The following is a 109,483-nucleotide window of genomic DNA, read 5'->3' as shown; positions in this document are numbered from 1 at the left end:
TTCTTAAAGTCCTCTTACACAGAAATCATTATTGCCCACACCAGCATAAAAATAATCAGAAGTCATTTTTCAGTAACTGAGTTTCAGCCATTATGATTTTGCTCTTTTTTTTGCGCTAGTGCCTCCAAAAAGATGTTCTTTCCTCAGTCTTAATATACAGTCATGAGCCCATCTATCCAGAAGCTAAGGCTCGGCCAAAATTGGGTCATGAAACAGGACAATGATCCCAAAAACACCAGCAAATCAACACCAAAGTGCTAAAAATAAGAATCAAAATCCAGACCTCAACCCAAATGAAAGGCATAAACGAATGCCCACAAACCGAAAGCAAAGTCATAAAGAAGAGTGGACCAAAATTCATACAGAAAATGATTACTTAAAATGATTGCTGCCAAAGGTGATTCTACAAGCTACTGTATCATGGGGTGAACTTACATTTTCACAGACTGCTTCTGCATTTTCTTAAATGTATAATGACACGGTGTAATTTGTCATGTGTTGTTCATTTGAGGTTGTATTTACCTAATTTTAAGACCTAAGGACCAGATGTTTTTTCATTAAACCATAGAATTCGAAGAGTGTACGTTTGTATGTACAGTCATAAAGAAAGGGAAAAGGGACTTGTTATTTGTATAGCGCCAGCTTATTCCACAGTGCTTTCAGGTAATTTAGCTGGGTACTCGTTTTACGAACTTAGAAGGATGGATGGCTGAGTCAACCTTGAGTCGGCTACCTGAACCAAGCGGGGATTGAACCTGCAAGCTTCGGGTTGTGAGCGAGAGCTTAGGACTGCATATTGCTGCCTTAACACTCTGCGTCACACAAGGCCCCTGTTTTTCATAAGAAAAACTATCTATATACCTTGCTAACCCTTTAGGAGGTTAATAAAGTCCATTACATGTACATTTTAGCCTTTGATTGTAAGTCTCAGGGGGCACTGTTTCTCCTTGTGGAAACCCCATAGCTGGTACAGGGAGTCTTTTATAATATGCAAATTAGCTATATTTTACGAAGCAGAAAGCTGTTTCTTTAGGGCCATCTATTGGACCTTCCAATAGGTGGCAGTAGAGAAACAGTTTTATTCTGCATAGAAGAAGACTAATTTATATATACTTTAATTGAATAATCAATATCAAATCAAGTGAGTGCTGCATCTTCATCATTGTTGACACAGAAATAGTGGCTTGCCCATACTGGCTGCTGTGCCTGGCGCTCTAGCTAATTACCATTCAAGTGAATAAGACAAAAGCCCCATTTACACGCAAAGATGATCGCTTAAAATTAATTCAAAAGACAGGATGATTGACAGTTTGAGCGATCATTTTGCATAAGCTGCTAATGGGCACTAATGCCCATTAGTAGCTTATTGGCTTCATTTGCATGTAAATGATCCTCCATGCACTGTATACGGAGAACAGCAGGTGGTCCGATCTTCGCATACAGCTCTTTTGTTCTGCCACAGGACTGCAGCTGAATACAATGTTATCAACACTCCCGTGGAGAAACACAGCGTGCGGTCCCTGTTATCAGCTCTCCGTCCGAACGATGGATTTTAAGCTCAACTAAAAATCATCATTCGGCTAAAAAGTAAACGATGGTAGCATTTACACACAACGATTATCACTCAAAAGACATCGTTTGAGCGATAATAGTTGCGTGAAAATGGGGCTTTATCTGCAGTAACAGACACAGACCTCCAGGCATGTAAGATGCTGTACTCGCATAAAGAATGAAGAGGATGCAGTGTTCTGTTGATTACCACAATTCCTTCATTCTGCTGATTGGCAGTCCTTTTCATTCTTAATGGCTGCGTGGTTTGCCAAGCCTATATGTCTATGTATATCTTCGCAGACGATGCAGGGCCAGACATTCGAAACACGTCAAAGTATTGTCCTTTATGTCTGGACTGGTACACAACAAATCTAAGAATGCTTTTCTATAATTGTGGCTGGTGATGTGGTGGATTTGTGGATATCATCTCTCTAAGGGCTCATGTCCCTAATCCTCAGAAGCTGATAGGCTATCCAGCAAGGGAGTTGAGGCTAGAATCCTACTATCCCCTAGTCAAAGTAATTTCTAAGTGTTATTTAATAAATACCATAGCACTAATTTTGTGCAGATAGAAAATTAAACACACATTATGTCTGTGTCGTGGTTTCCTTTAGCAGTGGCCTGGACCTGTAGGGCTGGTCCATATGTTTTGATGTATGGCGTGGGCTATAGTTTTTATAGCTCATACTATAAACGACACCCATTACTCTGTATCCCACGCTTTTTCTTTCTTATTGGACATGGGTAGTGAAGATCACACTATTGTTTTTCACATAACACTATGTTCTATATTTTTCTGGTCCCGCATGACCTCATGTTCTTGTCTGTTCTTAACACCGCCCCAACAGTCACGTTAAAATTGGAAAAATCCTCTTAAAAATTTGACTTTTTTTTTAAATTATAGTTTTTGAATTTAGCTCCATCCTGTAAGGTTCAGATACAGATAGACTCCTCCCACTACGCAACTGCATACAAGCCCCTGTTGCTTCCAGGTTCTTCTGTACTTCTTTCCATACCTCCTGCAGCGCATCTGTGGTGACATCAACTGCAGCAACCGGTAATGGTCTCAGAGGCCCCTCCGGACGCCGACTTTTACTGCGTGCACAGACAGAGCACCCCTTAACAAAGTTGCGGATCTCCCAAGACATGCCTGGCCACCAGTAGTGTCTAGTACAAAGATCCAGAGTCCCCTGAGCCCCCGGATGGCCTGCAAGAACAGATGAGTGAGACTATTCAATGACTCTGAGACGCAAGGTCACTGGCACAAGCCATCTGCCCTCCGGCACCCCCGAGGGAGCGTCCTGCTGACAATTTTGTAGATGGGGAATGAGATCAGATTCTACAGCTGCCACCACTACCCCAAGTGCCAAGATATTCTCGGGAGCCCCTGTCTCACTTTCCGGCGAACCGAAACTCCGTGAGAGGGCATCTGCCTTCACGTTCTTCTCCCCTGGAATATATGTAACGACGAGGTTAAACCTGGCGAAAAACAATGCCCACCTGGCCTGACGAGCTGTGTGTCTCTTAGCGTTGGCGAGATATACCAAGTTTTTATTATCAGTATACACTATAATGGGATGCCTTGCCCCCTCAAGATGGTGAAGCTACTCTTCAAGAGACCACTTAATCGCCAATAACTCACGATTACCCACATCGTAGTTACGTTCCGCCGAACTAAACTTCCGTGAGAAGAACGCACATGGACTATACCCAGATCTCCCGCTGACTTCCTGAGACAAAACAGCCCCCGCACCCACTTCAGACGCATCGACCTCAATAAAAAACAGTCACCTCGCGTCAGGCTTTACTAGCACCGAGGTAACAGTAAACACCCTTTTGAGACGACTAAAAGCCCCTAGGGCCTCTGGCGACCATCTTACCAAGTCGGCCCCCTTCTTACAGCCTACCGTAATAATTCTTAATGAATTTACAGTAAAAACTGTAACTTTATTCAAAGCCTGATAATCCACACAAGGCCTCAATGTCCCATCCTTCTTCCCTACAAAGAAGAGACCTGCCCCGGCAGGGGATTTGGACGGCCTGATATGTTGTTTGGCCAGAGACTCTGAGATAAAGGACTTAAGGGCTTCGTGTTCACGCCCAGACAAATTGAAAATGGCTCCCTTAGAGATGGGACTATCGGGGATCAAATCAATACCACAGTCCCACTCCCTATGGGGAGGCAAAGTCTCAGACAGTTTCTTGGAAAATACGTAATGAAAATCAGACAAATACTCAGGAACAAGTATGGTATCTGCAGAACACATGTATGTAGTAGCTAAGTGACTATGACAGGACAACCCGCTATGTGTCAATTCCTGAGTGGACGAATCAAATCGGGGATTGTTCAGTGCCAACCAGGGCATACCGAGCACTATATCAACGGACATTCTTTCCATTACCAAGAACGACAGATTCTCAGAGTGAACTGTAAAATTGGGAGTCCACCATTGGACAACACCTGCAGACAGAGGGGTAGAATCAATACTGGTGAAACGTATGGGAATATTTAACGCCAAGAATTCAGTCATCAGAGGTCTGACAAAACTTAAACTAATCAAATTGGCGGCAGCACCCGAATCAATAAAAGCTTGACCAGACCGAGTGAAATTCCGGAAGCCAATCCGACAAGGCACCAACAACTTATGGGGTACCTGTGATCCTAGGCGATCCTCCCAAAGACCGCCTAGGATCTGAAGTTTTTCCGCCGGTTCGGACTGATGTTGTAGACACTTCTGAGGACAGGCGCTACACGATGTCCGGCTCTTCCACATTAGAGGCAGAGACGAAGAATCACCGAAACCATCGCCATTCCTTGGGACTTAGCTGGTCCACTTCCATAGGCTCAGCACCAGAGGTTGGCATGGGAGAAGTGGGAGCAGGTCTGCTGGATTCCCTATCCTTACGGGCCTGACGTTCCTCTTTTCTCAGCCTCCTGTCAGCTTTAACCACCAATTCCATTGCATCATTGAGTGTCACGGGAGTGGGATGAGAAATGAGTAGATCCTTGACAGCGTCAGAAAGACCCAACAAAAACACATCTTTAAAGGCGCTATCGTTCCAAGAGGTTTCACCTGCATACAGTCTAAATTTTGATACCGCCAACCCCGCATGGTCCAGCTCATCAAAATTACCTCCAAGTTCCCGAAAAACAAATCAACTGACTGCAGGAAAGCCGAACTCTCGGGTAAGGAGTAGGCCCATGTCTGGGGGAAACCCCAAAGTAAGGATATAATAAATCCAACTTTCTGGGATTCTGAGCTGGAAGAGCAGGGCCGCATCTGAAAATACAATCTACATGCCAACTGAAAAACAAAAAACTTGCTCTTCTCCCCTGAAAATACCTCAGGAAGAGTACACTTGGGCTCAGGAATAGAAGGGTCGATAGAGACATGCACTAATTCCCGCTGCTCCTGGGCCAGCATACAACCGGACAGGTCTTGGATCACGACCACTGAACCCTGCAACTGACTTGCGAGGGTACTCATAGGGGAACAATTTTAATGGCCAGTTATTATGTTACGGTATTCAACCTAGATACGCCAGCCCGGGTGTCCTAGATCTCACCCACGACCCCTGTCTCTGCCTACTTGCCTCCACTCCCGGCTAACCCCAGGCGGGCAACTGGGTGGCGGTCCCTACTCTAACTAGGGACCGAAAAAAGGGACGCTGGCGTACCTGGATGGAGAGGGAAGAATACTGATAGAAAAGGCAGAGGTAAATAACTAACAACACAATACTAAGCAGAACTGAGGCAGATGGAAAAACCTGGCGGATAATAGAAAAGTATAGCAGACAAGGTGAAAAAAGCAGGAGACCAACAGAGGCAGACTAGCTAGCACACTGAGGGAAACCAATAACTGGCAGTGATTGCAAGTCTCTGCCTGACCTTTAAACAAAAGCCTCCGCCCAGGGGCGGAGAGAGGGAGACAGCCCCCTCCCAACAGAACACAACCAAAAGGGAGCTCGTGCATGGCAGCTGCACTCACAAGTGCGTGTGCACACGGCGTCGCGGGCCACACCGCCCACGCACCTGCACCCCCGGCAGCCGGACAACAAGCCGGGGGGACGCGCCCTGACCGCTGGATCCCGCACACTGCCGCCCCAGGAGGACCAGCAACCGCCGCATGGTAACATTTATTTTTTTCTTGGTAGGCCTTATATTTCAAGCCCCCCCCCTGAAAATCCTCGCATATGGTGCTACAAAGTCAAGCGACTTTGTAGCAGCACATGTGACTTTGTAGTGCTACATAATCACAGTATTTCCGCGAGAAGACGCAGCAATATCGCAAAGACCAGCGATGCAATATCGCTGCGATTTTCTCACGGCGATGTCATGTGTGAACAAGGCCTTATGGTGCTTTGTGTGAATTAGTAGCAGCCGGGTAAATATTTAGTGTTTTCTATGATTGGTTAAATATGTGTTTAATTATTTGTTCAAAAGATTATTTTTGCCAAGTTTCAAGTTCATAGGTGCATTAGATATTGTTTTCCCATACAAACTTTGATTCCCCTTTTCAACCCCTTAGGGGTTGAATTTCAAAAAATCCTTTCTTAGTGGATCTCTACGTTATACAAAGAAGGTAAGGTAAATTCCCCTGGTGCAAGCATAAGTCGTGACCGACTCCTAGGGTGACGTTTTCTTGGCAGACTATTTTTGCGGGGTGGTTTGCCATTGCCTTCCAGTCACCCACCAAGCTGGGTACTCGTTTTACCAACCTCAGAAGGATGGAAGGCTGAGTCAACCTTGAGTTGGCTACCTGAACCAACTGGGGATAGAATAAGGTTGTGAGCGAGAGCTTAGGACTACATTCTGCTGCCTTAACACTGCGTTGATGAAAATTTTATTTATATGTATTGATAAATTACTTGGAAAACCCCTTTAATGGTTTTAAAATTCTAATAACAGAGATTAAAGGTAAAATCAAGCACACTCCAGAGCATTGATGTCCTCTCCTTTTTCTGCCCTACTTAAGTCAATGAGTTATTTTCTGCCTGAGGTTTCTTATGTCCATGTGGTTGCTGTAAAGTACATTTGGAATTGCTCTAAGCAGAAGGTTAGGAAAGATGGCTGCTCTCATACTCATGCAATGCAAACCAAATTAAAAACATGAGGCATTACAAGAGAACAAGATAGAAGAGTGGAGTTTGGATTTGTAAAGACCAACCGCTAAAGAGTTTTTTATGGTCTTGGAATTTGATTATGGTTGTGAAAAATGATATTTAATTTCCAATTATTCATGTGGCCTCACCTTTTCGGCTTCACGACAGGTGAGCAGTGGGTAATCTACATGTGAAGTCTATGTGTGGCGTGTCATGCTCATGTCAGCATGCGTTTTTAATTTATTGGCAGCGGAAAGAAGTTGGCAGGGCTCAGGGTGGCTCTGCCAGGAAACTCAGCAAAAATACTTAAAGTCTGGAGTAACGTTTGCACGTAGACAGAATTTACACAATACAAAACATTCTCCCTATTGAGTGAAAGGAAAAAAACATTTATTTAAAAAATAATAATGCGTAGTATCAATAAATGTATGAATTAAACCAGTCCTGCTTCTGTGGGAAGGGGTAGCATGGTGGCTCAGTGGTTAGCACTGTTGCCTTGCTGGAGTCATGGGTTCAAATCTGACCAAGGACAACATCTGCGAGGAGTTTTGTATGCTCTCCCTGAACACAGAGAGGTGAACATAGATTGTGAGCTCCTATGGAGACAGAACACAATATCAAGTGCTGCATAATATGCATCTGCGGTATAAATAAAGGTGATCTTAATAAATAAGGATTCTGCGTACTACCTCTAATAGAGATGAGCGAGCATACTCGCTAAGGACAATTACTCGATCGAGCATTGCCCATAGCGAGTACCTGCCCGCTCGGAAGAAAAGGTTCGGCTGCGGCAGTGAGCAGGGAGGAGCGGGGGGGGGGGGGGGAAGAGGAAGAGAGAGATCTCCCCTCCGTTCCTCCCCACTATCCCCCGCCGCTCCCCGCCCACTGCCGGCAGCTGAACCTTTTCTTCCGAGCGGGCAGGTACTCGCTAAGGGCAACGCTCGATCGAGTAATTGCCCTTAGCGAGTATGCTCGCTCATCTCTAACCTCTATCAGTACTTCACCTACTATTTTCTTATCCTCTGCGCATCCTTTGATTACATACATGGTTTGCAGGCAGAACAGTGATATTAAAAACTTTCAATAGTTTTATATTTGTTTTGCACATTTTTCCTTCAGTGTTTAATAAGGAGCGCCATGCTCTTTTCTTTTAGATTCCAAGAGCCACAACATTTTACTTTTCCCTCAACATTGCGGCATGATTGCTTTTTTTCACAGGAGAGGCTGTATTTTTCAATGGCACCAATTAAAATTTGTGGGGTGGAAGGAAGAATAAAATGTAATTCTGCCCTGTTTTTTGGATTTTATTTTATCGTTTTTGTTATGTTTTATTACTTAAAAATTAATTTAAAAAAAAACTTGGAAAAAAGAGTAAACTTTGCTTTGTGTAGCCCTATTCTTAACCCATAATTCTTTAATTTTTCCATCAAGCTTTGTAAGAGCTCGTTTCATGGGGAGTGAGCTGTATTTTTAATTGTAGACATTTTAGAGTACATACAACTTTTTGTTCCATTTTTACTGGGAGGAAAGTTGAACAAAAAACAGCAGTATTAGGGCTCCTCCTCCACACTTGCGATAAAATCGTGCAATTTTCATGCAATGTGAGAGCGCGTGAAAATGCGATATTATGGAATCCATGCTTTTTTATGGTTTCCTTCACATTTGTGATTTTGCTAGAAAAAAAATCCTCACGGTAATTGCAGTACAATGCTCCCATTGATTTCAGTAGTGCCTTGCAGACCTTCACTCGAATACTGTGATGCTCGAGTGCTGCCTGCCCTATTTTGGCGCTTTTTAAAGCACCTCATCAGCTATCACAATGATGGGGTGCATTAAAAAAGTACCGAACGCAGTAAAAAGCGCCATAGAAAATGCCAATACAAATCGCAAAAAAAAGCTGTAATCAAAATTGTGGCGTCTTCCAGCGCCGTGTGTGAGAGTGGTTTTAGGCTCACACACACACTACTTCTTGCAGCATTTAACACTGTAAAACGCCTTCACTAATTTCAATAGGGCTTCTGTTGTAGTGATTCTAGAATTGCATTTCTTGGACACATTATTACTCTGAGAGGTTTCAAGATGGATCTGGAGAGAGTCTGGGCGGTGCGGGACTGTGTGTTACCAGAGAATGTGAAGGCGCTTCAGTGGCTTCTGGGGTTCGCAAATTATTAACGAAAGTTTATCAGATGATTTGCGGTGGTGGTCAAACTATTGGCGGATATGACCGGGAAGGGTTGTTTCCCTTCTAAATGGTCACCAAGGGCATTACAAAATTTTCATGCCTTGAAGAGATGTTTTGCGACGGCCCAGGTTCTGGTGTAACCAGACTCATCCAGACCGCTCATGGTGGAGGTTGGTGCCTCAAAAGTTGGGGTTGGGGCAGTGCTATCCCAGGGCACAAGTACTTTGCAAGTTCTTCGTCCTTGTGCTTTTTTTAAGGTAAATTTTCTAATGCTGAGCAAGACTATGACTTTGGTGACAAAGAGCTGTTGACGATTAAGTGGGCATTTGAGGAGTGGTTGCACCTCCTAGAAGGGACTCAGCATAAGGTGCCATTTTTAGGGACCACTAAAGCCTGATTTACCTAGAGTTAGCCAAAAGACTTATCCCGAGACAGGTGCGGTGGTTAAATACCGTCCTGACAGTAGAAATCTTAAGGCCGATGCTCTTTCCAGGAGTTTTGTTCCTGTCGTTTCAGACAAACCTTCTGCGTCCATTCTTTTGGAGGGGGTGGTGATGTCCGCAGTTTCACTAGATTTGGAGGAGCAGGTCCGTAAAGCGCAGGATTTAGCTCCCGCAAGTCTTCCTGTGGGAAAGCGGTTTATCCCTGTTCACTTGAGGTTGCTAGTGCTCTCTGAAGTACATAGTTCCATGTTGGCTGATCATCCGGGGATTAGTAATACCCATAAGTCACTCACAATAAATTTTTTGGTGACCATCTTTGCAACGAGATGTATTCAGCTTTGTCTGTGAGATTTGTGCCAGGACTAAATCATCTCATAATTTCCCTGCCGGGAGGTTAATGCCTTTATCAATACCTGTGAAACCTTGGACTCTTGTCTATGGACTTCATCACAGATTTGCCGCTTTCAGAGGGTAATACTGGTATCTGGTTTGTGGTTGATTGTTTTAGCAAGATGTGTCATTTTGTGGCTCTTCCCAGTGTTCTCATATTGTGAGATTACATGGGTTACCAGTGAATATCGTCTCTGATCGTGGTGTCTATTTTGTTTCCAGGTTCTGGCATTTTGTTTGCTCTCGGTTGGGTATTAAGCTCTTGTTTTCCTTGGCCTATCATCCAGAGACTATTGGACAAACTGTGAAATGTAACCAGAGTCTGGAACAATACTTGCTGTGTTATGTCTCAGAGAATTAGGAGGATTGGTCGGAGTTTTTGCCTTTAGCTGAATTTGCACTTAACAATAGAATGTCGGAATTTACAGCGACATCCCCTTTCTTTTGTAATTATGGGTTCCATTCATGTTTTGGCCCCTTTTATAAGGAGGTGTCGGAGGTACATGAGAATGAGTTCTCCTCTAAGGCCGCCTGCACACGGGCGGAAATCCCACGGCGGTATTTCCAGCGGGATTTCCGCAACTTAAAGTCTGCATAGGAGTGCATTACAATACGCACTCCTATGCAGACGGTCGCGGTTTGGCCACGCGAAATCTCGCGCGGCAAACAAACCGCGGCATGTCCTATTTTTGTGCGGGGCACGCACTCACCCGGCCGCCAGCTGCCTTCTGCGCATGCGCCGGCTGCCGCACATCCGGCACATGAAATAGCCAGGGCCGCCAGGCGCGGGTGAGTACGTGCTCTGCACTGCAGGCTCTCGGGTCGGGTCCTGCGGCGAGAATTCTCGCCGCCGGATCCGACCCGCTCATCTGCAGGCGGCCTAACATTGAGGCGCCGTGGGAAGATATTGAGAAGAATCTCCAGAGGATGGTTCAAATTTCAAGCAGATGGCGGACAATAGACGTTCAGAGGGGACTAATTTCTTGGAGCGAGACTTAGTGATGTTGTCAATGAAGAACATAAATATCAAACAACAGTCTTTTAAGTTAGGTCCACATTTTATCGGCCCTTTCAAAATTATAGAAAAAATTTATGCTGCGTCTTTTCATTTGGAGATTCCGAGTTCGATGAGAATAACTAATGTGTTTCATAAGTCTCTGTTAAAGAAGTTTGTTGATTCAGGAAATGGTTCAACTCCGCCAGCCCCGGTGGTGGTTGATGAGGATATTCATTTTGAGCTAAATTGGATTATGGACTCTCATCTAGTTAGGAGATCACTAGTTTCTAGTGCATTTGGTGTGGTTATGGTCCCGAGGAAAGAATATGGGTACCGGCAGCAGATGTCTATGCGGATCGGCTTGTGAAAAATTTTCATAGACTGAATCCGAATCAACTTGGTCCTAAGCGTCCTGAGGCCCCTTCTGAAAGGGGAGGTACTGTTGTGGCAGTTCTGGGATTGCTGCCTTGTTGATAGTCTGGTGCTGGATGTGTTTTTACATCTTCTGGCTAAGTGGGTGTGGTATTAGGTGTGACATGCTTAGTTGCACTGTGGGTAATTATTAGGGCTATTTTACCCGGTCTGATACTGAGCTGAACCGTGATTGATTTTCAGTCTCTGACTGGTTGAGCTCGCATTTAGTGCTCTGGTCCTGGATAATTCTGTTGCCTACTGCATCTCAAGTTATGTTCCGTGCTTGTTTTTGTTTCTTGTTTTGGTTTTCTGGTGTTATTTCCCTTTCCCTCACAGGGTCAATTAGGGGCCAAAGTACGCAGTCAGGGACGTCCTTATTGGGGCGATCACCGTGCACCGTGTTAAGTTATATAGGGACAGTGTTTCCCATATATTGGTTCTATCCCTGTTTTTTTACTTGTTCATTTGCACTTGTGGGAGATCTGTGGGTGACCGATCCAACGCTTCTTGGTTGGACGTAACAGGTTCTCAGATGAACGTTTAAACTCAGCGTTTTTATCTCTGCATTTTTAAAGCGCTGTCTGTTCTATTTTTGGGCGTTTCAGTGTTTTTAAACACGATGTGTCGCCTATTGAAGTGAATAGGGAGCGTTTTTAGCACTGTCAAAAACGCCTGTCAATGCATGCTTAAGGATACTGTCATATTTGCCACTTCTTACCGCAATTAGTGTGGCGTCCTGAGCACGGCGCTAATCACAGTATAATGCTGCCATTGATTTCAATAGGGGCTCGCAGACATGTGCTGGAACGCAGTGTTTCTAACACTGCAATTTTTCAAGCTCTGACTGTTCTCTTTTTGCGCATTTTAGCACCTCATCACAGTGAGGGGATGCGTTAAAATACACTGTCAAACGATGTGACATGCGTTCAAAAACACTGCTTAAGATCGCGGTTAAAAAGACAAGATTTCGAGCGGCGTTTTCTGAACGCATGTGTGAAAGTGGCCTAAGAGAGTACAAACGGATTTTCGTGTAGTCCAGTAAATGAGTCATGTTAGGAAGGCTTATACCAAGGGGCTAGAACATGTATGTAAATTTGTTTTGCAGCTATATGCAGCGCAGTTTAGGTATGGGTACGGGTACAGGTGTGGGGGGGGGGGGGGGGGCTCAAGCTGAACTTTTGCTCCCAAGCCTTTAGTTTTACAGTGCTTCCTGGTGGAAAGACCTAATGCATATGGGCCGTAGGAGTTTTAAAATGCAGCTTGATGACCAGAAAGTGCAATCTGTTCTGTAAAAGTTTGGCACATTGTGGTTAAACAGATAAAACATGGAGAATGTGTGTAGCTCAGCAGTTTCAATAGTACACGGTTAAATGTTAAATGTACCAGCTGTATGGTCAAAAGGACACACACCTGTAGATGTGAATGCTGACACGTCTAATAGCAATATTGTTAATGTGTGCTAAGGTGCAAGTGCCAAACATCACATAGTCACTACATGAGAATATCAAACTAACATTGATTCAGAAGTTTCATTATCAGCAGTGCATAGCATAAAAGTGATTGGGGCAATAGAGGGGTAACTCTGCTCTCAACTTCCCCCTCATGAACAAGAATGGAGACCATCAATATAAATACACCCTCTGTTCTGGTGGACCAGACGTATCAATATATGGTACTGTTGTATTATGTCTCCACCGGAAGTTAGGGGTGGCAACCTAATTCAGCTAGGTTGACATGCAGGTGCCGCCCCCAGCTTGTGATTGTCTTTCCCCGCTTGCCTGCTATTTCTGTGTCTGTGCTGCCATGTGCTGTCCGGACCCAGCATTTGACAGTGTCCCGTTGATTTGGTGTCCCCGCTGTTCTGCCTCTCGGCTCTGATGTGCCGTGCAGACCCCGCTGCTCTCACTGTCCCGTATATTGGCACCCCGCCACCGGCAAGACTGCCCTGTAGCTATAGCGCCGCTCACCGCTGTGGATCAGGCCGTTCCGCCGCTCTCCGCAGCTTCAAGGGATGCAGCCGCTGAGGGCTACTCCGCTCCCCTGTGTGTGTCTCACGGCCTCTTTGCATCGGCACACCTGAGAGCTGGGGAAGGGAGCGCTGGGGGATGTGGCTGCTGAGGGCTACTCTGCTGCCCGTGTGTGTGTCTGTCGGTCTCTCGGCATTGGCGCATGTGACAGCTGGGGATTGGAGCGGAGGCTGTGAGCGCTGCTGTGCACGCAGGAGTGGCGACGGAAGGAGGATAAGCACCGGGGGGTGAGTGACAGCTGTCGGACGAATTATGGCACAGGGGGCCTCAGGAGCGGCACCTGCACATCTCCCAGTCGGGCAGCGCCTAGCAGCGGGAGACAGTTGGTCACAGCGGGAGCGGAGGGCCGGAGGGGTCTGTGTCTCTGGCAGCCATCTGGAGCTGCGGGCGTTCCCTCTAGCTCCCGCAGCACAGCCCATGTCTCCACCCATAACTGTAGTGGAGACAAGATACAACAATACCTCAATATATTACATGAACAACCACACATTTGAACGGCACTATGTCATGCTACAGAGGTAATGTATAGCCAGGCACAGCTACAGATAGAGTGAGAGATAGATAGAGGTATGAGAGATAAATAAGATAGATAGAGTTAATGTAACATATCTAGTGTTATGTGCCTAACATTTTAGGATATAATTACTTCTAGTATTGTTTTAGGTTTGACATGACTGTTTTTGCCTCATTATATGATTACAGCACTAAAAGTATTGCTTATATTAAAGGAAATCTGTTGGAAGAAAGAATGCATAAGTGGCACACTACACTATACAAGCGTATGGGAACAAGTTTCATTATAATATATTATCTTCCCAGTTTTTACATGCACTCCTAAAATAGGACAAATATTCTTTGTTGCCACCTGGTGGTGAGAAATGCAATCTACAGGCTTTTTATAATGAAAATGCCACACACTACCATTGGAGCTTATTTACCAATGCTGTCTAAGGCTACCTGCACACGGCAGAGCCGGATTCCGCATGCGGAATACCATAGTGGAAATTGGCTCTGGCAGCAGCGGCATCTGCGCATACCTGTTTTCTTGAATCTTCATCTGTACTGCGGATGGTTTGCACGGCTCGCCGTCAGACTTGCACGGTCCAGATTTTTTTTTTTTTTAAAGTCCCGCTTTTCCTGCGTCAACTGCAGAAAGGCCGCAGATCGGACAGCTTCCATTGACTTAAATGGAAGCCATCCACGCAAAAATGGAGCATGCTGCGACTTTTCATCCGCGAGTGTAAACTGCAACTAATTTCCGCTCGTGTGCATGAAAAATCATTTTTGCATAGCATGCTGTGAAATTCGGAGGCAGACACCCGTTCCAGATTCTGCAGTTCAAATCCGCCTGTGTGCATTCACTCCAAAGCACACAAGCGTAAAAACATTTGCATCGCGTATTTGCGCGTACATGTTAACGAACCCATTGAACTCAGTGGGTTCTACTCACTGCTTATTGCCCGCGGTAAAATACTGCGCAAATACGCATGTGTGACACCGGCCTAAAAGTTAGTGCAAAATTGCAACGTGTGCCAGATTATCACTGAATGATAAATCCATCACATTTTAGGACTAAGTTTAGACCACCTACTAATTGGCTTTGTTTATGCCAAAAATTGTGCCAACATTTGGCGCCACGCTCCTTTTTTGGACAAGTTGGAAAAACTGTCCAAATTACAAAAAGACATGATAAATGTAGCACAAACATGGAAGACAATTCTCTGCCGCAGTTTAGATATTGTGTTTCTATATTGGTGATTGTCTGCGCTCTGCAGTTACTACAGAGCTGTACTTGTAAGCTCCTGCTGTCGTCCACAACAACTCTTCATGCTACTTTACAGCACCTCCTGCTGCGCTGATGCACAACTGATGGACTAGCGAGCCAGGCTTCCTTCATGTGTTTGATGTGCGGCCCCCAGAGGGAGTTCAAAGTCAAAGCCGACCTCCTTGGTTATTGCAGCACTTTTTACACCTTTAGAGTGGATTCAGATGACCATTAGAGATGAGTGAGCCTACTCGGCCACGCCCCTTTTTCGCCCGAGCACCGCGATTTTCGAGTACTTCCGTACTCGGGCAAAAAGATTCGGGGGGCGCCGTGGGTGAGTGGGGGGTTGCAGCGGGGAGTGGGGGGGAGAGGGAGAGAGAGAGGGCTCCCCCCTGTTCCCCGCTGCTACCCCCCGCTCCGCCACGCCTCCCCCCTGTGCCCCCCGAATCTTTTCACCCGAGTACGGAAGTACTCGAAAATCGCGGTGCTCGATCGAGTAATTACTCGAAACAAGTAGGTTCGCTCATCTCTAATGACCATATATCCGCTCGGTTTTCACGCCTAGCCGATATACGGTGTCCTTATCTGTAGGGGGGGGATGTAAGAGCCAGGAGCAGGAACTGAGCTTCCGCCCCCTCTCTGCCTCCTCTCCGCCCCTCTGCACTATTTGCAATGAAAGGAGGCAGGACGGGGGCGGGGCTAAGTTCTAAGAATTAGCCCTGCCCCGCCTCTCCCCATTGCAAATAGTGCAGAGGGGCGGAGAGGGGGCGGGAGCTCAGAACACTGCTCTTGGCTCTTCCAGACTCCCCCCCCCCCTGCAGAGAGAGACGACGTATATCGGCTCAGCGTGAAAACCCAGCCAATATACGTTCGTCTGAATCCAGCCTTAAAAGTTTTTTTTCATCTTATTTTCATTCAAAACTTTTATTTTCTTTAAAATCCAAATAAATGAATCCACTGCATTTGTTGAGATGGGCGATGCGAGAGCGCGCACAAGATAGAACATGCCGCGATTTGATTCCCGCATCGCACTTATGTGTATGAACCCATTCAAAAGAATCAGGTTCATATTTATACGAGATTTGTGCGCAGCGCAAATTTCTCACCCATGTGAAGGCGCAACCCGCTTTGCATGGCGCACGATCACCCCTGTGACTTGCCTAAAAATAGAACGTCCCTGGATTTTTCTATCTCGTAGCATTGCTGTTAGGAAAAATAAATGTAATTAGACTCATTTCAAATAATAGGCTTAATTTTCGGATGTTTTCTGCATCTCGTAAAGCACAAAACTTGCATGATTGGCTTGGCTGTGTGAATGCACCCTTAGGCTAACTTCACAATGGCCCTGGGAAAGTCCTCTAGCCCCGCCCCTATCTCTCCACATATGGGGAGATATGTAGGAGATCCTCCTGTAGCTCCGCCCCCTCTCTCCTCACTATGGAGGCTGTTTCCTGATCTTCTCCCATTGATTTCAATGGGGCCCTGGTCCCATTGGAAACAATGGGTGATATTGCAGGGGTTTATCGCAGCGAGGCTCGAGTGAACACATTGCAGATGAGAATGAAACCATTGAAAATCATTAGTTTCATAATCCTGCGTTTTCACTCGCTCTCGCATCGCAGAAAAGTCTATCGCCTGTGTATACGAGGCCTTACACTGGGGCTATGGCGCAAAAAGTTGTAAGCAAAACAGTTAGAAAAAAGTCAGTCTGCGCTTCAAGATACTGCAACTGTAACAAAAATAAGTGTATCCAAGGAGGTAAAGCAGATACAGGAACGGCATTTACTGAGGAGGTGGGGGTGGGGGGGGGGTATGATCAGCAAATGCCCCCTCCAAGAAGTGTCGACTCCTGAGTGAAGGAAGAATCACTGATTCCAAAGTGGATGTAAATCCAGTTCTTTTATTCCAAGGGCAACGCGTTTCAGGGCTCCAACTGTGCTTGACGAAGGTGCCCGTGTTTGAGCCCTGAAACGCGTTGCCTTTGGAATAAAGAACTGGCTTTACATCCACGTGACCAAAGTTCAATCAGGTCTTTCATGTTGTAGTCGCCTTCGGTCACAGGTTGACAATTACTAGACATCGCATGCGACACTTGTCACAGAGTAGCCCTGGCCTCGTCGTCCCCCCGTGGCTACTTCCAACACACAGTCCCATGTCACAGCCTCTCACTGCCTCCATTCCCCAGCACACACGTGGAGATAAACTCTGGGCTGCACCGTCCTGTAATCCCTGCAAGCCCCGCCCCTCCGGTGACATCACTGCTGCCAGGGGCAACCGCATTGAAGACCCAGCCGCCACACTTGTCTTTCCCGCTTACTGGAGGAGTTCTTTGTCGTTCTGCCCTCAATAAACATGGCTTCTCCGAGCAGTTATCACGTGATGTCGCCTCTTGACACGTGACCTCTGCTCTGTCGACCTTGCAACCGGTGACAAATGCGGCTTCCCCTCCTAGAAGATGGCGCTGTACAGGACGGGGACGTGCCGGCTGACAACGGATGGAGGGGGCCGGGGGCTGAGGCAATGTCTAGTGCTGCTGTGAGTATGAGGAGGCGGCTGCGGGGACACATTGGCACAGCCCGGGTGATGCCAGTCAGCAGAATATGGCTGCCCTCCTCACTGCTGACATAATGAATGGTGCTGACAGTTATACCGGTAGTGGCAGGCTTTATAAATGGAAAGTACATTGTGGGGTCTGCTCTATGATGCCATGCTCAGTTTCTATGTGTGAGCCTGCGTGCGTTCCGACAGAGGCGCCAGCAGTGGACCGGCAGCGGCGGGGAGCCTGCGCCGGCAGCGGACCGGCGGCGAGCCTGCGCCGGCAGCGGACCGGCGGTGGCGGCACTGCCGAGCCTGCGCCAGCAGCGGACCGGCGCTGCCGAGCCTGCGCCAGCAGCGGACTGGCGCCGCCGAGCCTGCGCCAGCAGCGGGCCGCCGGCATCAGCAGTGGACCGCCAGCTGCGCTAGGCCTGCGCCAGCAGTGGACCGCCAGCTGCGCTAGGCCTGCGCCAGCAGTGGACCGCCAGCTGCGCTAGGCCTGCGCCAGCAGTGGACCGCCAGCTGCGCTAGGCCTGCGCCAGCAGTGGACCGCCAGCTGCGCTAGGCCTGCGCCAGCAGTGGACCGCCAGCTGCGCTAGGCCTGCGCCAGCAGTGGACCGCCAGCTGCGCTAGGCTTGCGCCAGCGGCGCTGAGCCTGCTCCACCAGTGGACTGAGAGCAGCTCCAGCGGCAGACCGAGAGCAGCACCAGTAGTGAACCACCAGCACTGGGCCGACAGTAGTGCTAAGTCTGCGCCAGCAGTGGACCGCCAGCTGCGCTAGGCCTGCGCCAGCAGTGGACCGCCAGCTGCGCTAGGCCTGCGCCAGCAGTGGACCGCCAGCTGCGCTAGGCCTGCGCCAGCAGTGGACCGCCAGCCGCGCTAGGCCTGCGCCAGCAGTGGACCGCCAGCCGCGCTAGGCCTGCGCCAGCAGTGGACCGCCAGCCGCGCTAGGCCTGCGCCAGCAGTGGACCGCCAGCCGCGCTAGGCCTGCGCCAGCAGTGGACCGCCAGCCGCGCTAGGCCTGCGCCAGCAGTGGACCGCCAGCCGCGCTAGGCCTGCGCCAGCAGTGGACCGCCAGCCGCGCTAGGCCTGCGCCAGCAGTGGACCGCCAGCCGCGCTAGGCTTGCGCCAGCAGTGGACCGAGAGCAGCTCCAGCGGCAGACCGAGAGCAGCACCAGTAGTGAACCGCCAGCACTGGGCCGACAGTAGTGCTAAGTCTGCGCCAGCAGTGGACCGACGGCAGTGAATAGATACTATATTCTAGTTGTGTAGAGCCAAAAAGAATGGCTAACGAGACGAGGCTGGCGCCACATCTAGAGCTGGGTTTTCGCACACTGATGGGCACGTTGATGGAGCGTCCTGCTGACGTCCGCAGCTGTTGTCTCTTGTGCGCCACATGTAGAAAAGGAATTTTTAGGCTATTGTTACACAGCGACTTTGGATGCAACACAAGTCGTACAGACAAAAGATGGCAGCATGACCCGCTACACCGCGTGACGATCACAAGGAATCAATCCGGTTTGAATGTCTTGCGATTGTTCTGTCACAATAGCTTTCAGTGGGATCCCACGGTCGGCACTCAGGCTGTAGCGGGAGGTTAGGCCGCGGGAGGCGTTTACACCTCAGATGTCGTGTAGCCGAGGCAAGAAATTGTGACATGATAAACACTTGCTGACACTAGAATTGCGCCATCTGACTCTGGGCTGCTTGGTCGTTAGGATATGACTGCCATCAGATTAACTACCATATAATACTGCCTCCCACGGCGAGCCGCTGCTACAGGCCACCAAGATATGTTTTACTATCGTGGTGAGAACTTTAAGGGCTAATGCCCACGGCGGGATTTCCGCCGCGTCACACCGCTGCTCTTAGGTTCTAATAGCTCAATGTTCACGCTGTGGAATTTCACCTCGTGAAATAAACCGCGGCATGTTCTATTTGCCGCGGGAATACACACAGCCGACTTCCATTGTAGTCAATGGAAGCCGGCAGTCATGCTATACTTCCGCTGTCAGTACAGCAGAAGAATCGCGTGAATATGTGACCCCCGCCCACCGCCGGCTGCATCATATGCTGTACTGCACAGGCGCCTCAGGCAGGATTCGCACAGCGGATCTGGAAGGTGAGTATGGGGTCTTTGGGGGGGGCGCCGTGACAGACTCCGCTGTAATATTGCGCTGGCGGAGTCCGTCAAGGCCTTGGGCATGAGCCCTAACACTTGGGGTGTGTTCACGTTGGAATTTTGCCTCTAAAAAACACGTCAAAATCTGCAGCACTTTGGCGCGGGTCAGTGCAGATTTAGTCCAGTGACTGACCAAAATGCGTGTGTGAAATTCTGATACGGAAAATCTAATTTCTGTGTCAAGAAGTGACATGTATCTTCATGATGCGGCACTGAGCGGAAATGTCTCTGCACGCAGATTTTTCCCATTGACGGGGCACTTCTTGGCGCAGAAATTGGATTTTCTGCATCACACGGAGGCGGTATTCAGATGGAAAGGCTCTAGAACACGGCTGTCGTCGGTGCCCAAACTAAACCCGGATTCATCAATAAAGACAACCCGGGTCCACTCCATAACAATGCAGTTTTGTCATCCTTAGCACCACTATAAACAGTGGGTGGGTGTCAAAGGCAGTACATGTAATGGGCGCCACAAAACCAAATGTCCTTCAGCCAATTGCTTGGTTCCAACAGACAGGGGTGCAATGATGGCGCCACTTGTCTCTGGATGGCGGACAATGAAACAGTTGGAGCTGCTCATTCTTGTTGGCCGATCCTCTCTACCGGAGGGCTGTCGAGACCATCCGGAGTCTGGTCGCCTTGTGTGTAGCCTCACGCATCCATTCATCCCAACACCTAACAGTTTGGTCAGAGCAGCCCAGGTGGCGGGGAATTCATCGATACGACCATCCAGCTTCTCACATCCTATAATGCGCCCCTCTCAGACTCCGCTAACGGGGTGAAATCTCTTTGATGGCATCGTAGAGGTGTCTAGTGGTCAACAAGCTCTACACAAGCGGAAGAAGAGGTCACTACACACAAGGAGCCGCTTTATGCGTATCCCCCATTGATTTTCATGGGTCTGAGTTCTGTCCGTTTCAAACTCCAGAGCTCGTACTTCCACCCCTAAACCACCCATCCATACTTCTTTTTATGACAGTGGTTAAAGGGCCTTCTTCTGATGCATATGCTTTTTTTTATAGCACTGCAGCTCGTCTGACAGCCCACTACCTACTCTAACAGGGCGGAGCAGAGAAACCTCCGATCCCCACCTTGTAACCCTTTACATTGCCACAGTCAATGCGACTACAGCATGTAGTAGGCTGACAGAGGGAGGGGTCTCCCTCTGTCAGCCATTGGAACCCTGTGATGTGATCATGGGGTCCTCATGGGTTGCTATACCGCCTATAGGGTTGAAGATGGCCTCCGGGGCTGCTACCCAAGGTGACTTATCAAGCAATAATCGTTGCGTCTAAATGGGCTTAAACTGGACAGGTAACCTTTGAAGCAATAGATTTTGGGAGCGATGCCCTGCAGGCCACCACCTTTAGAGATCTAGAAGAATCCTTGAAAGAGCAGAGGCACCCAAGCGGCAGCTACCTCCTCCAATCTGTCTAATGGACAGGAAACGGGAATGAAGAAGATGAAGGGCGTGTGTGCACCCCCCAAAAAACCCTCACACAGCACTATTAAGGGGGGAGGGGTGTTAGGGGTCTTTGAATGTAGCGATTAAAAAAAAAATGATAGCAAATTTCTATAGCTTTTTTTTTTGTAGCTTTTTCACACTTTTAGAAAATAAATATAAATGTGTGTGTGTATAAATTTAAATTTTTTTTTTCTAAAAGTGTGAAAAAGCTATAGAAATTTGCTATCATTGTGATTTTACTGACGCGCAGAATTAATTTTAACATATTATTTCTGCTGCACGGTGAACGCCGTTAAAAAGAAAATGGTAAAATGCGCCAGAATTGCAGATTTTTTAAATCTTGCCTCTAGAAAAAAATGGAATAAAAAGTAATTGTTGTATATTCCCACAAATTGGATAGATGAAGACCTCATAATACAGGCCCTTGTAGAGATTCATTGATAGAAAAATAAAAACGTTCTGGCTCTTGCAATTCGGTGACATAAAAGCAGATCTTTAAAAAAAAAAAAAAAAAACTTAAGCAGCAAAACTTAAAAAAAAAAGGGTATAAACTTGGTATCGCCGGAATCGCGCTGACCCAGAGGATAATGTTATCACAGGATTTATTCTGCATGATCTTTCTTTTTACTAAAAATGGATCTAGATGTATCAACATGTAAAGACCACATCCTTTATATGAAGCAACACATTATCTATAAAACAAATTGGCTAATTAAAAAAATGTAAAGCAAGAAAAAAAGAGGAAAGGGACCTAAAATCCAAAAAACAATGGTGCATTTCTTTTTTTTTTTTTTTTTCTTTTTTTCCCCAATCCCCTTAAGAAAAATTAATACAGCTATACAATACATTGTATGTACCCAAAATGATGCCATTAAAGAATACAAGTCATCCCTCCAAAAAAATGAGCCTTACATGGGTATGTGGACAGAAAAATTAAAGTTATGGCTCTGGAAATGTGACAATGAAAAAACTGAAAATGTGTTGGTTATTAAGGTGCAAACTGGCCTTCATACTGAAGAATTAGAATCATTTGTGCGAATGAGGTCTTAAAAGGAACCTGTCATCAACTATAAGCACCATAATTCGGGTGATTTGGAGTCCATGTAGCCTCTTTTTATACTCGCCCTCGTTCCTGTGGTGTCCCCTATGAAAGTTAGCTCACGCACAGCAAGCTTGGCTCTTTCTCAGATGCTGGGGGCATGCACCCGCATAGAGATGAATGGGAAAGAGCACACACTGCCTTCTGAAGAGTCACGCTTGCTGTAAGTTTGCTCCGTTGACTTCACGTCGCCTAAACTATAAGAACCAGAACTTAGTTTATGGTGCTTCCAGTTGATGTTGGGTACCCTTTAAAGGGGTTGTCCAGGACATTTCCTATTGATGACCTATCCTCGGGACAATCAACTGCTTGTTGGGCCAGCTGTCAGTACAGATAGCACTGTCCGTATTACAGTGGCCTGAAGAGGCACAGTTTCCACTGAATTCAAGCAAACAGCTGGTTGGTGGGGATCCCAAGTGGTGGACTCCAAGCTGGCCAACTATTGCTGACCTATCCTGAGGATAAGTCAATAGGAAAAGTCTCTGACAACCCTTTATATTATTCCTTCTGTAGAAACCCCCCCTGGCTCCAGAAGCTGAAGACTTTAGTTTAGGCACTTATTAATCCCAGCTCCATGCTCTTGTCTTCCCAGGTACCAGCCGTGCCACTTATCCACCAGCCAGAAGCCACAAGGCGTGCTCCCACTCATCACTTCCAAAGTCAAACATCTTAATGCAAAATATGAACGCTTCTTGGAAAGAAAGTTTCCAAAGTTTTATATCTTGTATTCCACCTTTATGAAAGGTAAGTGCGGCCTGTACTGCAGATGTTTGGTCTTGTTCACCAGGTAAATCCAGACATAGAGGGGAATCTGCAGCCAGAAGTGCCACAGAATTCACAGGCAACTCATACGGATTTTGCTGCAGATGTCCCAAGGATTTGTGGCAGTAGTCTACGTGTTATGTATGGATTGTTTGCTATTGCAGCAACTTACAGTATAAGGGTTCATGCCCACGACCAGATTTATACCGCGGTTCTGGAAATCCGCAGCTATTAGGTTCTATAGCTTTTCTGCCAGCCAATGACAGTACGCGTAATCTCCCTGCAGGTTTCCGCTAGCGGTAAAAAAACGCAGCATGTTCTATTTGCCGCGGATTTACACCGCGGGAGGTCTCCATTTATATAATATTAATGGAGACCGCGGAAAGACGTGCGTTTTTCTGCAATCACCAGCGAGCGCATTTCGTTTACCACCACGGTACTCCCGGAGTGTAAATTCGCGAGCGTATGCCGCAACGGTCGTGGGCATGAGCCCATAAGCTACAAATGAAAAGGGATCTGATAATGCAGTATTTTGTATCCTTTTGTTAGTTGTGGTCATGTAGCTGCATAAAAGACACTGATGTCAGCTGTCCATATAGTTTCTGCCTAATACCTGCACTTTGTCTTCTGCAGCTTCAATTGGGCTCAACTGGATGGACATATGTCTGTCTTCGGTCTTGCATACTATGTTCATTCACACTTTAGAAATTGATAAGTTTTGGGTTGTTTTAAAACAATCTCATCTTTGCTTAACACAATGGAAGGAAAATTCTGAATTAGGGCGCCTGCACACTAGCTGGATTTCCGCCGCTGGAAGCCTGCATAGGATTGTGTTAAACTCAATCCTATGCAGACGGCCGCGCGAAATCACGTGCCGCAAACAAACCGCGGCATGTCCTATTTCTGTGCGGGGCAGGTCACTCACCTGCTGCCGGCGCCGGCTGCCCGGCAAGCCGGCACATCAAAGAGCCGGAGCCGCGGGTGAGTACCCACTGGTCCCTGCAGGTGCTCGGGTCGGGTCCCGCAGCGGGAATCCTCGCCGCCGGATCCGACCCGCCCGTCTGCAGACGGCCTTAGGCCGGAGGCAGAAACTGGAGTGTTCATGTGTTTGCTTCTGGCATCTGCTTACGAACAAAAGGATCAGGCATATCAAATTCAGCATGCCCAATTTTTTTATACACTGTGTAAAAAAGTCCCTAGAAGACGATGTTGTTTTGCTGCAAAACTCGGCATGCAGTTACATCTCGGGCAAATATGTTAAGGATTAGAGTTGTGTCGCGATTAGATGAATGGTCTTGCCACCTGAGGTCCTTCCACCCTTGGCCTATAAGGCTCTCACAGGCTACTTGTGTGTAGTGGGGCTCTTTTTCCACTTGTGTGGAGCTTGTTGACAACTAGATTTCACCCCGTTACCAGAGTTTGAGAGGGCGCATTATTGGAATACTAGAAGCTTGGATGGTCATATTGACGAATTGCCTGCCACCTGGGCCATTCTGAGCAGACTGTTAGGAGGTGTTGGGACCAGTGGATGCGTGAGGGCACGCACACAAGGCGACCGGGCTCAGGACTGCCTCAACAGACCACCAGTAGATAGGATCATCCTATAGTCTGACAAACACGAGCAGCTCCAACTGTTTTATTGTCCACCATTCAAAGACACCATAGTTACAGGCCCCTGTGAATGTCAGACCATTTTCAGGGTTGGGCTGAAGGATATTTGGTCTCATCATGACCATTACGTGTGCTGCCTTTTAAAATCTACCCTCTGTTTGCAGTGGTGTCATGGCTGATGGAACTGAACTGCTATGGAGTGGAACCGGTTGTCATCACTGACGAATCCAAGTTTAGTTTGGGCACCGACAATTGCCATGTTAGTTTCTGTAAACCTCGGGGTGAGCGCCTCTATCCTGCTTTTGCTGTGGAGTGGCACACTGCCCCCACTGCGCGTTTGATGGCCCCGGGGGGCCATCGCATACGACAGTCGGTCACTCCTAATAGTGGTACGAGGGACTATGACAGCGGTCGCATACAGCAAGGGTGGATGTCACAGGAATGCCTCCAACATTGCCGCACTTCTGCGGCCTGCTCAGTCAGCAGATTTATCATCAATAGAAAATTTATGAGACCATCTGAGACGCCATCTTCAACAACCTATAAATGTGCACAATCTATTCTAGAGGCTCAGTTACAGCTAATGTAGACTGATGTGCTGCAGGATACTATATGGAACCTAGATGCCTCCATGCCTGCCCAAATCACATCTTGCATTCAAGCTAGAGATGGTACAACAGGGTACTAGAGCCTCCATGCCCATTCGTATCACATCTTGTATCAAAGCTAGAGGTGGTACAACAGGGTACTAGAGCCTCCATGCCCACCTGTATCACATCTTGTATCCAAGCTAGAGGCGGTACAACAGGGTACTAGAGCCTTCATGCCCGCTTGTATCACATCTTGTATCCAAGCTAGGCGCGGTTCAACCGGGTACCAGAGACCCCTTTAAGTGTTCAGTTCTCTGAAATAAATTCTCCTTTTGCTCTGATATTGTAATCACTTATATCAACATTACAATCACACAGAGAAAGTTCAATTTGATTATGACAATTCCTTGTAGGTATTTGGGTTTGGGGATTTTGACAATGAGTGTGTTATAGGGATTTATCAGGTAAATACTATTAATGACGTATCCTCACAATAGGTCATCAATAATTGATCGGCTGGGGTCCACCTCTTGGAACCCCAGCTGATTAGGCGCCCACTTTCAGCGACACAACACACAGGATATGGAGAAAAAGCAGAGGCTCCGACCCTTGTGTAGTGGCCAACGCTGGTAATTGCAGGCACAGTTGTCACTGATTCATGAGAGCTTCACCTGCAATTACCAGCGCCAGTCACTACAGAGGTACTCAAAGAGCTGAATGACCCTAACTGATCATCTATTGATGACATATCCTGAGGATAAGTCCTCAATAATATTTGCCTGTAATATCCCTTAACTTTTTCTTTCTCTCCCTTTCTGCATGAATGTTGTTTGGTCATCCAATACTCTGCCTTTTAGATATATTTAACCAGGTGTTTCCATCAATCTGTCGAAGCCGGCTCTTACCCAGTGATTCCTGCTGGGCGTCGTAGATTTCATTATTCCTTTTATCCCACTATATGATGTATGAGAGAACGGACCATTCAGAATAACATTCTCCTACCTATATGTTGCAGGAGCGAAAATGTTGTGGATTGATGGAAAAGAAGTGACCCGAATAAGGAGGAGGATGAAAAGCCAAGGGATCCAATATCACCAACTGCCTTATAGAGATATGGAAAAATTAAGACAGGTGCGTTCATATACGGAATAGATGCACATTTATATAAGGAGCTTTTCCTGTTAGGAGACCCAGGCAGTAATTTATGTAGCGCATTATAGCATCTAAAATATTGCTCCTCCGGTCAATTGGTTTTGTTTTGAGAACCTCTAACCGTTTCAGCTGATAAGATCGTGAATCACATTTGGTTGCCATGGCCGCCTAGGGCCTTCTGAAGGTCCCCGGGGCTACCATGGCTGATGGCCTGATAGATTGTCAGAATGTGGTATAATAAAATACTATGGCATTGCATTATACTACAGGAGCGATCAAATGGTTGCAAGTTCAAATCCCATATGAGGACTAAAAGAAAACTAATGTTTAAAAATTAAAAATAATGTAAAAAAAACTTGATTATTGGAAAAAATAAAAGGTAGTTTAAAAAAAAAAATAAAAAAAATCCCCATTTACTTTGTTTTTTTTTTTTTTTTATTTCATTTTATTTTTTTTAATCGCTGTGTCCATAAGCGTACAATGTATCAAAGTAATATATTATTTATCCCACATGGAGAACCTTGTCAGAAAAAAAATACACTGTCAGAATTGTGTTTTGGTTTTTTTTTGGTCTCCTTATCTCCATAAAAAACTTAATAAAAAGCAATCCAAAAGTCTTTTGTGCTTCAAAATGGTACCAATAGAAACTTCAGGACGTCCCGCAACACACAATTATATCAACAGCAACAGTTACGGCTGTCGGAAGATGCGGCATAAAATAATTACATTTTTTTTCCAAGGATATTTTATTTTTTAAAAGTAGTACACCAAAAAAAAAAAAAGATATAAATGTGGTATCATCGTAATCGTACTCACCCATACAATAAAGTTATGTCATTTTGGCTGCAGTGTGTATGCTTTGAAAACAAGGACTCCGTAAAGATGGATAAATTGCTTTTTTTTTGCCCATTTCAAGTTTTTAAGTAAATTATATGGTACATTAAATCGGAGCATTGAAAAATACAACTCGTCCCGCAACAAACAAGTCCTAAGACATCCTAAGAGGATGTTTGGAAAGTGGCACAACATTAAGGGTGGGTTCCTGCTGGAAATCTCACGGTTTGGCCGCAGCAAAAACCGCGAGATTTCCGCCAGGAGAAGCGCCACGGAAAAACCCATGGCGGCTTTGAAGCAGCCCGGCCGCTCGATTTTCCGCTGCGGCCGGCGCTCCCATAGAGGAGAGCGCGGCTGCAACGGAAAGAAAAAAGAATGGACATGCTGCGGTCGGCAAAGCCGCGACGCAGCTGCGGTTTGGGCCGGATTAACCGCAGCGGATTGGCCGTCTCGTGTGGACGAGATTTCTGAGAAATCTTGTCCACATGGCTGGCTAATCCCGAGATTAGCGGCCGCGGGCGGATTTGCCGCGCGGAAATTCCGTCCGGAATTTCCGCAGCAAATCCGCCCTGTGTGAACCCCCCCCCTATGGGATTAATGAAAAGTAAGTAAGTTTTATGTATGTTACTGAACTTCCATTTTATGCTTTGATTCTTATTATTCTATTAATGAATTGATTCAAAGACTGAACAAAACCATCACATTTAACTATAAACTTGAGGAGCAAATAAGTACAAGTTCTCTGCCCCTTGGATAAAACTGCTGTCATGCAGATATACAGGGGCTTTTGACAGTATCGCCTGATGGTCACTCATTACCTCCATTTAAGGTGCACGTGTTGCTTCATGAGGTCCATTTAGACCTGTCGATTAGTCGTGTGAATGAGGGCCTTTATAGTGAAAGTACTTTGGGCACACTAGAACAGCGGAGCCTTCTGTAACTACTGGTGCAGGTTACTGGGAGCCCATAAGGTTTAGACTTTGCAGTCATGTGATGGCATTACTCTGGCTGTCACCTGTAATACCCCGGTAACAAGTGGATTGTTTCCCACAGCCCACCTCTCTTTCCTGAACATGTTACTATATGGCCAATGAACAGTCTTCACTGCGAGGAAGCATGCTGCCCTTGTGTAAATGAGTACTTATATAATGTCCTATCTGTTCACTTATTATATGCAGCTGAAGAGACATTAAACGGAACTTTGGTCTACTTTTAGGTTACTACACCTTCGTATGCCATTGCAGAAAAACAATGTCCGTAGCGTACACTGACCGCTTTTATTGGGGCATACTCCTTACATATATATCTGACATACTTTAAAAAAGGGGATGTGAACATAGCTGCAGGTTTTTATTTTTTTTTTCTAGTTTCATCAGTTTTTTTGCTTCTTGCAAACAGTTTTTGTATGTTTTTCCCCAAATAGCCTTTGTCTGTCTCCCTTAGTTCAGAAGAGATCTCATCAAAGCCACCCCTGTGATCATCATTTCTGCTCCACCATTTGCCAACTATCTGGTCTTTGTTTTAATGTAAGTATAACTTGCAAATGTTTCAGGGCAGCTGTATAGAACGGTTTATGACACTCTTCTGTTAACCCCTTAGTGACCAAGCCTGTTTGCGCCTTAGTGGCAGAGCCTAATTTTGAAAAAATCTGACATGTCGCCTTAACATAGAATAACTCCATAAAGGTTTTGCATATCCAAGTGATTCTGATATAGTTTTTTCGCCACATGTTGTACTTCATTTAGGTGGTAAAAATAGACCGATAGAATTTGTGTATATTTATTAAAAGTGCCATAATTGGGAAAATTTGAAAACCTTGTTATTTTTTTCACCTGCACTATGTCAAATATGTGCAAACATACTGTACATGTATGAGATATATATTTCCACCTGTTTACTTTATTCTGGAAGCACATTCGAAAAACTTTTTTTTTTAACCATTTAACAATGATTATTAAAATTTTGAGGAACATTTTGTTTTCCTACACCAAGCCAAGATTGCAAAGAGGTGTTAGAATTATAGATGCCCCCATTAAAAATAAAAATAAAATTATATATATATATATACACACCCCTTTAATGTATTCACTGAGGGGGTTCATGAGTATTTTGACCTCACAGTTTATTTTCAGGAGTTAAAGGGGTTGTCTCGCGGCAGCAAGTGGGGTTATACACTTCTGTATGGCCATATTAATGCACTTTGTAATATACATCGTGCATTAAATATGAGCCATACAGAAGTTATTCACTTACCTGCTCCGTTGCTGGCGTCCCCGTCGCCATGGTGCCATCTAATTTCAGCGTCTAATCGCCCGATTAGACGCGCTTGCGCAGATGGGTCTTTTCCCTTCGGCTCGGTCCGGCGGCAGCGGCGTTCTGGCCCCGCCCCTTTCTACGCGTCATCACGTAGCTCCGCCCCGTCACGTGTGCCGATTCCAGCCAATCAGGAGGCTGGAATCGGCACACGTGACGGGGCGGAGCAGAACGCCGCTGCTGCCGGACCGAGCCGAAGGGAAAAGACCCATCTGCGCAAGCGTGTCTAATCGGGCGATTAGACGCTGAAGTTAGACGGAGCCATGGAGACGGGGACGCCAGCGCAGGGAAGGTAAGTGAATAACTTCTGTATGGCTCATATTTAATGCACGATGTATATTACAAAGTGCATTAATATGGCCATACAGAAGTGTATAGACCCACTTGCTGCCGCGAGACAACCCCTTTAATGTAATTTAGAGGAGAAAAAATAAAATATTATACTCTTGCAAATATGTCATTTTAAAGACCGTTTTTTTTTTTTCTTATGGTGCACATGAAAATGAGTATTTGCACCCCAAAATGGATACCCTTTGTTTGTCCCGTGTTTAGAAACATACCCATTGTGGCCCCAATATTATATCTGTATGCACAACGGAGACCAAACCGAAAGGAGCAGCCGGTGGCTTTCAGACCAGACATTTTGCTTGAAGGTGTTTCAGGCCCCATTGCCCACTTGTAGAACTCTTGAGTGCACAAAACTAGAACCCCCACAAATGACCCCATTTTAAAAACTAGACCCCTTAACAAATTCATCTAGGAGTGTTCTGCGTATTTAGACCACACAGTTTTTGAATGAATCTAAGCAAAGTGGAAGGAAAAAATTACGTCTTTCATTTTTTTGGCATTGTGACATTTTAAAAACAGGGGTTTTTTTGTACAGCGCACATATAAATGAAGACTTTCACCCCAAAATGGATAGCCCTGTTTGTCCCGTGTACAGAAGCATACCCATTGTAGCCCCAATCTGGACACATGGCTGGGCCTATAATGGAGGGAACACCCATTGGATTTCAGGACACAACTGAATAAATTCCAGGCCCCATTGCCCACTTGTGCAGAAAAAAAATTGATTCCCTAAATGTTAGATAAAAGTTATAATGTAAAACTATGGGGTAGGTCTCAAGAGGGATAATTACAGAGGCACGGTTGGGAAGGGCACATGGGGCAATAAAATCATGTATTCGTCCTCCTCCCACGGTTGCTGCAAACCCAACACCTTTATGGGGGGAATTTCTTGACCTCAGCGGCAGGGATGGGGTGTGAAAAGTGGCGCTCTGTGAACCTTTACACCACCTAAAACTCTTTAGTTTGCCGAGGTGCGGCGGTTTCGCACAGAAGGCGCTCAACAAGCTGCTCCTGGAACTGCAGGAAGGAGATCGTTCCCGGGGCTTCTTGTAAATTACGTATTACAGGTAGCGATTTGAATAATGCCTGGATTACACGGCCATATGTGGAATCTGCTTGTGAGCCGCCCGTGGCCCTGCGTACAGCCGCGTAATGTACTGTGCATAACTGCGTACTCACACAGGCGGTCATGCGCAGTACACCTTATTTTGTTTATATTTCCTGTGCCGTCGCTTAGCGAATACGTGGGTCCCTGCAGTCTGTACACAATGTAGTTGCGTATAAGCTGCGGGTATATCTGCAACCATAGATCACAATCGGCTCCGCAGTAAAATAGAATTCCAATCCGCTAATGTGAGTGGAACTGTGTAATCCAATGTATTTCATTGATCCTCAGATTACCACAGATCAAATGCCCATGGAATCCGCAATTCCTATGCGGTCGTGTGAGACCAGCCCAAGGTAAATTGCTACCTTGCTATTCCATTGGATAATGGCGACCACGTTGACAGGGGACTGCTCAACGAGGCCTCTGCCCAACCCCCAGCCTCTCCACTACTTTTAGTAGCCAGAAGCAAGGAGATTTTAAATTTCCCATGATCTCCTGGCTTCTGTGCATTCGTCCGACATTTTGCCGATGGTGCTCATGTGCAGAAGCCAGAGACAGATGCTTGCGGGACTTTGCGGAGGTGAGTAGTTTATATCCCCTAACAGATCGGATCCATGAGGGGGGGGGGGGGGGGGGGTAAAACTTTAACTTTAAAGGAAAAGTGTGAACTTTTATGCAATCACCATTGTTTATTGGATAATGGCAATCACGTGACTTGGGGCCGCACACTGTGGTCCCCGATGACAGCTCCAGGCTCTCGGCTACCTCCGGTACCCGATAGCAAGGAGCTGTCACACGCACAGACCCCGAGTCTTTAGTCTACAGGGCCAGCGTGTTTTTAGTCCAGACACCCGGGACGTGAAAACACGTATGGGTGGTCACGTGGTCACCAAGGGGCTGAGAGAACATTAAGTCAAAAACTACTAGAATTACTATGATTCCATATTTTTTTAATTACCTACACAAAGAAAAAAAATCGTCTTAATGGATCCCCTACTAGCATCCATCCAAACAGTGTAAGTATGTGTGAAACACTAAGGTCACTCTCACACATGCCGTTGGCAAAACGCAGCAATTTTAATTTTTTTTTATTGCCGTTTTTGGACGCAGGTTCCTGACTCCAACAGCGGGTTTGTACGCACCCCATCATACTGATGGGTGATGAAATGCGTTAATCGCGGCAAAATAGAGCAGACAGTGCTCAAAAATCAAAGTGCTAAAAAGGGCCACATTTGAGCACGTCTGCAAGGTCCCATTGAAATCAATGGAAGCGTTATACCGATGCGTTCAAAATGCCGCAGTAAGGCTAGCTTCCCACAGGGCGGAATCCCGCTGGAAATCTCACGGTTTGGCCACACTTAGCCACGGGTCTTGGAGCTGCTTGGCTGCATGCTTTTCCGCTGCGGCCGATGCTTCCACAGAGGAGAGCACGGCTGCAATGGGAAAAAAAAATTTGACATGCTGCATCTGGGGAATCTGCGCCGCAGCATCGGCTTCTGCTGGCTTTACCACGACAAATTGGACGCCCCATGTGGGCAAGATTTTTGACAAATCTCATCCACATGGCTGGCTAACCCCAGGATTAGCGGGCACAGGCGGATTTGCGGCAGCGAAATTCCGGACGGTAATTTTGTGGCGAAGCCAGCCTAAAAAGTGCATCTATGAGAGTGGTCTAATTGTAGGGGAAAGGAGTAGGCACCGGGTTAGTTTGTCCTTAGGTGTAAGGCCATTAGCTGCCGAAAAAAACCTTCCCCGACTTGTCTTTAAAGTTGTGACCAAGTAAAGAAAACCACCTTGCACTTTCTTTCCATAACCAAAGATGGAAGAGACAAGGATGTGAAAGAGACCGGTTTTTCTGTTCTTTAGGAATCCTTGCTTCTTGTGCTTGCAGATAGAAGGACATACATTTGCTTTGCTCTTCCTTTTGCATTGTTTTGTAGTGTTTGTTCTCTGTGATGATGGCCTTCTGTATTCAGAGAATTGAAGGAGTGGGAAGAGAACAGAAGAGGAAAGCTGAACAGAATGTGCAGAAATATTGCTTATTACGATGAGCCTGGACTTGGTTTAGATGCCATGTTTCCTTACTTTATGTTTTTGTGCTTTCTCTAGGTATTTGTTCCCCAGACAATTGCTGATCCGACACTTTTGGACTCCAAAACAGCAGGAGGAGTTCCTAGAGATTTACCACAACAAGCGGAAAGATGTTTACGAGGACGTGTTGGACAGTTTATTACAATCTCTTCCCTCCGTGACCGAGCAGACTCTGCAGGATCAGATTCGCTATTTGGTCACACAGGTAAGAGTTAAGGAATAATCTTCACGCATGAACAAGGCTAAAGTATTTGTGGCCTTGCGAACAATTCATCACTCAGTAGCTCACATCGTGGAACGCCTAAGATTTTAATCAGATTGTATAGCGTCCCTGTAGTGCTAGTTAAAAACCCAGATGCAGAAGGAAAATTCCAGCTCCCATATGCCTGGTGGGGCCCGTGTATCGATGTGACAGGCAACACTTGCAATGTGTAAAGTAGTCTTCAGCACCTCATGCTCAGCAAAACTTCCACTACTTTGAAGTTCCTTTAAAAGTTTGGTAAAAAAACATCTAGCTGGATCCGATACTCCTTCACTACTGGAGCCTTAGTCTTTCGCACTTGGCATGGTTCACTTTGTGTCCTGTTTCTGTTGTTTTTGAAGGTTGCATGCATTGATGTCTTGCCCTCATGTTAATTTAGGCCACTACCAGCCGGAAGTATTTTAGATCAGGGTCCGTGGGTCCAAAAACACATAAGGGGTGCAAATCTTTCCGTTCTCATACTCTACTCTTGGGTTTGGCTTCGAAACACTGACCAGGATATGGCCTTATGGAAGTGATCTTTATGGTTTTTTGTCTTGTACGTGTCATTGTGCAATAAATAGGCCTATTTCTCATACTAGGTGCAACAAGGAATTCACCCAAAGGTGGCTAATATTGAGCAGGTCAGGACAGCTTTCTCAGGTCCACCTTTCTGTATGTCCAATCTTGATGTCTATCAAATGGTAAGAACAATGGTGAACAACCTTTCATTTTCCCCTTTTGAAGGCCACATTATTACATTGCACACATGTTGTATGTAGGGGAGACCTACCAGAACAGAGACCACCATAAGGATCTGCCAGTCCATGGAGGACTTACATTGTCTGTGCTGTACACAGCTTGGCTGGTGATTGCAGTGTACACGAAGTAATGATTAATTTCTCTTGCGGTATGCTTGCATCATTCACCAGCTACTTTCTGTAGCTGATCTGATCGCAGAAGATCCTAGCAGTGATCACATCATCTAGAGACCATTCATTCCAATAGGGAGTGCCCAAACCAGACAACATATTTACTGCTAAGTGATATATAAAACTTTACATCTTTTCAGTCTGTGCTGCATTAGGCAAAGCATTATGTTCTATGCATATGTAACAACGTGAATACAATGAAGCCCCCCCTCCCCTCCCCAGTTCTATGTATTACATTGATGACCACTAATTTGAATAGCCTCCATTTCCCTTGCATTGTATTTCATTGTTGCAAGAGAAATGTATGCCTAGCTTGGGGGTTAGGGCCCATTTACACCAGCCGATGATCGCTACAAAATCGCTAATCGGCGATTTGTTTTAGCGATAATCGGTGCATGTAAATGTGCGCCCATCATCCGCTTTTCGGGCACTGTTAGCTGATTTGTTAAATTCAAGCTAACCTGAAAATCGGCCTTCACTTTTATCAGCAGTTTTCCATGGGGAGTGCTGATAGCATTGCTTTCCAGTGGAGAACAAAGGATCTGAGCTCAGATAATAGCCCTCAGGCTATTAACTGCATTCAGCGAAGGCTTCATTTGCACACTTAATTGGTACTTAAGTAGTAACTACTTAATACTTTATGCAAAATGATCGCTCAAAGCTGTCACTCATACTGTCCTTTGAGCAATCATCGGTCTGTGTAAAACAGCCTTTAGAGAGGCCAGACCTTTCACGATCAGTTGATCACCGTATTAGCTTCCTTTAAAAAAAAAAAAATGCAATTGTCTCATGAAGACGAACCCTTTAAATTCCATTCAATAAAATGGGCGAATTACAAAAGACTGTTTAAAAGGTTATTTATTTCTCTAAATGACTTTAGGATTGGTGGTGGTCCGACCACTGGGACTCCCGTGGTTCCTGAGAATAAAGGGGCTGCAATACTGATTCAGCGCTGTGGCTCTTCCATGCTTTGCTGTTCTGGAAACTGCAGTGCAGCTTCCAGCAAAGTGAGTGCAGCTGGCTGCAGATCTGCTGGAAGCGCCACAGTGCAGGGAATAGACTTTGATTGGGCTACAGTGCTGAATTGGTGCTGAGGTCCCTTCATTCTTGGAATTTGTGAGTCCTTGAGGTCTGACCCCCCCCCCCCAAAAGTCATAAGATGATAGCACATCCCAGCTATATGCCATCACTTTTTCTAAAATGGAAAAACCCTAAGTGATTGGTCCCATAGGTGCGTACAGCCAGAGGCATACGGAGGTGTAGTATGGGCCCATAGGTGTGTACAGCCAGAGGCATACAGAGATAAGGTATGGGCCCATAGGTGTGTACAGCCAGAGGCATACAGAGGTACAGTATGGGCCCATAGGTGTGTACAGTCAGAGGCATACGGAGGTACAGTATGGGCCCATAGGTGTGTACAGCCAGAGGCATACGGAGGTACAGTATGGACCCATAGGTGCGTACAGTCAGTACAGCTGTACAAGAGGCTTTATTCTCCACTACATGACATGTTTGCTTGTCCTTTCCTTCATGTACTTCTGGCTCTCCAATTCATCCCGTCTCACACATCCACCTGAGATCCACAAAACCTGCATTGTTGTTGGGCTTTAGTAGAGTAACACGCAGTAGTGTCCTATGACATTCAGGCGGCTAATAGAGGCTTTTGTTTGTACAGAGATCTTTAAGTCGTATTATGTTCCTGACGCCGCACCTTCCAGCTTTTTTCCTTCAACGTCGGCTCAGATCACACATTTTTGAAATTCATCACCTGGACCATGCCCTGCTCCAATGCGGAGTGCAAGAACTCGCTGACGAAGAAGTGAAGAGGGTGAGACGGGGATTAATGGGTCGTAGATTATCATTTTACTTTTTCGTTTGTTGGGGTGCTAGTGGTTTATGGGAGATTTGGTTTGGTTTTTTTTTTTGTCTGTTTTGGAGAGGGCGGGTGATTGGTTAGCAGCAAACTGATGAGTATCTTTGGGGGCAGATTACCTCCTTGGCATAAGGTCTGGCTCACACGGATGGATTTCAATTGTGGAATCCATGATACGGGTCCACACGGGGAATCTGCAGCAAAACACGGCCATTGAAAAGCATGTACATATGTTTTTTCACTCACACTCGTGGATACGAATTGCATATTCTGTGAGCAGAGGAAGTCACAGCATGCTCTATTTTGCTGCCGAGTCTGCGCAGACGGCCTTCACTGGAGGCCATCCGACCCACAGCCCATACATACCTAACATCGTGTATGGGCTGCGGATACCCGTGTCATCACTTAGTGTCGGCACAGCAAATACAAACATTAAAAAAGAAAACCTGTACTGCGCATGACCGACAGCGAGCCGCCTCTGTCATCCCCAATATAGAACAATTTAGGTACGCAGGATGACTGGCTGGGGGTACAGACTGAATCCACTTCAGGCCTCCCGCATGCAGAATCAGGTCCGCCCGTGTGAGCCCGGCCTCACTGTCCATGTACAATGAGGGAGGAGCAGCAGGTATGTGCAGAATAATTATGATTACATCTGTGTGAGAAATGCCTGATTTTCCCACTTTTCAATTAGGTGTTTGGTAACTATTGGATCGGGCCCTCAACCTGAGATGGCTGTTGGCCAAACACTATTTCTGCTGATTCCACAGTAAAAATCCCTGATCGGCTTGGCCGAGGGTTTATTTTAATGGGGGGATAAGAATAGGCCGCTGGAATCCACTTGTAGAAGTGATGTATCTCTTGCCAGACAAAGGTTCAGGTGTGTTAAAGGGGCAGTCCAGGTGTAAACTATTGATGGGTTATTGTTGGATAGGCCTTTAATAGTTTACTACTATTTAAACCCCTTTTAAAACTCTCCATGTTCGATACCCCTTCCTTCCAAAGTTTACCATGAGGTGACATTGATCAAGCCCCAACATGATGGTTGTCCAATGATATTGATATCTGGGTTCCGCTCTCTTCCTACATGTAACCTGTGGGAGAGACGTCGGTTGTGTAAAACGGGCCTCATACATAGAAATATCTTTAATATCCTTCTAATACTTTATTTAACTCCTACCACAGACTATGGGAGCTGCATCGGGTGAGACGTTGTGATTTGAGTGACGCTACTCCTCCGGCTAGTAACTGTGACGTCTCTGACTTTCAGGCCTGTTATATCCGAGGGCTGAACTCGGCTCACCTCAGTATAGAAGACTGTAGAAAGTGGTTACGTTGCTGGCTGCAGCTGTCGGAGACATTAAAAGGTAAAGGCTCTCGACCGTTTTAGCATTTTGGAAATTTTAAGTGATTCCATAACTTTGGTGTAACTTGCTTATATATTAGGAGATTGCAGCTAGAACAATTCCCCGACTCTACAAGCCGGAGACATTCGGGTCACATGGGATAGGCACGAGGGAATCCGGTTTTCTGCGTTGGCTTTTCCTCAATGCCCAGCACACTGCTGTCATTTTCTACTGCGTTGAATGTCAAGTGTTCAAGACAGGAAAGTTTAGATTTCACAGGGTGAACATTTTATTATTGAGGCCAGACATAGACTGGTGCCTCCTTGGAGTCGGTATCCAAGACAAGGACATATGGGGTAATGCAAAGGTCCAGTATTTCCCAGGGAAAATCTCTCACATGATGGAAAATGTTTCCTTGTATATTCTGTTCTTCTCACCTGCGCCCTTATAGCAGCCGGGGAATGACTATTGTAATACTCCCCAGGGAGTGCATGATGAACAGATAGTTTCCACCATATGAGAGAATTTATTTATTCTTCCCCAATGGGAAAACTTGTATGACTTTTGGAAAATATTCATGCCCATCTTCTTTTTTTTTTTTTTTTCAAACAAAACCGTAGGAAACCCTGCGTGTGGTGCTTACAAGCAGTGACTATAAAACATTTTTAACCCTTTCCAATCCACTGTCTGACGACATTATGATTTAAGGCTGTACAACTCCGATGTTGGAAGACGTCCGTCAGGGTTCTCTTACTGTACATTGCCAGCCTCCCCTATCAAACGTGTCACCTCATGCAGTACTGGCTTTAGCCAGCAGATAGCACTGTTGTGTAACGGCAGAAAAAGAGTAAGCCCCCTAGGAAAACCAGGATACAAATTGGATTGGAAAGGGTTAAAGGGGTTGTACTACAAAAGAGTCGTCCTTGCTCATGGAGCGCTGGCTGAGCATACACTTCAATTGAATGAGGCTTCCAGAAATGGCCAAGCAGCACCCACTCGGGTATATCTGCAGTCCCATCGAAAGTGAATGGAGTGCTTGTGCGACCAGCGCTCCATGCCAACTACTCCTCACGGGGGATGTCGATACAACCCCTTTTGGGCACATTCAGCCAATGGGACAAAACCAATCATTTTAGTGAAATCACAGATGTAACCATTATTATAAACCTTTTCAAATCAACAACATTCATTACTCCTACGGCCGACTTCAAGGGGTCGTCTCTTTGTCCACTGGTTTCCATACTTCCTGCTCAGCAATGGGCTGTAGCAATCACATAGCCGTGTCAACAGAGGCCCTGGAAGTACACCACCAGTGGGAGACCCGTGGAAACGATGGGGCAGGGGTACAGTGAGTATTACTGCCACTAGCAGATATTCTCACAAAAATGTATGTATTTTTAGGGGGGCTGAATTTACAGGAGTGTATAAAAACTTGGTGTGTTGAGTATGAAAAACCGATTTTTTTTTTTTTTCCCCATCCTAGTAAGTTCCATATGCAATTTGTGTGTCTGTCTTTTACTTCTGTAGGTCATTTTTCTTTTAGGTCTGTGAAAATCTGACCCCAATTCTTATTTTTCTGCAGCTGCTAGGGCCAATTTATATATGGTCATGTCTTTGGGCTGTGTGCTGCCGGTGTATCCCGCGGGCACCACACGGCCCCAATATAGCCTATTAGAAGATATACTCGTGCGTTGCACGGTGATTTTATGACTAGCAGTCCCGGAATATGAGCCACAACAATGAGCACCGCACGGTTATGGAAGTCGTCCAAAATAAAAAGCTGTTGCCCTAGCAACCAATCACAGCGCAGCTTTTATTTTCCATCAGAAGTGTAAGAAACGAATGCTGAACTGTGATTGGCTGCTGTTGGCAATAAAAATTACAGGGGAAGTCGGTGAGTGTTTTATTTATTTATTTATTTATATTTTTATATATATATATATATATATATATATATATATATATATATATATATATATAAATTTTTTTTATTTTTTTTTTCTTCTTTTTTTAAAGTTACGCCAGTATTCGTTGCCCGGTACTGAAGAACGCTCACGCAAAATGTCACTCAAGTCAGGCCAGCAGTGTTTTGTATACAACACAAACAGAGTGTGCTATCTATATTATATATAGCCCGGGTACCTGACGCAGAACACGTGTGATACAAAACGGGACATTTTAAGTAAGAGAAGATGATTTCGGAACGTACACATAAATACGTGGAAGCACCAATGCTGATTAATGCTATGTGAATGTTAGCCCTATATTATACTGTGGAGGTAAAATAAAAGCTGTGCTGTGATTGGTTGCTATATATTATACCGCTGAGGTAAAATAAAAGCTGCGCTTTGACTGGTTGCTATGGGCAACAGCTTTTAATCCTCAGTACTGAGATAAAATGAAAGCTACTTATATCTAAAACACAATCTGTTTGTGTCGTATACAAATCTGCAGTTCTGGTCCGATTTGAGTAAAATTTGGCAATTTTTGTTGCCAATAGCAACCAATCCTAGCTCAGCTTTCAGTCATTATTCTCTTGAGGTAAAATGAAAGCTGCGCTGTGATTGGTTGCTATATATTATACCGCTAAGGTAAAATAAAAGCTGCGCTGTGATTGGTTGCTATGGGCAACAGTTTTCAAACCTTGGTTATTCCATGTCTGGGGACAAATCATTTGCTGAAACACAAATTGTCAGCGCTCAGTCTGACTTTCCTAGTGAGAATTACTTGTTGGAAACACTAAATCGAGTCTGTAGAATCCACTGGTGAAAGCAATGTTGCCGAGACAACAACATTTCAGATTTTTAATTTTTTTTAAGCCTATAACCTTCTCCGGGTCGACATTATACTGCGTGCAAAATGTCATATCGGTGGTACAGTTTGTGTGTGATGCTCCAACGAACAGACATTGACAAATGTATAGAAGATGAGGCGATTTACATGAATGATATTTCACATGGAATGATGGCCGATGTGGAAAAAAAATCAGTGTGTCCCCTACTGTCGTGTGTTTTCACGGATGAGAACGGGATATGCAAAGTGCAGCGTCTGTAGAGCGCAGACAGGCTGATGCAAATTCCTCCAGCGCAATTCTCACATAGGCAGGGGAATCCATCGTAGCAAAGGATTGGTGAAAATACGCCATCCATTGTGTACATTGGCGCGCTGATTATTATGTCTGCTGTCCACCAGTTCTTGTAAGGAGAAGTCAATGAGCGTCGTTCAGTCTAAATGCAGCCAACGACAAACGGTAAATCTTCCACTTCCCGTTCGGTGTTGATTTTTATGCAGGCACAAATTCATCGTTGGCTCATTCACTTAAGGCCCATTTAGACACAACGATTATCGCTCAAAAGCCATCCTTTGAGCAATAATCGTTGTGTGTAACTGCACTGACATCGTACAGTTTTCGTTAACGAGTCGCTGATCGTTGTCTTTCAGCGTGCTGGAAGGCAAGGATGAGCCTTATCAGGAATTCACAGTGGGATACAGCTGATACTATCTGTACCCCTCTCTCTGATGACAGGCGCGGTATGAAGAACACAGCAGTCTAGATGTATTCTGCATACTCCACACGGAGCGCTCCGTGAACAGCTGCGGTATGAAGAACAGTCGTCCAGCTGTGTTCTGCATACCCCGCTCAGCTGTATAACAGCTGAGCGCTCTGAGCAGAGAACAGCTGGATGCAGAAGACAAGCGGCCCCTCTTGTCTTCTGCATCCCCCGCTCAGAGCGCAAGGTGATCACTCAACGTTTGCGCGATGACCTCGTGCTTAAAGGCACACAACGATTATCGCTCAAGACATCTTTTGAGCGATAATCGTTGTCTAAATAGCGCTCATTCAGTCGTTCTTATACAGCAAACTGAATGACTACTTGTTTGAACGAACCAACGATGTAGCTTCCTATAAAAAACAGGCTGCCCATGTGAACTCTGGCATTGTTCGCACGCTATATAGTTGGGTGTAAACGGACCCCACGTTCAGGACAGTATGAGCCGCAGGGTTTTTGTTACCATGTCTTGACTATTGATGTTTGTTTGCAGAGTCGGAGGCGTCGTTGCTGTTGCACAGCATGGTCCTACTATCTGCCAACTACCTCCAGTCCCTCGAGAGGTGAATGGGAAGGAATCCGCAGACAGGAGACATTGACTTCTCTTCTGCTGGGTCTTCGAGCGGCGGCCCCCCAGAGATGTGATGTTCTGAAGACTTGTAAAGCGTTCACCGTTGAAAGGTTTCTTTCAGGTTTTTGTAGGTTATGTAATCCATCCTTTTCTCAGAAGACTTATTTTGCACGGGGCACATTGTTATATCGTGTGTGTGAGAGAATAATCCTGGAGCAAGGCGGAGAAGAACACTTAAGTCAGATGGGACCAAACATATAAGGAAAAACCTTGGTCTCGAAACGGCTTGGAGATTTTTTTTTTTTTTTTACCCCCTCTAGGTCTGCATTAATGCCCCAGTACGGCTTCATATTGTAAGTAAAGGTATACTTACCCATTGCAGACATGCAGTATTTCATTGTACTGCCGCTATCAATGAAGTTGCAAGAAACTCCATTCGCACGCGGAGGAAAAATCTGCAGCATAAATTGACCTGTGCGGAAGATTTTAATTGTGCAGCACGTCCCCTGGGGTGGAGAAGGAGAGGAGCGAGCCGCAGCATGTTTACACCATATTCCACACGGCGGTGTGGGTTTTGCCGCTTCGTGAAATATCTGCAGCGGATCCACAACATTTGAACATGCCATTAGATTTGAAGCCATAGTCCAAAGGTTAAGAACAAACATCTTGTTATGTGGGTTTAAAGGGGTTAACCACTTCTATAGAAGGACTGACACTCCTCACCTTTAAGTGAATGTCTGTAAGCCCAGGACCAATTTGCCTTGGAGGTGCTAATAATGTGCTTATCGTATGATTGTATATTGCTGAGAAACATTGTCCAATGGGTTTGTATGTTGTTCAGTTCCTAAAGTGGAACTATACAATCTGTTTAATCTCTACCCCACTATATAATATACCACGGGTGGGGGTGGGGGGTCCTGCTGCTTCTAAACCAGTGGCACTTTGGACAAATCACTTATGTACAAAATTCTGCATCCAGTCACTTTGTGGGAGCATTTTTTTTATATACAGTATAAAGTAACTTGTGTAGATCTGTGTTAATGCAGCAGCATTGTTAGTAATATATGAGGGGGGGGGATGTATAAATTTATTCGATAAGTTTAAAAAAACAAAAACAAACCTTTGTTTTACCATTAGTTGCGTTCTTGTGTGTTCTCTGGTAACATGTTAACTTTGATCTTAAGTTTTTGTTACCATGTCTTGACTATTAAGGGAGACGAAAAAATACCTCTGCAGCACCTCCTATTAGAAGGCAACATTCAAAGTCTAACACTGACTTGCAGGAATGCTGCCTTCCAAGAGGTGGCGCTGCAGAGGTATTGTTCCACCTCCCTTACTTGCATATTACCCAGAGGAGCACGAATGGCCTTAGAAAAGTCTCCTCACTCGCTCACCTTCTAGGTGCTCTCCCTAAGGAGAAAAGACAGCGTTCCTGACCAGCTTTGCTTTTAGGAACACAAGTTCGTACATTACAGTTCTAGGAGGCGAGAATTGCTACATGTTAAGCCACTCTTACATACGCGTTCAGAAAGCACAGCAATTTTGACCGCATGGTACAGCGTTTGACAGCGCTTTTTAATGCGCCCCATTTTTGTGATGTGATTTTTTTAAACACATCTTAACGAACAAACAGCGCTTGAAAATCACGATGTTAGAAACTCTGCGTTCCAGAGCAAGTCTGCAAAGCCCCATTAAAATCAATGGGAGCATTGTACCGCAGTGCTCAGGACACAGCGCTAATAAATGGGGTTGTGTGAGTGTGGCCGTAAACAGCTAAGGGTACATTTACTCAGGACATTGTCCACAGCAGAAAAACCACATTATGTGCAGGCTTGCCACTACTTTCATACCCCACTTGAAGGGATGAACCTTAGCTGTGAATATCCTCACAATAGAGACCTACTGCATATTTAAAGGGAACCTGGAGAAAAGATAGTGTTTCTGACTCCCCACCCCACCCAGGCCTCTCATTAGTGAAGCCAGACTCCTACAGTACACTGATGAAGAGCAAATACCCTAAAACAGCTATCTGTGCATAGAGTCTGGCTTTGCTATTAATTCCCAGTCATTGTTACAAGGCTTGTATAAAGAGTCTGACTTTGGCTTGAAGGAATGCTGCCTTCCACTAGGTGGCGCTGTGGAGGTATTATTCCATCTACCTTATTTAAAGGGAACCTGTCACCTGACTAAAGCACTGTAAACTTATGGTTCTGTTAGGCCAGGTAACTGGGTGATATTTTTTTTTGTATGCGCACCTACTTCTTGGTGACCCTAGTGGCCACTACTGAAGTCCGCAAGCCAGACGAAGTGTCAGATTTTAATATGCAGCAAGGATTTCAGCGGAGGACACCATGGGATCCAGGGAGCGGGTGACTAAAAAAAAAAGTATGAAAATACAGCATCTTCGTTACCTGTCAGCTCGCCTATTAGTTTATGCTGCCTCAGTCCGGTGACTGGTTCCCTTTAAAATCCTCACTACAGGGCAATTTACACTATGCACTTTTCTTGCAATGTAAACCACCCACCATAGAGCCTGTATGTGAACACATCCATGATACAGGCAGATGCCGAATAGGAAGGCTTAATTGTCTGAAAACTTTTTCTATCATCTGCAGTGTGTCTTGAGGACTGGTCCGCTCTCCAGAAGCTGCTTTTTTTTTTAGTATCTGCTTTTATTCCACATGAACTAATGCTAGAGCTGTGCTATTCCTCTAGAATTCCTCCTAGAAATTAATGAATTGTCACCTAGGCATTGCAATCATGTGTTCTTCACAGTCAGCACCCATTGCAGTGTGTAGGGATGTGCGCTTTGATAAGGGGTAATAATGGCTGATCTATTTATACATTTCCAGGAGACATAACAGAGGAACCGAACAGATCTAAGAAGTGATCCTTCAGAATTGTTTTTGGATACAAACACTTACTACAGCAGACAAGTCAGGAGTGGCGAAAGGCCCTTTAACTTTTATACCTTGTGCTCAGGCTATACAACGACTTGTAGTAATGGTGAACAAAATAAAACATATCAGATGGATTAATTTTTTTCTTGCTACAATCGCCACTTTTTCTCTATAGGAAATGGTGTTTGCAGTAATCCTTTGCTTTAGAGACTTGTGCCGCCATGAGTCACAATACATTCTGGGCTTTAGTAAAGCTTTTGATTCTGGCATTAATTAGCAGTACAATAGTCTTCTAATAAAGCTTAAAAAAAAAAAGAAATTGGGGGATTTGTCTTACAGGAGCATCGGTGGTAGTAAATGTAATGCTGCTGTTGCTTAGATACTTGGAAACCATACCAAGTTACCTAGTTACAGCTGGTTTTATCAAAGGGCTTGCCCCATGAAAAATATTCTCTTGTATCCAAAACATTTTCTTTTTTATTTACACTTCGTTGGTTCTATCCCTAGATATTCCAGGACTGCTTGAATAGCGCCACCTGCTGCTTCTATTCTGTGTCCACATGCTCAGTCTTGCTCCACTTGGTATGTGGAGAGATCTCTGTGTTGTGAGCCGCAGCTTCTCTGATGACAAAAGAGGTGCTGAGCAAGTGATGAAAGGAGACAGCAATACTGTGGAGAAGTAAGACTGAGTATGTGTGACCACCCTGGAACATTTGCTGAGGTGGACACAAAGACTTCCATAGAAACAGTAGATGGCGCTATTATAAAACGTTAGTACCAGAATAGAGGATATAATTTTTTATAGTATGTGTAAATACAAAAAAAATGTTCAATTATGGGCTGGATTTAACAGTAAACAATTTTTCATAGAATAACCACTTTGAACGAAATCCACTTCACAGTGAAAATGGCGCTGGCCAATCACCTGGTCAGGAACACTAAAATTCACATGAATAGCTGTAACTTGGCACTTATGAAGTAGAGGCCCCTGTATTGGGCCAGCCTCACACAACCGGATAGAAACTGCGGATTCTGCATGCGGGCAGTGAAAGGCCGGTTCAGCCATGCGTGTAGGAATTGAAGATTCCACGAGCAGAAGAAAAATCGTAGCATGCTCCATTTTAGTACGTGCTCCGCTGATCTTCATGGATGCGAGCGATCTGCAGTGCATACACAATTAAAATGCATATGGACATGGATTCATTCACTTGCTACCATGTTTCCCTGAAAATAAGACCTACCCCAATTTTTGGGGGGGTGACTTGAAAGATAAGCCCTAGCTGCATAACGCATGAGAAAAAAAAAAGCATTTTACCAAGCAGGCTCGGTCCATGTCCCTCCCACTGGCTTTCTGCAATCCTTGTCTGCCCACAGAAGATCGCTTCCTGTTTTCAGGATTCATAAATCCCACCGCCAATAAGCGATGGCTCCGATTGGTTCTCGAGCGCTGATCAGCCAATCAATGCAGTGCTCGATGAACCAATGTAATGGCTGTGATTGGTACAGGGTCTTATTATTGGGAAACACAGTAGGCGCAGGAGAGAAAAACATTGCCAACTGTACAATGTTAAACTACCTTCTGATGTTTTTCCCTGCTTGCGAGTATTCTTCCGCACATACGATATGCTGTCCATATGCATACATACATCCACACAGAAAATCGCACGCATGTGTGACCATTCGCAATTTGTTTCCGTGATCACTCGCAAGTCTTCCGCTGTGGATATCCGCAAGTGGAAGGCTCCCAGTTCGTGTGAGCCCGGCCTCAATCAGAGCAGAAAGATCGGCAAAGAACATGTCAGCAGTGGGCTTTGTGTAAGGCTCCCAACTAGTTGAGCGATTCCAGACGAGACGTCAACAGAACAGCTTTACGTACATTCTTATCCCATCCTATACACACCTGTAACCAGTCACATGACACGAGATAGGTGCGCTCTCCATATGAACATGCATCCTTAGACAAGAGCATCATTAAACGGAACAACCAGGTGGAGTCACTAAGAGGTTTGATCATAATTTTATTTTTACATTTAAATATTCTCTTAAATACAGAATTGTCACAATTCAGAAATCCTAGAAACGCAAATGAGAATGCGGGGAAAACATGGCAAGCTTTGGATTTTACACTGAAATGATAAATTTGTGTACATTTTCAAAAAAAGGAAAGCGAATTAGAAGGAATGAATTACACGAGTAAACAGGAGAGCCGGGGAATTAGATTAAGCTAACACTACAAAATTAGTTGTGACATCATGTAAACTGAGTGAAGTTTTACGTTAAACGCATTTAATTAGGTCTCCCACACCGGCGGCACGTGACATGCCCCATCACATCAGAATACTCAAGACTAAATTGTAAGATCAGCAGGAGATCCACACGACGTAGACGCCTGATGGGGTAATGAACAAGGTATTAGCGGAACCAACAAAAATCATAAAAAACACCCTAACTACATAAATCGGATTTAATGGACTCTTGAAATTCTATGAACATAGTTTGTACACTTCCGATCACCCTGCCCTTCCGTTTCGAGCTCACAGCACCAATAGAGAATCATGGTCATGTGGTCATATAAAACTATGTATCAATTTATTTCCAAGTATACATCCTGCTCTTCCGGCAACACATGGCAAAGTCTATACAGTATAAGATTCTTGCACGCTGCCCTAGCAACATATTCTTAGTGTGAAAGTCATGTATCCATGTTTTATAGCACATTTATGAGGACTTTGTATTTTAGTCATTTTTCTCTTAATACAACAAAGTTAACTTTATTAACAGCTATTTCAAGTATTAGTCAGGCACGCTGCGTCACGTACTGCTGTGATCCCGGACAGCTAGATAGAAGCCAGCAATGGAGGCTTGATTTGACATAAGTATTTTGCCAAGGTGGAGTTAGTGTAGACGGTTTCCAGTCCCTTGAAATTACAGAATACAGATAGGATGCCCAGTTGAGGGTTGAACAAAAGGGGAACCCCTCTAGCATAAACCATTCTGCCTTGGACAAGAGGCAAGACAAGACAGTCCATAGTGACATTTCTACCTACGGAAATTGCTACATACTAAATGATATATGGTGCGGTAATTGTAACTCAAAGGGTTAACTCAGTCCTAACCAAATATAATGGAGGGGAATGCAGAAGGAAAGTAGCAGGTTATTACATCCAAGTACAAATCTGCCAGGCTATGGCTCCAACTAGCTGCACTGCAACTGTTAAAGATGTAACCAAGAACAAAAAAAAAAAACCCACGATGATCAATATGGTGCATTTTAAGACTGTCTAGTCTAGGCGTACTTTATACATGGGATGACAGCCTCTTGGCAATCATCGCTCTTGTGCTTTCACCCAGGAGCTACGATCACACACTGAATAGAAGTGGAGCACGCCAGAGATCTCTTCTAGTCACCCGCCTCAATTCATAGTAAGCAGGCAGTAATTCATAGATAGGCCAACAGTCGCCCAATTTTTAGCTGAGCCGAAAATCAAGCGACTCCGACGACTGAGTGATTATCGCTCACTTGCCCTATCGGATCAAGTTTTTAAAACAGACCGACAGTTGCCTATAATCACTAAGGAATTACTCAGGTGACTCTAAAAGTACCCTAAATTTGCACTGGATTATAAAGGGTTAGTGAATAAGCCCCAAAGAGCATGTTGCCAATATCAACCAGTCCAATTGCAACACATAAAGGTTTGACTTTAGTCACTATGGGCAACAGAGTGGGAAGAATGTAACAGCCCACGATTAACATTGTATTTTTTAAGAAAAGCTTAAAAAAGTGAACCCCTTTAGAGGTGCCAACCAGACTCTTCACATTCTGTTTTAGAAGCCTAGTATCTATGCAACAGACTTTCCCAGCATCCAATACCTATGCTGAATAGCAGTACAAGACGCTGAGGGCTGGGGCTATAATGCGATTTCTAGTATCAAAGGAAAAAAAGAAAAAATCACTACTGATGAAACACTTCATAATTCAGTCATCGTCTTGGTGATTCTAGGTTTAGCCCATCCAACTGGTGGAACATCTCCCAATTAAAATGAATACTTATTTTCCTTCTATTAGTAGATGTAGCCAGACTTTGGGACATAAAGGATCACCGTTCCTCACCTTACATATATAGCACTTTCTTATGCTGTAGCACCGGACATAGAAAACTAATTGTTAAAATGGTCGACTAGTAAGAGTTTCCCAAGTAGAAGCAGCTTTCTTACTAATCTGTAAAGTTTATTGTTTAATTCTGCACATCAGATCTCTTACCAAAACAGCAAGGTCATGCCTGTAAGACAAGTCCATCTTAGATGGTGGCGCCTGCTCATAGCAAACAGCCAATTTACAAAATGCAGACCGCACAGTGTTCTGTTCTGTTCCGTGCAAATTTGGCAACTCTAGTTGGGTTACAGATGAATTTGGTGCATAACTTTGGTATTAAAAGTTTTTTTCGGGCACTTACTATTGATGGTACGCGCTTCAGATCAGCTGATCCTCCAGCCGCTGTCAGTGCTACCAGGCCTGATGTTCGCATTGGTGGTCAGAGCCAGATGTGATGTCTTCCATTACTCTTCCAGTTTCTACTTGGCAGAAGTATAATAGCAGTCATCGCTCCCATTGATTTTAATGAGAATGAAGCCTTTCTATTACAGTTCCGTCTCTAACCACTTGCAGAAGTCTGCACCAACAGTGCCGGAGGATCAGCTGATCAGTGGGGATCCCGAGCGGAAGAACCCTACTGATCAATATTGATGATCTAGCCTTAGGATAAGTCATCAATAGTAAAAGCTTGAAAAACCCCTTTAATGCTGTATTGCAATACTTCAGACCAAAGTATAACAATGGGCGGTAGGTGGCTTACTGGGAAATCTGAAAGCACAGGAAGGTTGAAACATATATACAAAAACATCAGATCTGACTTCTCTTATTGAGGCCCAAGAGATCATATTCTTTACCCCTCAATTGTACAGCTAAAAATCTACAAAACTGAGAAAAAATACCAATTAATAGTATGTGAAGCTGCAGCTCCATCACAAATGGTCATTGAGATGCACTTTTTTTGTCATCCATACAACTTGTTTCTTTTTTAAAGGAATGACTGATACAATGAAGGGAAATGGGTCCAAGGTTTGTAAACACCAGGGAAAAAAATGCAAGCGGTAACTACAATGCATCAAAACTGGTGCGTGCGACCAAAGGTCTCATTTTCATCACCTACCATGAAGCAGGAACATGTTAATTCTAATAAGTCATCACTTCTGACCAGTGCAGTAGGTGCCAGTATATGGTTACTCTTTACAGTGCTACAAGGCTGTCTCTGAAGGGATATAAAGGTTTTGGCTACACAGTTGAGTATATAATTAGAGATGAGTGAGCACGCTCGGATAAGTCAGTTACTTGAGCGAGCCTCGCTCTTCTGGAGCAACTGCATTCTTGTCCGAGCGTGCTCGGGGGGGAGAGTTAGAGAGAGATCTCTCACTCTCTCCCCCGCTCCCCTCCCCCCGAGCACGCTCGGACAAGAATGCAGTTACTTGAGAAGAGCGAGGCTCGCTCAAGTAACTGACTTATCCGAGCATGCTTGCTCATCTCTATATATAATATTACTTCTACCGTCTCTCTTAACACAAATTGCGCTTTCCCGCGGCAGACGTCGTCTAAGATTAGTAGCCATTTATAAGATTGTCTGTTAGTAAGTACTAAGAACTAGTGATCTCACTCAGGCACTTGTTAGGTTTCTAGCTCCTAGGAACTAAATACGTTCAGCCTCCATTTCTATGGCTGCTCCAGAACTCATATAGCGGTATTTCCTATACAGATGAAGCAGAGCCGAGTTAACTTGTCAGGTATGTACTAAGTGCAGGAGTACAATTTGGGAGAATGTAATTGGATTACCTGCAGTAATATATAAAACCATCCCAAATACATTCTCATGAATTTAGTAACATGGCAATCCGCTCTGTCACACCTGTGAAACAATGTAGTTCTTACAATCGGAACTTATAGTCTATTAAATCTGGAAAGCAGTGAAATTGGTTCTACACATAAACCAGCTGCCTATGAGCTGATACAATAATATAGTGTCAGTACAGTAGGACACTTCACCATCCAGCTGGGCCACAGAACTTACTAAGTTTTAGCATTCTTACAGGTCATACCTAGTCTTTGTTGACGCTCCAGGCACTTTGAAGAACAAGTTGCTTTTATTTCAAGGCAAGAATGTCATAAATGTAGCAGAGCTGCTTGTGTAAGCCTGATGTAGTACTAACGCATTCCATCTTATACAGTCCACCGTATGCTGCAAATATAACGGTTAATGCAGCAATTCTATATTTTACCACCGCCAACCTAGTATGAATCATCTAACCTTAGTAATGACATTCCCTTAAACAACAGTTCCAGTATCTGAAATGCCGAGCTGTCATTGCACAATAGTAGGGATCATCATTACTAAAGGTTAAGCCTGGGTGTTTGTAAAATGATGGGATGCAAGTGGACAACATATTTCTACTTTGTTACTAAACACTTGCACTACTTGGTAACATCCCTCATGTTCATCAAAATAGTGAACATAGACACATTGTTTGTCCTGGATTCTCGCCTTACACAGCACATTATGAGCTTGTGTCATAACAATAGGTGGCACTGCAGAGGTATTGTTCCATCTTCCTTATTCGCATATATCTCCCAGAGGAGCATGCATGGCCTTATAAGTCTCCTCACTCACCTTAAGGAGTGATGATACCCCACCCAGAAAGGCTGTAGATTAGTTAACCAATTTAGGATTCACGTGGGTGCTACAATACCAGACAGAGCCCACGGAGAAGCGTGCTGCTGTTTCTGGAAACTAAAAGAAAATAAAGAGCCTTCCTTCTGGCCTAGAACTTCTGTAAAGAGTCTGTTCAGATAAGAGTCACGGCTTCTGTTCATAATCGAGTAATCGCCCACACTATGTCGCATCAAGAAATCCTGACAAGCTACTGAATTTGGGCCGTCAGGTTTCAAGTATATTTTTTAATCACTGCAGACTTCGCCAACCCTTCCTCAAAATATAGCAGAACCACTGATAAGCTGTAAGACGCAGGTGTCATCAGTGCCTTTCTTCCTTAATTTCTTGGGATAAAATAGCTTCTGTAAAACCAGAAGCCATGATACCAGCGTGGACTGCAATAGCAAAATAATTGTATCCTACATACATACAATGTAGCCAGTGCCAAACCAAGCTACTATGGGCCAACCAGCTAAATAGAACTTCACTGTGCACACAGTATACATCACAGTAGGGGGTCATGAGACATTTAGGAAACAACATCCAAAGATTAAAAGTGGTTGTCTCATGACAGGCTTAACCTGTCAATCCAGTCGTGGCTCGTCTGAAATGTGGGGCAGCGGAGGATATGATGTGCACCTCTGCTCCATTCACTGCAACGGAACTGCCGGAGATTGCTGAGTTGGCTATCAAGATGAGCCATTGCTGGACTCATTGGATGACAAGTAAAGCCTGCCATGAGACAACCCCTTTAACCGGAGCACCCAGGGACCTACACTGAATGAAGCTTGCTGTTGCTAACTGTCATAGGCTCTATTGTGGCATTATTGCACAATGTAAACCCACTGGAGGATCCTCTAGAGCAGCAGTCTCCAACTTGTACAACAGCTGAAGACCCACAACTTCTAGCATGTCCGGGGGCTTGTAGTTTCTCAAGAGGTGGAGAGCCACAGGATAGAGACTACTGCCGTAGAGGACCGTTCTCACCTTCCGGGACAGTGGAACTGCAACAAATTTGCCTGCCTTGCTTATCTTATGCAACAGTATCTTTCCACATGGTAATTATGACAATATGTATCGAATAGTTTTCTGGGATTAAACTATTGATACTCCGCATAGATAATCCATACTTGATCGTCTGGGGTCTGCCGCTCAGGATCCCTGCCAGTCAGTTTATTGAAGTGGCAGCGGCACATGGGTGAGTCCATACCAGGCACAGCACCGTACATTATAGAGCGGCTGTACCTGACATAGCAGCTTAATTGTATTCACTTGAATGAAAAACGAAGCTGTTGTGACCAATGAACACAACATTCCAGGCTCAAGAAGAGGCAGCGACACTGACATGAGCACTGCAGCCTGTTTAAGCAGCGGATTGGTGGGGGTCCCTTACTGATGGCTTATCCTGGGGACAGCGAATCAATAGTTCAGTACCAGAAAACTCCTCTAACTACTTCGGGGAAGCAGCTGGTTATATTAGGCAGAACTCGCTGTAGGCAGCTATACAGAAAAAACAACCCTCCAAATCAGCAGCTACCAATGGCAGGCTTGTTAATAGGATTGTTTTTTTAAAATCTGGACAACTTATCCAAATATCACAGACGGTTGACATTTTTTACAGACACATTGGAAAACCATGAAAGATCATAAGCGATATGGGTCTATAGCTGAGAATACAGATAAGAATACATCAATTACAGTCTCTGTGAACTATTAAATATGAGAATTACAATCATAACTTGCAACAGCACCTAGAGTTTCAAAAACAATCCATGGACAGAATTTCTGTTCCACCGAGGCCGTATTCACATGGCCGATATTCTGTGCGAGTTCTGTCTATGCCCGAGACGGACAGAACTCACATGGCAAAGGAACCATTTCACTTGAATGGGTTCATTCACATGGACCGATGGTTCTATTTTTGAGACTCACATGAGTATAAGGACATGTAATTGCGGTGTCCCGCACATCACAGAGTACACAGAGAGTCCGTGTGATGCGAGATGTGCCCGAGAACCTTGGGCAAAACTCAATTTCGACCGTGTGAATACAGCCTGCCAGTTGGTATAAAAAAATCTAGTTATGCAACTGTCCAGGATGGTTGGCAACCCTGACCAGCTGCGGATACAGGCACTTACAGCTACGTCTCTTCTGCTGCACTAACAGAAGAGCTCCAGTCCAAAGTCCTGGAAACATTCCAATTTTATGTCCTTTAATAGCTGTTTGCACAAGTATAGTCATCATTAGGGCCCGTTTGCCTATAAGCCCATTTGCTATTTTTCTCCTAATGGGGCAGTCAACAGGTCTTTCGATTTTCAATGAGATGTCTGTCATGGTTAGGATACATCGGCACAGGATGAAAAATTCGACCATAAAAATTGGTTGCAGATTCACCGTGGAATTTTGCGACAAAATCTACATGTTTTGCATGCAGATTTTATTGCAGACTTTCTGCAGATTTCACCTGATACATTGTAGAGAGTAAAATTGGTTGTGAAAATTTGCATCATAAGTTGTCATGCAACTCCATGAAAATCTGCACTGCAGCCGAATTTCACTGAGATTTTTTTTTTCCTTTTTTCACAGCATGTGGATGACATTTGGTCAAATCTAATCCACTTTGCTGGTACTGTGATTGGCTGCAGACTTTACACTGATAAAATCCAAAGCGTATCAGCCATGTGTGAACATATCCTTAAAATGTATGTGAGCCGTTTAGATCAGGATCCAAATCTTCAAAGGGAATGAAAGGGCGGTTTCACACCTGCGCTCAGGGTTCCTCTTTCCTGCTCCATTCGGGAAGCAGGAAAGAGCAATCTCCACGGAAGAACACCTCCGTCTCTGGATGGAACTCAACAGCGTTGGATGGACCCCATTGACTACAATAGAGTCCATCTGCTTTACGCCCAGCTGCCCGGCTTTTGGATGGAGGAAAAAGTGCTGAATGCAGCGATTTTTCTTCCGGTATTTTGAGGCAGATCTGTGATGGAACATCCGATCGGAGGTTCCAACGCAAATGTGAAACAGGCCAAAGACTGTCTTATTACTGTCCTGTTGAACAACAGGATCCCAGCAGATCAGATTTGTGTGCAATGCATGTTTAGTGCAACAGACTACTACAGGATAGGCATCCAGCTGCACCATCCTGATGAAGAAACAGCAAAAAAACATTAAAACACATCTGTGAACCTAGAGCCTTATGAATATATATATAAAATAGCAGCATCTGAAATTCTGAAATGCACTGTGGACTGCAGCTATAGTAACATATGTTCAATATGTGTGAAGCCAAGGTACAAGTGCATGGAAAGAAGTACATGAGGCAGAACATTACCTTGTACTAGAAGTAGAATGTGTGAGAGGACACTTATTTGCTTATAGGTCCTGATTTGCCTCGCTTCCCACACAATGAACACCACAAAAATAATCAAAAACTCTTTCCAGAATACATTAGAAAGCCAATTCGAGTTCTAAATAATTTTCTTGCCTAATCCTCTGAATGTTACACAAACACATCTTGGGCTGAGTAATTGTGACACTTGATTTATGGTCGGTGCCCATTTCCACTCTGCCACCTTTGCCTAGGCATCCCTTGCATTTGGCAGCAGAAATCTCCAAGGGACACAAAGCTACAGTAGAGACCATAATCATAGCCGATGACGCAATACACAGTAGAGACCATAATCATTGCCAATGGTGTAATACACAATCACTGACAACACATCAGCCATGGCACAAGTCATGTGGAGGATCCATAAAGTAGCTGAGCAGAAATATATGAAGAGACAACACGGATACACTGCGTTATGCGAAATGGAGGTCTAGAGTGGGTGGTGCAGGACACAGATATTGAAAGAACACAGAGAAGTTATGCACTTCCCCTTGCCCCCACTAATTTGGCAATGCACAAAGCATAAGGGTATTTTTATGTGCTTAAGCGCCCAACAGCCCGTGCCACCGATTATCACTGCTGTGCTTTTACACAGGAGTGGTGATCGCTCACTGAATAGAGGCAGAGCATGCCAGAGATCTCCTCCGGCCACCCGCCTCCATTCAGAGTAAACAGGCAGTTCAAAGATGAAGGACTGCCTGTTTATATGGGATAACAGTTGCTTGGTTTTTAATTGAGCTAAAGAGCAAGCGACTGACAAGTGAATGATTCTCACTCACTTGCCCTGTGGGGTCCCATGTTAACACAGGATATCAGTCACCCTTAAGTGCTCTTTTGAGCGACGATTGGCTCGTGCAAAAATACTCCGGCAGCGTTATTCCCCATTTCTTTACCTAACTGAACCATTGACATGAATGGACACGAATAAAGGGGAATACGTCACACTCTTTATCAACACACTTTCTATATGCCAGAGGTCCCCAACTCCAGTCCTCAGGGCCCCCAACAGGTCATGTTTTCAGGATATCCTATGGTAAGAACACCTGTGGTAATATCTGAGGCACCGACAATAATTACATCACCTGTGCAACACTGAGGAAATCCTGAAAACATGACCTGTTGGTGGTCCCTGAGGACTGGAGTTGGGGAACACTGCTATATGCAACTTCTAAAACAATTCTCCTGTTACGATTCACATGTTTTTGGGAAGATGGACAAATTCTAGTTTGGTCTACACAACCTGCAATTTTAATTCTCGGGCCAAAGGATAAAAGCAGAATATGCTCAACAGTAGCGAAGGATGGGTCTTGTGGGTTCCTTATCTATTTCATAGGGGACAGCTGGAGATGCCTACAAACAAATGAACAGTTTCAGAGACTAGGTTATTTTGCAGTGTGTGCCTATATCATGATATGATGAAATGTGCATACCTCTACCTAAGAAAAATGCTGGAAATAAAAGTTGCAACCACAGAAAGATGCGACGGCGTGAAAGTGTTGAGAACACTGTAGACTATTAGTGATTACAGTGCTTGACGTTACAATGAAAACAGGTAAATCCTTCATTTTAATTTGCAACACACCATTCCTACCCGGGGTGGTGTTTAGTAGGAGCGCAGCAATGTGTACCCGGTAACTGATGACCTGTGTAGATAATGGGAAACATAAGATGGGTGGAGTCCTATGTGCTAATGTAGAAAAAGGAGTATGTTGGAGTTAACAGATACCGGAAGATACAATGTGTAACTTATAATAAGCTGTAAGATATAAAAGGATGGATTGTTTAAAATGTATACATCACATGATGGACATTTTGCCATTTGTGATTGAAGTTTTCTTTAGGGCAGCACATGAATAATTAAGAGAACATGAACATGTGACCTCACTCAACAACAACACTTCAGGATCAGTTACATGTAGCGTTTTCAAATAGGCATTTTTTTCTCCATGTATTGCAATTCCCGTGCGTTTATCTAGCAGTTCAGCAATATATTTTAGAGCACACTAAAATCTCCCTATTGATCGAAGGAAAACACGTGACTTTAAAGGCTATGTCCACCCTTGAACTCTTTTTTTTTTTTTTTTTTATCAGTGTTTATGGAAATAAAGACTTTTTGTAGTTTTCATTAAAAATTTCTGATAGTTTGGTATTGTTTGGTATTCTATGCTTGTATTGTTTTCCAAGACACTGCAGACTGGAGGACTGAAATCTTAGCAAATTCCGTCAGAGTAAACTGATAGCTTCTCCCCTAGTCTGCTCCCCTGTTGTGAAGGTGTACTCACTGCCTTTTCACTGAGCTATTACACAGGGCTGTTTGACAGTGCCAGAGGATGGTGAAGGCGATCAGGAGGACAGAGTAGAGAAAGCTACTATCAAAGAGGACTGTATGACCATGCTAGTGGATGGTGAAGAACATTAGGAGGACAGAGAGCAGAGAAAACTACTATTACAGAGGGCTGTATGATAGTATTAGTAAGGGTGCTCAATGAGTGAAACAGGTTACCACGGGAGGTGGTGAGTTCTCCTACAATGGAAGTCTTCAAACAAAGGCTGGACAAATATCTGTCTGGGATGATTTTGTGAATCCTGTACTGAGCAGAGGGTTGGACCAGATGACCTTGGAGGTTCCTTCCAACTCTACCACTCTATATGATACCAGTAGATAGTGAAGCAGATCAAGAGGACAGAAAGCAGAGAAAGCTACTATTACAGAGGACTGTATGATGGTACTAGTGGATGATGGAGACGACCAAGAGGACATAGAGCAGAGAAAGCTACTATTACGGATGGCTGTAATTCCCTCAAGGTGAATTTTCTCCTCTTAGCAGTGAGGGGGAATGGGACCAGAAGCTGCTCAGAAAGAGGAAGAGACAGAGAATAGATAGCTAGTGTAGTGTGGAGTGGGCATGGTTATGCTAAACAGCCTCTAAAGAGGGGAGCTGAGCTTGTGCCATCTCCATGAGAAAGACCACCTGATCAGCGTCGGGAACACCCCCAAGCCAGAAACTTGAATCTAAGAGTCTGAAAACCCAGTATGAGCCTTTCTAAATCCATAAGAAGGAAACCCCAATGCAAAAAGAAAAACAGATAAGTGCTTCATTTTTTTCGGCAGGGACTAAGTAATATATTCGTGTATTGATTTTAAATACACAAAAGGTTTCGATAGCCTTTAACGTATTCTAAAAATGTAACTTTTTTTAAGGCTAAAATAAACACTAAGACAAAAATCTGTTCCATCCTAGCTTTCTTTAGGTGGCAACAATTTATTAGTCAGTTTTAAACCAACCTGTAAGGTCAGATGGATTTTAGAATATCAGTTCTTTGATTTCGCTAGTGAAGCTAGGACCATATATGTTGGACTACTGCAAGAACAACCAACTCTGACACGTTAAAACAATCACGGTTGCTACCTGTTTTTAAAAGTTTGCCAAAATAAAATCAAACAGGTTGACCATTAATACCTGGAAATAAATATTCTGCATCCATCTCTCTGATTTCATAATTTAAAACACAATAATTCAATGTAAAAACCTAATTTAAAAAAAAAGGACTCTATACATACTGCTTGTTTACACATATGCACCAACCCCTTAGTGACTGGGGTCACTGCTTGAAATAGATACCGCAAATCCATATGGATAAAAGACTAGCACGTTAGAGAGCACAATAAGTACAACTGTCCCCTTACATTGTCCAGGTGGAAAGATTAGCAGCTTTATAAAGTAGAGGAGAGTCCTGTAGGTTAGTTCTGGTTTAAAGACTTGCCTTGAAGTTAAAGTGCATCTGCACTGGGACTTGAAATCTTAAGACAAACAAAAAAAAAATAAAAGGCAGCTCAGCTCTCCAAGCTTCGAGATTTCACTCTAAGCCTACTCTCAATAGCACCGTACTACCTGGGCATGTTTGCTTCATTTACACATTAGGCTCCAATTATTATATATATAGGCTTGATTATGAGACAAAGAGCTCCAGGATAGATCAATCCTAAAAGTCAGAAACGGGTAGCTGACCATATTTTTGCGCCATAGTTCACTATCTGCTCACGTTTTGTAAACCAGACGCCCGATTACGTAAAATGACTGGGGGAAATATTGCAACGAAATCCAGCAAAATGGTAAAGGTCACCCATATTTAACCCCAAGGTCGTGTATGCTGAAGTCTTCTATTGGCTTGGACAAAAGGTTGCTTGAGAATTAACTATAAAAGCCGTATTTGCTCTTGCAGAAAAAACAAAAAGCATGGGAGTTTTTGTCTCACAAATGGAGTGATCTCTTTTCTTTCATAACAAAAATGGATCTTAGTAAAGGCAGACAAAGCCTGTATAAATAGATTTCTTTCACAGGTGCGCATAGGGTAGTAAGACAAAGGAGTAACGGGATTATAAGTGGAGGGGAAAAGTTGGGAGTGGCTTGTGCAAAAAGTTTGCCGAAAGTGTCAGGCGGTCAGGTTATCGTCTGCAGAAAAAGGCTGGCCTGACCAGGTTTGGCTTTCCGAAATGTCTCGCAACTTTTCCCCTTCATTTATGCAGGTGTCTAGTGGCCCGTTAGTCTGAGATGCCAAGTCATCAGAATCGCACCCAGACTCAGAGGCTAGGTCCACCTCTTTAGAACAGGGGTTCATTATAGTGCAAACCTCAGTGTTAACCTTTACAGATTCACTTGGTTCGGTGGCCTCAGAGTGAAGAGATTCTGTCACTTCTGACCCCGTGTCTAATCCCGTTGAATTGTGATCATAAATGGACACCACACTTCCGTCAGTGAAATCCGGTGGTGTAGCTGGTCTCCCAGAGTCCTCATCAGTATAACAGAGGACAGAAGAGCTAGAAGACAACAAAACAGGATTTATGGAAGCATGGCAGGTGGACGGTGGCAGTGAGATCGGAGTCTCCAGAAGACATACATCTAAAGACTCCACACTGGAGTCTAGACTGAGACTAGAACCGCTAGAAGCCTCATCGCCCTCATCCAAGAGCCTCTGGCGTTCCTCTGCACTTTGCAGATGTCTGACGGCAGCCTCGTTCTCCAAGTGATAGTTCTCGGCAATGAATTCATGGAAGTCCTGTGTCTCCTGGTGAGGATGGATAGCAAGAGAGGCATGAGGGAGTTCCTCTTCGAGGGACTGTGGTCGGGGCTGCTGGCGCTTATTTTCCAGCTCCAGTTTCATGATAGTATGTAGATAATGGGTCCGTACACGAATAGGGTTAAATTCTATCCTGCCAGCTATGTTACTGCAGCCATCCCGAGAACACCCACATGGAAAGGACATACGATCCACCTGTATTAGTGCGAGAACAACAGGAAAGAGACAAAGGAAGCAATTGTGTAAGAAAGCCTTCATGTGCAGGTAAGTAAGAGGACAAATAATGCAATCAGCTAAATCTTTATAAAACGTATTATAGACAATTTAAAAGGCAAAAATACACTAAAAACATCTTTCTGAGTTTTCATTTCTGATCACTATTTTGTTGCTAAAGATACAGGGACACTTTCTGTGTAGCTATTGTTGAACTACAATAAGAATGTGTTACACAAGCCAAATGGCATACTGGGCTCAAGGCCGACTTCACACGACCGCATTTTTAGTGCGGAGTCCATGGCTGGCGCCCACATGGAGTATCCGCAGCAAATGGCATGCTTTGAAAGGTATGCAAAATCACTTTTGCCTTCTGCGAGCGTAGGAAAAAAAAAAAAAAATATCGCAGCATGCACTATTTTCTGCGGACTCCATGCAGGCAGCTTACATTGAAGTCAATAGAAGCAGTCGGTCTGACATTGCAGATAGGCTGCTGGTACCCACGTTATCACCTAGTGACGGCACAGGGAAAAAAAATGGTTTTTTTTTAAAAATCAGGGTCACAGCTGGATTCCGCTGCGGGAACCCGCATGCCCATTCAGGCTCTGCCATGTGCAGTGGATTAAGTAGAACCTAGTTCAAGGGTAGGTGAGAGGGCATAATGAACTTAGTAAGAAACTCTAAATGTCAGTAGGTCGGAGTCCTATATCTGTACCAAATACACTTGGCAAGAAAAAAAAAAATCTAAAAAATAGGCTACTAAGTTTTAACCTCCTACATGCATAAGATATACTTGAGGGATGCCATCTTGGAACATCTCAATAGAAGTAAGGGCTTTTTTTTTTTCACAGGCCAATAAATCGTTCAGATTCCTGTATCCAGCAGGGATCTGAATGATAATTATCATTCAGTGTAAATGCATGCCCGACTGAACAACGAATGAATGAAATCTCGTTTGTTGTACAGTTTCTGCATGCATAAAACTGAACGACAGATCAGCCCAAGTAAACAGGCAGTCGTTCACTTATGAATGACTGCCTGTTTACTGTGAGTGGAGATGGGCCGGAATGATCCGTGGCCCACTTTGCCTCCATTCACAGGAACAATTATCGCTGGGACTACCTGTCAGGTATCTGCGCCCGACAGGTCATCTCGTGTAATGGCCCATTTACAAAGGAATTTGAACGAATGGCCTCCATGCCGGCAGTGCTCCGAGCGATGCTGCCGCTACTCGCTCCTGTGTAATGGTACAGAAGCGGGCATCACTGGAACGAGCTGTTGAGCATCATTTGACAGGCAGCTCGTCCCATGTAAATGAAGCATAAGAGGGTCCCAAGCCCAGACTGGACCTGGGTAAGGCTGTGGATGTTGGGTATCCATACTTTCATTGGTGTTTTAAGACTCTGGCGCTTAAAATATTCAGACATAAAAAGAGGATATTGGGACTAGAAGAAAACATGTGAAACTGGGAAAAGGATCAGTGATTAAAAACAGAAGACGTTATTAATGATAAATCCTTAGATTGGGTCACAGTCACAAGTCGGATGTCACAAGTGTCAGTACAAGGACTTCTAATTAATATATTAATGACCTGTAGGGGGCCTACAGAACAAAATATACATATTTGCAGATTCTAAGCTCTGTTAAGTAATCAACACAAAGACGGCTAATGTAACATTACAGAGGGATTTAGGGAAGCTGGGGTGGAGAAACGGTAAATCAAGTTTAATGTGGATAAATAGAAGGTGATGTACTTGGGTAGAGGAGTAAGTTGTAGAATTATATATTAACTAGTAAATCTGCCACTGAAATAGACTTGGGGGTACTGATGGGTACAAAACTTTAGAAATCAGCACCAGGCAGCTGCTGCCAAGGCAAATAAAATCATGAGATGTATTAAAAGAATCATAGATTCCCATGAAAGGAACATAGTTTTGCCTCTATGCAAATCACCAGTCAGACCACAAAGGGAATATTGTGTACAATCTTGAACTACAGCAACAACCAAGGAAATTAGGGGGATAGGCAGATTGGAACATCAAGACAAAAGTTATGAAACTTGTTTTTAGGGTCAATCTAATTAAAATCTACAGTAAAAATATCTGCTGACCTCATAACTTTTTTATTTTTTTGTTGATGGTGTTGTGTGAGGGCTTGATTTTTGCGGGACAACCTACAGTTTCTATTGGCATCATGTTGGAAAATATATATATAAAAAGTTTTGATCGTCTTTTTACAAATACTTTCTTGGAGACAGGGTGATCAACAAAATGCAATTTTGGCATTGTTTTTTTTTCCCTGATGTATCTACCATACAGCATAAATATATTTTAGTAGAGTGTTAAAAAGGGGAAAAGAGGAGGTTCCAACTTCTAATTTGTATTTTTTGTAATAATTTAAAAAAAAACTTTATTTAACTTTATTCAAAAATTATTTTTTTTAAGCCCATATGGACTTTATTGGGGGTTATCTGATCCTTACACAATATACTGCAATACTTTAGTATTGCATTTATTATATTCCTGCACACATTGTATTAAGAAATAGCTTTGAAAGCAAAACTAGTGCACGTATTGCGGGTACTGGTGTATCTTATCTCCACTGGAACTGTGGGTGGAGACAAGAGTTTGTCCTGCAGGAGTAAATAGGAACACCCACAGGTGCTGATTGGCCAAGTAGCAGACCCCTCGTTGCTCCTGTCAGTGTCTCTAGCACTGATACTTGTTGCCTCCCAGCTTCTAAGTTTTCCGTGGCCTATTGTGACTGTCCCAGGCGTCCTCCCAGTGTGTGCCGCTGTCAGGCTCCTCCCCTAACCTGTTTCTGTCGGCGGTGTTCTGCTTCTCTCCTCCCTGCTGCGCCACACTGCTTGTCTCCCACTGTAAGTGTCCACAGCGGCTGGGCATCAGCAGTTGCACATATGGTTGCACTGCTGCAGCTGCGCTCCTGCTGCCGCTGCATATGCTGTATCCTCAGCATAGTGGCCGACCAGCATAGCAGGTGGCTTTAGCTGCTGTAACTGTAGACTCACCCTAATACTACCTCTAACCCTAACCTTATGCCTAAGCCTAACCATAAAACACTAAGGATAACCGTAACCCTAACCCTAACCACCGGTACTAGGGGACGTTGCGTAGGTGTTCTCTGTCACTGTGCTGCCTAACCCATGTCTCCACCCACACTTCCAGTGGAGACAAGATACACCAGTATCCGTATTGCGTATTCGATTCATTGAGATGGGATGTTGATCCAGGGTATTTTTCTGACTGTGATACTGGAATCAGGAAGAAATTGGCAACTGGTATGCACCTCATGAAGTTTTGTTTTTGCTTTCTTCTGGATCAACACGGTAGTATTATAAGTTGAACTTGACGGACCTGCATCTATTTTCAACCTCATCAACTATGTAACTGTAAGTAATCACAAGATACAGTTTAACTTAATTTAATATGTTATTCAGCATTTCATAAGCAAAGACAATGTTATCCCTCACCTGACATTTGATACCAGCCTGACTGCATGGACATGCTTCTGGATCACAGAAGAGTCGACAGTCGCACCCACACTCTTCTCTAGAGAGACGGATGGCTCTAAGTTCCTGCTTTTCTTCAGCATCTATGCGATGGACACCAGCGGCTCGGAGCAGGGCTCTACGCCTCTTTGTTGGTAATGGTTGAAGGAAGAAGTAGTCATCCACTTCAACATTGTCTACATCTATATCTTCATCGGAAACGTCCTCCAAGGTCAGGCCTTCAGCTTCTTCTGATTCTACTGTACCATTTTTTGTCAACTGAAAATGAAGAAAATACCAATCAATAAGGGAAATAGTGACCAAAAAGAGAGCATTAAAAATAAACATAGCTGTACTTCAGAGTTTGTTAATCCCTAATATATACTCACATATCTGATGCCAAACCTGCGGCCATAGGCCTTGGGGATGTAGTACTAAACGTTCAAAGTATAAGAAAGGTGGAGAAACAACAGTATTAAGGGTCACATAATGTTTACACATAGGGTTGCAAAATAGCAAGTGTTGGCTGTTTCCGGAAAGTCCCATTAACTTGTATGCAGAGAGGAGCACGTATGCATGGCCTTACTCCCATAAATCATCTTCTGAATACCCCTTTAAACTGCAATACATGGTGCATGACAGCTACACCTAGAACTTACCTTAATGGCTGATCCAACAATCTTTTGTAAATAGGTAGGGAGTCTCATAGGCTGCATTCACATGTTTACACTGCCATCTATTGGAAGGCAGCATTCTTTCAAGCCAAAGTTAGACTCTTTATACAAGCCTTGTAACACTCCATGCACAGACAGCTGTCTCAGGGTATTTGCCCTTCATCAGTGTACAGTAGGAGTCTGGCTTTGCTAGTTAGAGGCATGGGACAGGGGGTGAGAAACACTTTTATTTTCTCCTTGGGGAGAGCACCTAGAAGGTGAGTGAGGAGACCCCTTCATGCTTCTCTGGGTAATATGCAAATAAGCGAGATGGAATAATATCTCCCCAGTGCCACCTATTGGAAGACTCCTATTGTACACTGATGAAGGGCAAATACCCTGAAACAGCTATCTGTGCATGGAGTCTGGCTTTGCTTTTAATTCCCAGTCATTGTTACAAGGCTTGTATAAAGAGTCTAACTTTGGCTTGAAGGAATACTGCCTTCCAATAAGTGACACTGTGGAGGTTTCATTCCATCTCCCTTATTTAGTAGTTAAAAACGCATAAAAAAAGCTTTTGCTTTGTTTTCGATGCGGCTACCGTTTTCAATTTTGTGTATGCTGTAAAAAGTGGTGCATTTCTGGAGTACCCTTATGTATGTGGGTCTTTTTGCATTAAGTAACTTTGGCATAAAAAGTAGTCACCGTAGAAGTATGTAAACATAAAATAACTACCGTATTACACCAATATATATATATTATTTTTTGACACTTTATATCCACTGTGAAATATAAAAAGATACGAATTTACAACCTTCCTACAAAACCAAGCATGGCCTCAATGGGTCCAAGATATTTAAAAGGTGTAGCTTACAGGAAGGGCGCTCATAACAGGAGGCAGGTCTGCAATACACAGACTATAATTCTCTGCAGGAGGTTTCATCATGCTGGCCCTAGGGAATGAAGTGAACATAAGAGGTGCATGATGCAAGTGTAATGCTCAACAAGTATAGGGAACCTGTGGCCATGACAAGGCAGAAGTAGCGGCACAAGGATCAACCATGTCTACAGGTACAAGTCTTAATGAAAATGTTTTCACCTAGACTATTCGCAAGACTGCACTTTCAGTGTGGAGATGGACTCTGACCACACATTCATCCATAGAACATTGCCATCCAGCGAATAAATTGTGTGAAGGGTATATTTGTCCACTTACATAAAGGATCACACTCAACCTATGACCTCCATCAGGGACAATTACTATGGCTTTATACCAAAATACTAGCGTAGAAAGTTGCAGAATTTGGTGTAAAGCCCACTTGCGCAAAAAGTTTGTGACTTTTTTGCCCTCTGAGCGAGCCTCGTCATTTTGGTGAATAGTGGTTGGAGTTTGTCGGGAGGGGCTATGGCCACCTTGGGCCAACATATTTTTGCATAACTTTTAACAGAAGCTGGTGTAAATTATGCCAGTGATGTATGACTGGTCAGACCGGTGTACATTTCTGCGTTGGCACTCTTCATATATTAGGTGCACTGTGCGCTAGGGGAAATTATACTAAGACCGGTGTTGGAAATGCCAGTCGTAGTAAATTTTTCCCCATGTGTTATGAAGAGAAACTCCCACTAAACCCTGTATTACATTGGGCTGCTTCCCATATATTATCACTTGTATTGCCAATGCTCACCAATAGCAAGGGAACCAGAAAACCATGAATGGTGCCACCCCAAAATTATAATTTTTTTTTTAAGTTTTAGAAAACAAGCAGACTTAACAACACCTGGTGAAAATTGTTGCGTGGTATCTGCTATTCACTCAATGGTCTTTTCCAGTATTGCTCAACAGTCACCTTGATGGAAGTCTTAGACTATGTTCACATGGAACAGATTTGCACCAGATTTTCAGTCTTTGCTCTCTGCATGAAAAATCCACAGCATTTACAGTCTGAGGACAATCTAACGCTCCTCTATGTGTGAACATATGTTATTCCTCAGTTCCTCTGAAGTAACCACGACTTCATAAAATTCTCTGTGCGAACAATATGTAAACACCTGTACCAAATTTACTCAACCAAAGCCAGGTATATCAGCTAGTCTAATATAAAAAAGGCTACAGGCGGTTTATTGTACCACACTTTGACCCCATTGCGTGACCTTTGGTGGATGATTCTGGTGTCATTAGATTTGTGACATCCTCACCACCACCGTAAAATCATAAAATTTGAGTTTGATACATTGAGTGACTGTCAGGCTAGTTCGAAGTTCCTATGTTAAGTCTAGCGGTGCTTTTGTGCGTTAGCCAACAGCACCGCTAGGGAGAGTCAAGAGCTGCTAAGTGATGTTCATATCAAGTGCTTACCAGATTGACTGTTGCCATGTCCCCAAAACGTGGCAGAGCAAACGTGGATGGCGAACGGGTCAAGGGGTACGCTCAGATGGAAGTTGGTAAACTGAAAATGTACTGTAGCTTATCCTGAAGTCATTGCCAATTAATATAATCAGTTCTTCAAACATTTACAACCATCTCAAACATTTTTGAACATCGGGTCAATCTAGTTACTTTTAACTGGACTAAAAAAAAAAAAACCCCAAAAAATAACAATAAACTAAAATGGATTTTTCGGAACCTATTTATTGATGACCCAAGCCCTAGGATAGCTCCAAGAATATCAGATCTGTGAAGGACTGACTTCTGACATCCTTGCCGATCAACGGTTTGAATAGGCAGCAATGCTTGAGAAAATGCTTCAACCTCTTTCTCAATCTGTGACAACACGCTCACAGGTCACAAGGCATTTGTGCAGCATAGTCCCATTCAAGTGAATGTGGCCGAGTTGCAATACCAAGCCCAGCAGCTATGCAATGTATAGTACTGTGCGCCGGTTTACAATCTGAAGTATGCTCACATACTATCAAAAATCACTAAACTTCCACTGAAATCACGTACACAATCCATGAGTGCCCAGAACTGGACACAGTAATCCAAATGAGTTCTGACCAAAGAAGAAAAAAGGGGGATAATTACTTCATGTGATCTTGTATGCTTTTCTAAATACTTCCCAGAATTGTGTTTGCATTTTTTTTGCTGGTTGGTCCACCACCAGTGACATAGCTGTTGAAGTGCAGACCAAGTTACAGGAGCTTACATATACGTGAAGTTATGTAATTTGACAGCGGAGGCACGTGAGCATACTATGGATCACAAAAAGTTACACACACAAAGAAGATCATGGTAACGTAATGAATCTCAGACAACCACTTTACATGCTAAGATGATCTATCTAGACCTATCTTATGATCAGTTGAGGCTCTCTTGTTAACTACAACTTGGACATGTGGATGCCATCTAGGAGTGTATCATGTCCATGGTACAGCCTATCAATGCACTAGGAAATATGTCATCACCTGGGTACAATCATACCAAGCAGCATTGTTTTCTCCCTTTTCAGAGCAGGTAGAATTGATGAATAGCTAGTGACATACCTTCATCTTTCTTGTGTGAAGTTTCTCCTCCTTTAGGTGCTCACGCAGTATTTCTCGATGCGTCACCTCTTGTTCCTGGGCAAACTCACAGAGTGTGTACTTTCGTACAGAGTTGTGGTGTTGCGCCATTCCCAAGGAGCTACCACCCTGACTTGGCACACTGGTGAATCCTTGGCGACGTGAGAAGTAATAGACAGTGACCTGGTCAAAACGGACGTTCTTTTGTCTCAGAAGTTTCTGCCGCTTCAGGATGGATGTTGCTGAAATAAATTTTAAAAAACCTATTTAAAAGACCAATTTTTATGTACTAAAATAAAGTATAAGAATGCCGAACGTCAACAACTCCTGTCAAACGGATGACAATATGAGCTATAACTTTAAGAATCAGACATTAGAGCTACAGTATATTCGAATCAGCGGTATTAGTGTATCTTGACGCCACCAGAATTTCCTGGTAGAGTCAAGATTGACAGGGGGTGACGCCCCCTCAACGTGATTGGCTGCAGTGCTTTTTATTGGTGAGGCCTGCAAGGGCACTAAAGTTATGTAGAGAAAGCATAGAGGGGTTGCTGCCGCTGCTTTCGCACAGCTTCAGGTGGAAGTGTGCGAGAGTGTCAGCTTTTCTTGACAACTCAGCGGGGGAGCGGGCGTCACCTGTCACAGAGGTGGCCAGCATCTTCTGAGGTTTATTCGGTAGAGGGGCCTTCAGGGGTCACAGAGGCGGCCACTCTCACCCACCAGAGAGGCAGCCAATGTATTTGGAGCTGTCACTGGGGGAGCGGCCATCACCCAGCAGAGAGGGCAGTATGGAGGACTCAGGGGACGGACAAGCAGGGAGCCGTGAGGTTCCGGCCAAGGGGGAGCCCACCGGCAGGGAGCACGCAGCCGCTGGGCCGTAAAGAGGACTCGGGGGACGGACGGCAGGGAGCCATGAGGCGCCGGCCAAGGGGGCCACTGAGAGGGAGCACGCAGCTGGCAGGCCATACGGAGGACTTAGGGGATGAATGGCAGGGAATGTGTAAGCATGCCGGAAATTACGTCCGGCTCGCAGCACACACAGGCAGCAGCACACTGTGGATTTATTTGTGCGTGCCTTGCATGCAGAAATCAATCCACAGTGTGCTGCTAGGACCGTACAACATTGACCCTATCGGAAGCTAGGGATGTGAGACCTAGCTTCCGGTGGTGTCAAGGTACAATAATATCCGCATCAGCATCTTAGAAAGTGATGTGCACTGTTTTCTATGGGAATACCATGTAGAAGAATGAAGTACATGGAGACAGAAGGAGGGAAGGATCAGGAAAAGAAGCTTAGGTAATATTAATGGGGTTGTCTCAGAACAGGCTTTTATAACACATATTTACAATACGGTTGACCAACAACTACAATAGCTTGCCCAAGTCAAACGGAGCAGTCAGGAAACCAAAGACGGCAGATTTTAGCGAGATCAGCTCCGTCCAATGTGTATGATGGTGTGCTGACTCTTCTCTAACAATAGATCTCACGGGAAAGAATTGTCAAGCAGGCTCAATTTCAACATCCCCATTCCTTTTGCTCTCAGGAGAGATAGGCCACTGCCGAAAGTATCTGGTGGCAGTATTTTCCCCTCTCCCCATTCAGAGCACATGCATGCTTGGCCAAGTTGAGCATGTATCTGTATGGAGGGATCAGGAAAAATAGCTGTTGAGCGAAGGAGCATTTGGCCTACACCTATCTAAAGTGTATGGCCTGCCTTTACGGCACAGACGTTTCGTTGCCACTTTGTTTTAGCAATCTTCAGAGGTGACAGCTGATGGCCTTACAGCAATTGGACGTTAATTGCCTATTCTAGTAATATTTCATCAATATCTATCCCGAGACCGCACCTTTAAGATATTTTGCTATAGCCCTCAAATTAGTGTAAGAACTTCCTATTCCAAATACAGGAAGAAGGGAAAAAGTTTTATTCTTTAATGTGGGTTAACATTGTCTACCAGGACAAGACACTGATGACCTAAGAGGACAGCAGTGCATCCTGGAAAACATCTCTACATCAACAAAAAGCCAATTGTACCAAATGGCACCCCTGAGAATAACTTACGGATAAGTTCAGTGGTGGTAGGAGCATTAATGCTGTCACAGCTTTCGGCACTGTCGCTGTTTGAGATCTCATCATCGGAATCTTTTGATGTAGAAATTGGCGAGCCAGGATCTACTTCTTCAAACTTTCTTTTCAGGCTTCTGCTCGTCACAGCATCCATTTGTTTCAGGGTTGCCTAACGGAAAGCAAAAACACATATAATAAACACTAAACATAACCGTTCAGAATGTAATGCCAGTACACCGTATGGCTAAATACACACTTTACAGGTCTATTTTCTGACTTTTTGTTTTTTTTAAGCCACCTAATCTGTAGTTAACTAGGCAACGTTGCCAAGGTACCTTTACAAATTAGCGCTATGTCAACATCATGCTAGGCATCGCAGCAGACGCTTAAAATAAAGCAATCTTATCAAGCTTGTCGGCAAATTGCACTTAACAACCAGTGCGCATAATATTTGGAAACGGTAGGCACATTATGGATTACCTGTTATATGTACGAACTTGCTAGCAGTTCAGTAAAGTCTTAGTAATGCATACGAGAGACAAGAGGTGGGCGAGATGAAGCCACCTTATGGGTCCACCTCAGTCCTCCTTTATCAATTAGACATAATAACAAAGTATCTGCAACTTGCCTAGAGTTTTTTGTATATGGTCTAGACCACTGTTTCCCAACTCCATTCCTCAGGGCACCCCAACAGGTCCTGTTTTCAGGATATCCTATAGTAAGAACACCTGTGGCAATGTCTGAGGCATTGACAAAAATCCCATCACCAGGGCAATGCTGGGGAAATCCTGAAAACATGACCTGTTGGGGGTCCCTGAGGACTGGAGTTGAGAGACACTGGTCTATAGTTTTGCAGGACATACAATCTAACAGCGCCTTCACACGGGCGTATTTGCGCATGCAAAATCTGAACGCGCAACACACAGACCTCTTAATTAGACAATTCGCACCCTGGCCAACATTACCTGTGCCTGCCCCTTATGGGATTACCATTTTCAAACAAAACGTGACCACATTATTTCCTAACGGCATATTTCTAGGTACTACAAAAATGGGCACTATATTGGTCTTGGGTACCAAATCAGTGACACGTGAAAAATGGGCACCCATATACCAATCCTGGGTAGCAATTCTCTAGAGTAAACTAATGGGTATCATTAATGGTGAAAGAAAAGATGTGAACATTCCAAATTCTCACAGTAAGGGCTTATTCAGACGTGCGTATATCGCCGATATAGGCTGTCCCTCCCACTCACCGACTCTCTGCTTCTCTCCTCCCCTCCGAGCGGTTTGCAATGGAAATGGGCGGGCAGAGCAAAGCCTCCGCCACTCTTCTTGTCCATAGCAAGCAATGTGACTGGGCGGGACAGAGCTAAGCTTAGCTCCGCCCCTGCCCGCCCACTCCCATTGCAAACGCAGGAGTGAAGGAGAGAGGCAAAGAGCCAGTGAGGAGGAGGGAAGGGGGAGTGCTTAGATGGAAGCGTATATAGGCCGGCCATAAAAGCGCTGACCGATATACGCTCGTGGGAATAAGCCCTAAGGCTGGGGTCACACGGGACGCATTCCCAGCGGAAATCTTGCAGTTTTGCCACAGCAAAAAAACATGAGATTACCACAGGATAAGAGCAGCTTCAATACCCGCCGCATGTTTTTCCGTTGCGGCCGGCTCCTCCATAAAGAGCAAGGCCGCAACGGAGAAAAAAAAAAGGAATGGACATGCCGCGGTCGGGAATCCACGCCGCAGCGTCAGCTAATGCCGACTATTGCCGCAACAGATTGTCCACCCCGTGTGAATGAGATTTTTAACAAATCTTGTCCACATGGTTGGCCGATCCCGGGATTAGCTGCCGTAGGCGGATTTGCCGCAACGATACTCCGTGGCAAATCCGCCCTGTGTAAACCCAGCCTTAAGGCGCCATTTTTCTTTCCAATGCCACAGCTCGAGTATAGAAAATTTCCTCCAAATAAAATATCTTTGCAACAAACAGGTCAGCCATGGGAAAGTATTCCAGCACTGCGCTCTTATGAAAGAAAATGAAAATCTGTCTTTGTTGACCGTAGCAACCAATCACAGCACAGCTTTCATTTCATTTGCTGCCGAGGTAAAATGAAAGCTGCTCTGTGATTGGATGCAATGGGCAACACTAGTTTTCATGAGTGTGGGGTGCTTGGCTAATTTCCCATGGCCGACCCTATACTTCAGATCCAAGGTAGGTAACAAATCATCCCCACTATGGTCTGACACACTGTAGGACAAACTGACCAGTTAAACCCAGTACTGGTACCAAAGATGGTGCATGAAATGTACTATAACATACGGTATACAGACAATACACTGAACCTCAAATAATGTTTAGATTTGATTTATCATTAAACTTTCCATCTGAAAACATTAGTTTGGCGCCATCTCCATAACGTGCACTTTTTTCACATTACCGTTCAGATCCAAGATGGCATCATCAATGCAGCATGCTGCGTTATTCTGGCCAGCAAAAATGAGAAAAAACCCTGATGAACCCCATCAGGCCTCCTCCACACAAGCGTATGCGCATTTGCGCGCCTCAGCGCGACGTATTTGCACACTGGAAGATGCTGTTGCATGCTTATTGGCTTAATTTAATGTACTTTTCTCGCACCCATGGCACGTTCATTTGCATGCGGCAAACAAAGACACTCCCCATTAAAATGGCTAAGTTAGTCTGAGTTCCGGATGCGTTCCTCTTCAAGTGGAATACCGCAGTGTATCATGCATCCCCTTGTGTATCGCTTACACACTTATGCCCCCCCATCCCCACTAATTAACCACTATGGGGACCTTTGGAGCGCAAATGGAAAATAGAGCATGCTGCAGGGTTGTTTGTTTTTTTCTTCGTTTTTTTTTTTGCGCAACTGGAATGCGCAGGAAAATGCATGCATTTGAAACCTCCATTTAAATTAATGGGTTCTATTTTTTGTGTATTGTGCGCACAAATACGCCTGTGTGAAGGGGGCCTTAAAGTCGACGTGATCCATCAGACAACGGATTTCTAATGGAAGCCATGGCGCTAGTATGACCAGAATATACCATCAGTAACGGTGTACCTAATTAGAAACATTCCTGTATGTATATACAGATATTCGTCATATTAGATTATAGAGTAATTTATAGCGCATATAGCTTCTTCCATTTCCCCAATACAAGGAGAGTCGCAGTCATCTCTGCTCGGTTCATTGCCTCTATCTGCCCGTGTTATTCCATTTCCTGCGCCGCAGATGCTCGCCTGTAACGCACCTCCCCATCCAGTCATTGCGCTTGGTTGCCAGGGCAACAGTCTTCCGTTTGTAAAGGCAGAATTCAGAGAGGGAGCCGGGCCGGCCGTGACAGCAGCAGCTCTGCGAGCATTCTGTGAATTAGGAATATCTAGAATACATTAGGCTGAGAATCGCAAACATGAAGAACGGCTCATCTAATGTACAGACCGCTTCTACAACCCCAACAGATTACTAGACCGCAATCCCAAACACATTCTTGCTGGTTTGTGTGGGCAAACACAGAATATTCTATATAGATATTAGAGAGAGAGATAAAAAGTATCTATATCCAACTTGGTCAAATTTTTCCTTTTCTCAGAAGATAAAGCGCATTATTTTCTATACTACTAATTTAAAGCGGCTGCATTCACACCAGCGTTGCGTATCCCGCACAATCTCCATGTCTGCGTTTCATCTTTTTCTCCCTATTTGGTCCCTATATGTAAAAAAATGGAAGCCTAGAAGAAAAGGAATCAAATGAAAGAGAACTGTAAAAAATGAAACCATACGGAAATAAATGGCGGAAAAAAAACAGAAGCTTTGCCTGTCTGTAGGTAGCCTAAAAATGTTTTAACCCTTTCCAATTTGTATTCTGGTTTTCCTAGGGGGCTTACTCATTTTCTGCCGTTATACAACGGCGCTATCTGCTGGCTAAAGCCAGTACTGCATGAGGTGACACGTTGGATAGGCTCCGACAGCAGAGAGGCTGGCAATATACACTAAGAGAACCCCGACGGACGTCTTCCAACATCGGAGCGGTACAGCCTTAAATCATAATGTCTTCAGAGGTCAGACAGTGGATTGGAAAGGGTTAATGATGCATTAACAGCCTGACTGCCACACTAGAAAAATAAAACAATATTTTCCTCGGGCCCACGGTGTCTGACTGGGAAAATAGAATAGAAAAAGCTTCTAACACAAAAATATTCTAATTCAATAATAAAAAATAAAAAAAATTAGTTTTCTGTGCATTATTGAGTTGTTTGCACTCACGCAGCTCTAAAGATAAAGAAAAGTGTGTGTTATATATGCTTCATAAGGTAAAAAACCTTGTATATGGCTCCAGCTATGAATCTTTATTAGAATATAGCCATACTTTCACATAAAAATTATTCTGATCTGTTTTAATTTAAACAATGTAATGTGAGACTTTAGTAATTCATACGCATTAGAGTTGAGCGAACGTACTCTGTCGAGCTTGATGCTCGTTCGAGTATTAGCGTACTCCATGGTGCTCGTTACTTGAGAGAACCTAGGGAAAAAAAAAAAAAGCTCGGCACCCGGCGTCCCACATACAAAAATGCTCGAGTCTCCCATTGTAGTCAATGGGGTTCGTTACTCGAGTAGAGCTCTCGAATTTTACGAAAAGCTCGACTCGAATAACGCAGACCCGAGCATTTGGGTGCTCGCTCATCTCTAATATGCATACATTGGAATATTGCTTTGTTTTCTGTATTGAAAATATTGTCAAAAATTCTATAAAAATTGTTTAAAAAAATATATATATTTTTTTTTATTTTTTCTTTACTTTTTAAAGCACTTTCTTCTGCACACGAGCGAAAAAGTGATTTTCCGCTCACGGAGAAAAAATTGCAGCATGCTCTATTTTTGTAGTCAATGGAAGCCGTCCAACAAGCGGCCTTCTGTGATTGACATGGTGGAAAGGTTGCGGATTCCGCGTCGTTGCTAGGCGATGCCGCGGGAAAAGGAGGTGCTTTAAAAAAATCTGTATTGCACATGTCCAACGATGAGCCATGCAGACCATCTGCAGACCTAATGACAGGACACCGGCCGGGCACAGGGTCGGATTCCGCATGCGGGAGCGGAATCTGACCCAGTCGTGTAATCTGACCTAGTCATGTGCAGTCCAGCCTCTCTTGGAAGCAATTTTTTTTTTAACCAATCTCCATCTCTTGCTGGGAGGAACATCCTTTCACTGTCAGTGACTTGAAATGAGCATATATCTCCTTGGTAGATTTCCCCCAAAAAATTTTCAATGCTGCAGACAGGGACGTCTCAATATACCTGAGGCGGGCTTAGAGCCAGATATGTGCTCAGCAACACGTAGTTGTAATTTACATGATGTCCATCTGACATATTGCTCCCAACAGATCGTACATTCAATAACATAAATGACATGAGTAGTGTTACCATTTACAATTGAATTCATCTAAGAGAGTCTGGCATTTTGTACCAAAAAAAAACAACTTGTTTTAATAAAGAGCAAAGACCACATCTTGATTGGGCACCTCTGAAACAACCTTTAGCCATGAGCCAGTTATGAGATGCCAAAGTAGTATTGTTGTAATTAGTCTAGGAGCCATCATGTTGCCTATTGTACGGGTTTTCGTGGCGACAAATGTGATATCTGACTGGATAATTTGGGTGAGGGAATCATCCAGCATAAGAATATGTAGATATTTAAAAAAAATCCATACTAAAACCAGTAGAAAAAAAATAAAGAAAAATGAGCTGCAATATCAGGGTGTCCGGAGTCACCTGTGTCAAACGATTGGATTGTGCCAAATGGGCATATCTGGTTTTTGGTGCTGCTATATTTTTGGCCCCATTAATGATCCCACTTCGGTAACCACAATGGCGCAACCCATCAGAAATAACATAACACTCTTGATTCTAGTCTTTTTCCAATAAACATGTCCTTTTGGCTCCTACCGGGAGATTTTTAACCACATGATGGGGGGGTGGTAACTCTGTAAGTACTGAGTTATTGCCGGAGGAGGCTTCCTATACAGTTTACTATTAATTTTATTTAAAAATGGGTCTCCAATAAAAAAAGACCTCAAGAAAAGAGACAGAATATGTTACTGAATAGTAAGAGACACCAAAAGGATTTTTGAAATAGAAAAAAAATCAGAAACCAAACTGGTGGAATCCTACAGGATAAGGAAAAGGTCGTCTATATATCTCCCATACCAATGGATCTTCTGCAGAAACTGGTTATGGGAGGCATATAGACCAGACTCCTCCTATAGCGACATACAGATTAGTGACAGACGGGGAGAACGATAAGTTCATGGGGTAACCACAAGCCTAATTTTTTTTAGCAAACATAGAAAATTGCGAGAAACAAAAATAATGTAACTCTTTTAGATCATCTGAATAGTTGTCATAAGGATCCAGATATCATCGGAGGGCATTATTGGCTCCATTGTGTGGAATAAGTGTATAAAAAGAGAGGAAACATCTATGGTAATTAAGAATAGTGAGCAGACCATTCTAAATTATCGAAAACCTGCAAAAGGGCCTTGGCCGGGAATTCTGGTTGCCAATGGTAGCCAGAAGATCAAGCATATACTGAGCTATTACTAGCCATAATTGGGGAGGAGGAAAGAGGTTTTTATGAATTTCGGGCAATGCATAAAAAATATAGGGCAGACTAGAGAGTCTACTAACAAATATCATAGTTTCTGGTCTATTATCTCTGAGGACAAAGCTTCCTGTTGCAACTTGGATAGAGCAATTTGGAATGTTTCGGTTGGATGAATATTAAGAGACCGGTATTTGGAGGTGTAAGATGGCAATATAAGTACTTCACGTTCATATAAAGCTTTGTCGAGTATCACAATAGAGCCGCTCTTATCTGCAGGCTGGACTATAATACGAGGATTGAGAGCAATATCTTCCAGTGCTTTCCTTGGGTTTAGTCATCTATTATGTACCATATTCTTACATCTGGAGTATAAATTGGGAAGTTCTTTTGCCATTTGAATATGAAGAGCCGATAACTGAAGTTCTTGACTGGAGAGGACAAAAATCCAGATTGGATATTTTTTATTAATGGTTGTAGAAAACTCATCAATTTACAAAATGAGCCCATTTCTCTTGTGGATGTAAGCTGGATTAGTTAATTGTTCTTCAAACGTCATTTCCAAAAGGAATAGCTTGTTGTCCAGCGCTACTCAAACAACTAACTTGATCCGCAGTAATGGGAATAACTGGAGTATTTCCTATAGCAGGAATGTCGGGAAAATGTTTCTTCACAGTCAATAGTTGTATAACTGTATTGACACCTTCGATCATCTGACACAGGTTCATATTACAGGTGGGTGCAAGATTGGGATCCTTTGAAAGAACAGATAACTGTGCAGAATTCAAAATGGGTCGGTGATAAATAGACAACCGGCGCCAAATATACATAGCATTAGTCTGATAGTCAGCTGTGTCTCGTTCACATTTGGATTTTTTGATAAAAGTAACATGAACCTCTATTTTTGAGATTATCTTGGTATAATTGTAGTGAAGATCAAGTTTCCTGGATGACTGAATGAAGAGGTTTAAGTTTCTCATGTTCAGACGAGATGATCAGCGGCATCAAATCAAGTGAACACGTACAAAGTAATATTCCACTGAACCAAAAAAAATATTCAGAATATTCCAATGTGGGAGTCTTTTTGATTCGGAAGCCACATGGTTCTAAAGTAGTAACATCCCATCAAATACACAACTGCTGTGTCGTCTGTTTTGCTGGGTATATATCTGGCTCTAATCCCTCCTGCGGGGTATTGGGACGTTCCCTTTCTGCAGTATCCAGACATTTTTGGCAAATCCACCATGGAGATATATCATCATTTCAAGTCACTGGCATTGAATGGGTGTTCCACCCAGAAAGAGATGGAGATTGGTTTAAAAAAAATTGCTTTCAAGAGAAGCTTATTGAATCATGCGGTTAAAAATCAGATTTCCACATTGTTTTAAATTTAGATCTGACCTTATGTTTATATAATGTTTTTGTTTTTCATGTGTTTCATTTCCTCATTAATTCATTAGTAGGAGTGGTCATGCTATCATGTCATGTGACCTTAAAATTGCTTCTTGTACAGTCTATATGCTAGGATTAAGGCTTAGTTTTTGGCCGAATCGCGGGGGTCCCTGCTCGCACATGTGCACATTTTTAACTTTTAATGGATATACTCTAATAAAGATTCATTTTTTTATGAGAAGAGCAGGAGCTATATACGTTGTTTTATGCATATTACATTCATGAGGAACCGGCTTGGTGTTATATTCCATGCACCCCCTTACTGGAGGTTAAAACCAGATTTTTGGTGAGCTGTATTTTACTTTTTCACCGTTTACATGTGCTTCATAAAGCCTCGTATTCACGAGTTAAATACAACTCACGCGGTAGTTACTGTGTTGGAACACATACTCTTTGGCGTCACAGAGTGTTTCGTAGAAATATTAGCAAATGGTGCAATATGCAGAATTAGTGCAACGCTTCCCATTGAGCATACAACAGTAAACTGCCCCTGGACTATTCTTCCACAAATACATAGTAACAGCCTTAGTACAGAGAACAACAATACTTCAGGTTGTAATGCTGGCCTTCAATATGCATGGCCTTCTCTACACATTGTAACTAACTAAAATATATTAAGGATGCAGAATGGCACCCACAAGACATTACCCCTTCACATCTTAACATAGAACCCTCATTACCCCCTTCTATTCATAACACATAAAAGGGAGGTGGAACGCAAAATACCTAAAAAATATATATATGTTAAAGGGGTTGTCCGGCTATTGGGCAACATCCTTTTAAAAGGGCTACCTGTATTAAAATAAACTGAGCTGTACTTACCCCTCCGGTGAGATCCAGCACCGCAGTCCCGAGGTGGGCCTGGTGTCTGTTGTGACAACTGACGTCACCGACAGTCACGTAACCACCGCTGCAGCCAATCAGAGGCTATCGCATCACCGCCTGTTCACCTGTCATCCTGAACGCCATGATGCCAGAAGTTTTTGAATGCGATGCTTCACTTGACTTTCGGTAACGGCAACTGTCATAACAGACACTTGGACCCCATTGAAGCTTCGCTGCTGGATCCTGGAAGCGGCAGATGGGTAAGTACAGCTTAGTTTATTTTACTACAGGCAGCCCTATTAAAGGGCTTGCTCACATCAGTAGAAGATCCAATCCTGGGACAAGTGGTAGCATACTCATGTTGCCTTAAGGTCAGTGTGAGCTTTGAGCTGTCACTTACCACCTTCACTACCTGGTGTTGCAGTACTAGTGAGAAAGGGGAAATTGGCTAAGCTCTCATTAGGAAGGGGCATAAGGGTAACATGGACAAGTCTTCTCCTCTGTAGGGCCCCCCGATTGCAGAGGATTCTAAGATGTGTTTGCTCATGACACTTGCAAAATATTCTCTGCACGTTTTATTGCAACATCCCATCATGTTCAGATACAATTATCTATACGAACGGACCCAACTTCAAATGAACACTCAAGTAATGCAAGTTACACAATGCAGAGACGAAAACTAACAGTAACAGCCAACAGTGTTCGGCGAGGGCGCAGCCTGGAGACGTTGGTGTCAGATTTGTTTATTCTGCACAGAAACGTTTTGTCCAATTTACCCAAACATTTGCATTTGTACTTTATGTCCTCTTCTCCAGTGACTCCATAATGCGCTACAGGTCAAAAACACAGGAGAAAAAACACTTCAACTCTTTCCGGGTTGGAGGTCATGTTTTATTGCATAAACTGGTTTTGTAAAGCCATTCCATGGAAAGCTGGTATTTGTAGTATATTAAAGTAAAGCAGATTTATACTAGGCATTCATGCATCAGTTACAGAACTTCTCGGAATTCAATAACTGACTAATACAATGTTTCTAAAGCGGGATTGTCCAGTAATCAGTATGTTCGCTACAACAATGTTGCAGAGTTTCAAGGAAAGTGTCAATTCTACCACTGTATTTCTTCATTTATATTGACAAAACGTATGTAGAGACCCAAATATTGTATCCATATGTGCGTGCCAGACATCAACCTGGTACTAGAACCTGCAGGTTGTATGCAGACAAGGCCTTCCCTATACATCTGTTTGCACTGTGCCAGAGGGAAGCACATGCTTATTATTAGAATAGCAGTTCATAACCCAGCTTATTACACCTACATGTAGGAAAACCAGCTGGTTACACTTAGTAGCACCCTTCCCAAATTTCTGTAGCTATGTTGTCTGCTAGTGAGTCATATCTTCTATATACAAAACATGTGCAAAAAGGTGTGGATATATGCACAGCACGCCTAAAACATTTCTTGGATATAAAAGTCTGAAGGTCTTGATGGCTAAAGTCTTTTTTACATCCCATTCATTTACTCTTGATATTGTGGTCACCAATGTGGGTAACAGATGTTGGGTTACCAAAGACGACAACCACTAATGTATGTCGATACATGGCTTAAAGGGATTCGCACAGCCTTGGAGGGTACTATTGTACCTGGTCTCCACCAGGATTATGGGTGGGGATGGCTTGAGGTAAAGGGAACGCCCAAAGGTTCTCATTGGTAGCCAAATACACACCATCACCAGCTTCACAGAGGGAGGGAGCTCCCTCTGTTGTGTAGTCACTGGGTTGTCATGGCAATAGGACGCCAGCTACAGGCATCCTGCTTGCCATTCAGGCGGCTATCTCAGCAGGGGTGAACAGCAGGTGAATTTCAAACAGAAAGACAGCAGAAAATAGGAAAATCTATATGGAGAACTGAATGGATAGAGCTCAAACTGGGTGCAACAACAGCCAATGAAGATCCGGGCTGTTTTGTGAAAATTTGAAAACTCAGGTACGATTTCACACGGACTATAAGGCCTCCCTCACACAGGCGTTTGCAGAAACGCAACCAAGCACGCTGAAAAAAAAAAATTAAAAAAAATCAATACTCACCTAGCAGGTGCCGTCCGGAGTTCCCGGCACTTGTCATCGCCGACAGAGGATCTTTTGCTAGTGACGGGATTTGAAGACCCTGCCTCCAGCAAGAAATTGCTCTGATTGTCTGTGCCCGCTGAGTGTCAGCAGCCTCAGCCAATCACAGCTAGCGCTCCTGAATCAATCAGAGCAATCGCTCGCTGGGAGGTGGGGATTTCAATCCTTGTCACTAGCAATAGATGCTTTGTCGGCTTGACAAGTGCCCGGCAGCCTGCCCAGAGCTCCGAAGAACAGCGGAAGGCACCCCAACAGCGGCAGCTAGGTGAGTATTCCTTTTTTTCCATCTGTTTTTAAGAGAGTGCAGCTAACGCTTGTGTTAGCGCCGCCAAAAACATGGTACCAAGTTGTGCCACGTTTTCAGCAGCGCTGAAACCGCTGCCCATTCATTTCAATGGGCGACGCAGGGCTGAAACGGCCAAACATAGAACATGCATTGCTGTCAAAGCGCAGCGTGGAAGACGCTGCGTTTTGACGCTTGTGTGAACAGCCCCATTGAAATGAATGGTAGCATTGTACAGCGTTTAGCGCAGCGCTGAAAAGGCAGCGCTAAGAGTAAGTAATTTATACACATATCCATTGGTTTATCAGTATAATACTACGCATGTGAAAAGTTGACAAAATAATGAAAAAGCCCAGAACACTAGAGTTTAACCCCACGGACATGACAATTTATCATGTATTTACTCCAGTGATCCCAGCAGGAATAGCAAAAGGGGGAGAGGTAAATTATGTAAGAGCGAGTGACTGCATCCAGGACGACAGCCTGGCATCACTGGCAACAGATTCTCCTGTGGGTGGACTCATGATCTAGGGCAGATCACAACACAGCTTTCTGATTACACAAAAATGCATCAACGGCAGTCACTTCATTATATATAAATCTGGAAGTCTGTGCATAATCCCATTACAACGTATCACTGACAATAAGAGATAAATTAAACTACTGATGCTTCATAAATGTGGATAGTAAGAAATGAGAACCATTGGATAGAACTAAATATACAATCTGTCTTAATGTATTATGTAAACCATATTCTAACACTCACGAATTTAGTTAAGGGAGAAAAAAAAAAAAGTTGCTAGGCAACACTGAAACCGGTGACTGAATCTATCTTCAGCCCATTTTTACGAGAACCTGGCACGGAAAGCTGTCAGTGGATTCGTGACTGTGCATTTAACATACCAATGGTAAAAACATGTTTTTGGCACTTTCATAGGAGAATGAGTAATAAGTTAGGCTTGTATTTATGGTGTCATGCGCCTGTATATGTTTTCATATATCGTTACACATCTACGCTTTTAATGGATTAAGCTTAAAGGCTTGTAAGATAACCAATTTTGGCAGTACACCGTGGCCTCGTCATACAACTGGGGGCACGCACAAAAATACAAGGAGACAGTGGGATGTGGACAGGTTGCTTTGGACCACCGAGATCCAGCCCAACTACTACTATGAATATTCAAACTGGACTTGGACAATGCCCACAGCCTCAATGCTTCTTTGGAAACCTTGGACATGATTTGTATATACGTTAGATGTCACCTTAAAAAAAAAAAAAGTTACACAAAGTTTCATGCGGAAAACTTTATTCGTTTTCAACCCCCCCTGTTATGGTTTGCAACCACATCCTAGTTTGTCTTTTTTTCATATGAGAGCACCCCTCCCTCGAATACATGATGGATGGGAGATCTGTGTGCCCAGGTTGCTGCAGTCTTCACTTGCTCCTATTTACTGAGGGATCCATGGGAAATTTATTTTCCCTTGTGTTGACAGACACTGATTAGGGCTTGTTCATGTTAGCGGTCGCCAATTTCTGCTACAAACCACGATGAAATAGCGTTGCGTAATTTTGTCTTGTCAATTGTGGCAAAATGCTAGATTGCTGGTCGGAAATCGAACAGACCTCATTATACTCAATGGGGGCTGTTCGGCATCATTCAGTTCCATCATAAGACAGATCCGTTTGGCCAGGCGGTGCCATTTTCCTGGTCAGACTGCCCTCTGTGTGCTATCGCTTCTATCTGCTCTCTGATACTTTACGATCTGTGTGATCTGCCCTCCCTGAAGAGATGGATGCTTTCCCTTCTATCCGCCAGGGTTTCTAACATGATGTTTCTCTTTTGTGGATGACATCCAAAAATCACTGACAGCTAACATTTTTCATGGGCACATTTGAAAACCTTAATAAAAAAATGAAGATACATGTCTACAGCACAATATAATGATATGAACACATTAGTAGCATTACCTGTAAAAATGATGATAATCACAATACTATGTGGAAGCTTTTACAGCTTCCAAAAAAAAAAAAAAAAAAGTTTTATTTTTACGGATGGTTAAAAAGTACCTTATTTTTTCAGACTGTCCAGGAATTTACAGACTGTTGGCTACCATGCTCTCCACACATGGATGTGCTGTGTGCAACCTCTTTCTCCTCCCTGCTGGTATATCTAAGGGCTTATTCACACGAGCGTATATATGCTTCTGTGAATAAGCCCTTAGGCTATATTTACATGGGTGAGTGTAATATAGGTCTACAATGTGTATGGAGCAAAATCATGAACAATTTCTGCGGTGTAAGAAAAAAGGACTTCAATTATAACCTTTTCAAAACAAAACCAGTAAAAAAAACCAAAAAAAAGACCAACCTAAGAATGACATTAAGATGAATGACAAAGCCTTGGTATTTTAAGCCAGACTTGCCTGCTGGTTCTCAGAAACTGGTTCTCCGAGAATGGAACATGCAGAGGAAGTCTCTGGCAAGAAAAGCACAATGCAGAATCCTCGTTCCCCTGTCAATCATGAGGCTGACTGTGCAGAGAAGACATGAACTTAGATCACCTCTATGGAGGAATGGCGCGATCACACCAGGAATCACAGCTGTACCAACTGTCACCGCTTGACACTTGGAGAAAAAAAAGCCTCATAGCCTAACAAAGGAGCCCTGCAAAGTGTTGGCTGACGGAAAGGCTTGTCTTCATTCTCTCCACAGATCCCTCCCTCTCGCATATATAATATCTGTCAACACTAAAGGGCCCTTTTACACCGAACTGGATGATAATCGTTCAGTGTAAACATTGGACGAATAATTATTTATCCACTTATCATCCGGTTTAGACAAGCATACAAATCAGACGGCAAGCGGGCTGTGTAATCAGGCAGTCGCTCATTAATGAACAACTGCCTGTTTATTGTGATCTCCGATGCACTCAGCCTCCAATCACTGAAGATTAGCACTCCTGTCTGCTTAAGTGCCTAACAACCGTCCCGTGAAGAAGGACCTTTATACTTTGCAGTACCAGAAACCACCAACTTATAAGAGTGGCGCTGTTTCAGGGAAAACAAAACTTGCTATTCCCAAGCAGCTCATTTATGGCTTTCAGCAGCACCTTATGTACTTTCCTCCTGATAACCAACATGATGGTTTTGCATGGTCTGGAGAATATCCTATACTAACATGCCAACTTTTTTATTTAAAGGGCCCACTAGCTAGGGGAAAATGTGATCAACCATCGATATTTCATGGGGAATGCAACTATGTACGAACACAGACACGTCAGCGTGGTGACCGCTCCTCTTTATATAGGTATAGTGTGTAAAGTTATGCGGAAGCTCAAAAATACCACCGACAACAAAACCACTACAGACCATCAAAAGTTCACAGAGATGAGCTGCTGAGATGGAAACTGAGTAACCGTTCAATGACTGCAGCAGGCTGGAGAAGTATAAATACAGCCGAGCGTGTAATAAACATATGATTGAATGTTCCATATATCAGCAATAGGAAAGTTCTACCTCAACCTTTCCATCCATGACCGAGAAGCTTTGTCATCTTCAGCCACAGTCATGTATTCCACAGAAGCTCAGTGTGTCAATGACTACAACAGCCAATACGAGGAAGCACATTCTTCTGTCAGATTTCCGAGAAAGTCCTTGTGACGTCCAAGTCAGTTTGTATACATAAGCACATTGTCTTTTGATCAGCAATACCCAACCTTTCACACACAAAAGTACAGATACCCAAAAGGTCATCTGGTATAGTGTATGGGGAATGACAGAATGTGAAGGGTATTGTTCACAGAGATAAGTAATGAGATCACGGGAAGACATTTACTGCAATCTGATTAGATGTTTAAAAAATTCAATTGTGCAGAATGTAAGGCCAATGGGACACTTAGGAGGCCACATGGGAGATGGGTGGTAAATGGTTAATATGGTTGATTTTTGCCTGTATTAACTGCATAAAGGCCCTTTTAGACAGAAGGATTATCGTTCAAAAAAAAAAATCGTTCAAACGAGCGAAAGTAGAGGCGGCCCAAAAAAGGTACTAGAGCCTCCATGCCCTACTGTATCACATCTTGCATCCAAGCTAGAGGCAGTACAACAGGGTACTAGAGCCTCCATGCATGCCCGTATCACATCTTGTATTCAAGCTAGAAGCGACCCAACTGGGTGCTACAGCCTTATGCCCACCTGCATTGGATTCCCACACATAGCATCCAAGCTAGAGGCAGTACAACAGGGTACTAGAGCCTCCATGCCTGCCCATATCACATCTTGTATACAAGCTAGAGGCGGTACAACAAGGTACTAGAGCCTTCATGCCCGTCCGTATCAGATCTTGTATCCAAGCTAGAGGTGGTACAATAGGGTACTAGAGCCTCCATGCCCACCTGTATCACATCTTGTATCCAAGCTAGAGGCAGTACAACAGGGTACTAGAGCCTCCATGCCCACCTGTATTACATCTTGTATCCAAGCTAGAGGTGACACAATATGGTACTAGAGCCTCCATACCCACCCATATCACATCTTGTATCCAAGCTACAGGTGACACAATAGGGTACTAGAGCCTCCATGCCCACCCACATCTTGCATCCAAGCTAGAGGCGGTACAACAGGGTACTAGAGCCTCCATGCCCGCCTGTATCACATCTTGCATCCAAGCTAGAGGCGGTACAACAGGGTACTAGAGCCTCCATGCCCGCCCGTATCACATCTTGCATCCAAGCTAGAGGCGATACAACAGGATACTAGAGCCTCCATGCCCACCCATATCACATCTTGTATCCAAGCTAGAGGCAGTATAACAGGGTACTAGAGCCTCCAAGCCTGCCCGTATCACATCTTGTACAAAAGTAAAATTAGAAACATTCTAAATATTCCCTAAATATAAGCTTTGCTTTCTTCACAGACTGTTTTCAGTTTTTTGTTCTCCTACTTGTAACAAAAATTCCATGAATGTCAAACATTTTTGAACATGGCTCCTTTTTAGTCATCATATTTATAACATTCAGTTTTTTGGGATTTTTCAAGTTCTGTAGAAAAGCATATGGGAATACCACCATAGCAAATTACACCAAAACCGTGCTGCAAAAAAAAAAAAGTCTCCGATCTGAAAATAAAATATACTAAAAGCTCAAAAAAACTGAAAAAAGCACTGTGTGTGATGCATTTTATATTTTACTGTGCTGTTTTGGGGCAAAAAAAAAACACGGGAAGAGCGCCACAAAAATGTGCAATTTCTCTTAAAAACACTATGTGGTGTACAATCTTAATAGGCCCTATTGGCATGAACAGTCTGCACATGGTAAGCTAAATGTCAATGCCCCAGTGCTCCCATACATTAGCACCAGTATGTTAAACGCATTACAGAACGTGTACCAGCGCCCTAAAGCACTTGTTAGGAATAGTCCTGATTTTTCACAAGTTTCATTTCATACATTTCTTCTCCATTACTCGTTGGAACATTCCAGAACATCCGCTCATAACTAATTTGCATAGCGTTGGCTTGTAAATGCATCAACAGCTTCCTCTGTGCCAAATCTCATTTAATTACCCATCTCCTCATCTATTCTAAGTAAGCGCATCCAACTCTTTGATCCGGATACTCATTGTGACCAGGAAATTATCTGCCAAGGGGATGACTCTGCAGGGCTGCTCATCAGCGAGCGGTGCCAAGTATGACATCAGCAGCAGTGACCAAGGAGAAGCAATCATTGTTTCTGCCTTGTCCGTTTAGGTCAATAAGGAATATCTTGCTGATTTGTTTGCTTTTGTTTTTCACATTGTCATGTGGCAATAGGTTAATAGGTTGAACAAGTGATGTTCAACTTAACAGCCCTACAAATATCTGAAGGGCTGTCACAGTGCAGAGGGATCAGCCCTATTCTCATTTGTATAAGGAAGACTAGAAGCAATGGGATGAAACTGAAAGGGAGGAGACACAAATTAGAAATTAGACAGTGAGGGTGATCAATGAGTGGAACAGGTTACCACAGGAGGTGGGGAGTAGTTCTTCAATGGAAGTGTTCAAACAAAGGCTGGACAAATATCTGTCTGGGATGATTTAGTGATCCTGCACGAAGCCGGGGGTTGGACCCGATGACCCTGGAGGTCCCCTTCAACTCTACAATTCCAGGATTCTATGATTTATATTAACTGTAAACATAAAGGAACTGGTATTAAAACTATTGGTAGAAAACCCATCAGTGTGCTATGGAAAATGCTTGTATAACCTGAAAAAATCCTGAAACAACTTTGCTTAGCAGCGTTTACCTTGTAGCATTCCTCTTCTAGGTTCAATCTAAAGAGATCGGGGGGGGGGGGGGGTTAATTCTCTTTTACGCAGGCTGAGAGTTCACTTAGGCTGTCTTCACATCTGTGTTGAAACCTCTGGTAAAAGGTTGCGTTGTAGATCTGGCACAAAATACCGGAATAGTGCTGCGTGCAGCATTTTTTCTTCCGGTAAAATGCCGGGCAGCAGAGCGAAAACCGAATGGACCCCATTATAGTCAGTGGGGTCCGCTCATTTCTGTTCGGTTCCATCATAAGGCGGACCCATTTAGCCAGGGATTTTCCTTACATGGTCCCGAACAGAGCAGGAAAACAAAATTCCCGACTCGAATGTGAAGGCAGTCTTATGGGGACAAACAATTGCTCGTATGACTGCTCATCCCCATAGGCAGGTCATGTATTTTCCTCTTCACATGTACAGCCACTGATAAGCCAGCATTTTTATGCTTACCGATACTGAAGGATCAGCTGACAGGCTTATTTGTCAGATGATAGATGTCTTTTTACATGGCCCAATTGCCAAGTGAATGATTAGGAAGAACGTTCAGGCCCACTAAATAAGACCTTCAGCCTCCTAAAAATGTTATTTGAAGAGATGAGCGAGCGTACTCTTTTCAGGTGTTTTTGCACTCGAGCACCGCTTTTTCCGAGTAACTGACTACTCGGACGAAAAGATTCGGGGGGCGCCGGGGGTGAGCGGGGGGGGGGGGGGGGGGGTTGCAGAGGGGAGTGGGGAGAGAGAGCACTCCCCCGTTCCCCACTGCTACCCCCCGCCTCCACCACACCGCCACCCGTCCCCCAAATCTTTTCGTCCGAGTAGTCAGTTACTCTGAAAAAGCGGTGCTCGAGTGCAAAAACACCCGAAACGAGAATGTTTGCTCATCTCTAGTTATTTGTATAGCGCCAGCTTATCCCGCAGCACTTTTAGGCAATTTATCGATTTATCGGCGACTGTACATGACTGGGTCGGATTTCGAATATGGGGGCCCGCGGCGCAATCCGGCTCTGACTAGGGCAAGCGACCTTAGTCTCTTCTGTATTGTTAGTCACCATAGTGGCTCGCCATTGGTCATGGGCAGTGCAGTTTTTTTTTTTTTAAATCTCTGTTTTTCCAGCGCTGTCATTAAGCGATGACGTGGGTACCCACGACCTATCCGTAATGGCAATTGCAGATGGGCCACGGGTAGGACGGCTTCCACTGACTTCAATAGAATCCGCACAAGCATACAACATTCTGCGATTTTATTTCATCTTGCGGAAATCTCAATCGCGGTCCGCTCCTTTGAGCAGACATGTGAATGTTCTATTCTTTGAATGGATGTGGAATACTGCGGATCATCCACGCAGGTGATCGCGGATTCCACAATACAAATCAGGTCGGGTGAGAACAGCCCAAGCCAGAATCCATACACAGACAGGCATTTTGGGGTTCACGACCCTCATCAGTGTGCAGTAAAATACTGGTTTGACTAGTGAGAGGCCAATGACGTGAGTCAGGTGGAGACATCCCATTGGATGGAAGATAACATCCAGTTGTCACTTTATTCATACATTTTCAGAAATGATAGCAGAAAAATGACATTATGGGTCTAAGAAAACATGCTCCAGGATTGTTGTTTCATGGGGAATACAAGGATTTAGAAAAACATATCAGGCGAGATGACAGATTTGGTTTTAAAATGTACCTACCGGTCTAGGTGACTTTTCAGAATAAGCCTTCATGTGCATATAAGAAATAACACAATTTCCGAGTCACCATTATATGACTTCTATTCTGCTTTTTTTTTTTAGCAGTTTTCCCCTTTGCAGTCTTCCTATCAAATTGTCAGTATTCCCTGAGCTGGTGGGTGGAGACTAGCTGTTATTATGTCTCTAATACCCAGCACAGAGAGGAAAGGTCAGTGAGTAGCAGGTCACTTTCACATAATAGTATTTTTTCTGTATTTTATACTGGGACCTACAGAGAAAAAGTATAATGGAAAACTTGTACCTCTTCTATTTTTTTGGGCTCGCTTTTGATTTTGGCTTAGAAATACTGATGTGAAATACTGCTGTGTGAAATTAGCCTCTCACACACTGCGAAGCAGCATGAAGGATATTACACTCTTCAGTACGGTCCAGTATTTGGGTGAGATGTTAGAGGCAGCGGTGTCTGAATCTCTCCCGCCCCAATAGCTCCTGATTCTCTGCAAAGACTTCTATGGGCAGCAACTGCAAGAGAGAGAGAGATCTCCCCTCCGTTCCTCCCCGCTCTCCCTGAATCTTTAGAGACGAGCGGGGAGACACTCGGCTAAGGCACTACTCACTCGAGTAAGGTGCCTTAGTGAGTATACTCGCTCATCTCTAATAGTTACTCTTAGGGTATGTTCACATGGGGCATAGAATTTTTTTGTGCTGAATTTCTGCACAAAAAATTTAGAAGCATTTACGGTACAGGTCATGCGGAGGAGATTTTTTAAAATCTTGTGCACAGTGTGCGGAAAAATTCAGCACAGAATTGACAGGTCCTATGGAATTTAAACCTACTTCAAGTCAATCGCTTGCCTATATTTAAGCACAGATTTCACACTTTGCAATGCAAAGCGCCTGTGACCATATCCTTAACCCTTTCCAAACCAATTTTGGATTCAGGGTTTCCTAAAAGGCTTTCTCTTTTTGCTGTTCTACAACGGTGCCATCTGCTGGCTAAAGCCAGTGTGTGTGTGCTAGAGAGGCTCCGATAGCGGAGTGGCTGGCAATAGACGGTAAGAATACCCTGTTGGACATCTTCTGACATTGGAGCTGTACAAGTTTCAATCAGAATGTATGAAGACAGACAGTGGACTGGAAAGGGTTAAAAGGCAACATAGCCACAGATATGATGAACTATTGTACAAAATAGCACAAAAAAATGTTTGGATAATAGCTCAGAAGACAAACTGACTTATGGTTAGGAGCGGCTGTCAATCAATGGTTAGTGGGGCGAATAGTAATTTCATTACAACCTGTAAGAATCAAATAAAAACATTATGAAATCTCATACCGTTTCAGCTGAGCATAAGCACATAGATCATGCAAAATTGGGCTGGCAGATGAAGGCCAAGGTTTCTAGTCCATCCCCTAAAAAAAGCCAATAGTTTGGTAATGGACAATTCCACTTGCTGATATTTTTTATCCTGAATACTTTTGATATATGCCGTGTTCTTGCAGAATTTACATACACTTGATTTGCAAACATAGGAGGGTGCATGATATTCCAAAATTGCATGAGGGTTCACTAGAAAGAATGCTAGATTTGGTCTGTCTAGTTTTGCAACATTTTCCACTGAGGCTTGTAAGGGGTTACATGCATTGCACCAGAAGAGCACGGGGAGCTTTTGGGAGTAAGGGTTAAGCAAGGACATGTGCGCAATAACGTACTATAGAAATACGCTCCAGTATTCCACAGCCAGGGATTCAGTTTCACTCCTGACTCAATAACATCCTGTCTTTTTATCCCTTTCATGGCCTCTATGACACACAACTTCTTCTTTCTCGGGCTTTCCAAGTCCCTTGCCTGAAATGTTGACAACTGCTTGTAGGTCAGAAGCAAAAACATGACCGCAATGAGTGACCTTACAGAAAGCAAAGCCGCAAAGAAAAAAACTAAACACAGAAGTTAAATAAGTGGAGCGGATGAACGCAATTCATGGAGTTTTTCATAGCAACTGCATTGGAAAGAATGGTATTCGCTGTCAAACCCCGATGTCTGAATGGTATGAAACGCACTATTACTATTGCGGACTAACGCTTCAAAGTTTTCTGTTGCTTTTGTAAAAAAAAATTGCTACCGCGTCTGTGCACTCAACCTAACGTCAGGAAAAGCCGCGACCTATACATTAAAGGGGTTTTCTAGGCTAATACTACTGATGACCTATCCCTTCAAGATAGCTCATTAATGGTTGCTCTCCGGGGATCCGCCTCTCCTCTGGCAGAAGCAAGAAGTCTCAGAGGCGGTATCACTCTCATTGAAATCAATGGAAGCAAAGCCGCCTATTACACTCCCCGCTCCGCATTATGGTTGGGCAGGAGGTCTCAGAGGTGGCTTTGCTCTCATTGATTTCAACAGGAGTAAAGCTGCCTTTGAAACTTTCTGCTGTCATTCCAAGGATGTTCGACCGCGCTGCACTGCCAGTGCGCCGAACGATCAGCAGATCGCCGGGGGTGGGGGGTCCTGCGTAGCGAATCCCTGGCGTTCAACTATTGATGGCCTATTCTGAGGATAGGTCATGAATATTTGCCTAGAACACCTCTTTATTGTTTCCATAGCCCCCCGGTTAGCATATGGATAATAAAATTGTGTCCTTTCAGCCTCCATCTGGCTGGTATAGGTCAGCCGGCAGCATTTGCTATACAGAGGGAGGGCCTACATTTTTAAACAATGGATCCCTATGGGTGACGGATGCCACTGTACGGCACCCGTCACAAGTTTCCGTTAGATGTATACATCTTGAGTAGAATAGGGCGTGCTGCAATGTTTTTCACATGGACCATTGGTCCGTGTGAAAAACCACCTGTCTGAATAGCCTAATAGGTCTGTGTGAATGGGCCCTTAGGGAATGTCCACTCCTCCACTGTACTAGATTCCTATGTGCACTATGTTACCATGGGGGAGGCCGAGTGATATTTCTGGTCACATGCCTATAGATGAGAAGGCAGAATGAGTGAGGACATGTCTTAACAGGTTGAGAAGAATGGCACAGAAGCTGTAATAAAAGGTGTACTAATAAGTGACATTTTATTGTATTTAAAAAATTTAAAAAAAGTTTAAAATGCTTAAAATCAATAAAAATGAATACTCCCCTATCCTGGCCTTCTTCCCATCCAACACTGCTGCCTCGGTACCCCGCTACATAGAACCTGGAAGAATCAATAGGCGGACACCCACTGTTTATTGTGCATATGACCACTCAGCCACTCACAGGCTTCAACGGCCATTACAGCATCACTGCTCATGACTGCCGGATTCCATGCAGTGGATATCGAGGCGGCAGCGCTGGACTGGGAGTGGCCGGGATTGGCTAGTATTCAATTCTTATTGATCTAAGGCCTTTTTAACTTTTTTTTTTTTAAGTCTAGGGGAAACCCCTATTAAAAATACTTTCATTACGTTAAACCCTAAAACGGTCAACGTCTTTAACCATGTATCAAGATGCTGTGGCTGACCTGAAGAGGGCTGTGCACACAAGCCAATCCGGAAATACTGAACTGAAACAGATTTGCAAGGTTACATGGGACGACAGTCGGGGAAAACTACTGCACGAGCGCCAACATCACCGCTAAGGTCGTTTGCATTCGAGGGGAGCGTTTGCACTGACTGTAACTGACTGTCAATAATAAAAACCTGTGAGCAATTTTTTTGCATTTACACTGGACAATTCGCTCAAATTCGTTCGTTTGAACAAAATTTGAGCGATTAACAACCCGTGTAAATGGCCCGTTACTTTTCCTCCCTGCCCTGTGGACATTTAGGCGTATTTGCACTGCAGGATCCAGAGAGGGCGTCCGCCTCCTGATCCCGCATCAAATACTGCCCATAGACATGCTATTGAAAAATCGCTTTTTCCTGTCCACAAGCGGAAATTTTAGTGCAGGCCTCGCACTGGATGGCTTCCATTGAAGTAAATAGAAGCCGTCCGTTCGGCGGCCCTTCCGCAACGAGCATTGCATAAGGGTCGCGGGATCTGCATTATCACCTAGCGACAGTGCTGCACAACCTGTACTGTGCAAGTGCGTCGGCATGTCCGCAGTATAGAAGCCGCCTGCACACGAACACATTGGACAGCTACGCGGGGGTCACCTCCGGGGCACAGGGTTGGATTCCGCTGTGAGATCCCGCAGCCATAATCTGACCTGTTCGTGAGATCTCTCAGCGGAATCATACCCTGTACCCTGCAGTTACCCCAGTGTACCTGTGCGATGTCTTCTTCTCCATCCCGCGGATGTGCCAGCTGGCGCGCCACCACACACACAGTGCAGATGCTGACGTGCCAGCAATGACGCAGATCTGCTGCAATTTCGAAATTGACATTTTGGAATCGCTGCGCGACGGATGGCTTCCATTGACTGCAATGAAAGCCGTCCATGCGAGGCCCACACTAAATTAGGATATGCCAAGTTCCCCCACCACCACCGTGAGCAGAAAATCGCAGTTGATTTCTGCTCGTGGGCATGAAAAAGCATTTTGCATAGCATGTCTATGGGCATTTGCTGCAGGATCCAGAACTGAACACCGACTCCGGATCCCACAGTGCAAATACAGCCGAGTGCATGGGGCCTTAATCAGCAGATTTCTATATACATTAGCTATCTGGGATCTATCCAGTCCTAATTTACGTGTTTTTTTTTATGTGTATACAGTAAAAAACATTAAACAAAGTTTAGCTTTTTTTTTTCAATTTTAAGAGGCAATGGTCCCTTTCACTAGCGACTAGGTGAAATGGTTTATGTTGCTAGAGACAACCCGTCCGCTTTTTCTGCACTAGTTTACATAAACGAGGCCACGTCTGTGGAAAAAAAAGCGCATCTTTATCTTCAATTATTCTGAATTTGGGAAATGGCCAAATTCCTGAATAATAAGCTGCTCTGCGATATAACAGGAAATATATGCAGCGAATCTGATATAAACAATGAAATGCACAGAATGAATCCGATTGACTAGTAATTTAAAACGACGCTCATAAGAAGTGGTAAACAGTTTGGCAACTTTGTAATTAAAGCTAGAACCAACTAGCAGTTGAGCATTCCACCATTAGAAGGCTATTTTGTCTGCCACATGGCCCAGGCATCTAGGTTAATGAGTAAAGCTAACTGCACATGGGCAAACGCGATATTGGGCCTAGAAACTGGGCCAGATATTGCGTTTGGCAACATGCGTTTTACCCGCGGATGCAAGGCGATTTTTAGGCAAAAATGCCTCGCATCACTTCAGCGAAATTCCGATCCTCTCCAGTGAGTTTCAGGCGCGATAAAGGATTGGAAGAGCTTCCTATTGTTTTCAATTGGAAATCTTGCATCACACCTGCCTGCACATCACACCGCATGCAAGAGCCATGCAGTGTATTTAAGGTCCCATTGAAATCAATGGGTGATGCGTTCCAAGGAATGCAAAAAAAAAAAGGACATGCCCCGATTTTTTTTTCTCACAACATCGCTGTGAGGGAAAACATCTCTCATATGTATGTCACCATTCAAAAAAATGGAGATCATATTCGTGTGCGTTTTGTGTGTCCCGCAATGCGTGAATTTCCCGTCCCCTCTGAAACTGGCCTAACTGCTCTTAAAAAAAATGTCAGAGTGAAATATTAATTAACCCTTTTCAAATCCAATTTTGGATTCAGGGTTTCCTAAAAGGCTTTCTCTTTTTGCCGTTTTACAACAGTGCCATCTGCTGGCTAGAGCCAGTGTGTGCACCAGAGAGGCTCCGACAGCGGAGTGGCTGAAAATAGATGGTAAGAATACCCTGTTGGATGTCTTTTGACATTGGAGCTGTACAAGCTTCAATTAGAATGTCGGAAGACGTCAGACAGTAGATTGGAAAGGGTTTGATCAAGGGAGGTTTTAAGTGCCGAGACCCCCACTGAAAGCTGAAATGCTCATCTCAGCACTGTACCCCTTTGGCTGTCGTTGCTTGCTGGCTCTTCTCGACAGCTGAAAATGGACACACAGAGGTCTATAGGGGCCTATGCGTCAATCTTCAGCTGCAAAGATAGCCGACAAGGAACAATGACAGCCAAAGGGGCAGAGTGGGAATTACAATCTTGTCAAGATATGGCAGATCACTAACATATACCATACTAGTATGATTGCTGGGGATTCACCCTTTGGGACCCCTGCTCACCATGAGAGCCGAGGGACTGAGAGCTACTGTCCTATAGGCTCAAAAACTAAAGTCATGGGCTCAAGGGAGCGGGGGTACGGAGCAAGGCGGTCATTCTTATACTCAACTTCCTCCCCGTTCCCCCAATAAGCTGCTGCATGTTGTATAATGAACTACTTATGCCCGACGATGAGCATGCACATCAATCCTGTAGAAATCTAAATAAAATCTATGGAAATTGATTCTTGATCTAATGTATTGGTATGTAGCGGAAGAGATTTGCATAACTATTAACATAGACTTTGCGTCATATGGACTAGATTTGTACAACCCACTGGACACTACGTCAAAAAGGCCAAGTTCACACCAGTGTTTTTCGGTGAACCCTGTTTTGCTTTTGTACGTTTCCGTTTTTGTGAAACGGTAATTGAAAGAAAACAAAACAAAAAGTTAAAAAGTATGCTTTCCGTTTATTTCCGTTTCACTTCCATTTTTCAGCATTTTAAACGGATCTGTTTTGGTCTTTGACTTGCCTCCTGCCCTCTACCCATGCCCAGAAAAAAAACCCTGATGCAAAATCGGAAAGGAAAAAACAGAATGAAAAGAAATTACTTTCCATTATTTTCAGTCTCCCATTGACCACAATGGAAAAAAAAAGCGACCCATTATTTAGATTTGTGAACTGGAAACAAAAACACAGTCTGCGCTTTTGTACCAGTGTGAAAACGGAATGGAGATGGAAAACCGAGAAACAAATAAAAACGGATGGTCTTCCATTTGAATTTCTATGGGCAGGAAAACTGGAGCGTTGTCTTTCCATTTTGCTGCTCCCATGACAGAACGGCTAGACGAAAAGCAAAAACGCCAGTGTGAACTGGCCTTTAGCTTGTCCTTTACTTGATGTACTATCCCCCTGTTCTCACCCTTTTTATGAACCATACAGATGCAAAAAAAAAAAAGCTTTGAAAAAAAAAAGTCTGAAAAACAAAGTAAGCATAGAGTACTTGCAGACCTACATAAATCCAGAGATGCCGAGTGCATCCGGATAACATCATGAGTCGTGCCAAGTGTTAAACTCCGCTCTGCTGCATCCCTAAAATACCAAAACCATTTTTGACGCCCATTTAATAAATAATTTATATATAAAGGACCTATCATTTATAAAAGGGTGTCACGGGGAGAGCCGAGCCACAACCCTGAAACTCCCTGCAACATTTTACTACAAGATGTATGCACCAACATACACATCATTTACTGGCAATGTATTTGCTAGAAGGCAGATGTGTCACTGTCTAGGATCAGCTCATGTCTTATGACTCCTCGGCCCTGTTCTGTCAACAAGGTTAACATTTCTCAATTCCTAATGATTAGCCAATTACAGAAAAAAGTCTGTAGAAAAATGGAAAGCCATTTAAACTAGATGCTACAACATCTAGATATGAAGGACGGATTCATTTTAAGATGAGTACATGGAGCTAGCATGACAATGCTGGACTTATATGTTCTACATCACTGAGGGGGATGAAAGCCCCTGTATTACTGCACAGTATGACTTGCTAATTTCATAAAGGCTATAACAATGCCTTACAGGTGATGAAATACAAAACCATTATATGAGCTGTATGTAGAAATGCAATCCGTACAAGCCGTTCTCAATCAGCATTTAAGGATGTATCTATCAAAAACTGGACAGGAATGTGTGGACAATCTATCTACTACCTGCATAGAGAACTACACTTATTGTCAAAAAATAAATAAAGCCCCCAGAAGAAGTTGTCGTTTTGCAGCAAAACTTGGCACGCAGTTACATCTCAGGCAGATGCGCAAATGTTTGGATGAACGGTCTTGTCACCTGAAGCCTTAAAAGTGGTTCCTCTCAGCCTATAAGAAAGCTCTCAAAGGCTACTTGTGTTGAGTGGGGCTCTTTTTCCACTCGTGTGGATCTTGTTGACCACTAGACCTCTCTTCAAAGCAGAGAAGAGACTTCACCCAGTTAACAGAGTCTGAGAGGGGTGCATTATTGGAATGTGAGAAGCTGGATGGTCGTATTGACGAATAATCCACCACCTGGACTGTTCTGACCAGACTAGGAGGTGTTGGGGCCAGTGGATACATGAGGGCATGCACACAAGGCGACCGGGTTTAGAATGATCTCAACAAACCATCAGTAGAGATGATCGTTTGATTGTCTAACAAGCATGCACATAGGACCAATATGGGACACCAACTTCGACAGCCTACAAGTTTGCATGATCTAGAGGCTCAGTTACAGAAAATGTGGAGCAATAGGACGCAGGACACCATATGAAACCTGTATGACTCCATGCCCACCCGTATCACATCTTGAATCCAAACTAGAGGTGGTACAACAGGGTACTGGTGTATTGTATATCCACCGGATGTATGGGTGGAGACATGGATTGGCCAAGCTTAGTGACAGCTCACGCCGCCAGATGTACAGATTGGCTGTACACCCTTTCACCGTCTGGCCCCCGGACAGGTGACACATCTGCCATCCAGACTGGCTTGTCCGCTCCCATAGCCTGATCATCCTGCCCCGCCGTGAGCCTGCTTGCTATGCTTCATTGCTATCCAACGGTGTGACTGTCGGCTCCCGTCACAGCCAGCTAGTGGAGCTCATCCGTGACGCATCTACCCCCTGGCCGGGGGACAGTTCATCACAACGCATGAGATGCAGCAGAGTCGGAGGTCCAAACAATAGCTGTCAGTCCCCATCACTGCCGGCCACCACACCACAAGATGGGGTGAAAAACGCATGTAAGCTACTACGGGGGCGTTACATGGGTTTCGCCTCTCACTCTGGCCGGCCAACCCATGTCTCCACTCCTAGCTGCGGTGGAGACATAATGCACCAGTACTGTACAACAGGGTACTAGAGCCTCCATGCCCATCTGCATCACATCTTGTATCCAAGCTAGAGGTGGTACAACATGGTACTAGAGCCTTAATGCCCACCCGTATCACAACTTGTATCCAAGCTAGAGGCGGTTCAACAGGGTACTAGAACCTCCCTTCAAGTGTTCAGATCTCCGCAATATCCTTTTGCTCTGATATTGTATCAACATTACAATCACACAGAGAAGGTTTAATTTGATTCCAACAACTCCTTCTACACGTTTCATTTCTTTTTGACAATGATTGTAGATGCACAGTGGAATATAACAATAGTGAATTAAGGTCCTTGCAAAATTCTGCTCACGTATTTGGCTTGGTCAACCCTCTCATTGGACAGGGTTGGGCTGAATTTACAGTTTTCGGTTACGTTCAGATGTGCAGACAGTGGTGCAAAGTGACACTATATTTTAAAAAGTGGGAAATGTTACGGCAATACAATCATGCCTTTGTTCTGTCTTTTTCTGTATCTAGAGCAGCTTTTACGAGAAATTGTGATTGCTAAATTTACATGTGCTTTTCCCTGCCATATTTTTACCAAAATGGTACAAAATGTCCAAGAGTGCATGCAGTAGTAACTCCATAGTCACGCTGTGTGCACGGGATGCCTTGTCCCTCACATCATCAGTCCTTTCACAATATGTTAGGCCTAGGCTCCATGGTGATATTGCATGTAGTGATTATGGCACTGAGTGATCATTATAGCCCATGAATGATTTTTTTTACAAGGTGCAATCATCAGTGTGAAAAACAAAAAAAATTGCTACCCGTGCAATGTCCATGGAGTTTGGACACTACATGAACGGATGCCTGTGTGCTGTCCATTCAAGTTGCATCAGAGTTCCTCAGGTGCAACCTGCATACGACTATGTGAATTCGGTCTAAATATGAAACCAATTTCACAATTGCAAAAAATTATAAGTATCACATGTATATGGTAGGTGACCCACCAACACTGCATAGCGTAATAACGTCTGCATGTAAAATTCCTATGAGCAGGAGTCATTTTACAAACAAGCCATTTTGACATTGTTTAGTCACCATCTTCATCCCCACACATTCCCAGAATATCCAGTGGGTGTCAGATTCTGACAAACGAAATTATGCGCTATAAGAGCCACATAGTAAGGCTGGGTTCACACGGGGCGGATTTGCCGCGGAAATCCCGTGCGGAATTTCGCCGCGGCAAATCCGCATGCGGCCGCTAATCCCGGGATTAGCCAGCCATGTGGACGAGATTTCTCAGAAATCTCGTCCACACGGGATGGCAAATCCGCTGCGGCTAAGCCGGCAGAAGCCGCTGCTGCGGCGCGGATTTGCCAAACGCAGCATGTTTATTTTTTTTTTTTCCGCTGCGGCTGCGTTCTCCTATGGGAGCGCCGGCCGCAGCGGAAGAGCAAGCGGCCAGGCCGCTTCAAAGCCGCCACGGCTTTTTCCGCGGCGGTTCTCCCGATGGAAATGTCACGGTTTTTGCTGCAGCCAAACCGCGACATTTCTGCCAGGAATCCGCCCTGTGTGACCATGGCCTAAGTGGAGAAATGCAATTGAAAGATAGTGACTGATTGATGAAGTCCATAGAGTGTAATACCAGACAGCGAAAAGGGTTTAGCCATCAAGAACTGGGGTTGCCCTTATCAGGTCAGCGACTCCGCTTTTAAGCATGGAGCATGCAGTGTTTGAATAGGGAGAACTGTATCCATCTGGGTCTTTCCTACTTTTCAAGTCCCTCATTCACGGTTTTGGTCTATGGAGTATGAACTGCTTACAGGGAAACGTATTATGATTAGGGTCCATGGAATTGCTCCATTGTGATCTTGCTTTTGGTCTGGTGATCTCTTTGTACACTTTATGATTATTGTGGCGTCTATGTGACTTATTTTTTTTTTTACCCATTTATTAAAAGTTGAATGGTAATAGGGTTTTCTTCTTTGCTCCTCCGTTACTGATTTTTGATAGGATATCCGGTTATTCAGTATTTTTTTTTCCTCTGTAATTGTCTTTTCTCGTTATTAAAGCCCCAAGACTATTGTATTATAATATGTCTATATATTTTTCTTTTTCCCATATTTTACATATCCTCCTTAGCTATTGGAGGCAGTTGAAATATGTGTTACCTTAAGCTTCTGCTCTGCCGCATTGTACATTGCATTCTTCAGTTACTACTACCAAAGTTGAACTGGCAACAGAAAAGTGGTGACCTAATCAGTTCCCATGGCACTCGGGTTGGCACTGACAGATGTAAGTTGGCAATGCTGAATAATCTATCTGAAATCAATAACGTGATAACTTATGAGACGGCCTCTTCATAAGCAATGTATCAGAACTCCTATGAATTTAGCGCACATGGCGGAGAAGGCGTCATGCTAAGCATACAACGGGGCGCTACGAGTCTGCTGTAATGTAAGAGCAGTGCTGTCCTTTATCATCCCCACAGACTAAGGACACATAAGTACTGGCAGAAGTCCTTAGGATACCTATACACATATAACAGCATACTGTGGTCAGAGAGTGGGAACTATCAGCACAATCCATATATTCTAGAAGGAAAGACGCACATCACATGGTGGCAGTAAAAATGTCTTCTTACATCCTATACATTTAAGCCTTGGCAAGATTCCCAGACATATCTTAAATTCCAGAAGAGTATGATTTGAGGCCACATCTTACAAGGACTACTGGTCAAGCATAAACCAAGAACAATTGCTGCTTCCAAGTGCCAGAGGGGGAGGGGGAACCGTTGTTCAAAATAGACCTGAAATGCTACAAATATGGTAACATTCATGTGGGATTTCAACAAGTCTATTTTCTTAAGAAAATGAAGGCAGAGAATGACAAGTTTTGTTACTCAATAGCCTACGCAGAGTTAATAAAGAGGATTGTGCTGCAAGGACACCAGGCCTCAGCAACCTCACAAAGCAAGAAAAGCTGAGATCTAGAGATTTGGGATAAGAAAACAGCTTATTAAGACTGATAATTAATGACAACTTGGGCCTCTATCTGAAACGTAAACATTTCTCATTCCACTTAGAACATATTTACCATAATTCAGTTCTGTTTATCAATATATTCAATACATTTACCTTGAAGAGAGCAATGATATAAAATGTAACTTACATGTTACCTCCATCAAGAAGGTGATCAAAAGGGGCAAACAAAATAATAGCGACCCCAACATAAAAAGTAGATTTAGACATTTCTAAGCAGCTCCTGAGTCAATCGCCATCACATTTTGTATGTTACTATAAGGCCTCATGTCCACGGGCGGATCTGATTCCACATGTGGGTTTCCACAGCGGGAGACCTGCGGAAACCATTTGCGGGAGATTGCGGATGTAATGGTTTTTCCGTGTGGATGTATGCGGATGCACAGTGCATCATCCGCACAGAAAAAAAAACTACAACCCCCACCCCCCAGCCTTTCCCCCACCTCCCTAATTGATTATAACCTTCAAATCCGCAATTGTATTTGCGGATACACTGCGATTGTCCATACCCATTGATTTCTATTGAACCCGTCCGCACGGAATCCGCACTGAAATGGAGCATGCTGCGATTTGTTTTCCGCACCAAACGGTTCGCAAATGAAATCCGCATGCTTAAATTCAGTTGCGGGTGCCAATGCTTCCCTATGGGCACTTTGAATTGCAGACCTTCATGCGGGTGACCTGTGCGGATTCTGCAAATCCTATCCGCCCGTGGACATTGAGCCTAAGGGTTTATTCACATGGGCGTTAAAATTGCGATAAGTTTTCTGCTCTGCCAGACGCACAAAAACAAAATCCATTCTTTTCAATGGGTCTATTTAAATTTGTGATTTTTCTCTTGCCAGATGGAAAAATCACAGCCTGTTCTATTTTCGTGTGACTCACGCACAAGAATAGAACATGCAGATGTGCAGCCTCCGGTATAGCACACGGACAGAGTGTCCGATGTCATGTAAGTTACGCAGACTCACTTTCACCAATGTGAATGCACTGCATTCTTGGTCCAACAATAAAAAAAAAAAGGTTCCCTTGTGATCCAGGTTACACCTAAGGGGAAGAACATAAATGTGTCGTAACGCATGGAAGACTGCTCATTAAGGCGGGGCTCACGCGACCATACGGTCATACACTGCATAAAAAATTGCAGCGTTTCACCGGCATACGGAACTGCGTATTGTCGCCTTTTTGCATATGTATTCCATATGCATGCACTGGCTTCTTGATTTATTATATTTTTTAAACTTTGTCATGTTTCCTAGCAACATGTGTAAAAAAAAACGCCGTACATGTGCAATAACATTGCATACGTACTGCGCTCTGAACGCACCTATAGAAAACAATAGGACTGTAAGCGCATAATAGGCAGTAAAATAGAACATGCTGCATTCTTTTTTACACGCGTAACATACGCAATTAATATACACAAGTGTGAATGGAAGAATGAAAATCAATGTACTTTCATTGACGCCATTCACTGCGTATTATGTGCACGTAATACGCAATTCAAATACGTTCATGTGAGCCCGGCCTTAAACTGGACGTCCTAAACTCCAGGAAGGGCCTAGATAAACATTGCGATTTTATCATGCGAGTTTTGTGCATGGCAAGACGCACGGGTTTGCAATGGGTGAATTTACGTATGCAGTGATGCTGCGAGATAGAAAAAAAACCCGCAGCATGTGCTATTTTTGGGCGATATAGCCCATTATTTTCTATGGGAGGAAAAAAAACACATTGCACTTGCATGCGAGTGTGATTTTTAGCATTGCAAGTACTGGAACAACATGCGCTTTTAACGTATGTGTAACTCGAATGTACAGAGGTGCGTTTTTTTCTCACACAGCACACATTTCTAGAAAAATCTCATGTTTACAAGTGGGATATCAGTCCGATTTTCACGGACCGGTATTGTACTTACCCATGTAAATACGGTCTAATGGCCATAAAAGACCACATGCTTCATCTAGTCTGCCCTTAGGCTGCATTTACATAGTCGATTTCCTTGCGCAAGTTTGTGCAATTGAGATACGGTGAGAACTTCCACAAGAAAATGACCCATTATTTTCTGTGTGTTTTTACAGATGGGCGATTTTTCTCTCGGACCGAGATAGAAAAATCGCAGTATGCCATTTTTGGGGCGATCATATAACCCATTACTTTCTATGAGAGAAAAAAAAACAAATCCATAACTCTCGCATTTAGATATGATTTTCAAGGCGATGCAATTTTTTAAAAACTTTTCCTATTTAAAAACGTGATTTTCTTGCGCATGTAGAGTAATGAGTTTTTCGCGCAAAACGCACTGCAATTGCAGAAAAAAATCTCATGTTTATGAGTGCGATATTGGTTTACGTTTCTCTAGACTGATTGCCCTTACCAGTGTAAGTACGGTTTTTTACCGTTTCCTCTCTCTCTTAGGGCAGGCTTACACAAGCGTGTGCTAAAACACTGATCATATAACGCAGCATTTTACCGCGGTGTGGATCAGTGTATAACCATGTATGGAAGCGCTTTTTGCCTGCGCATGACCGCATATCTCACGCATACGGTCATGCGCAGTCTTCCTGGTTTCATTTTTTTTATTTTAAATTTTCCGCTCTGTTGCTTAGCAACATTGTGTATAAACGCTTCACATACACAATGCAATTATATATGTACAGAGTTTTGTATGCACCTATATAGAATAGGGCTCTAGTGCACGTAATACGCGGTAAAATAGAACGTGCTACATTCTTTTTTTTACTCACGTATTATACGCAATAAAACGTTAGTGTGACTAACAGCAAAAATCATGCATTTTAATTGCGGCTACGTACCGCGTACTATACGCGCATAATATGCAATTCAAATACGCTCATGTGAGCCTGGCCTTAGGACAGATCTATTCTTATCCCAGGCAGCTTAAATTCATTTATTGTTGATTTTCCAATGTCTGCTGGAAGTTTGTTCCAAGCATCTACTACTACTTCACAAATATTTTCTGACGTTGCTTCTCATTTTTCCCTTGACTTAATCTCAGATTGAACCTCATTTATACCTTTATTGTATTTCAAGGCTGCCACGCTATGCCATTTTTTTCTGTACACATTAAAGTCACATTTTCACACTCCACATAAGTGATATACTCATTAAACAGATGTAGAAATATAGAAACCTTTGCAAAATATAATAAAATAACATCAATCTGCCTTTTCTCAAGACGTTCTGCAGCAGCCCAGAACATAATAGATCCCATTCCACCAACAAGATGACACACAAGACTAATAATCGTCACCCTTGCATTCTGCAAGCTCAAATGACAGCCATCATTTAAATGCCCCAGCACAACATGTGAGGAAGCAAACAAGCCATGTATTATTATTACTACTACATGTGTGGGAACAGAAATAGCAGCAGGAAGGAGAAATAATGACAGCTCATCTTCAGATCACAACAGAGAAAACATACAGAAAGCTGCCGCCGCGATCAGGAGGACAAGCCTGCATTCCTGACATGGGATTTAAAGCCCAGTTCTTCCACATCACACACAACACATTGGCATTACCTACTTTTGTGGGGGAGTTTTTTTTGTGTTTTTTTTAAAAGGCGAGCTTCCTCCCGGTCTGCTGATCGCCCGATCTGATCGATGGTCGGATTGGATGTAGTTTTATTTTCTCTCTGAAGGGCGGACGGATGGGTCACTTTGGAGGATCACGACCCGATCGGATGGATGAAGGGCGGATGAGGACAAATCGGGTGAAAAGAGCATTGGGAGTTTAATCGAAGCCGCCGTTGGAAGGGATCGGTGTGCTGGGTAATAAGGCTATAGGAAGTGAGACGAGCGAGCTGCGGGGGCCGGAGATGCTGCGGATCGCTGTAATGTCATCTCCTTGTCGGTGGTTACAGTCCTGCAGAGCAGCAGAAAAAGGGCGTTTATTGATTTATTTCTGCAAGGGATCGCTGGTGCAGAGGACGGGATGGATGGAGGGTTAGTTTTTTGTTTTTTTCCACGACCCGGGTTCACCTCAACGGAAAAAGAACTCGGCCGCGTTCTGCCCTGTCCACCCCGGCTCGATACATCGGTAACAATGGGCTGAGAACGTTACAATGTATCCACTTATAGGCATTGTGACGTCACGCCACGCCCAGCGGCTCTCTGGGAAATGTAGTCCGGCCTGCGCATGGCTTGATGGGAGATGCTGCAGTATGTGGGAGGGGCCAAGGCTTAGGAGGCGGAATGTGGGCTCTTATACCGCTTCTGAGGATGGATGCGGCGAGAGTTGAGGACGCGGTGGAGACACAGAGGCTTTCGGGAAACGCAGCGTTATCCCTGTGGATTAGCGCTGTGTTTTCTTTTTCTACACAGGGGCGTTGCCATGGCGCTGACGGGAAATCTCGCGTGGTTTGGCCGCGGGCGGATTGTGCGGTTGCTGTGGAGAAGTCGTCATCTTTTGTGTGGCGCTGAGGTAGCGGCGGTGGCGGTCACGTGAGGTGCGGAGCTGTGGATGTGGCGGGGCTCGTACTGCACACGCTCCAGCAGCCCTGGAGGAAGGGCGGCGGGAAAAGGAACCGGCGCCACACGCCGAGGAAGAGAATCTGGGTGTGTTGCCCATAGCAACCAATCACAGCGCTGCTTTCATTTTACCTCAGCAGGGTAAGAAATGAAAGATGCGCTGTGATTGGTTGCTATGGGCAACAGCGAGATTTGCTATTAGCTTTCAAGAGAGTGTGCTGCTGGGCTACTTTTCCATGGCCGTCGCTGTAATGCTGGGTGCTGCGGACGTCGTCACCCCAGGAAAACCGCATATAAGTGATAGCACAAGCGGTCAGATGTTACTCTTACACCAGGGGGCAATGCAGTCATATTGTGGTAGGCCTGTTGTACTGTTTAAGGGCAGCTTCACGTGAGCGTATCGACAATTGTGCCACTGTCAGACATGCGCAATACTGACTTAAAAAAAAAAAAGTTTTTCCTGTGCCAGCGCTAGGCGATGACATGGGTACCCACGACCTATCCACAATGTCAAGCAGACAGGGCACAGGTTGGACAGCTGTCATTGACTTCAATGGAAGCCGTCCGTGCGGAATGTTCCTGCACACTCGCAGTAATCGCAATTCGTTTCCTTGAGGGTGCAGGAAGAATCGATTTTCCATAGCGTGCTATGGGGTGTATTGGCTGCAGCAGCGCAGTACAGACGCCGACCGCGCATTCCGCTATACAAATCAGTTCGTTCACAGACGACCACCAATGAATCGAAGTCATGATGCCGCCGACGACTGGGCAAGGGGGCAGAGCTGACAAGGGATCTCTGGGCTCACTCGGCTGCCGTGGAGCGCTGGCCTTATTCACTGTGGTCCTAGGGGCTGCATGCTTGGTCACTTACCTGCATACATTGGGGCAGCTTCTCAGGGTTTCTTGGGCCGGTTTTATACATTAAAAAGCCAACAGTGCTTTTAATTTTGAAACATTTTAAACCCTCCTTTTGTTCCTGGCGTCGTTCATGCTGCAACCACCCATGGTAGGAAAAAAAGAAGCCCGTACCCCACGCAGGCTGCTGGAAAACCACCAAACGCACAAGAGCTACAAAGATGCCAAAACCAAAGTTCATCAGTTATAAACCAAAAGCAACAACCGGCCGCAGTTTTTGACCCGCTCAATGAAAGAAACCCCCCCCCCCCCGACAATGCAGTATCATGAATCCAGTGTTAAAGGGGTTTTTCCTGAAGGTACCTTTAAATGGGGTAATTATCACCTGAACAGCAGCTTGAAACAGCGATTTTCAGCAATAGTCGTCCTGTCTACAGCGGGGCACCAACAGGGTACTGAGCGAGAAATCACTCCGTAGGCACTTTGTTTCAGCTCACTGAACCGTAGCAGCTGGTGAGCGACTTCACGCTCGGTGGAAACACTTGTGCAATCGTTGAACAATTGCCCGTGTGCCGTGAATGGAGGACGGCGGCCAGAAGTGATCCATCATTCACTGAACGACTATTGCTCCTGTATGAAAGCACAGGTGTGATAATTGATGAGACGACCGCTGGGCACTTATGTACCCGCCCGGTGGCCCGTGTAAAGGTACCTATAGGATAGACGATAGCGGTCTGACTGCTGGGACTTAAAGCATTCCTGAGAATGGCGCATCAAGAATCCTCCGTGTGAATGGAACAGCAGCGCGCATGCATGACCACCACTCCACTTCTAGGACTGAGGCAGATGGCCGAGTCATGTGCTTGGCTGCCACCATAGTGACTAGAGCAGCAGTTCTGCATACACCTCCATGCCATTCACTAGAGCGGAGAAAAGCTGCTGCCAGAGGGGTTTGGAGCCACAATGTTCTTTTCCTGCTCCCCATGGCCAACTGACGTCAAGTGAAATAATATAGCTATTGGCCAAAAGGGCATTTGGCCAGCTTCAGCTTGGATCAGAAGTAGATCATGTGACCATAATATAATTATGGGTATATTATAGTCGTCTGAAATTGGCCAAACCCCTCATACATTCCTAGAATATCTCCATATATACGGACTCAGATAAAATGGGCTGCAACCTATTTACTGTCTTTTTTCTGCCAGACTACAACAGTAAGAAGCCTCGATATGCAGAGACGTAAAGGTAGAGTAGATGGCTCAGAGCCATAATACAGTCATGAGCACAAGTATATAGGACCGATCTTGGGCTACATCCTGCATTAGACCACAGCGCTGCAGTTGCAATTTTCCTGGTTGTCTTTAGAAACCATCAGCAAGCTTGTTGCCAGACCTCCCTACCAGTATCACGGAACGCCTATAATAGTTGTTACTGTACAGGGACTCTGACATTAGCGCAGGTTTCTCCGCTCGGTGTGAATGGCCGATTCCATCATTGCACTACATAGTGTGGGATCTGGAACAACTGACATATTAACACGGCCCTCCAGTGATTTCATTTATGACTCTTCCATTTTCTGGTCTGTAAGAATTCTTGCTCTGCTAGAAGTTACAGATACAACTATTACTCTACGGTTATGACAAACTTCCTGTTGGCAAAGAAAGAGTCATGTCCACAGGCGGATTTGATTTGCAAGATCCGCAATTCAAAGTGCCCATAGGGAAGCATTGGCATCCGCAACTGAATTTAAGCATGTGGATTTGATTTGCGGACCATTTGGTGCGGAAACCAAATCGCAGTATGCTCCATATCAGTGCGGACGGGCTCAATAGAAGTCAACGGGTGTGGACGATCCGCAACTACAATTACGGATGTACTGCAATTTTAAAGGTTAAAATCAATTGGAGGGGGGGGGGGGGTATGGGGAGGTCGCAGATTTTACTCTTCACACACTTATGGCTTTGAGTTGATAAAAAAAACAAAAAAAAAACTATGAATTTCATGGACTTTTTGGTGTTTTTATTTTCTTTCATTCCCTATAAAGGTTTGTGGAAATAGCTGGAAAAAACAAACAAAAACACGGCGTGCTAGGTTTTTTGAAAAAAAAAAAGTTATTGTTTCAGCAATGACATTTTGTCCTACTGACCAAGTGTAGTTCCATACTGCTGCTGAGCAGAAAGTGACCGGACCCCATTATAATCAGTGGGGTCCGTTTAGCTCTACGCTGTTCTGTCCTAAGACGAGCTGTTCGGCCATGGGGATTCCCCTTTTCTGCTCCCCAAATGAAGCAGATAAATGAATCCCCGCTGCAGATGTGAAAGCACCCTCTAATGATACCTAACCTCTAAAAAAAAACCCAAACACACTATGGACCTAAAACAGACAAGCAAAAGTGAGGGGGAGGGGTAAAAACCCATTGATTTCTATCAGGCAACTCATAGCCGTGCATTAGTCACATGAAAAAACACAGCATGTCCTGTTTTGGCGCGTAATATAGGCTATGGTGACTTAGCAAATGGTGAGAATACATGCGTTACATGTATATTTGCTGTGTAATGCGCAGTGACAGGGCTCGCTCACACGGGCGTACTAAGAGTCTGACCAAAGCAGAACAGAGATGAAAGTCCAAGATGTGTAGGGATCACACATCACCTATGTCTATAGGCTCCTATCTTCACCAGAACCCATGGCATGAAAACTCTCCACATGCCGTGGCGATTCGCATCCTGAAATAAAACATGTAGTCAGACAAGACTAGCAGCGAATCACTTCATTTGTAGAACAGAAAGGCAGGACAACCCTAAATGGGGGGCTGGGGGGATAGTCTCATTGGGGATAACATGACAATAGCTTCTTGCCTCCTCTGATGTTACTGGAGGCTGTACAGGAAAGATGGCAGAAAGAGGCAGGGATGTTTCCTTCTGTCCCTGCTCCCACCCTCCCCATAGTCATCTTTACTTATATAGCGCCTACATATTCCGCAGCCCTTTACAAAGCAGAGGTGCAGAAGGCTATTCACAAGCACTGTAGCAGAAATGGTGCCAAGTCCGCTAAAAGGACAAATACCCAATACCGAATTTATGTTTTTGGGAACCAATGACTGGGAGGGCAAAACTTAAAACATAAAAAAGAGGGAGCTAATCAGCGGTTTATGGGAGGCATAAATCAAATAAAACATCTTATTTGTATAGCGCCAACTTATTCCGCAGTGCTTTCAGGTAAATTACTCCACAGCAAGCTGGGTACTCATTTTACC

The 109,483-nt window shown here is 44.2% G+C and overlaps 2 protein-coding genes across 5 annotated transcripts; one reads left to right on the top strand and one right to left on the bottom strand.

Annotated features, from left to right (window-relative positions):
* The first annotated feature begins 17,211 nt into the window (after window positions 1-17,211).
* LETMD1 (LETM1 domain containing 1) lies at window positions 17,212-41,613 on the top strand. 2 transcript variants are annotated; one of them, XM_066584380.1, is made up of 9 exons: window positions 17,219-17,407; window positions 22,746-22,897; window positions 26,132-26,247; window positions 28,546-28,628; window positions 32,981-33,167; window positions 33,806-33,907; window positions 35,811-35,963; window positions 37,279-37,375; window positions 41,399-41,613. In XM_066584380.1, exons 1-9 carry the CDS (start codon window positions 17,328-17,330, stop codon window positions 41,470-41,472), a joined length of 1,044 nt encoding a protein of 347 aa, XP_066440477.1. In that variant the 5' UTR covers window positions 17,219-17,327; the 3' UTR covers window positions 41,473-41,613. The 2 variants fall into 2 exon arrangements, with proteins under 2 accessions (XP_066440478.1, XP_066440477.1); XM_066584381.1 differs by lacking the exon at window positions 41,399-41,613 and having other exon boundaries at window positions 17,212-17,407; window positions 37,194-37,305.
* An 8,382-nt stretch (window positions 41,614-49,995) lies between these two features.
* CSRNP2 (cysteine and serine rich nuclear protein 2) lies at window positions 49,996-104,930 on the bottom strand. 3 transcript variants are annotated; one of them, XM_066584378.1, is made up of 5 exons: window positions 104,425-104,930; window positions 69,540-69,714; window positions 67,459-67,718; window positions 63,308-63,604; window positions 49,996-59,799 (listed from the first exon to the last, which is right to left on the bottom strand). In XM_066584378.1, the coding sequence occupies exons 2-5, from the start codon at window positions 69,697-69,699 to the stop codon at window positions 58,960-58,962; spliced, it is 1,557 nt and encodes a 518-aa protein (XP_066440475.1). In that variant the 5' UTR covers window positions 69,700-69,714; window positions 104,425-104,930; the 3' UTR covers window positions 49,996-58,959. The 3 variants fall into 3 exon arrangements, with proteins under 3 accessions (XP_066440475.1, XP_066440474.1, XP_066440476.1); XM_066584377.1 differs by having other exon boundaries at window positions 104,429-104,930; XM_066584379.1 differs by lacking the exon at window positions 104,425-104,930 and adding an exon at window positions 72,817-72,848.
* Between the last annotated feature and the right edge of the window lie 4,553 nt (window positions 104,931-109,483).

Source organism: Eleutherodactylus coqui, chromosome 1, assembly GCF_035609145.1.
Source record: "Eleutherodactylus coqui strain aEleCoq1 chromosome 1, aEleCoq1.hap1, whole genome shotgun sequence".
NCBI classification, from domain to species: Eukaryota; Metazoa; Chordata; class Amphibia; order Anura; family Eleutherodactylidae; genus Eleutherodactylus; species Eleutherodactylus coqui.
This window is presented reverse-complemented; position numbering and strand designations above follow the sequence as displayed.

Excerpts from the sequence above, each read along its gene's own strand:
- LETMD1 (XM_066584380.1), top strand. The coding sequence starts at position 17,328 with ATGGCGCTGTACAGGACGGGGACGTGCCGGCTGACAACGGATGGAGGG. Across the intron at positions 17,408-22,745 it reads AGGCAATGTCTAGTGCTGCT|GTACCAGCCGTGCCACTTAT; the intron begins GTGAGTATGAGG and ends TTGTCTTCCCAG. Across the intron at positions 26,248-28,545 it reads ATATGGAAAAATTAAGACAG|TTCAGAAGAGATCTCATCAA; the intron begins GTGCGTTCATAT and ends TGTCTCCCTTAG.
- CSRNP2 (XM_066584378.1), bottom strand. The coding sequence starts at position 69,699 with ATGGATGCTGTGACGAGCAGAAGCCTGAAAAGAAAGTTTGAAGAAGTA. Across the intron at positions 67,719-69,539 it reads TACCACCACTGAACTTATCC|CAACATCCATCCTGAAGCGG; the intron begins GTAAGTTATTCT and ends AATTTATTTCAG. Across the intron at positions 63,605-67,458 it reads TTCACACAAGAAAGATGAAG|TTGACAAAAAATGGTACAGT; the intron begins GTATGTCACTAG and ends CTTCATTTTCAG.